The sequence below is a fragment of the Corvus hawaiiensis genome, chromosome 3 (assembly GCF_020740725.1).
Source record: "Corvus hawaiiensis isolate bCorHaw1 chromosome 3, bCorHaw1.pri.cur, whole genome shotgun sequence".
Classification (NCBI taxonomy): Eukaryota; Metazoa; Chordata; class Aves; order Passeriformes; family Corvidae; genus Corvus; species Corvus hawaiiensis.
In genome coordinates this window covers 86,034,896-86,156,716 of record NC_063215.1, presented here as the reverse complement: position 1 = coordinate 86,156,716, position 121,821 = coordinate 86,034,896, and the positions used below count along the sequence as shown (strand labels likewise).

At 49.5% G+C, this 121,821-nt stretch overlaps 3 long non-coding RNA genes across 7 annotated transcripts; 2 read left to right on the top strand and 1 right to left on the bottom strand.

Moving 5' to 3' along the window:
• The first annotated feature begins 5,299 nt into the window (after positions 1 to 5,299).
• LOC125323737 lies at positions 5,300 to 49,831 on the top strand. 4 transcript variants are annotated; one of them, XR_007202628.1, is made up of 6 exons: positions 5,300 to 5,520; positions 16,999 to 17,107; positions 19,403 to 19,670; positions 21,245 to 21,300; positions 41,891 to 41,932; positions 46,522 to 49,831. It is a non-coding gene; the product is annotated as an uncharacterized LOC125323737 (long non-coding RNA). The 4 variants fall into 4 exon arrangements; XR_007202626.1 differs by having other exon boundaries at positions 42,046 to 49,831; XR_007202627.1 differs by having other exon boundaries at positions 41,891 to 42,159.
• LOC125323738 lies at positions 19,002 to 23,612 on the bottom strand. Its single transcript, XR_007202629.1, has 2 exons — positions 23,526 to 23,612; positions 19,002 to 20,651 (listed from the first exon to the last, which is right to left on the bottom strand). It is a non-coding gene; the product is annotated as an uncharacterized LOC125323738 (long non-coding RNA).
• Positions 49,832 to 50,734: 903 nt separating the features above from the next.
• On the top strand, positions 50,735 to 98,153 carry LOC125323841. Of its 2 annotated transcripts, none has more exons than XR_007202671.1 (6): positions 50,735 to 60,387; positions 79,860 to 80,001; positions 80,574 to 80,692; positions 85,455 to 85,555; positions 94,700 to 94,788; positions 94,890 to 98,153. It is a non-coding gene; the product is annotated as an uncharacterized LOC125323841 (long non-coding RNA). The 2 variants fall into 2 exon arrangements; XR_007202672.1 differs by lacking the exon at positions 50,735 to 60,387 and adding an exon at positions 79,491 to 79,709.
• The last annotated feature ends 23,668 nt before the right edge of the window (positions 98,154 to 121,821 follow it).

The following is a 121,821-nucleotide window of genomic DNA, read 5'->3' as shown; positions in this document are numbered from 1 at the left end:
CTGCCCAGCCACCTGAGGTTTGTTCTTAATCATGTTTACTTCTCCCTTCAAAACAAGGCTCGAGATTCCCTGTGGGTGTCTGGAGAAGGGTAGGAAAGGCTCCAGTTCACTGGAGGCAGAAAACTCTTTGCTTGTAGAAGTAGATAAAGTGAGGAGAGGAGGTGGTAGGATGGTAGATGTTATCTTTGCCCTTGTTTCCTGAGCCTGATGCTTGGCTCTTGGACATTCTTCCAGAGGCTCTAGACAGCTCCAGGAAGCCTCCAATCTGTGTTTCATAATGTTAACATCTATAAATAGCTGGTTTAACTGGCTTCACAAGTCTGACACTTTGCCTTGGCTCTGCCTTGTGGAGGAGGAATAGGTTCCCGGGAGGCCTCACCTGCAGTGGGGTGGGCTGAGGACATGGGGACCTCCAGGGCATCAAATCCAGCCCTGCAGAGACAGTTCCCTCATGAAGGCTTGACAGCTCAGGAAGTGGAACCTGGGGGAGAAGGAAGCCAGGCTGTCCTCCTGCCTGCAAGGGAGGATCTCCAAACACCCATCAGGCTTTCTGGGGAGGGATCCACCCTTCCCCTAGTCCCTGTGCTCCCTTCACTGCTGGTGTCTCCACTTTGTCAGCCTGCATTGCTTGCAGGAAAACTCCAGGGCAAAAGACTGCCAATGCAGAGTGGTGGCTGGCAGGTGGTACCTTGTGTGTCTGCGGGAAGTTGAACAAACCTTAAGACTTTTAAGAACGGGGAAATGCAGACTTAATGGGCTGTCCCGTGCAAATTTTAGGTCACCTGAGGCTGAGCTAAACTCCCTTCTACAACCTCCAGCTACTCCTTTGTGGGTGGTTGAAGGATGGGGAAGAGCCCTGAGAAATCCTTGGCAGATGGCATCACAGGGCAGAGAGAGGAAGAGGGGCTCAAGTTCAGAGCAAAGGGGCTGCATAAGCTGGGAGGCATATGCTGAGGTTTTAGGGCAGGTATTCTAGGCTGCTCTGGTTCTGTGCAAAGACTGGGTGCTGCTGAGATATAAAGGGACTACCACCCCAAGAGACTCCTGAGGTGGTGCACAAGCTCTGTGTTTCCTGCTTCAGGAAACTTCAGCAGCCAGGCTTTTACTGACTGAGGGGACAACAGATCCCACATGAATTCTGCTTTTTCCCACATGGACTAGGTGGGGTGGATGGGGGCTGTTAACCATGTCTAGGGATTATAGTTACTTAGTTTATGGTAGGGATGCTACTGTGACCCGTTAAACGATGCTATGCAGAACTAGACCAACAATTTGTGTGGTCCTTGGGGAATGTCTGAAGTACAGGCATGCTAGGAGAGGTGCAGATCAAACCCAGGCTGCATTTATGGCTCCAAAATCTGCCACTTTGTTATGGGGTGGTGAGTGGATTTTAGCATGCAAGTGAGGCAGGTGTTTGCCTTTCTTTCTCCATCCCTCAGCCCACCCCTTACCCTAGCTGCTGTCTTGTGGCCATTCCATTCAGCAATGAATACACTCAACCAGGCCCAGGCACTGGTGGGACAAGCCCATATGATTAAGCACTCCTTCCTGTACATCCCTCTCACCTTTGATTTTGCCAGGCTGTGCCTCAAGCCCACCTCATTCTTTCCCCCTCCAAATCACCTGTATTTAAGGGACCATTCAGGCAATAAGCCAAGTCTGATGGTTCCTATGCCCTCCTCTTGAGATGCACCAGATTTCAAGACAGTCTGAAGAAGGGGTTCCATTGCAGAGCATATACTAAAGCATACACTTTAGCCAGGGGATCTCTGGTCCTAGGGAAGGCAGCAGGAGTGCTGTGCTGCAGTTGTGTTCCCACCAGTGTTGCAGACCCACAGCAAGGCTCCCAGGTCTTAGCTGACTCAGTTTCACACACCTGGCACTGAATGTGAGGGCTGGATGACTTAGCTAGGGCTGACAATCTCCTCAGCTTGGAGGCTGACTTTATTGACCCAGTATCTGTAAGGTCAAGTATTTACCTGGTGGAGTAATGCAGCAGCACCTCACTGGCAACACAGCCCCCCAGCCCTGCCCAAGTTCTGCCTCTGAGCACTATTCACTGGCCTACCTTTTTAATTAAGAGAATCCAGGTGTTTGAATGGGCTTTAGGTTGACTTTCTACCAAGTCTCAGCCTGGCTTGGGTGCTGGTCTCATAGATGCTGAGACCTGGTGGGGCTGTGGCTGCCTGTGGCTCAGCTGCATTGAGGCATCAAACCTGAGCCGAAAGCCCCTGGTGCCATGCAGAAGGGTTAACAGTCTGCTTGCTCCCTCTGTGCTTCAGAGAGCTTTGTTCATTGGAGTATTAAATTCCACAGCTGTAAATAATCTGCATCAGGAGAGATTATCAAGGCCTTGGGAAGAAGCAGCTTTTATTAATAAGATCAGCTCTCCCTGCAAAGCATCACGTAGTCGCTCTCCACCCTTTCCTCGCTGTCTTGCCAGGCATTGCCAAGGTCCAGTGGCATAACTTCCCCACCTCCATCCTGTGCCACCCATCCTCCTGCCATGCTCCCTCTGTCTTGCTATTGCTGATCGGCAAATATGGCTCTTCACAGCAACTGGCAGTGCAGGAGAGGTACTTGTGGTTTGACATGGCCAGGCTGCTGCTAGCCAAGGTGGGAAGGTGGTGGGACACATCCTTGCTGGGACAGGAGTGTGGTGCTTCTTGCCATCATGGCATCTGCCTCTGTGCCAGGCTGCTCCATGTCTGACTCCTCCAGGGGTATGTCTGTGGGCAGGTGCGGCATGCAGGGCCTGGATGTGGTTTTCCATGGCTCTCCCAGGAGCAGAAAACAGGCCTAGTGGGTGTTTGAATGGAAACACATTCCTGGTGATTTAGAATAATGTGGTTTGGTGTCTGGGAGCTTTTTCCAGAGCGTCCTCCGTGAAGGCAGGAAGATCACAACTGCCCAGGGTGGACTAGGCTCTAGCTAGAAAACCAGCCTAGGAGAGGTTTTTTAGGATGGACACCAGGGCTTGGCCCTCTTTCAAGCTGCCCAGTCCCAGGGGATTCCTCACTTCTACGTGAGGAAGAATCCCCTTGCCTAATTCTTCCTCAAACCCTACTCCCCCTCACAAGTAGTTTCCGGTCTCAGCACATTCCTGGCAGTTATGGATCCCCTCTGCCACCAGAGCTTAGAACACGGCAGGGACATCAGGCCTTGTGGTGATTCCCACTTACAGGAGGTGGCTGTGGCTCCCCACTACGCTGCACTAATCCACTTGGTGCAGGGCCCTGCTGAGCTTTCGGCTTTCTTTTCTGGCAGAGCTCGAGACTCAGCATGAGGCCCCTGTACCTCTAAACATCTGTAAGCAGTGCACAGACATCCTCCTTCTCTGCTGGGAAAGGGATTGGTATTTGGGAGCTGCAAAAGCTTTGAGTTTGGGGGAGGGAGTACTGCAGTTTGCACCAGGCTTTCAGGACACTGTTAAGCACTGCCAAGAGCACCAGCCCACGGTAAGGCCTTGGAGAAGCGAGTACCTCAGGGCACCTTGCCCTGCCACTTCCCACTTTCCTGGCAAAGCTGCTGAGTTCAGAGCTAACCCTGACGAGCACATCTTCCCCCCCCACATCACTCACCCAGCTCACTTCTCCCCCCCATATCCCCAAAGAAGTCTGTACCCCGCTGACCAAAGCATCACTTTTAATTAAAATGGTTCTCCTGCGATGCATCATCTGAATGTCTCCGGTTATTCCCGCTGGGCTCCAGCCAGAGGGATGTGTGGGGGCAGAGTATCAGGTCAAAATCTCTCCGAACTGCAGCCAGAGAAAGTCAGAGCAGAGAAAGCAGCTGATGGCCTCACTGCCCCACTGCCAATGGGCTCTCATCAAGGGGGAGCTCTGCCCCAAGAAGGCCTGGGAAAGAGACACAGCCTTTCTCCCTGCAGAGGCATGTGGAACCGTGGATGCCCAGGGGAGGCCGGGAATGAATGCTGTGAGCAGGGATCACCAGCTCCCTGGGCACGGCTGATGCTCCTGCAGGAGAATCAAGCTGGCAGCCATGTGCCACGCTTGGTGGGGTTTGGAGGACTCTCTTGAAGGCCCTGAGAGGAGTAAGGGTGGGACATCCACTGGGGTTTGTAAAAACAGAGAAGAGAGGCAGGTCAGTAAGAGTATACAAAGGATTCCCTCCTAAATGGAGATAAGCTTTTCTATCAAGGTTGCAGGGCTTCATTTGGGTTACCTAGGAGATCATCTGGACCAAGGGCTGCCTGCTCCAAGGTGGCTTCGCTCTTAAGAAAAACACCTTCGCCTCCCCCTGCCCCCAGTGTACTGGCAGCTTTTCCAGGGATGAGAAACGAGGGGGGTGCTAAGGATCAGTAACTCCCTTGGGGCACCACACAGAGCCATTCCTCCTACTTCCCTAAGAAGGGTGAGTGCTAGCTCCACCCACACTGCTGCTGAAGTTTCCCGGGCTGGGGTCCTGCAGTGGTGCCTCAGACATGCTGCAGGCTTGGCTCTCAGCAATGGGAATTGCCGAGGTGTTTCAACTCTTGCACAAGTGTGTCCCCCATCCCGACCCGGGTGGGACATATGCCACACGTGGTCACTGTGACCCTCACGCCTCACACGTGGATGCAGCAAGTGGGCACCCTGTGGGGTTGGGGGTGTGCAAATAACGATGTTTTACCCCAGCCCCTGCAGAGACTCCAGCCCTCGTGCTTTGGGAAGTAGAAATTCAGCCTTCTGGCAGGAGGTGAGTAAAGCCAGAGAGGAACAGGGAAAAGGCCTTGCTGTGCAGTGGGGAGGACTCTCTGAGGGGCTTGAAACCCACACGGATGTTCTTAGGAGCCTCCCATCTGTTGGGGCATTATTATAGCAGCCCCTGCTGTCATGTGCTGCCATAGAGCAAGACGTTTTGTGCACTCATATGAGCCTGTGGCATCAGCTCGCAGTAAATTGAAATTCTTTTCCTCCTGGACATGCTGGGCTGAATCCATGGGCACTTATGGAAACTGCTGGGACATGCGTGTGCTGCTTTATTAAAGTATGTAGCATTTCATCCCTGCATGGCGGGTGGCAGGAGTCAGGCATGTGCCCGGTCTGTGGTTTCTCCCTGCTCCTGTCAGCTTTGCTCTGCTAAGACACCCTGTGTGCCCCCTCCCACGCAGCCTCCCCATGGGCTGGATCCCGATCCCCGTCCCCGTCCGCATCCCCATCCCTATCCCACACCCCCGTCCCGCTCCACGCCGCTCCGCGTCCCTGCAAGGCAGGAGGCGGCCACAGGGTGTCAGGCGGGTGCCGGGCTGCCTTCCCACGGAACCGGGCTGCGGGGCTGCCGCCCGTGGGACCGGCGATCCCGGCGGGCCTGGGGAGCACGCCGGGGGAAGCTGCAAATGAGCGGCAGGGTTTGCTATCACCGACACCCCTGGGCGCGCCTCTCTCCAGGGAAAGGATGGCTTCTCTTCCTTTTCCCACGTAGGGAGGGAGACACGTTTTCCAGGTGCTGTGCGAGTTTTGCCCGGTCTTTCAGAGCAGGGAGGGGAAAGCTGGTGGTCTCCCGTCTGGAGCATCCCAGGTGAGATGAGTTGTGTTGGGCCTCAACCCCTGGCTGCGGAATGCAAAGCAGGGCTTCCCGACGAGGGGAACAAAGGGCCTTGGATAGCAGCTCTAGCGAGCAGGGAGTGTTGGCAGACACGGCTGCCATTGCTCAGGGCAGAAAGCAGCTGAGCAGGGGCGTGGGGAGACACTGAGCTCAAGGGGCTGTGGGTTCCCAGCAGGAAAAGGGGATCAGGAGGTTCGTGGTGCTGAATCTCCCTTGGCAGGCACCTGCTGGACCTTGAATCAAGTTCAGTTGTGCTTCTCCCAGCTCTCTGCTTTGTGGCTGCACTGAGTGTGGGGGGAACCCATTTTTCCCACTGCATTTCTGTGGTGGAGGCGGGGGAGCTGGTGCAGAGAGAGAGCAGGCTGGGGAGGATGCATCAGTGAGTGACGTGTGATGCTGGAGCGAGCAGTGGCCCAGCCTTGCTCAGGTGCAGTTCTCCGTGCTGTGCCTCACGTACAGACGCTGTCTATCCTCCAGCTATTTACCACCAGCTCATTTTGCAAACTCTGCACTCACAAGATTTTTTTTCCCCTCCCTCCCTCCTACTTCCCTCCCTCCCTCTCTCTCTTCCCTGTAGAGATGCTCAGTGTTCCCCATTCAGCTTCAAGCGCAAGGTCTTCCACCTGCACAGGCATTGCTCACGCTGACCCGCCTGCAGGTTCTGTCGGGCCTGTCCAAATTCACCCCCTTCACTTTCTCCCACTCCATTAGGGCTTTAGTCCTGGCGGGGGCAACTCTGGTGAACAAAGAGGGAGGCTGGTGTGAGTTGAAATGCTGCCAGGGGGGACACTTGGCCAGAGAGCCTGCTGCTCCTGCTCATGCACCCATGAGCCTGGAGGTCCAGCCCCTGCTGCCCTGCAGGGCTGCTCACTTCCCACTGGGGTGTGGGGTTGCCATCTTTGCTGACTGGGGATAACTATCCTTTGTTAGAGGAGAGGAGAGGAAGGAAGGAAAAGGAAGTAATGCAGGACTGGGGAGAGTCCCCTGATGTGGGAAGGCACAGGAATTTATTCCTATGGGTGCTGGCAAGGGATGTGGAGTAAGACCCAACCAGGGATTGCCCCATTGTGTGCTGAGGAGGGAGAATAGAACACTACAAGGAGAGGGCGGTGGGAGTCTCGGCCCTCCCCAGTGGGGAATTGGAAAGGAATTGCGGAGGAAAAGGGGCTGCCCCTCAGTGTCTCTTCCTGGAGGGGGTTGCTTGGCCCTGGGAAGGTTTCTTCCTGAGCAGGGACTATGGCTGATGGCTAACTCACCCTTCTCCTGGTAGGTATGTGCTACTTTCATCTCTTGTTTTGAAACCTAAGGCCCGTGACTTGTCTCAGGCTGTTATGTCCTCTATCTGCCCCGTGCCGAGAGAGGGCTTTGTGGTTTTAAGGAGGTGCTTGAAAACACGAGCTGGGGGTTTCCCTAAGGGTGGGAAAACAGACAGCATAGGTAGGAGACTGCTGTCTCTATCTTCTGATTTCCAGCAGGCTGGGTGGTGGTGGAGCTGACCGCTCAGCTCGTGGCTGTGCACACCCCGAGGCGCGAGGAGACCGCCCCAAATACAGCTGGGGCACACCTGAGGCTGGGGTGAGGGGCTGGACGGAGAGACCCCACCTCGGCTTTAAGGGAAAGGACAGGATTGCCGTTCTGCCCCGTGGGGGCTTTGGGGGCGCTGCTGGGACGAGGGCTGGCGCTGGGGCCGGGACCCGCGGGCAGGGGTCGGGGGTGCGGCTGGGTGCCGGGGCAGGGGGGCTGGGCTGGGGGCTGCCCGCGGGCCGAGCCGAGCGGCGGGCTGGCTGTCGCACGCTACGGTAGGTGGCAGTGCCGCCCGGATTTTATGAATGGAGGAGGAGGAGGGGAGGCAGATGGATGCGGGGAGGTGGTGATGGAGAAGCGGGGGGGCGGATGGGGGGGGGAATTTTCTGGCTGTGCTCCGGCCTCCACCTCCGTCCCCCTCACCCCTGCGCCAGGCACCCTCCCCCCGCCATTAGCATAGGCCTGCCCGGTTTACATGTCGGGCTGCACGTTGCCGCGGCCGGATCCAGCAGCCAGCAGCGCTGGCAGCCGCCCCGAGTCAGCTGCTTCCCCGCGAGGAGCGGCGGGAGCCGAGCGGGGCGGGCGGCGGGAGGCGCCCACGGGCACCGCCGTTAAGGTGTCCTCAAGGAGATGGGCCCGGCACCGCCATCAAGGTGTCCTCAAGGAGATGGGCCCGGCACCGCCACCAAGGTGTCCTCAAGGAGATGGGCCCGGCACCGCCACCAAGGTGTCCCCGAGAGGATGGGCCTGGCACCGCCGCCCCCCGCCCGGCTCCCCGCGCCCCGCCGCCCCCGAGCCGAGGCCACTGTGGGGCGAGCGGGACCCCACAGGTTTTACGCCGGGTTGCCACCGTGACTTCGCGCCCCAGGTGGCCCAGTGTTGCTCTCCACGAGCCCCTCGGTGGCCTGTTGGCAGTCCCAGGTTGGGGGTGCTGGGAGCAGGCCGGGCTTTGGGGTGCACAGCCGTAGCGCGCTGTCAACACACTCCCTTCTCCCTGCTGCCCGTTTCCATGGCCGGCCTCGCAGGGCAGTGCCGGGGCATCCTCTTCTTCTGCAGCTTCTTTGTGCCCTGGGGCATGTTCACAGCCCCACATCCTGCTCTCCAATGACCCACCACTTGCATCAGAGGTGCCCTTTGGTGGGGAAAGCCAGGGGAAGGAGCTGAGTAACTCCCTGATAGTTGCTGGCAGAGGCAGGAAGTGAGGTCTGCTTGGTGCTTTGATATAAGGAGAGGAAAAGAGCTTTTTTTGCTGTTTGTTTCTGGGGCCTCTGAGGATCACCTGGGATATGTGTTGGTCTTTTCCAGCTGGATCTGGGATTTCCCACTGTAGGGACCAGGACAATAGCTTTACTGGCACAGCTGTGGGAAGAGTGACTGAGTGGAAGAAGTGACTGTGCACAGCCCCACAGCTTCCCTCTCCCCCCGGAGCAGGTGTGGATCATGCCTGTAGTGCACCATGAAACAGCCCTTGCTGTTCCCAGGAGATAGTGAGCTGGGGCAATCGCTGCTTTCCTATCCACTCTGCCCATTCTGTCACATGGGGAATAAAATTTCCTTCAGAGGCAGCTTTGCCTGCCTGCATTGGTGAGGTCTCCTTCTGGGGAGCATTGGAAATGCAGAGCTACTCAGGGGGAGCTCTGGATGAGACCCTGACAGAGGTGCTTCTCCAGGAGAGAAGGTCTAACATGCCTTTTCCAAATAGCACATTGACCCAGCTCCTGCTGCGGGTACCTACCCCTGTGCCATCCCCATGCCACTGTGCAGGAGCAGAGCTGTCCTGCAGTGTGGGCCAGGGACCCCGCAGAAAGTGCCCGCATAGTGCTTGCGGTGGCTGGGCCCCATTTTTCAGCAGCACCCACATTACTTAGGGGATGGGCAAGGATGGTGCTGCAGCACTGACCCCTTCAGCATGGCCAGCTGTACCCCAGGAATGTTGTCGTGCAGACCTGGTGGTGCCTTTGGTACTATTTGGGCACCAGTTCAGGCCCACTGGTCCTGCTCTAGCCTGGATGATCCCACCTGCCTGCCCTAAATCTCACAGTGGTTTCAGCAGGACACAGCGTTTTTCATCACCCCTTGCCTGAACCAGTTAGGTAGGATTGCTGTGTGCTGGGAGGTGGTTACTCTAAAGGAGTCCTTGCTTCAGTGGCATCCTGGATCCTGCAGGACCCTTCATCCAGAGGGCAGGCAAGAGGAGAACTCTCCATCCAGTGGAGTGAGGTGCCCCTGGGACCAGGAGGGGATGCAGGAGGAGGACAGGAGAGCCTGCAGTGACATAGATGCTTCCACAGTGTGGTGGGCAGGAAGTCCCTGCCTAGTTTTGCACTTTGCAGCACCTCCAATCCGCTGGCATCACAGGCTTTGATGGGGCTCAAGTCCAGGGAGGACAAGGGTGCACCTTGCCACCCCATGTTAGCCTAGCTCAAGGAAAGAAGAGCATCTAAACTCCAGATGAAGCATGGAGCAGAGCCCAGCTGCTCGGCTGTTTCTCACCTCCACCCTGTGACCAGCATTAGTTCTCACTGCTTGGCTGCCAGGAACTCAAACGGTGCCTTGCTTGGACAAGCTGTCAATCCAGGGATTTGTGTTTTCATATTAAACCAGCTAAGTATTCAGAATCAGTTCCAGCTACCACCACGGGGAAAGCAACTCCAAGATACATAAATCCCTGCCAAGCCTGCCCGTGCTACCTCTGAGGCAGCAGTGCCACTGCTCTCTGGTGCTGCTGGGAGTGGGTGAGTGGCAGGGCTCCGGCTGAGCTCACGGGGAGAGGATCCCTCTGCAAACCTGCCAGCCAGTACACAGGGAGCTTGCCCTGATACCACTTTGCTGAGGGGCATCCAAAAGCGTGTCCAGATCTCTGTCTGCAGGAAGCGGTGGGAAAGGAGTGGGTAATGCCTGCCTGCAGCCTCAGGTGGAGGAGAGCAGGATGGGGGAGATGGTGTGCAACCCACTATCCTGTGCCCAGGTCCCTGTGTCTATGGCTTAGAGAGACCCACTCCACATCCATGCGTGGTGCAGAATGAGACCTCACCGTGTAGGACAGCCACACTCAGGCCATTTGCTGCGTGTCTGGCACTTTGTCTTGCTGGGTTTTCCCCATGTGGTTTGCGGGACCTGGAGCTTGTTGGCCTGCCGGGCACACCACACAGCGTGTCCCTTTTCCAGGGTGAGCTAGTCTGGCTCTCCCAGTCCTGTTTTGGGAAGCAGGGATCAGGGGAGTACGCCCTGCCGGGCACGTAGGCCATCCTTGGGTAATGACTCTGAGTGTTTGGCCGTCTGATGCAATGAACTAATTAGGAATTTGCAGTCACCACAGCTGGACTTACCTGGCTTGTACGCTACAGCCGGGTGATTCTCACTCCGTGTGACAGTCCTTCAGCCTCACTGGGCACCAGGAATAGCAGCGAGGGGATCACATGGCCATTCTGGCTGTCCTCCCCCAAGCTATGACAGCCTTCTGGCAACCATGTGTGCAAACGTCATGAGATGGCTTCAGTGGCTGTGGAGGAACGTGCTCCTCCTTCCCAGCCCCTGGGACAGGCAGGTGACATGTCTTCTGATGTGCCAGCAGCACATGAGGCTGGGGCATGGTCCTGGCAGCAGGGACCGGTGGTCATGGCACCCCTCCTCTCTGGGATTCAACGAAGATAGCCAAGGGCACTGAGGTGACTGAATGCCTTTGGAAATTTCTCCCTGGTGCTTTGCAAGGATCCTCATGCCAGGCAAAGAACTGAGCAGGGCAGACCTGTGCTCCTTGCAGCAGGGAAGCATCCTGCTGCCTGTCCTACCTGTACTCTGTCTGTACTACCCCTGTAGTGGGTGTCCAGCAGCTGTGAGGTGGGGTAGGCACAACATACAAGGACTCCACTTCCCAAGTAACACACAATACAGAGAATCCTTCAATGCTGATGAATAATTTTCATACCTGTCCAGGTGCACAGGTTGCATACTGGGCTTTCAGTGCTGATGCTAGCTCAGGGCATGCCAGCATCACTGGGTTTTCCCACAGAGAACCCCTGGAAAGAGCCCACTCCCAGCATGTGCCAAGGGCTGGTGTCAGTGAGGGGACATGCTGAGAACCACCACGGTGTCTGTGAAGGTGGGGGGTCCTGGGGGAGACATGCTGGGCATAAGCAGAAATCAGCCACAGCTGCTGGAAGAGCCTCGGAGAAGAAAAGTATTCAGCCCACGGAAAATGAATTAGTGTTGACATTCACTGAACATTTGTTTAGATTAAGCAATATGACTCCAAGTTTTTCAGCTGTGCGGAGCCAGTCACCACAGCACTCACTGGATGTCTTTTGGTGTTGCTCTTCATGGCACTGGCCAAGGGACTCAGTGGCAGTGGGGAGAGCTGGCCCCACCCTCGGGAGCCTCCTCCTTCGCACCATACCTTCTCTCCCTGGTTTTCCTTAGCCAGAGAAAGGAGGCAATGGTGGTCTTCCTTTCCAGAAGCGGATGCTCTGGGTGATGCTCTCTCCCAAAAGGTATTTGCAGCATTTGCAAGGAGGCCGTGGTGGGGCATCTGCTGCAAGGACCTACCGAACTTTCTTATGGATGCTGGAGATACGGATGTGACAAGCAGCCTTGTCCCAGCTCTGTCCCAGCTCTGCTGTGATGCTGCTGCCACTGGGGTCCCTGCAGTCATCAGGACATCAACTGTTCCACCAGCTTCCAAATGCAGAGTTTAGGAAAGGCTGTGGCTGGGGACTGTGGACTACTCTGCTGGCACCAAGACCTCCTAGCAGCTGTATGTGTGGCTCTGCCAGCTGGGCATGCAAAAATACCTTAGAGGCATGGAATAAAACGTATTTATGTCTTAGCAATCTGTATAAATTGGAACCATCTCCCAACAAGAAGTGCTGAGTTTGGTTTCCCAATGTAAAGTGGCAGCTACAATGACGAAAAAGACAAAAAAAGGCTGGACCACCCACTGTCTGGGGAGAGAGTGCCCTGGGCCCCCAGGGTGTTTGGAGGGGGAACCATCTGGGTCCTGGGGTCTCTGCAGGTGGGACGCTTGCTGCCTGCAAATGCGGGGAAGCCTTCCCGCAATCCTCCACAAACCCAAGAGAGCCACCTTAAGAGCTCTCCCTCCATAGGACCAAACGGGATCCGCCAGGCGTTTCATATAGCATATTCTATAGCCAAGGAAGCCTTAACAAAGAGCCGTACGCTCTCACGTTTCGCTTCAGGCTTCTCCCTGCTGCAGCTGGAGCTGAGTTTTTAAAAATCTTTGTGTCATTATTTCGTTCCTCTTTTGATTCAGCCATCGAGGGACAAGGAGATGCCAAACGAAAAGAATGGGCATTTAAACAGAACTAGATTGAAGAGGCAGTGTGTGTGCTGAACAACAAGTCTTTTTACATTTCATATGATCTTATACATGGGCTCCATTCAGTATATTTCCCCTCTGTTTCATTTGAATGTACAGAATTAGCCATTCACATCCTCTGGAATTACGGCTCTTTAACATTTCCATTCTGAGCTGCCTCCATATTTTGGGGGTTGGGAATGTTATTAGCTCAGCTGGGGAAGCACAAGCTGAGGTCAGATTTGGTCTTGCAGGCTGGAAATGAGCTTTTTCTTTTTTTGGAAAGTGCAAGATTTGATGCATGATGACTCTGGTCAGAAAAATATACGAGCATACACAATAATGAGTATGTGCTAGAACATGCATGGATCTGGTTTCAGCGGAGGGGGTCTTTTTCACATTAATCCCAGTGAAGTTATTTCTTTAGACAGAAAAGCGAGCCTTGGTTTTCGGATGCGGGGTGAGCTCCGTGATTGCCTGAGGTCGCACGCGTGGCCGCGTCCTTGTGTGTGGCTGCTGCCTCATTGTCTTTTTGAAAGACAAATATCAAAACCAAATATTTGCTGTGCTATTTACTAAAGCTCCCTGGATACTGATACAAATTTAGAAGAGTTGGCCCAGAAAACTCATTCAAACTGAGCTTAGGGTCACAAGAGGAAAACCATGAGAGATGTGTGTGTGCAGCTAATTTTGCTGATAAGCTCAGGACCTGGCACTGCTGCCCTGAGCAAGGAGGGGACTGTGCAGAGGCATTGGTGCATCCTGCAGACTATGCTGCCTTCCCTGAGAGTCCTGCAGCATTCCCGCGGTGTTACTTACACACATCATCAGAAGAAAGAAGGCTGGCATGGGAATGTTTCTCTTGTGAATCCACCTTTTTTCTAGCTTTACTTGTCTGCTGGCACACCTAAGCCAGTGTCCTCTTTGGGGGTGTTCCCCCTTTCCCCAGCATCTACATGCAGGAGGGTTTATTGCCAGCCAGCTGGGATGTGAAAGTGGGAACAATCTGCACAGAGGAGAGAGCAGAACCCGCTGTGTCTCTGCTGGCTGCTTTGCGATGCCTGTGTGCTTCAGAGAGGTGCTTCCCTTGGGGGGACCCGCAGGCTGTGGGCCGAATGGTCTGCAAGAACCAACATCCCAGAAGGAAGTCTCTGCCTCCTCTGCCACTCTTTCTTTACTATATATTTAACTTTTTCTATCTATGGCCTCTGCATCATCATTTCCTCAGGCCACTTCATCTGGTTGTTGTGGAAATGAGGACAAGGTGGCAAACAACAAACACGGGCCTCCAACAGGGCAAATAAACCCAGCAAGGTCGAGTGTGACTCAGAAGACAGCAAGGCTCCTATTTTTCCCCTCACCTGGCTTTCTGTAAGGCAAGGTTTAGCATCTTCTCAAGGGCAGGAGCACAGACCTGGGAGCTGGAACATCGTGCTCTGCAGGTGATTGTTGCCAGCTGACTTCACTTTAATACACAGCATCTGCTGCTAGAGAGGGCTTACCTGAGCCAGGCACAAATCCCAAGTCCCCAGTCGACCACCCCTGAACCAGTCAGACACAACCAGGTTGCAGGCTTTCCCGGAGATCCCTTCAATCACAGCCCCCTGCCTTAATTTAACCTGGTTATTTATACCTTTTCCTGTGTGTGTTTAATTATAGCAAAACCTGGCAATACCGCTGTGCTTAACGGTCTGTTGGCATTTCCATTATGAGCCCAGACTGGAAGGGATTATATAGCCTGAGTGTTTGAACTGAGCCTCAGACAGAGACTTGGCATAGACTTGCAACCCAAATACAGAGATTTTCAATTGGCTAATGGCAGTTTTGAAAAGGGAACATTTTTCACATGCTTAGGCCCTTCCATTTGCCTAAGCTGCCTTCCTCTGTTTTAAACTCAGCAAGCAAGGAGTCATAATTCAGCCTGTTACAGCGGTGACTCATGTTCGCAGCACAGTGATGCCATAACCAGCCAAGGCAAGGCCTTCTGCCTTAAGAGGAATTACACACTGAGAGATGACTGGGAAAAGTCAGCTCTTCCACTCACCGGAGTCACACCATCTGTGCATCCTAACTGCGGCTGCCATGGCCAGCATGACTTGTCTGACCACGTCTTAGGCTCTGCAGTGGAGACATCTAATGTCACCAAGATGTCCTGGACTTCATGAGCAGCCTGTAGCATTTATAGGGCATCAGTTTTTTCATGCTCAAGTAGATGAATCAAACAGGATAGCTTGATCCAGTCCTAAAAATGCTTTTCCTTCCCATCAGCTCTATGGGGAGCCAGGGGTAATAGGCTCAGGCAGCAGTGTCCACACTGGGGTTAGTCTGGTGGGACAAGTCACACTTGCTGGGAATCTAGAGTAGCTCCCATGATGGGATGTGGTCCATCCATCTATCTCCACAAGATTTTTCTCTAACAGCATGGAAGGCACAGCAAGATCAGGTGAAAAGCTATGTCTTCTTTGAACACACAGGAGTCTTTGATACAGAAGAACCAAGTGATTTACTCATGGTCTCCCAGTAGGTCAAAGCAAACCTAGATCTGGGAGCAAACCTAGATCTGTGCTGCACACTGATGCCTCTGCAGTGGGCCTTTCCCCATTCTGAATGCATTAAGTAAGCAAGCTGATATAACAAGCAAGAGAATATCGTGTTGGCCAGACACCAGCAAAGAAAACTAGCTAGCGAATGAAGAGAAGCTTATAGCAAAGACCATGTGTTCCAAACAGCCCTTTCTCCAGAAAGCTTGCTTTTGACCTTGGTGGAAGGTGCTCTGTGCACGTGTCCAGTGGAGAACTGGTGCATCCATTACTGTCTCCAATCTCTTGCCTTTTGGAGCCTGAGGGGAGGGAAGAGAATACCAAATCCTGTACTCAGCTGGAGGAGAAGCATCAAGCCCCAAAGCTGCTGCATTCGCAGCTCGTGCCTAGAGGGATGCTGTGCAAGGTGCCCTGGCTGCTGCTCCCCTGGAGCTGGGGCTGCACTTCATTCCCCATCAGGGGGTACCAGCACTGGGTGAGCTCACCCAGGCTGTGCTAGGCAGCTACACGCCCTGACCTGGGAAGGGCTGGTGGGGACTGGACAGAGGAGACAGCTCTGTTCTCACCAGGGCTGTCACCATGGGAACTTCAGGGACCGAGGCCATTTACGGCTGGTTGTAAACCCTGACTCTGACAGCAAAGTCTTTCTTCGCTTTTTCCTCTGGACTTGGCCCTGGCTGTCTCAGAGAAAGCAGGCTCGAATTCTACCTCCGGCTGGCTCTGCACACACATCCCCTGGCACTGAGCGCTGGCCCGCTGCGTGGGAGCTGCTCGAGCTCAGCGAAGTGTCCTGGCTGTCTCTCCCAGAGAAAGTGGAGCAGACGCCTGAGGTTGCTGAGCATCACAGGTCTGACAGCTCTGCAGACACCTGCGCATATGCAGGGGGAGGGACATGGTGGGTTAGCAGTGCAATTGCCCCTTGGAGGAGCTCTCGGATCAATTTGTGAGGCAAATGATCTCTGCTAAAGTCTAGCTCCCCTCGGCAGGTTCCCAGCTTTGAGGCTGGAAAGGCTCATCTTTCGGCTTGGCCAAAACTGAAAGTGCTGTGGTGAAAAGATGGAGAAACAGCTGGCAGGAGCCAGCCTGTGGAGGAGAAGTTGAGGGCAGAAGGACTTCAGCAGCCAAATCTCATCTGGTCCTTCTTCTGATGCCAAATGCTCCTGTGGAAGCCATTTGGGTTGTGCAGTTCCTGAGGACTATCCCAGTTTGAATTCCTGCCCGGCCTTCCTCTAGAGAGAGAGAGAGAGGTTAAAACACAGACCTGGTATCGATGCTGCTCTGTCTCCTGGGAGCTACAGTCCAGGTAGCTCATGACCATCTTGTCCTTTTGCAGGCTCAGCACCCTGGTTAGACCACTGATCCCACTGTGTGCCACGATGCCCTGCTAACAAAATGTGGTGGCATGACCATGGTACTGAATGGGAGCCTCCATGGCAGGGAAATGTCTGGCAGGGCAGGACATGGGGACCAGGAAGCAGCCCTGGTTCTTCACGGTGAAGGCCTGGGGGAGGGAGGGCATTTGCCAGACTGCCTGGCTTTCAGGAGTTCAGGTTTGTGTTAAAAAGTAAAAGCTCCCTGTAGAATACAGAACCTGCTGTTAGAGCAGAATAAAAAATTCAGTACTCAATACTTCATTATAATTTGGATTCGATGATCCTTGTGGGTCCCTTCTGACTCAGGATATCCTAATACAAAGGGAAAGCTCCAAGAGATACTCTCCAGCCACTCCTATAGAAAGCCTTTCAGGAGAGAGCTTCCCACAGATGCTCCCTTTCCCAATGGCCCTCGCATGCACAAATAACTAACTCTCCACCTCAGTTTTCCCCACAGCTTGAGGTCCAGCTCTGCCCATTGGGCCTGCCAGGACCTGTGACCCCATCAGCACAGGAAGACATCTCCTGGCAAAGTGACACACTTGGAATAGCATGGACCACTGCTTTCTCCATTCTTCTGCTTCATGCACCCTGATTTCCATGGCAGATGAGTCACTGGCTGGCACCTTGGCTGGAAGATGGACCAGCCACCCCCATGCTGCTTACACAGCCTGAATACAGACTTTCTGCTCTTACCTAGGTATGAGACCAGGAAGAGATGTGCTTCCTAAGAAAAAGTGACTGGATTTGTTCTGGGCTTCCTGTGGGATTCTGGGGGAAAAATGAAAAGGCTTTGCTGCTTTATGAGGGTAAGCGCTGCTTTTTTTCTTTTTTTGATGTATGTTGCTTTTGCGTTCTTTTATTTTTAAGAAAGTGGCAGGAAAATTTTCCTTCTTAAGGGAAAAACAAAGCAAAAGCAGAGACTGGTAGTGTTGACTGCTCATCCATGGAGAACAGTGGTCCCATGAAAGGCTAATGTCTGCTTGCACTGGTTCCTAGAGCTAATGAAGTGTGACTGTGAAGGGGGCTCCTAATGCTAGTGCAAAGCAAGGCTCGCCAGCTTCAAATGCTTTCCTGGATGTCTCCAAACTTTCTGCGCTCCTTTGGGCTACAGCTGAGATTGGAGTCCTCAGAGCTGCGAAGACTTCAGTGCAGCTGTTTCCAAGCAAAACCAGAGCCATCACAATGAAAATAAATAAACAAATGGTGCTATTCTGAGCCTCAGACACATTGGAGAGTTTCATTTGCACCACAGCATCCAGGATGTGTCCCTCCCTGTTTGGGAGCAGTGTCCTGATTTACAGGCTGTTACTTTCTGATGAATTCCCTCCTCTGTCTTCTGAGAGGGAAGCCTGCACACCCCTGGTAGATTCTCAGCTCACACTTAAAGGCCTCTGTTGGTTTCCACTAGCAGGACATCATGGTGCAGGACTGATTCGCCCCCTGCCAGGATGAGCACTCACAGTGTATTTCCATGACACGCTGCTACCCCTCCATACCTCGTGTTAAAGAAACCGTTTTTGCAGATGTGGTCTTGTCCTGACACCCCCAAAGTCAGCCCTTGTGCTCCCTGTGCACCTTCTGGCTGTCAGCTCTGCCTGCAGTGCCCTCCAAGACCTCTTGGTTTAACCGAGTGCTTGCCTCATTTATTGCTGTAATACTCAGCAGCTGGCTGCCCCCTCCTCCTGCCCCTCTCCTTGTTTCTTCTGGTTTTTGGGATACCCCAGCTTTCTCCAGGGCTGTAACCTTGCTGGATCCTCTGCATCATTGTGCTGTGCTCTCAGCTGGCTGCATTTCTTCATGCTGAGTCCTCATGGAGGTTCACATTCCTCTTCCCTCCTAGATTCAGTCCACTTTCCCTTCAGTCAAATTCCCATCCCAAATCCTCCCTCCTCCCAGCAGTTCCTTTGTTTGTCTCTTGGTCCAGTCAGCCCCTTTCCCCACCTGCCTGTGCATGCATTGCTCATTCTGCCTGAGCCAGGATGGGGCGTGTGAGGTGGCAGGAGCTGCCTAGTCTCAGGGATGGACTGGACTTGTGATTTGGATTGCAGCAATCCACAGCTTTGCTTATGTGGAAATCCTGCTCAGCCCCTGGCTGGAGCGCATCCTGAAAGGGAAAGGTTTCAGGGAATTCGGCTGGTAAGCTCTATAAGACTGCCTTAAGGAAGCACATGTGAAACGGAGTATTTCAAAGACTTGGCTAAATTTGGCGGCAGCAAAGGGTGCATCTGGACTAAACCAAAGGCCTTCCCTGCTTCTCCTTTTGCCAAACTTCAAGTCTGCATGCCAAAAACATGCAGCTTGAAGAGCTCTTCAAAGAAAAGGTCATCAGATTTCTCTGTAACAAAAGCAAGAGAAACCAAAGCATTTCCCCTTACAATGTTCTTGGAAGTAGATGAATCATTTTGGCTGAAATTATATATTTTATAACTGTATTTGCTTAGATAGTTCAGCATTAGGCAGCTACCCAGCAAGATGAAGTTCAACCCAAACATTTTAGCATGGTCTAGTTAAAACCAGCTGAATAACAGCGCTTGGCATGGGAGGAGTGACTGCAAGTCCACAGTGCTGGGCAGGAGCAGGCTTACCTGCAATGCCTGTCCCTTGTGTCATTGCTTTCATAGAGCTGCTGGAATGGAGATAATGTTTGGTCAGGCTGAGGGAAATTACACTTTGATCTTCTTTTGCCTTCACTTTCTTTTTCCTCCAAGCCAGAATGACAGTGCCCCATCTCTAACCTGTGAGTCGTATGCCTTGGTTTGGAGATGGCACCTGGAGTGGACATAGTATTATTTCTTAGGCATAGCAGAGTTGGTCAGCTTATACCAGTGCTTTCCAGCTACCTCAAACTTACACCTCATGGCGGCTCTGAATGGTGGTGTATCCTGCAACACATCCTGCATCAGCAGGAGGCTGTGTGATCCTTACAGCAGGGTGAGGAGGGGAAGGAAGAGGAGAGCCAGGCATCACAGATCAGTGTGTGCTGGGAAGTGCAGATGTGCAAGAGCAAATGGCTGAAGATGGGGGCTCCAGGGGCAGGCAGGGCTGGACGAGGCTGTACCACTGCTCAGGGCTGTATAATATCCTCTCCCATTTTTCTGCAGCTCGGTGAAATGGTGCTTTACCAACTTCTCTTCTGGTGGTCTGTGGTGTTTCTGTGTTCTGTCAAGCCAGGGAGTCAGCATCCCAACAGAAGCGATGCTGCCAAGGACTGGGAAGAAGTTGTCCTGCAAGGAGCCCAGCACCGGGATGTACAGCTGGGCCATAGCAACTGGCATAGGGCTGCACTGCAGCAGTGGAAGTGTCACAGAGGATGAGAGAAGCCTGAAGTCCTTGTTTAGCACCAGCTGCTGAAACACTGTGCACTGAGAGGTGGGTACAGATGCTGCCTCAGCTCAGGGCCCTTTTCCCTTCTCTCCGTCCTGCACCGCTGCTGTGCCCTGGCACAGGCCACTGCTGTCACAGAAGGCAAGGAAGGCAAGAAGCTGACCCTGCTGTGGTGGTGCTGTGGTGGGTGCAGGCATGGCTGGGGAGCAGTACTGCCCTTTGCAAACGTGCTCTGTGTCCTCAGAGGTGCTGGTTTTGCTCTGCTGACCATTTCCCGTGAGCATTCTTTTTCCTCTCTGGAGGACTGAATAGCTTCTGAGCAAGGAGAATCTGGCAGTCATCCCAGGCCCTGCTGTGCCACTGGGGTGTTTGGGGAGGGGAGAGAATAGCCCAACAGGTGGAGAGCAGGAACTCATGGTGCAGCCATAATTTTCACAATGACCTCCTTACTCTCCACCTCTGCCATGGGAAGGGCTCTCCATGTCTCCTGGGTGCTCAACGAGGAGCAAACTACACTTTCCTTTCTGCTCATCTGCTGAGTCTGTGGCATCTCTCTCCCATTTAAGTATTTCTTGCCACTGGTGATATGGATGCTTTTGACAAATGAAAAAGAAAGGAGGGACGTGTCAGGGCCTGGACAAGGAAATAAATATTTAGACTACGATCCACAGAAGATAATGTGGTGCTTTGCATCTGGCTGCCACCAAGATGTGATGAGCAGCCCCTGAGGTCAGGAGAGTTTGCCCATCCTTTGCTTGGGTGGCTTGTGGGTGCTGAGCACGGCTCCAGCATTGTGGTATCTCCTGCCAGCCTCGGTCATCTACTGGTGTTGCTGAAGAAGCTGATGGAGGCTGGGGATGTGAGTCACCAGCCTCTGCTGGCCTTCTTCCACGTGCTCCATTTGGTGCTGCTTTGTGTGTGTGAGAGCGTGCTCCCCTCTCCCAGCTGTGCGTGCCTGCCTGCCAGCACGCCGCTGATCCCATCTGCAGCTGTGCTGGTTTTCTCCTCTCTTCTAGCTCTGAGAGTCTTGTTCATGGATTAGGGGGAAAGAAGGAGGAGGAAGAAGGGGAGGGAGGGAAAATGAAAAATAAATTAATAAACCAACACAGGGAGAGATGCCCAGTAGAAGTGGGTGCTTTCCCCACAGGCAACATGGTGTGGCATCATCCCCACTGTGCCTTCAGCCACCAGCAAGCAGAAGATGTCGCTGCCCTACACCTTCCTGGAAGATGAACTGGGGTCCTTGTTGGAAGTCCCTGTGCTTTGCTGGGGGGCTGCTAGCTCCTATGGGCACCATGTTAATTCCCAAGGAAAACCAAGCCACTGTCTCATGGCCTTGCACCCAGTTATGCTGGGGCTGCTTCCGAGCTCTGCATGTGGTGAGGGGGTCACCCATCCTGCAGGCAGATGGACTGGACCTTCCTCAATAGGCACCAGCAGCTCTCGACCACAGTGTACATCCTGTAGAGCACAGAGGTGGTGAATACAGAGCTGGACAGCCCCTCCAGTGGGAGCTGGCTGGCAGCTGCAGAGCTAGGACACACACCCTCACGGCCTGACAGCCTTCTTCATTGCAGAAGGTGCCCAGGAAGTCTCCAGCTGTGACTGTTTGTTTGCAGGGGAACCATGAGACATCCCAATGGGGAGAGTCCCACATGTCAGGAGGTGTTTGGAGGTAAGTTCTGCTCTTTGCAAAAGGCTGGGGAGGGCCTCGGGGTGGACTGCCCAGGATCCTGATTCCTGTGGTATCCTACAGACAGCATAATTGCCGGAAGGTCTTGTGGGTGGGGAGGTGAACTGAGTGACGTTTTTGAGAACTCAAGTGGCATCCTCCTCTCTCCACTGGGGTGCTGGAGACTTGCGTGTATCAGTCTGAAGCTTTCCTCTGCATATCACAGAAGGCTTGAAGGCTTTGCCAAATGATCTGTACCCCAGTGTGCCCCACAAAAATCTGCAGTGGGTTTGGCACCCATCACGTGGGGTCTTCCGAGGATGAGCAGGACTGTGGGAAAAGTGGACCAGCCAAAATGGTATGGGTTGTGCTATACACTGTCTTTCTTGTCTGTGTTTTATGGTTGATAAATTTTAAAAAGACTCCACAGCCATCAAAATATTGTCTTCCCCTCCAGAACCTTTCCTGTAGCTGACAGTTTCTGAAATGGGCCATTTGGATTTCCCATTACTTGGCCCTGCTAATCCTGTCTTTTCCCAGGAAACAGCAATAGCCTAAGGGTTGATTGTGCTTTACCTGGCATGGATGCAGATCTGTGGATTACAAGGGTCCCCCACCTGTGCAAACGAGATTAGGCAAGGCCCCAGGGACACGGGTCAAACTGGGACAGAGTAGTGGCTTCCCAGAGAGGGGGCTGGGAGGGCTGTAACTTCCTTAGCAGCTGTGATCCTGCAGATATGACGGGGAAGGCACTCAAGGGGTCTGGGCTGGTGTTTAAGCAGCCTGGAGCGGAACCAGGCTGACTTTACAATTCACAGCTGAGGTGTTTGCTGCAGGCAGCAGAAGGTCTTTTCCCAGCCTTTCTGGCGGTCCCCATCCACAGCTGGAGAAGCGATTTGGATGGAAGTCTCCCGAAGTCAAGCCCGTGTGCTCTGTGGGCTGTGATGGACAGCGGCTTGGATATGAGAGCAGTGAGGCCACAGCAAAGACCTCTTTGCTTTTCCCTGAGGTGCCCAGGGCAGGGGGGAAGGGCTACTTGTGCCCTGGTCCCCACGCTGAGCCCCTGCCCTCAACCCAACCTTGCTCATCTTGTACACCATGGACTTTCCCTGGGTTGCACAGCCCAGGTGTGATTGTGGCAGACCTCTGATCAGGGACTTTGCCCCCTGATCCAAATGCATGAGGTAATGTGGTGCCACCCCTCAGCCCAAGGCTCTCCCTGCCCCAGCCAGGCTGGCACAAGGAGTGGGCCCCACCCTGATGCTGGGGGCAGGCAAGGAGGGGTGGCTTTTGCAGCATGTCTAGCTGTGCTATGGGACAGGGTGAAGGGCACAGACCCTGTGGCACTAGCCCAGAAACAGGTCTGTGGATGAAGAAGGGGTAGCTGCTGTGTTGGTGGAAGTGAGAAAGGAGTGCTTGGAGAGAGGGGAACCCCATCCTCTGCCGTGCTCAGCACCTCACAGGATAAGCCCTCAAAATTCCCGGGGGACTTCAGTTGCCCTCAGGTACTGCATCCTCTGCCATCATCCCGCAAGCAGCAATCTGGGTGTGCCTCAGATAGGGACCTTGGGCAGGAGCACCCTTCCCCCTCTCCTGCCCGAGCAGAAATGGATGCCAGCTGGGGTGAAAGGTGGGGGCAGCAGCCCCCAGAGGCAGCTGGGCTGGGCAGGAGGCCCAGGGAGGGGACAGGGCACAGCAACAGGCAGCTGCCGTGGCACTCTGGCAGCACCCTGGGTGGGTGCAGAGGCCAGAGGGGCAGTCACGAGAAGGGAGCGGGGGGGATATTGTAGCCTTCGTCCCACTCACCACACCGTTCAGAGGGACGCAGGGGGGTTGGGAAATGTGTCCTCCCCTCCCCTGGCCCCTGTTTTGAGCGGTGGGGAAATGCACCCGGTACCACACGGGGAGGGGTGGGTCAGAGCCGGCACCCCAGCTCAAGCAGCAAGACTGGATGCTGGATAAGGAGCCGGTCTCCCGCAGCCCCTGGCGCTGGGAGCGGGTGCGGGACCCCCAGGCGGCCTCCCCGAGCGGAGCAGCGCTGGAGCGGGGCGGCCGCACCCCGCGTCGGGCAGCGGGGTCCCCGGGAGCCCCTGCGGAGGTGCCCCTGCAGCACAGCCACCGCCGGCACGGCCCCGCCACCTGCAGCTCGCCCGCCACCCCCGTCCCGCGTGGGTGTGGGAGGCACCTTCCTCCCGGCTGCAGCTCCTCCGCCAGCCCCTCCTCCCCACCTGGGAAACAGGCTCCCTTCTCTTCCCGGCCGCTGTGCAGACACCCGGCTCCGCACGTAGCAAATGGAGGCGATTTCCTCCTTAGCGGCACCACATGGAAAGTATTGAGCCGTCTGTGGTTTAGGGTTTTTTTTTTTTTTTTTTTTTTTTTCCCTTCTTCTCTTCTCTTCTCTTTCTTTCTTTTTTTTTTTTCTTTTTTCTTTTTTTCCTTCCCTTGCCTTACACGCTCTCAGTGTGCTGTTGGTTGCGGTATTAGATCTCCCACTCTCTGATTGCTCATATACATCTGTTCCTGGTCACCTTGCACAGTGCTGAATGTCAGGGAATTACTGAATCCCACAGTGAGTGCAGCTGTGGGCTGACCTGGCAGGCATAGGGAGAAAGGGAACTGGGGCAGTGGTAGGGGTATTGGGAAGCAGGTGGGGTAGAAGGAGGTTTTTGGGAGCCATGGCATGGCTCAGATCTCTTGTGCTGCTACTCTCCCCAGCTGTGGGGGTCTCCTTGTGTCTTGCACTCTAGTCTGGTTGGTGTCTTTGGGGTTGGTTTGTTCACAGAGGGGACTTTGCTTTTCCTATGGGTTAGTATTTCCCAGTGAGAAGGAGGGTGAAAACACCAGAGAGACCCTGGAGAAGAGCCCTTTGCTCATCCTGCTGAGAACTTGCGGCTGGACATAGATACACTGTGTTTTGATTGTGTGAGATGCCCATCAGCCAGTGGGACTGGGATGGCCAAGGAAATCTTGTACTGACTGGGAGTGAGTCTCTTTAAATAACCAAAGCTTGTCACAGTCTGCCCTGGCAAGGAAAACAAAATGCTGAGGATCTAGAAAGTAGAGGTGTTGTGGGCCTCGAACTGAGGGTAGCAACCAGCATCAGTGGTCATACATACTGCATTATGAGGATTTCTGCTGTCACTGTTGTCTCAGGACAGAGTCATTGTTCCCACAAACTACAATCCTGTGATTCTGTGACCAGCTGCAGCACCAGGGAGGGAGAGGTGAGGCACCCACAGCACCAACTATGCTGCCAATCAGCACAACTCTGCTGTCCACCAGTCAAGGCAGGGTAAGGTAGCACAGGGCAGGAGCTGTGCAGGACAGCACTGGTGGCAGAGCCCAAGGGCTGTTTGTGTGTGGGATGACTTTTCTCCAGGAAAGGACATCAGCTGGGCAGGTATAGAACATATATAGACACCTCTGAGCTAGCGGTGCCAATAGTTAGTCACTACAAGGACGTGGTCCAGGCTCCATGCTGGGGGTAAATGACTCATGTTGAAGTCTGTGGGACCAGAGCTTTGTTGCTCTTGGCACTCAAGCCAGCTGGATTTAATGCTAGATTGGGTTCATCTTTCAGGACTGATAGAGAGTCCTTTGCACTATGCTATGCCATTTGCAAGGACAGCACATATGCTCTCTGGGACAAGCATCCTATGAGCCCAAGAGCCATCGTCCCCATCAGTACCCTGCTGTGTGCTTGGGGGAGATGCCAAAGGAGTCAAGAAATTTGCAGTAAATTCTTACAAGGAACTTTTGCACTGGGCAGCTCACCAGCTTGCTGCAGCCCTGGTGCTTGTCTCCAGCCTCGTACTGCACACCAGCAGGGCTGCCTGCTGTGGCTGTGCTGAGTATACAGACAGATGTCACTGGAGGGCAAGGGACGTGAGGGGGGCAGGGTGTTTCAGAACGTGTTCTCAAGTTGAGTACCTGGGCTGCTGCTCTGTTTTATCAGTCAGCGTGTCAAGGAGCTCCCCCATTTCTGTTTATCTGAGCTGGGCAGTTGGAGCAAATCCCTTCCTCTAGGAGATGCTCCTGATTCCTCTTGCAGAAGCCCCTGGTATTTGAGGATCAGAGCAGTGTTTCAGCAGAGGAGGTGGCGGCACTTTTCTTCACTTACCTGGCTGGTGTTTGTCCTCTGTACCATTTCCTTCCTCTAAGTAAGAGCCCACCTGACTCGTGTTTTAATCCCTTTCCTGCTGCTGCTCCAGGAGCTCACTGCACACAGGAATTGCTGTGCCTGTGCAGACCTTGCACCATGACATCCCTTGGAGCACACTCCCTGTCCTCCCACAAGCTTCCTTCTCTGAGCTGCTTACAAACTTTCTCTCTTCTTTGGATTATTTTACATCCAAGCTTGGTCTTTTGTCTCCCCAGATTTTAACATTGTCCAAGTTCTCCTTAAGATCCAAGCCCTCTTCTTCTGCAAGCTGCAGTTCCAGTGTGGCCAGTGCTTGCAGAAGTTTGTGGGGCATGCAGAGCATGAGGGCTTTCAGAGACCTGTGGGGCTCTTTAGACACTGGGGACATACTACGTTCTCCTTGTTTTGGTACTGACCTAGGCCCTTGGTGGGGTGCTAGGAGGGTGAACACAGGGTGCTGGCTGCTGAACAAGCTTACAAGCTTGTCTGCATCTTCCTTACAAGCTAAAGGGATTTTGCTCTTGAAGCATATGGGGAATCTTTGGGCAGTGGTACAGGGTTTTCTTTGTGCCAGCTCCTCAGTAACATCCCTGGCTGGATCAGCCTTAGACGGGCTGATCCAAGCAACACCAATAGACTCAGCTCTTGGTGGCCAATGGTGGAGGAGGAGACTGTGGGGTGACAGGAGATGCAGCCCATCAGGAGCCAAGGGAGGGCTCAGGAGATGGCGCTGCCTGGGGGAGGAACCCTGCAGTGCGGTAGGACTGAGTTCTCCCCTCACCACCTCCACTTTTGGAGGAGCATAGTCCTGTTAGTGCGAGCAGCCAGTTCTGCTGTGAGCTCAGGGATGCACTGAAGTGGGACTTTGGGAGGAGGAACCTTCCCTCAGTGTGGCTCTGGCAGTTGGAGCAGAGCAAACATGTCCCTGTTTCCACGCATCCCTGTGCCTCAGGATGCACCTGCAGGCCTTTCCCAATGCCTGACATGTGATGCCACACCTCGGTCTTTGGGGTCTCTCCTTGCTTTACTCTTCATCTGAGAAGGGCTGGTCCAGGTCCTCTCTCTCCCACATCAGCTGCCAAGACCCTACTGCCACGCAGGCCCTGCACAAATACCACCCCTCTTCTGGAAGCTGTGCAGCACTGCCCCAGCACCCCAGCATCCCCCAGTTCTGCTCGGCCCCGTCAGCCAGTGACTTGCATCCCAGATGGTCACCTGCGGGGAGCTGGCACCAGCTAGGAGCAAGTCCCACGGGAGCAGGTGAAAGGCACAAGTGGGCTGCTGCCACCCTCCTGCCTAGCTTGCCCCACAGCTCTGCCCTGCCTGCCAGGCTCAGGAGGGAGCAGCCAGGGTGTGGAGATGGGGGCACACTGCCTGGGATTCCTAGGCAAGCCTTAGCCAGAGCCCTGCTCCTGTACGTGCAGCCTGGCACTGCGACAGGAAGTGAGCCTCCCTGAGAGGCAGGGAGGGACAGTGGTGATAATTGAGCCTGGGTAATTAATTCACACTCCTGATACATGTTTGCTCTCCTAAATGTGTGTGTTGGCATGATCCCGGACAGGGCTTGACCTGGCATCCAGCAGACATCCCCCTTTACCTCAGTTACTACATGAAACCTGTTAATTGTATCTATCTCAAGCCCTGAACTCGGGATGGAGATTTCACATCAAACAGCAGCCCTCACAAAGTGGATCTGAGCAGCACACTGAGCTCAACTCCAATGCCGTGAGGAGAAATAAGAGACCTCCCAGACTGTGGTTTCATCCCGGGCTCCTTCCAAACATCCTCCTCACCCACCTGGAGAAGACAGGGTCTGCAGAAGGTTGTCAAACTCCGCCTTTAGCAGGCTATGCAGGGAAGATCTCTGCTAAAGGATGTCCCAGCCTTGCCTGCAGCAGTTGGGAAAAAGTGGCCACCTGAAGCTTGGAAACATGTCACATCTGCAGTGGTTTGAAATTGGGAGCAAGTAATCTCTGTAAAATCCTGATCTGGAAATCAGGCAGTGAGGCTCATCCCAAAATTTATGTGATGCCAAAACTCTGTGTGTAGCACGGACACGAGGGTGTTACATATGATGTTGCTCTTGCGGGAGCTGGCTGCCCTGCTCCAGGAGTGTCCCAAGGCTTCCTGCCTGTCCTGCACATGCCCTGCAGACAGTTTATTAATTTCCATTCCACAGCCCAATCTCTTCTTCCTCTGAAACAATTACTTAAAAGTTTCTTTGCAGCCCTCCAGGCGTCCCACCCTCTTGCTGGCTTCTATTTCCATAGCTCTCTCCAGCTTGTCTCCGCAGGACTTTGCCACTAGCCTCCCTTCAGAGGAGCTTCATAGCTGGGGCCCAGGATGGGGATATATGGAAAGACTGGGGGTGTTTTTTCTTACCTTATAGACCAGACCTGTACCTTCAGACAAAAATGAGAGAAGCCCCTAAAAGGAGCATGGGAGAAAATTTGGGCAGTGGCTTGTTGCCAGGGGAAAACAGGTCTGTTCTTAGAAAGGGCAACATCCTAGAGACCCTCTTGTGGCTGCTTTTGGATGAGGGGCTTCAAAGCAACAAGCCAGGTCAGCAAGCACATCCTTGCTTCTATTCTGGAGTGATTGTCTCATGGTGACATAGGTAATAAAAAAAGGCTTTTTTTTGCCTTTGGTGACCTGCACCACTGGGCCATATCTTGTGTCTGGAGTGCAGGAGCTGATTTTTGACCAAATACTCCTTGTGCAAGCAGAGGCCCTGGGGTGCTGCTGGGTCCTGCTGAGGCACAAGACTATAAAAGATGTCTCCTTCCAAGGATGTACTTCCAAGGATGTACTACATCCAAGGATGTACAGAGCAGGCAGCCAAGCAACAACCCTGGAACCAGCCACCAGGGATATGAGGAAGACCAGGAAATTCAGTGAGGCAGGTTCACAGCTGGGATAAAGCAAGTGGCTGATCTCTATCTACGCTTCCCAGTGTGACAGTGGAAAAAGAGGTCTGGATAAGATGTGTGGGAAGCCTCTCTCGGACACAAGCAGGTGAGAAGGGAAGGAGCATGCAGGTGCTTGTTGGGGAAGCAAGCCAGCAGGCAGAATTGATCGCTGGTAGTGCTGGTAGAGTGGAGGCAGAACCTGCTCCCTCCCAACACCTTAAGAAAGTGGGGAGGGACCATGCAGTTGTTGGAAGTGGAGGTGCTATGTGTGATGGGTGGGAAGGGAGACTGGTGTCCAGCAAAGCTGTAACAGCTCACTAGCATGAGATGTCCCACACGACATCTGTCTGTGTCCTATAAATTCATAAATCACCTCTCAGCTTGAATCACTGCAGCAGCACAGCAATATTCTGCACAGCTTTATCTCTTCCCTACCTAAACATGGGCCACTCCCTTCCCCCAGCTGCCCTTCCCACACTCACCGAAGGCAAACCTAGCTCTTTAATTCCAATCACAAATTCTGGAAATGATTAGTGGGCTGTCATCACTCAGCCCCACCGGATATTGGGCACGGGGCATTTCCGTCCCCTGTAATTGATTGTGTGCAGGGCTGCCTGGCTCTGCGGCGGGCAGGGGAGAAGTGAGTGAGAGCTGGGTGTAGTGTTTCCCTCCGCCTACCTCTCTCATGGCTCGGCTGGGAAAACTGCTGGACCAAGAACCGGGCAAAGAATAAATTCATTCATGGCTAAAGGTAAGGGGACAAGGCAAAAAGGTTCCCCAAAGAGTTGGGCCTATCCTGTCTAGGAAAAGAAATGAGAAACAGTGTGGTTGGGACAGGGGGGCAACACTGGGGCAGCCCCTTCACTGATGCGCAGAACTGCACTTTGTGAAACTGCTGTCGCATCCCTCAAGGGGCCTGGGAACTCAGTGGCCCATTCGCCCAGAGCGCCCAGAGGCAGCTGCCAGCTCCAGCCTGATGGAGAGGATGCTGATCAGCGTCTCACCCGCAGCCACTCGGCAGCCTTTGTTCCCTGCTCTGCCTGCCCCTTTCCCAGGGCGCTCTCTGGCTCCTGGGAGCTGCCCGTTTGCCAGCTGCCTAGCGAGAGCTGCTATCTGCTCCGTGTGAATGTCTTGCATCCATCCAGCAGACTCCCAGCCTTCCGCTGAAACGTCTCATTGTGCAGCTGGCTGGACTACGTGAGCCCGGCTACGTGGAGCTTTGAAGTTAACTCTTCCTTTTGAGTCAACAGAGCTGTGTGGTGTAATTGTAAAATTTCCCTTCATTGGCTAACCTCCTGATGTTAACAAAAGCTCCCTGCTATGTAAACCAGCCAGATGCTGCAGGATGCTGTCTGCAGGCTCACGTACACTCCTTGTGCCACAGGAGGTGCTGGACTTGCACCTGCAGGCTCCCTCAGCCAGGCAGAGGTTGGAGCCACGTGCCCCACAGATGGGGCAGAGTCACTGGTTCCCTCATCCTTTTGTCAGCGACCTCAGATGTGTCTCCCTTCCTTTCAGATTACTTGGCCCTGCAGAAATCCTGGCTGAAATGGTCTTAAATGTGGTTGTAATTATCTTAAGAAGAAGGGGTGAGGTTCCAGATGACTTTGGAATAAAGGCAGAAGGATAGTACCTGTTTTTAAAGGAGTAAAGGAAATGGAGTCACAGGACTTCAGAACTTTCAGGCCGCCTTGAGCACCAGCAAGGGCCCTGGAACAGACACCCTATTTATAAGGCTGACCAAGATAGCAAGGTGAGAAGTAACAGTCAACATGAGTTTAGCAACAGCCTAATTTCCTTCTACAACAGGGTTGGAGGAGATGAGCAAGATGTGTCCTGGCTCTAATGCTGAGAGCTACTTGCATGATCAACCTGGTTGTTGGTTTCAAACGTGTATTACATTCCACAGAATCATGGAATGTTAAGGCGTTGGAATGGACCTGTAAGATCATCTAGTCCCAACACCCCCTGCCATGGGCAGGGACACCTCACACTAGACCAGGTTGCTCAAGGCCTTACCCAATCTGCCTGTGAACACTGCCAGGGTTGGGGCACCCACAACCTCCCTGGGCAACCTGTTCCAGTGTCTCACCACCCTCACAGTAAAGGATTTCTTCCTAATATCTAACCTAAATTTCCTCTCTTTCAGTTTGTGCCCATCACTCCTTGTCCTATCACTACAGATCCTGACGAAGAGTCCATGTTCAGCTTTCCTGTAGGTACCCTTCAGATACTGGAAGGCTCCTATAAGGTCTCCATGCAGCCTTCTCTTCACCAGGGTGAACAGCCCCAAGTTCCTCCACCTGTCTTTGTTGGGAAGGTGCTCTGGTCCTCTTATCAACTTCATGGCCCGCATCTGGACTTGCTCCAGCAGTTCCAATTCCTTCCTTGTGCTGGGAACCCCGGAGCTGGATGCAGCACTCCAGGTGGGGTCTCATCAAAGCAGAGTAGTGGGGCAGAATCCCCTCCCTTGCCCTACTGGCCACTCTGCTTTTGATGCAGCCCAGGATTCCACTGGCCTTCTAGGCTGTGAGTGCACAGTGCTGGCTCACGTTGAGTTTTTTTGATTTGCCATATGGTGGTTGCAGGCACTTTGGAGCTCAGGATGGGAGTTCAGGCAGGGTGTGACACTGGTGAAACGGATATAAACAGGATGCAATTCATAAGCGCAAATGCAAGCCACACGCAGCAGGATAATTTTCTGTATGCATATACAAGGGGGCAACAAGGCCTTCAGAAAAGGACATGGATATCATTGAGGTGGTGGGTGTCATTACTGAGTGACTTGATGACACACAGATGTGAAGAAAAACAAAGCTTGCTGCTAGGCTATATAAACAAAAGTGCCACAAGCACCAGGCATGCTGCAATCATTCCACTTTATGAAGTATTAGGAAAGCCTCATACTTTCTGGATATATTCAGTTTAGGTAATACAGTTCAAGAAAAGCTTACACCTATTAGAGTCCATGAAAGATGTTCAGCAGCCTAGTAACCATGACCTATGAGTAAAGTTTCAAAGAACTTAATTTGTTTAGTCTGCTTATGAGAGAAGGAAAGCGAAAATGTGACAACCTTCACATTTGTAAAAAGGGTCTAAAAAAGAAACCAAACAAGTTGTTCTCTATCTTCAGGAGGTTAGACATAAGGTTAGACACCAGAAAAACTTTTCAGCTCCTTAAGGACTCCTGTTCTCTTAAGACAGAGTGCTTTGCAGAGTCCGCACAATCACAGAATCACGGAATGGGTCAGGTTGGAGGGGACCACAGTGGCTCACCTGGTCCAACCTCACTGCTCATGCAGAGCCATCCTAGAGCACATGGCACAGGATTGTGTCCAAACAGTTCTCGAGTATCTCCACTGAGGGAGACTCCACAGCCTCTCTGTTGTGGCAATCTGTTCCAGTGCTGGGTCACCTACACAGTAAAGAAGCTCTTCCTCGTGTTCAGGTGGAACTTCCTGTGCATCAGTTTCTGCCCATTGCCTCCTGTCCTATTGCTGGGCACCACCGAGCAGAGCCTGGAAACATCCTCTTGGCACCTCCCTTGAGATACTCATAGACATTGATGAGCTCCCCTCTCAGTGTCTCTTCCCGAGGCTGAACAGGCCCAGCTCCCTCAGCCTTTCCTTGTAAGAGAGATCCTCCAGTCCCTTAATCATCTTTGTTACTGTCCACTGGACCTGCTCCAGCAGCTCCCTGTCTCTCTTGTACTGAGGAGCCCAGAGCTGGACACAGCACTCCAGATGTGCCTCACCAGGGCTGAGTAGAGGGGCAGGATCACCTCCCTTGACCTGCTGCCAATGCTCTTCCTGCTGCACCCCAGGATTCCATTGGCCTTCTTGGCCACAAGGGCTCACTGCTGGACATGGACAGTTTGTTGTCCACCAGGACCCCCAGGTCCTTCTCCACAGAGCTGCTCCTCAGCAGGTCAGGTCCCAGCCTGTGCTGGTGCCTGGGGTTGTTTCTCTCCAGGTGCAGGACCCTGCATTTGCCCTTGCTGAGTTTCAGACAGTTCCTCCCTGTCCCTCTCTCCAGCCTGTCGAGGTCCTTCTGAAGGGCTGCACAGCCTCTGGGGCATTGGCCACTCCTCCCAGCTTTGTGTCATCAGTGAACTTGCTGAGGAGGCATCTGCCCCTTCATCCAAGGATAAATTAAACAATACTGGGCCCAGTATTGAACCGTGGGGGACACCACTGGTGACAGGTCTCCAACCAGACACTCCAACTCCAACAACACAACCTCCTTTTCGAGAAATTTCCAAACCCAAGATGCTACAAGTACTCGTCAGGCTTGCTTGGATAGTGGTACCTGTCCTTGGCAGAGATACAGCTAGATGATGTCTCAGGTGCCCTGTTTTAAATCATGCACCATTACATGGTAAAGCACAGCTGGTCTTTGCAGGGTGACAAGGGCATAACAGTGATTCTCCCAACAATGCCATGTTTTCTAGACACTACACCATGTTCCCTGCTTCAAAAAGTGAATAGCCTTTCAGGATATATGGCACAACACCAGGAAGCCTAAATGAAGTCTGTTCAGACAGACCTGCCCTTGAGCTGACAGAGGACAGCAGGCTGCTATAATTTTTTCATGGGAAGTGCAGTAGTTTAGTTGCACTGTGGAGGCTCCTAAATTTGCAGTCAACCAGAAAGGCTTATTACATCATTCCCGTGTACAAGAATCAGATGGGAGGACTTCTTGAATAGGTCCTTCATTTGGTGCTGGGTAGATAACAAGTGAAGATTGAGAGAGGAGGTGGAGGAAGCCTACCCTTTGTGGTGGCTGAAGTTCAACTACTGATGGAAGGTAAGCTGCAAATGTGGAGTAAACAACAGTCATTGAATGAGGTTTCATGAGAGCAGGAGAAGGGGGGCTCAGTCTCCACTAGACCTCACAGCAGGAGAGCACAATGAAACTGCAGAGTCCTCCAGGGATTCAGTGTGAAGGTGAACCCACAGAAGTCCATCACAGCCATTGCAGACTTCTGCAGAAGGCTGTCCAGAGCAGATCTGAGCTACCTTCCTTTTCACACAGACTTGTTGCCATTGCCTGCATGGGGAATCCATCTTCTGTCTGTGCTGGTTCAGCCTGGTGCTGAAGTGTGCAAACCACTCCTTCAAACTCGAATGCTCTGTGAAAGCTGGCTCAAGCAGTGGGTGCCTCTGCCAGAGGGTAAGCATGTTCACAGAGGCTGGGTGGAGTTTGCATGGAAAAGCTAGACCCTAAACCTTGCTGACACAGAAAAGCCAACCCACCATACGTTAGTGTAACGGAGGCACGTTTGCAGTGGACGAGCTGACCGTTGTCTGGATTACAGCACTGAGATGAGAGAGGCCACTGTAGTATAAACATCTGTCAAGAGCAGATGAGGTCTGCAGCAGAGACATTCCCCACAGGTTTATATGATTTTCAAGGACCTGAGGCCAATGATCTGTTTTCCGCTTCTCAGTGATTTCACAGAAGAGCAACGTCAGTGATCTCATGACCCATTAATAAATAATTCCTCCAAACTCCTTGGCTGAATCGCCCTTGTGTAATGTGCAGGATGAAACCAAGGGGAATAGCTTCCTCCAAGATTTCATAGTGCAGCTCAAGAGTATTTGATAAGGCCATCCTGCAGAGATTACAAAATCCCTGTGCTTGGAAGGGAGGAGAAGGGGGTCACAGTAGATAATACAAATTAGATCTTGGAAAGTACCTTCTCTGGATGTCCTGCTTAGCCAAGATGAAACTTCCCCAGCAGTTGGTTCAGTTCTGCTGGATGAGGAGATACACATCCATTCAACAACTGGCCCTCCAGACATTCCCGGCTTTCACTGGAAACCAAGTAGATTGTGTCTACACTATTGATTTCTACCAGCCAGCACAGCTTTGCTGCTTGAGGGCATGAAGCAGGGAAACAGCCGCACCAGCCAAACATCTCGTAACATCTCATTTTTGTATCTGGCAAATTTGTTCCAGGGGCTGAGCTTGGAGGAGTACCACAGCTTCCTCCACTCCCTGTCTGACTGTGGTGCTCAGGAGACTGAGTCATCCATTTTTCATGTGGAGCTCCCCATCGTTCCAAGGGAAAGGTCGTGCTTCCGGCATCCCTTGGCATGTGGGTTTCCATTCATTTGTGGATGTCCAGGCAACATGCCATCCCCACAACAAAATGGCTGCTGCTTAGTTCCTCTACTATGAGTTCATCCCTTAGGATTTTGCTAAATTTCTCCAAGTCTTTTGGATAGTCTGAGTAGAGAGCACGCAGCGTCTGGAGGTTTTGCACTGTATTCGAGTCAGAAAGGCTGCCTGTCCTTTTCCCTTGATTCCTGCAAGTCCTGCACAAGGCAGGACTGAGTCAGACCTTTTGCTGCTCCATATTTTCAGGCAGCAGAGGTGTATCTGTTCCTATGACTTGTCAATGGGCTCTGTTAGCAGGAGTAAAACATCAGAGAACACAATATCCCCTCTTGCCTCCCGGTCCGGAGAATATTAGATCAATAAATATCCCAAGGCAGACCAGCCAAATCAGGGCCTTCTTATTGGGAGAAGTCAACCAAATCAGACTGGGTGGTCATAAAGTGGTCCACTTGCCCTGGGGAGAACATAACACATCACTTCATGGTGGGATCTGCTGATGTTCTCCTTGGTGTGGACAAAACTCCCCTGTTTCGCAGAAGGTGGTAAACAAGCCCTGGACCTCATCCCTTGGCTCCAGGGCATACAGTTGCAAAGCTCCTCTGATCAGTGTGGGAGGAAGGCCTCCACCCTCCTTATGGCTGCCCAGTAATGATCCGCAGCTGCAAGCCTCTCCCTTCCAGGCCTGGAAACCCAGGCTGGCCTCAAGGGTGTGGCACAGGCTGTTTAACCCATTCCCTGGGCAGATGGATGGACGAATGGACGGATGGACGGATGCTGCTGATGCACTGGGAGCCTCTGTCTGCTGGACTGGCTGGTTGGGTTGCGAGAAAGGTGCTGAAAGGCTGGGGGTGCAGGGTTCATGTGCCAGGGGGAACAACAACAGTTTTGCTTGCTCCCTGCTTGAATACGCCCCAGGGAGCAACATCTTCCCTGGGCTGACGGCTCTGCAGGCACTGAAGCATGACTGGGAAGTGTGCTTCTTGGCAGCAGGATGGGTTCTCCCCAACACCTTCTTCACAGGGCTGTTCCCAGTGGCTCCTGCCAGCACCATGGGGCTGGGGATGTCCATCTAGCAGACAAGCAGGTCTGTGGGTTACTGCAGGGTGCCCTCTTCTTCCACAGCCTGGCATCCTGGCAGCACCTGGGACTTTGGCTCCATTTTTTAAGCAGCTTTTGTCCCTTGGAGAAGGTCGGCAGCAAGGAACCATCTCTGGCTGGCTCTTCTGTGCAGGCGCTGGCAAGTGGCCAGCTGCTGGTGTGATGCCTACGTAGCACCGGACCATGGAGATGGGGCACGGGATTCCTGAGGTGATGGGACTGAAGCACAAGAGTGGAGCGGCGCTGGATGGTGAGAGGCTTTCTCTGCTCACACAGCTAATAGACTAATTAGCAAGGAGCTCGAAACTTGGCTGTGTTTGTTGTCAAATGCAGGCCCCTTTCCAAGTGGTGTTAACAGCCTTCCCTTTTCAGTCTGCGTACATTGTACAGCCAGGGCTTTTCTGCTGCTTTACAGAGGATTCTTCATTTAGTAATGGATATAGGCTGAATAGCTGTTGCAGCTATAGGTGACACCAGGGTCAGGAACGAGGGATGGCAGGAAGGGGGCAGAGTCCTGGGGCTGGGAGAGCGGTGGGAGGCTGGGAGAGGGGATGGAGGGGACACTGACCCAGCCGTGCGTAACGCGCAGCTGGGCTGGGGGCAGCGTGGAGCTGTAGGGACACCGCAGGCTGCCAGGGTAGATCGAGGTACTTAGCCAGCTGAACTTCCCAGGGACCTGTGATGGAAGGGCGGGGTGTCTGTAGGTGAGAGAAGAGCACATGGGCAAAGGTGTGCTTCCAAGCGAAAGGTATTGCTCCTCGTATGGCTTCTCGTGCCATTTGCCCACTTCTAATTAGGATGCATTTAAATTGTTTAAACGATTCCTTTGATAAACACTCCGCTTTCACACAAGAGACAAAAAGTTCACAGAGGCGAAAGGCTGCCGGCACTGGCAGGACGCCGGCAGCATGCGGGCGAGGGGCGGGCGAGCTTCCCCGCCACCTGGCTGCCAATGCAAATCTCCCAGCGCAGCTGAGCCGAGACCAGGGGAAACCGGGAGGGTTTCCGCCAGGTTCCCACAAGCACGGGAGCCGAGGCTGTGCCTGCGATCACGTCTGCCCGCAGGCAGCGGCCTTTGTGGGCGCCCGGCAAATGGTTATTCACTGCCGGCCGGAGCAGGGACTCTTGCCACCCTTCCATCCGGACACCTGGCATTTCAGTTCACTCCAGCGTCCCAAATGATGTGCTTCTGACTCTCCAAATTCAGCTCCTCCTTAGGAGTATTGTTCCTTGGTTCTCCCTGGTGTGCCTGAGACCGAAGTGACTGGGGCTCCTGGGGCTGCCCTGTCCCCCCAGGCCAGTGCTTTTTGCAGGGAAGGCAAGGGAGGGAGATGAGGGCTTTGCAGGGGCTTGTCTGCAACCTCAGCTGGAGGCAGGGTAGATGCCTGCAGCCCTGGCTATCTGTCAATGCTCCACAGTGCCTGGAACAGGGTTTCACATCCTCACCACACACTCAAATACTGCCCCAGCCAAAGCTATCTGAGCACCTGCCAGCTGCATACAAATATTATCTGGGTGTCTCGGCAAATATTAGGCACAGGGCCTGGAGGGTGCCCAGCCTCCCCCTGAGCTCCATGAAGACTGCTTGCCCGCAGCAGGCCTGGCTTTCCCACAGACATTTACACTGACATGGCACCGCTGCTGCTGTTTTCTTTGGATTGAGGCCAACTGCTTATGGAAAAGCAGCTGAAGCAGCACGGACAGCAGGTAGCGCAGAGCTGGGCTGGGGGGAGTGCTCTGCCAATGCAATGGCTCACTTCCCTGGCATGGCATGGTGTAAGTTGCCCAAAACCTCAGGTGTAGGATGGTGGTTTGGCAGAGTCATGACTTCGTGACAAAAGCCATGACTGAGAGTTTGACATATCCACACTCATTCATGTGATGCTTGGAGCCAGAAAAGGCTTCTAAAAACATGTCTCCTCCTGCTGCCAGAGATCAGGAGAAATTAACTGCCTTTAATAGAAGCTAGGGGACCTAATATCAAACCAGGTATTTGAGCCCTCTTACACCCTTGCCACTTACTGCCAGGCTTTTGTCCCTGTAAAATCTCTTGGGAGATCATGCAATGAGCACTCCATGCCAACCCAAATTTAGCCAGCCCATGGCTGCCTGGGAGCTGGTGACAGTGTGTGGTGTGTGACTTGCCATCATGCTGGCTGTGCTCAGCTTCCGCAGCTGAGCCACTGACCCAGCTGCAACGTGGCCAGAGACACTTCTGAGATGGCTGTGCAGACTGCTGGGGTGCTGAGCACTGGCACTGAAAAGCTCAGGATCTCTATTTGGGCCTCAGGGCCAAAGTTTTCCATGAGCATCAGCTTCTAGCCTGGAAAATACGTTTGGCAACAGGGTCAGGTTTCCAGCTGAGAAGAATGAATGATCTCACCACCAACTAGACTATTTCCAGAGTGACATTTCCCTAATGGAGTGCTCCAGTGCTAGGCTCCTCTGAAGCAGCGCTGGTGGCACATGGCAGGGCCAGGCTGTTTCCCCATGTGCTATCTCAGCTTCATCATTTCCTTTGCTTATCCCCCGTGTGTTAGGGATTTCAGTGCAGAGACCTGGCTGTATTTGCATTTCCAGCTTCTTTCTGTGTTTGCCTCGCTGGGTCTGGATATCTCCACCAGGCTTCTGAATGCTGGTAATTCCCACCCTTTCATCTCCCTTCTAAGATCTGTTTTAAATTCACACATCTGTTGATTTGGGATCCTGGCCTAGGGGTTGGGCAACCATGGAGGCAGTCTTTGTTCCTGTTAGTTCTCAGTTTAAACAACCCCTGAAATTGCCTTTGAACAACCTCTTCCCCTCTGGTCCTTTCAGTTTATCCCTTGCCTTCTCCTTTCTGCCCCTTCCCTTTTCTGACCACACCGCTTCTTACGCTTTTCATACCTGCTTTCTACTCATCCCAGCTTCCCAGCTGCTACTTCTTGGCCCTCTTCTTCCTCTTTCCCAGTGACCTGCTTGTTTTCCTAGTGGCAGAGAGGCTGCCATGTCACCCCAGCACTGTGCTCAGTGGTCTGAAAGGAAGTCCAACACGCTTTTGTTGGACTTTGCTGTGCCTTGGCCAACAGGCCAAGATGCCTTTCCACTAGAAGTACAGAACTGAACAGCCCACACATTTGGAGAGCGCTCCAGAGCTGGTTTGGACCCAGGAGCTTAGCCTTTGTTTGCATGTCTACCCATCTTAGCTGCTCTGCTCAGGCTACCTGGATCAAAGGCTCGCTCTTCCTCACTGAACACTGCAAAGGCAGCTTGCAGGATGCAGTGAATGAAGGCTGTGCTTAGATCTGCCTCGTTTGCCGCCACTGAAGGGAATGTGGTGGCAGCCCATTGCCAATCTAGCTTTTTCCAGTTTTATAGACACATAATTACTCATCTGCTTCAAGAAACCTTGCTGTGACTAGAAGGATGAGTTATAAATCTGCTGTGTACATGATGTGTTAGGTGGCAGTCAGGCATGCTTCAGGGCAGGGGTGAGGGGCAGGGGCAGAGCCAGGGCCTCGGGGCTGGGCTAGCGAGCCACAGTGAGGACATGAAGTTGAAAAGTGCTGCCTTCACGCAGAAGTTGTTACTTGTCAGGCCTGCTTATACACTTAACGCTCTTAAATGCTTTCGCCCTCTGATAGCCAGAGGCTGGATAGTGGCCTTCTACAGTGAGTAACTGAGAAATTAATAAAATATTTACAAGCACGATTGAAGCTGGTGTTCCTGCCTCCCCATGACATTTGCCTCTCCCTGCCCACAGTCTTCTTTGTGTTTCCCCTGCAAAGAGCCGGGGCTCTGCGGCGATGCCCACTGGCCTGGTCTGCAAGTGACACCCAGCAAGGGAGGTAACTTGCTGCCCAGGAGCATCTCAGTTCTCTGGAAAGGCACCAGCCACCCCCAAACCCATGTGCTACGGCTTCCCCATTGGGCTTGTCTGCTGCAGGATGAATATCTTTCTCAGAGGATCTCAGTTGCTGAAACCCCTCCCCTCTGAGGAGCAGTTGTTTGGGTTGGATATCCCAAAAGTGTGCAAAAGCAGATGCGAATGGCAGAGAAACACTGCTGACAGGCACTGGTCGCAGAGTCGTGACCCGCAGGAGCTGCTGTGGGCTCTATCCCTGCATAGCTACACTGTTGCCACCTCCCTGGAGAGCAGAAGTGCTACGTGCTCTCTGGGATGTAGGGACACCTTGGTTGTGGTGTGGGTATATTCTTAGTTGTGCCAAGGGTGGGTTTGAGGTCACTACGTGCCTATTGTCCGGTGTGTGATATTCCAGGGACTTTCCTACCCCAGCGGTGTCACCCACGTGTGCGTAACTGTTACTGACAGCTGCTGACTCATGAGTGAGCACACCAACCGTCTCCAAAATATCTGGAAACCTCATTCATTCCCAGGAGATGAGGAGAAGGAGACTAAGACTTAACTCCCAGTTGGCCTGTGACATAATGCCCAGAGGTGCACATGAAGAAACCATGTCTTCTGAAATGCTCCACTGTGTCAGTCCCTTCCCTTCCCTTCCCTTCCCTTCCCTTCCCTTCCCTTCCCTTCCCTTCCCTTCCCTTCCCTTCCCTTCCCTTCCCTTCCCTTCCCTTCCCTTCCCTTCCCTTCCCTATGAATACAGGGGAAATTGTGTCTGAGTGTGGAATATGAATGTTGGGTGATTTGGGGAGGCATTTTTGAGTGGGGGGTACAAGTGAGACTTCCTTTTGCTCCTGAATTGGTGGGTGAGAACTGGGAGCAGGGCAGGATGCTCACAAACAGGGCTCCAGGAGGTGGCCAGGATACAGGGGGTTGAGTGGAGGGAGGGAGCTTTGGTGCTCTGTGGGAGCTGTGCCGGGCTGGGAACCGCTCTGAAACTGCTGACACAAGCAGAAGCGAGCAGCAGCAGCATCGTGATCCCCGGCACGGCATCGCACACGGGCCAGCGGGAGGAGGCGCGTGGCCTTGGGACAGTGGAGGTCACTATTTCTCCCTCTTAGGTCAAAACTGGCAAGACGGCTGGTGAGACAGAGCCGAACCCCCGCCTGCTTGGAAACTCCTGCGCACCTGGGTGGCAGCGGCCGGGGATGGGCGCGGGGGCAGGCGCAGCCCGGGGACAAGCAGCCTGTCCTGTCCCACCAGCTCCCTGCTGCCGGCCACTGGCGGGGGCCGGTGCAGGGAGCCCCGCGCCCCAGGCCAGGGCAGGGCGGCTGCCAGCCCGGGCGCTCGGCACCGCCGCGCGTGTGCCCGGCCCCGCTCGCAGCCGCTCGCACGTTGCTGACCGCACGTACATGCCCGCAGCCCAGAAGGCCCTGGCAGAGGCCGCGTGTCCCGGGCTGCCAGCCGCCCCTGCCGTGCTCCTTGTCTGCCTGCCAGCCAGTGCCCCATCGGCTTCTTCCCTCCCTCGCTCTGGCTTTCTTTTTTGCTGCTTTTTTTCCCACTCGGCCTGTTGCATAAGGACAGGCGGAGGGCACAGAAAGAGGGGATGCCAGCAGTGAACAGGAGGCATTAGGGGGTGGGAGAAGGGCCGGGGGCATCGTTGCTTGGTCTGTTTGGAAAGAGATGGGTGCTCATGCCACCACTACAATCGCTTCCAGAGAGGTCACTTCCTTCCCTCCTTCTGCTCTTTGTTTCACGCCACAAAGAAGGAGCGGACGGTCTCCGTGCCAGGCAGGGAGCATGTCCCCCATGGGGGGGCAGCGTGCTCCAAGCAGCTGCTGTGCCTAGGATTGTGTCTTTGTCCTGGCTTCCACTGCCCAAAGCAGAAAGGTTCTGCTGCCAGGTGGGGCTGGGACCCCTGGGCCTTTGCCAGCATGGACTAAGTCATTGCTTCCCCCCCTTCCCTGTGTCACGTCAGGGACTTGCTGTGACACATACAGCTGGGTGGCCTGGCCCAGATTTTGGGGTAGGTGGCTGACCCATCAGGACATTGTACAAAATACTGTGGTGGCTGGTGATGAGGAGCTCTGTGACAGAAGCACCGCCAGATGAAAGGGCCTATATGCAGGGCCTATATGTTGTCAACTCAAATGATGGATGGAGGATTAAAAGGGAGACACCAGGACCCTTCTGCACATTAGTAGTGTGCAAGGGTTGCTTTCATTCGTGTTTGTTAGTGTTCCCTGTGATGTCCAGAATGATGTCCCTCTCCCCACTGTTCCTTCAAATCCCTGTCTCTTTTTCACCTTGCACCAAGTTCTTTTTCCCCAGCCTTTCCAGTCTGAGTTCTTTGCACTGATATCAGGGAAATCTACCCCTGTACTGTTGTGACCCCAGAAAGGCAAAGGTATTATGGCAGACGCTTGGCCACAGTTCTGTGCAAAGCCCTCTGATGCATTTTTCTCTTTCTCTTTTTTGTAGGTGACCCAGGGCAGAAGGCAACCAGGTGGATTCTGACTCAAGGTTTGAGGGGGATCTATGAGTTTCGCTTTCATTAACCTGTGAATCCTGCTTACAGCAACAGCACATTTGATACTCTTTCTTTCATTTTTGCCTTCCATTTGTTTCCTTTCCAGAATCTCCGTCCAGTTGAATTCTCTGTCTGGGAACAGTGAACTCATCCCTCATCCAGGCAGGCTCAGGTTCTCATGGTCACTGCCCTAGACTTCCCAATCACCCTACTGTTCATAGTGAGTCTCCTGCTGTTACTAAGAGAAAAGGTCAGGGGTATGATTTTTGCTCTGCCCTCTCTCATGGTGAATGTGTCTTTCTGACTGTAGCACATGGCATTACCTTCACTCACCACGGGAATGTCTGCTCACATCCAACATGCCCACAGATGTCAGGGGGCAGCTTGCCTCAGTGAGACCTCATGCCAGCAATACACGTTGTGCCAGCAGCCTCCGTGCACCAACGGGACTCACTCCATGAGCGTGTGCTCCCCGTGAAGCTTGCCCTGGCCACGCTTACAGTGCTGGCCACCACAGCCAGCCACATGCTGCTGTCACCTCCCCTGGTGCGTGTCTGCAGGATCTGCTTAGTGACCTTGCCCATTTTATTCCTGACTTTCTTAGAAATCAGAATGCCTGTTTTCTCAGACACACTGCCTTGTGCTGGCATAGCGGTCTTACACACACTGCAGCACTTGTGGGTGCTGTTGGATATAGCTCTGTGTCCTCAGCATGGAGATGCCTCTCCCTTCCCTCATCCATGTTTCTCCTTTGGCATTTGTCCCTTGATTCTTTACCCCGAGGATTTTTGCCCTGAGCTCTTTGCTGGCAGCAATTCCAGTCCCCTCTGACTATCTTGCCCATGGAGATGGTGACCAGTGAGGCCACATGGCTGACTGGGTGGTGGATGTCACAAATCACAAACGGATCCACCTCATTTTCTCCTAAGCCTGAGCCAGTCTCTCATTTCAGAGAAGTCTGTCCATTAACTCTCAAGGCTGGAGAGTACAATTATGTGTGCTTGTGTAGCTTGGAGCTTTCTAAGCAGCCCAAGTAAGTGGTTTTCACCTTTTCATCCAGTCACTTCCTGTAAGAAAAGACACATCCGTTCTCTTTGAGTACAGATCTCACAAATGAGTACAAACCTCACACATGCCAGCGCTGGCTTTCTTCTGCCCTCATTCCTGGAGGAGAATCTCCTGGCCTGCACGTACCTTTGGCTCTCCAAAATCATATTTGAATGAAGAAAATCTTCCTTCAGCAGAAGGTTTGTGCTTTGCTAACAAAAGGAAATCCCTGAATTTGTTGATGTTCTTGGGAAACTTCTCCAAGTCCTTTTCTCTGGTACTGCAAGGGCAGTGTGGACAGTGCTGACTTCTTTATGTGAGCCCAGCGTGTCTCAAGCCATGCTTGAGGCTGCGGGTCGGTAATGAGGCCAGTCATTTGTTTGGGCTCCTGTGGATAATTCTGTCGAGGCCAAGCACTCTGCCAGTGAGCTTCTTTTAAGGACTGATTTTCTTTTACACAGTCAGGACTCAGACAGCCTATTATTAACCTCAGAGCCTGATGGCTTGCTTTGCATTCCCATTCCAGTCTGTGCTTTCACTGATTCCAACACACAGCTACTGCACTTCTACACACCCCTGTTCCCTCCCTGCACTTGCTTTGAGCCCTGCCTCACCAGATCACCTTTGCCAATGTTGCATCTCAGTGAAACTTGTCATGTCCTTCAGCCATCCACAGAGAAGAAGCTCTGTGAGGACACTGTTGTTTTCAGTCATCCTGTCCTAATTACTTGTCCCAGCAATCCCATGGAGTAGGGAAACATGGCCTTGCTCTTCTAGATGGGCAAAGAGACATGGCAGCAGCAAGTGGAAAGTCAATAGCAGGAACAAAACCTGAATGCAAAGCCCCAGGGTGCCAGGCTTAGGTCAGGACAAATGCCACCAATCCTGAAGGAGAACAGCAGGCACAAGTGTGTATTTTGCCCATACCCAAGCAGCTGTGTCACCACTGACAGCAGGAAAGGATGAGAGGGGCTTTGCTAATAAGGACTCATAATGAGGCTGTGCCTGAGCTCAGACCTCCTGCTTAAAAAGTCCCTCGACATGTGAGGAAGCAAGCAGCAGTGACCATAGCAGGGCAAACCTCAGAGACCATGGGAGGTCTGAGGGTGCCAGGCAAAAGAAGGGACAAGCCTGTGCCAGCACATCTCAGTGGAGAGGTGAAGCAGGCATCCAAAAATAGCCCACCCTGCTGCCAAGAGCAGTGAGCCTTTGATAAACAGTTTAAAAATAACCTCAGTGGGAAAGACATTGCAGCTCCCTCCGAACTGCAGATCAGAACTGAATTTGTGTCCCGTTTGCGTTTCCATGTCCCTGCCAGCTTGCTGTGGAGCATGTTGCTCATGTGATACCTGCTGCCTGCAGATACTGGCCCTGACTGGGATGTGGGCAGCCATGAGGGACTGGGAAGATGCTCAGCTGCATTTTGCTGCTGCAGCAAGAGTTTGTCCTGGCTGGGAGCAGGAGCAGGGACACAGTCTGATGGGAACATGTCTGGTCAGAGCTACAAGGTGCTTTTTGTGTTGCGGCTTCCCACCCTCCTGTTGACATGAGGGAATGGCTTTTGTGGGTGTCAGGCAGAGAGGGGAAAGTGCAGGGATGTCTGCCACAGAAAACTGGAGCCAGATGAGCCAAGGGCCAGTGTGTCCTGGAGAACCCTTCCTAGGGAAGGGGGGTTTCGGGGACCCTCTGCTTTGTGTGCTCTCACTCTGCACTGGGATGTGGAGTAGGGACAGAAAGGAGCCCTCCCTATCACCTCTCCACATCCCCAGGGTAACAGTGCTGGCCATGGCCGGGATGCAGCCCCATTCCCACCTGGCTGCCCCAGGACAGCACCACCTCTCTCTAGGGCAATTGGGATTTTGTGGGCTGAATTGGATTTTTGTGGTCTGCTGGTTCTTCAGTGGGGGACCTCAAAGCTCTGGTCACCTGCACAGGAAGGCCTGGCACAGAGCAGAGCAGCAGGGCTAACTGCACCAGCACATGCTCCTGGGCACTGTGGCTGCAGTGCTGTACGAAGGGACAATGCTTATGTCCCCCTTAGCCCAAGGCCACCACATACCCCCTCCTCTGGATGTGGGACACAGACCCTGCCCTGCTGCCCTGCCCCAGCTCCCTGGCAAGGCCCACTCCAGAACAGGGCCTGGAAAGAAAAAGTTATGTACTGACAGAAAAATCTCATACTTGGAAAGGTTATTGTATTGCTCTGGTGGGTGGGGGAGAGTGTGATGGAGGTGGGGCGAGGCAGGGGCCGACAATCCTTCTCCAAACGTTGTCACTCTTGTGCAGTGATCCTTGGAGAGCCCTTGCCGTTCTGCTGCCAGCAGGCAGGAGCCAATTAAGGGCAATTAGGGTGGAAGCGGAGAAGGCGCCCCTTTAGCTGCCGCCAGAGTGGCCACTGGGAGCGCTGGCAGGGCTCCACACTGTAAGGTTATTAAAGTTCTCCCCCATATTGTCCTTGGAAGAGATGCTTCGGAGCCGTCTGCTCGGAGCAGTGAGATGAAAGGGAGACACCCTTTGATGTGTTCGCCCGTTCACACAGTGCCTCCGTGGGGAATCAACCCGAGCACTTCTGCAGCACCTTCCACCACTGTTAATCACCCAGGCGGGTTACCCTGCTATCTGAGGTTTCCTAGGCAGAGCACGATCCCCCAGGGCACAGACGTGGCCTCTGCCTCACACGGTGAACGCTTTTCCATGGAATAAGATGCAGCAGGCAAGAGCAGAGAGCTGCAGTGAGGACAGAGGATCTGGGGCAGAGGGCTAGCCCATCTCCACGAGGAGAGGAAGAGAGGCACAGCCAACAAGTAAGTGGCCTGACTGCTGCCACACAGGCCATGGCATGGTCCCAGGGCTCTTCCTGGGTGCCTGCATGCTCCACAGCTGGATACTGGTAATCTCAAAGCCTCCCTCTTATCTACATGTACTGCCATAGGACATCAAACCATATGGAATGACAGTGGTTGAGCTTCTAACAGCCTTGTTGCTTATTCTGTCTCAACATTTGCAAAATCCCCTTCCTTGGCCATCCCTTCCTCCCCTACAGCTCAGGCAGCTGAGGAACAGCAGAGGCAGGAGATGGGGCAGCTCTGTGATGTGTCATGAAGGCATCTACTTGGCTTGTGGGAGAGATGGTCCTTCCAGTCCCTGCTTTATGGGCCTGAGTACTCGGTTCCTCTGGGCACCAGTGTCCTGCCAACACAGAGATCCCACCATGGCACAGAGTTTCCTAATATGTTGCTCACTGCCCCTTTATTCCTTTCTGCCTGTCCATTCCACTTCTTGGACAGTCCCTCTTCCTCCCCAGGGGTCACACCTCCCCATCCTTATTTTTTCACACTTTGCTGCTCCCAGTGTTACTGTGCCCATCCTGCATTGCTCCCTGCATTAGTCTTACTGTCAGAGGACGGCAGCGGGGGTGAGGCTGGAAGAGGAAATAGGTGCAGCTTTTACCACTGGGCATGGGTTGTGGTGGGATGGGAGGAAGGTCCATGGCAACTCACCATTTTCACAGAACCTGTATTTTTCCTGCATCCAGGAGCTGCTGCTAGATGGACTTCGGCTTTGTCGTGACATGGAGGAGAGCAGGAATGCTCTCAATGCCAGGCATCAGTTTTTCTGTTCCAGACTCCAGGCATTATTGGTTTGGGCCCAGTTCCCCAAAGGCCTTTGCCGACTCAGTGGCTCTACGGAGGTGACCCTTTGGGCAGGTGCATTGCTCTGCCACCCTCCCTCTCCGGCTGGGTGGCTCCTTGCATCTCCCAGCCAGCCACGCCTGCTGCGCAAAGCTGCCCTCTCCAGCACTACGCACAGGGCGCAGTGGGAACAACAGGCTCTGAGCATGCTGCCTCACAGCCTCCAGAGCAAAGGTGGCCCCAGGGCACTGCCCGTGGATTTTCCACCCACAGGTGCCACCACCCTTCCGGAAGGAAGCAGTCAGCCTTGTTTTGAGCAGCTGCCTTGCAAATGCATCCTCTCTAGCACGCAGCTGCCTGACCCAGGACAAAGTAACTTGTGGCCTCAAGGAGTGAAATGCAGCATTGAAAACTGACAGTGCTGCACACAGACAGGGCGAGTGATGCTCTCCACCAGCTCCTGTGACAACCACCTTTTTGCTTTTCAGTCTTTGTCAGGAATAGGAATGATCTCTATAGTTTCTTTTCCTGCCTGGTGCTGCCTTTGCATTTGCTGCAGAGCAGAAATTCGAGGAGATGGATGCAGACCTTGGTCTGCTTTGTGGAAATACTTCTAGTGTTTTCAGGTAAGGTAAAAGTCTTTCATTAACAAATCCTACCTGCTGATCCCAAAGCACCTGAGATCCTCTCAGATTTTTTGCCAGCATTCCTCGTACTTTTGTGTAGCTCCAAACAGGAAACAATGCTCTTGGAAAAGCTTCAAGCAGCTCCAGAACGGGTCCCTGGAAACTTGGTGAGGTAGTTACAATGCAGAGCTCAGAAGTACTCTTTCCACATGTGCTACCTCTTGGAAGCCAAGGAGGGATTCTTAGGGCCAGGAAGAGAGAGTGTATGCCACCATGTGGCAGCAGATTCCCAAGCGTGGAGCTCAGGAGAGCTTCAGGCAGGCCCAGCTCATTGCTCAGGCTGGAGGATGGCCTGGCCCCCACAGGCAGAACTTCAGCAAGGAGTTATGACCTTCTGTGCACTGACAGGGAGGTGCTGTACAGGCGCCCTGTGCCATCTCCAAAGGCCCCAGCCACCCCCTCCATGAAGGTAAGATTTATTCTGCAATTGAGCAGCCCTGGAATTTACTATGGAAGACAATATTCATCTGAGAATTGTGTTCCAGCACCAAAGACCCATTATTCACAGTGACAGCCTGAAGAGCTGAAAATAAACAAAGAACAAAGTCAAATCAAGTAGCTTTGGCCAGAAACCACCCTGCCTCAAGGCAGAAGACAACTTCTAAGCAAGAGAGACAACTTCTGAGGAAGAAGCTCTTTTGGAAGCACATTATCCCACTGATGCAAAGCTTCTTGCTTTTCTCTCAGAAGCAACCAAAAACCAGCCTGCCAGAGAACTTTGGGTGAGATGGAGGCTTAATTTGATCCAGGCTGTTCTTATCTTCTACATTTCTACATGTAAAACAAAACAAACAAAAAACCCAACAACAACAAAAAAAAGTTTCTCATCTTTCTGTCAATGAAGAGAGCTCTAAATATTTGGAGTTAATATAAAAAACCACTGCATTGTTCGTAGTCTGAATTATGCTGCAATGAGGACTCTGAGCTGTCACTCATATCAACAGTCTCTTAACTCTAAACTCAGCAATGGCCACTCGAGCCTTAGGTTCCCTCACTATTGCGTGTTGCCTGAGTGTGTGTTTGTCCTCTAGGCTCTGTGCTGTCCCCCCAGACAGCAAAATGCCTATTTCTGCCTCCTCAACAGTGTTGTGCTGGAACTGCTACACTGTGTTCTATAAATACGGCACTGTCAGCCTAAAACGCATTTGAGTAGAGAGAGGAGTAGCATGGGGACAGCTGCCTAGCTGGGTTACTTGGATATTTCATTCTCTTAAGTGCTACACTGTAGTTTGAAGGTGCAAATGAAGCTATTGACAAGTCTGAGGTCTTTTGCCCTAGAGATCCAGGTAGTCCAAAGAGCACTGTTCCCAAAAAAACTTGGAGTAAACTTGTCTTGAGCATCTGGATCCATGCAAGCTACTGCTATATGAAGTTTTAGCTGAATTTGGTTGCTGCACCCTGATCACCCCAGGTGTTTTCCAAATTCTCCAATTCTTTGCTTTTCAGAGGAAATGAGTCTAAGAGGCTAGACTGTGCTGGCAGACCTCCAAGGCCATGTGCTGGTTTGCCCTGGTGGAGATTCCAACCTGTTGTTGCTGTCTGGGAAAACCACATCCGTGTGTCCTTGAGAAGAGCACATAAGGACCAGAGTGTGGACTGGGGAAAAGTGGACCAGATCTACCCCTTCTGCTTCCCTCTGTGCTTGTGCAGGGTAGAGCAAAGCATCAGCTCAGGAGGCAGGGTAAGCCTGTGGAAACCAGATGCAGCATGGAGGAGGAGGAGGAAAGACACGGAGTAGTCAGGATCAGGATGGGAATATGGGACTCCAACGTGCAAAGGTCATCCAGTTGGGCTCATGCTCCAACTCACACTGGCTGGAGAAACAGGTCTTCATATACAGCAGCAAACACTCAAAATAAATCAAAAAGCATTTAAAAATATTGTCCTGCCTGGCTGCTCCAGACGAGTTTTGTAGTGAATCTGGAGGTGCCTTTTTCCTGGAGTGCTGTGCTCCCATTATGCTGCCCACGAGCTGCATGGGATCAGGGCTTGGCAACATGGGTCACCAGGGACAGTCACCTTAATCAGCTTAAACCACAGCTTGACTAAAGCCTCCAGCTGTGCTGCCCATCCCAAGGGAAGGTCTCTGAAACAGAGAGTGACTGCCCTGAAAATTCCTCCTGTGGTCACTTTTGTAAAGTCCTGCTCAGTGCAGAGAGGGACGGAGAAAGTAGTTAGTGGCATTCTGTCTCTAAAAAGCAGAGTGTTTCAGCTGTGATTCATTTTGTCTGGGGATTTGGCCTGTTCTGCTAGTTTGTGGGAGGCCAATTCAGCAGAATTGGTAACCAGTTGTTTGCTGATGCCGCCTTTGGGATGAAAGGTTGTCACCTTCCACCTGGGCGATGTGGGGGATACTATTGCCCCAGACGTGGGGGATACTATTGCCAACAGACCGGGTCACAACATCATTTCCTTCATAATGTCCTTGGAGATGTGCAGAGACGGGCCTCTTGTGTCTGTGGGGCTAGTCTGGCATATTTTTTCTTTCTTTCTTTGAAAGAGCAATAAACACCTTTGGACCACCCCACGGAGGACTGAGTTGTAGCACGTTGTCCTCAATTTGCCTTCTGTTGTGTGCCTTCAAGTGCCTTCAACACTGCCTGTTGTCTTTGCTCCTTTGTGGCATGTGTGAGGATGGATATGTCTGTCCCAAAAAATTGTCTGCAGTCATTCTGCAGTCCCTTTGACATCTGGCAGACCACTTGTGGCCCACAGACCACAGGCCAAGAAACACTGTATGGGGTGATGTCTACTGAGTGGCCTGCCAGAACTCAGGTTCTTTGAAACACATAGCAAGAAGCAGTTTCTGTCCTGGAAAAGACATTGCCTTGGGCAGACAAGCATGGGGGAAGGCAAGAACAGGGACACCCCAACCACCCAGCTAGATTGTCCTCCAGCCCCGGGACCTGACTCTTCAGAGTTACTGTCTGAGCAGCCCAGGTGAAGATTTAGGGGATCCCACTTGCAGCTGTGCTGTGACATGAGATGGGGATGCTGGCAAAGGGCAGGCAGGTAAGGATGCACAGTGTGGGCCTGTGGTGGGAGGGAGCTGAGGGGGAGGAGGGAGCTCTCACCAGCCCCACCACACTCCAGCAATCAAAGCCCAGCCTCTGTAATTAATACTATTTAGCCCAGGTTAGTAGCAGAGGAAAATGTCTCTTGTCAGCCTGGCTTTGCCCCCTGGCCCTGATTTAGCAACATGAAAGCATTTTTTCTGATTAACTGTTCACTGAAGGAGATAAAAGAGATGACCATGAAATGTTTTCTTTAATGTGATGAATGTAAAGGGACTGGTAGAGCTGGAAAGGGTGAGAGGAGAGAAGAGAGAACGCTCCGACAGCAGATGGGGCTGGGGTGGGAAAGGGGTGTAGGGCAGAGCTGGGGGGCTGGGATGGAGGGGACTGTGAGGTAGGGGCAGAACTGGGGGGGGTCCACGACTAGGCTGGCAGGGACCCCAGGATGGGAATGAGTGGATAACCAGGATGGAGCTTGGAACTGAAACATTTCTGAAGAGAACTGTGCTAGCAACTGTAATTTTTACAGATGTATATATAGATAGATATGTATATATGCATGAGGTTTTTTAAGGCTTTTCTGAAGTTGCAGTCTGAATGCCAAATTTCACTGCTCATCTCTACTACTAAGCTAAAAAAATGTTGGTAGCTAGGAAACAAAGTGAAGTAGTAAAGCTCCATTTCTAACATGATGTGGTTAGGATATTTTGGGGAACAGTGATGCTGCTCCTACTTTGTAAAACCATACTAGGGGGTTGAAAAGCTAGATATAAAAGCTAAACACAGTTTCCTTCCATGCCTTAGAAGACATCTCACTGTCATGTAGTCTTAACTGGCCTTCCATGGCTTTCAATGTGCTTTAAACTATGCATTGTTGACAGCTTACATTTTAAACTTTTCTCAGGATGGACAATGAAGTTGGTCTGACACACTTAAGATTAGTTTCTGGTTTCTGTGTATTGGGTGGGAATAGGGTGGGTACTTGCCAGAATGAAAAAATACTAATTTGGAAGAGAGGGGGAGAAAATCCGGAGAGCATCCCCAGTCAAGCTAGTTTTTGCAGTTGTTTGCAGAAAAAGATTTTGCCCCGATGTTTTTATGTATTTCAGGATAGAAAGGGAGAGTGAAATAAGGTGGTTTCAGTTGAGAGGTTTCTGTTGAAAGGTAACTGTGCACAAGGTAGAGGACAAAACTCCTTGTAGATAAGTACCCAGTCACAAAAACTGATGTGCCTTGTACAAGCTGATCGTGCTAAAGGGGATGTACCTTTACAGGCAAGCCAGCAATTGTTATCTTCCCAGGATGTGCAGTGAGCAGCTCAGACGTGCACAAAGGCCTCAGCCGTGTACGACATTAGGTCTGCAGGTCTGTAAGCAGATCGGATGTCCTCACACCAAGCTCCCCTTTTGAGTCAGCTCAGCTCCTCTCCCAGAGGTCAGAGGAGACACAGGAAAGGTCCCTGAGCAGGCAATGGAAACACTGAAAGGGAGGTGAGGCTTGAATGCAGATAAGAGGAGTGAAAACTAATTTATCTGAAAAAGCACTGTCATTGTGGGGTATAAAATAATGACTGGGAAGACCCTTTTATTTACTGAGAGGCAATAATAGCAGAGGGCAGATGATAACACTGAGAGGGTGACATTTTAGGGCTCTTTCATCTAGGAGAGAGAGGCATAACAAGCAACGGGGGTTGCAGTTTCAAGCCTGGCAAATGTAAATAAGAAATGAGGCACGTTGCACACGGGGAGCTGGCATACATTGAAACAGGGTTTGTGTGGAGATTGTGTGGGGCTCACCATCTCTTAATGGCTTTTTGTCCATAAAATGGCTTTTTGGGAGATAAAAACAAATTACTGATCTCAACTGCAGCGATGGCTGAAATTCAGTGGTGGAGCATTGGTCAGGCTAAGAATTCCTGCCTTTTCTTCATTCGGGTGGAGACTTGACTGAAAAATACCCCCCCTTACCCAAGCAGCTCAGCCATAGGGAGTGTCTCAGGGTGGTGGTGAGTGCAGTCACCTTCTTAAGGGGCTGTGACATTTGCACGGCCAAGAAAAGGGTGCATCCCTTTATTGCCTGGGGGAAAGCGGGATTAGTCTGTGTGGAAGCAGCTGCAGGCAATGGCCTTTGAGTGGAGGCCTGAGGCCAGGAGGAGTCCTTGTGGTGTCTGCAGGAACATGTCCACTGCCACACTTGTTGACCTAGGACAGCCACTCTGAGAGCTGTACTGGGCGGTCCCTCCTGTCCTTGACAACCTGCCTTCCTGGGAAAAAAAAATGCTTGAGCCTCGGCACCCTGTAAGTGCTTCCAGCAGCTTGTGCCAGGCCTGCTCAGAGTCACCATCCCCACTCCTTGGGAAGCCTTTCTGTGAAGGCTCTGTAGACATTTCAGGACAAGCCTCTGCATCCTTTCTTTCCCCTGCTCACAAATGTTTCCAAGGCTCATCCATAGCATCAGTGCATGTTTCCCTTGGACCTTTCAGGATCCCCTCCTGTTGTGTGCCCCTAGGGCAGAGACCTCCGTGTGCTCCCCTGTTTAACCTTGCCTCCTGTTCCCAAAATCTCCATTCCTGTGAAATATCCTAAGCCTCCCATAGGCTCAGCTAATGTGCTGTGACACATCCTGCTAATCTGCAAGCAGCTGCCCAGGCTGCCAGCACATCCCAAGGTTTTGGGGTAAGGGCAGTCCATGATGAAAGCCCTACCTTGCCTCTGGCATGCAGAGTGGGTCAAGTACTGCACAGGAGGTAGAAAAACACCTGCCAGTGATGACTAAGTATTAATGTTTTCCCAGAAAGTGGCAAATCTCTCAGCCTGGAGTCCATCATCATAAATAATTTTTGTTTTAAAAGCAAACAAACAAACCAGTGGAAGTCTCCCAGCAGCAGGTGCTGCCTCCATGTGAAACCCAGCCTCACAACCCATGGTTCGCAATTGCCTGTTTATTCTGTCTGCTATTTATAGTTGGTCAAACCTTTCCATCCTGCCTCGTGTTTCCTGCTTCCTCTATCTTACTAATGAATGTATTTACTGTTAGTATTTTAATAAAACAAACAAAAAATTGTATGAAAAATACTGCCTTTGGCCAGGGTGCTGCTGGCTTGAGTTGTTCGGGAGGACACAGGCCAGCTGGGGAAGCTTGTGCTGTAATGGATGCTGGAGAAACAGTGAGATGGGAAAAGAGGTGGTGCACATCTAAAGCACGGGGCAGAGATCAAGAATGACAGGACTGCGTCTGTCTTCATGGGGTGAACCGCATTATTTTCACTGGCTTTGTCTGAACCACCCCTCATCTTGTGCCAGCTGGTTGTTGCTGGTCCCAGCTAGGGCAGCCCCAGCTCCAGCTGTGGCAAGTGGGCCCCTGGCTAGAAGGCATGACAGACATGGGAAAACCAACGTTGTGTCAGTCCAAGGGGAAGCTGTTTAACGCAGAGACTGGCTGACCGTGCTTGTGGAGAAGTTTGGCTGGGACACGGATGCTGCAGGTGATTGCAGGCTGGTGGCTGTAGCTGCTTGGTGAAGGTAGACAGTGACTCTGCAGCTGAAACCACTCTGAAAAACTGTGACAGAGAAGTGTCCTGAAATCTCTGGGATAGGTGACACTGGCCAACATGGAATAAATGAATTGAACAACCTGTGTACAAAAAACCACCGACGTGCCACTGAGCCTCACTTCATCATCCACTCTTCTGCAGACGTCCTTTGTACTGCTGCTACATGAGCCATGACTGCAGCCACCTCACTGTGTCAGCTTCACATTTTTCTCCATTAGGCTTGTATTTCCTTACTTACATGCAAGTTTAAGCATTGCTTTATAGCCTCAAGCAGACACCAATCATGTGCCTCTCCCTTATTTAAATTCATTTTACAGGCCAACGCAGCACAAGATTCTGTAAAGTATGGCTGTAACTGAGGTCCTGCTTTGAGAGTCGGTGTTTTGGTCTGTGTCATGAACTATATAGACCTCATTGGCCTTAAAATCCAAATAATTATCACCCATGCTGATACCACCTTTGTGAAAAGGGCGATTTCTTTCAGTTCATATTGGGTCATTTAAGAAGGAGGCTCTAAACCTGACACTCACTTCTCTTTCCTGAGTAGTGCATGATTAACACTTGCTCTGGATTTTTGAACAAGTGGGATTTGCACCCCTTTGTGGAAGGGAGTGTAGCCCACCTGGTTGTTGCATGAGTGGCTATTTTCTCATTTTAGAGAAGATGGTATTGCAATTCACTGCTCAGCAGGAGACAGGTCCACAGCCTAAGAGACCTCTGATTCCCTAAGATATCTCTGTTCTCCCCAGGAATCTCTGTGGCTGGAGAGTGGGGAGAGCCTTGCTGTGAAATGATGGAAGTGGTGCGTGCCTCTTCTCCCAGAAAAAAACCTAGGTAGCTAAGTGGATCAGGTATAAAGTGTAGATAGAGAAAGCACAATGAGTTTACTTTTTTTAAGTAGTTGTCTACCCAGGGTGCAAATTCTAAACCCTCTAAAAAGGCCAGTTGTGATAACAAATGTTTATAAAAATAACGTAGCTGATCTTAGAGGGGAAGTTCAGGGTGTGTTTTGTTAATCTTAGGAGGTCTGCACAAAATTAATTTATTACTTATTTTTACACTGGATAATTTTCAGGCTGGTTTTTTTTTAACACGGCTGCTAATGTAACAATAGGATGGGACTGAACTGTTAGCAGCCTCAGGCACTGTCCAATGATTCACCAAAGCATTTCACTTGTACTACAGCTGATATTTGTGTGACATTCAGCATGCCAGACTGGAACATTCAATATTTGGGACTCGGATTCCTCCCAGACAGAAAGGCGCTTAGGAGAGGCTTCAGCCTATCTCTGGGCTCCTTCCTTTAACAAAAATCTGATTAAATTAATTATGTTTTGTGAGAAAAAAAAAAGGAATAGAAAAAACAACATATGAGATGTCAGTGAAAAGAAATAGAAAAAGCTTTCTGAGCAAAAGGCTTGAAACAATGGATTCCTGCCATCTTAGCTGTCTCACCTTTCCTACTGGCTCAGCTGTGATTTACATTTCTATTCATAAAAGAGTGATCCTGATGTGAAACAGCTCTGCAAATAACCAGAGCAAGATTCATGCATCCTTTCACAATATTCCAGCTCAATATTTTAGTGGAATAAAAACTGAAGAAAAGGATATTTTTTTAATTGATGTTTTCTTTGGAAACTGGGCGATGGGGCTATTTCTTCAGAACTGCCTTGGAAGATGTAGTAGTGCACGGACTGGATGCTCCAGAAGGGTAGGCTCTTTCTGCAAAACACCACCCACATTCCAGCTTTCTTACCTGAGCAATTTTTTTTAATGCCAAATACTTTTTCTGACAAGATTTACAGGGGTCTTAAAGAATCTCACCAAAAATCAGATTGGTAAAATGTCTAATGGCCCTTCCTCCATCTGGTACAGAAGGGAGTTAACAGCATAACGATGCTAGAATGTTTAGCAGTTCATGTGATTGCACAAACGTTTCTTTTATTCCTAGAAATGGGAATCAAAAAGGGTTTTATGAGCTTGACAGATTGCCCCATTCTACACTGTCCATTGCTCATTTCACCTCCAACGATACACAGCTGCAACATGTTTGATGTGCCTGTGAACCTGAATCAAAGCAATGAACATCTTCTTAAATATTTCTGTAACAAAACCTGCTCAATAGACTAAATTATCTACAGGAGGAGTCCTACAGGAAGCACCTGCACTTTGGTATTTAGTTCAGCATTGTGTTTCCTAATGCTGCTGACCTGTTCTGTGATCTTGAAAAAAAAAGGTTTTTTATTTGTTTCCTCTCAGATCCCATCACTCTTTTGTCTCCTTACAGGCTGAGCACTTCATAGCAGAATCTGTCTCATCCCCTTTGTTTGTAGGAGGCTCTGTGTGGCTCAGTCAAAGCCCATAGAGAGTGATGTCATATGAATAGTGCTTGTCACCTGGGCAGAACAATGGAGAGGTCTGTCTGATTTTCCCCCCTGTCTGTTGTGCCACAGGACCATTTTATGGTGTTGTGAAAGCTGATGATGTGAGCGAAGAGATCAAACCTCACCTTGGGATGCTGCTGCAGTTCCTGGTTGCTGGCACAGTAATGCAGAAATGCAGATGAATTTCCTGCTGATGCCTGGACTAGATGCAATATAAAGCAGCTTGAAGGAAGATTTGTTCAATTCCATCTTCAAAGAAGCAGGAGGTATTTTTGTTGAAAGAGGAGCACCAGCATGGTCCCCTGTAAAGGTGCAGGTGCTGCTCTGAGGCATGAGCTCCAGTAAGTGAAGTTAAATCTATGGGGAGCAGCAGAGTTAAGGAAGCCTAGCTTCTAATGCCTTCATTGCAGCGCTAGAATTCCCTATGCCTTCCATACTTACTCTTACAATACCCTCCAGTCCACTTCAAATCCTCTACTGGGCTGTGTAGCAGACAGCAAAGGCTGGACATGGTGCCTGGACACCAGACTCACTAGGGGCTCTTTGATGCCTGCTGGGGAGCCCATCAGGGGTGCCACCCCAGTCTGTGTGCCTGCAGAACATCAGCAAGAGCACTTTCCAACCACAAGGACTGCTCTGAAGAGACAATGTTTTGGGCTGACACAACGGGCACTGAAGTCAAGCAGCTCACCAGAAGAGAGAGGAGAGAATTTCATACTGAGATGTTCTGAACTGTAAATGAAAGAAGAGTGTATGAAAAAGGAAGACAGTTTTCTGTAGCTTGGATCAGTCTCAGCTGTTAAGAGTCTAGTTTGTACAACACCTCAGTCCTGGAGTATTTAGGCTTTCTATGTAACCAAGCTACCTGGCTTTGGGCTGTTCTGTTGCATGGGGCTTCTTACAGATCAAAAACTTGGTGGCATGTAGTATTTCTTTGAAAGTTTAATGGGGATGAAAACCATATGAAGGTAATGAGATAAAAATCTCATGACATCTGTTTGCACTTTTAAAAATTGCATGAAAACTGAAAGCATGCAAATAAGCTCAGCATTTGAAGAGTGATGAGCAGTGTTCCTGCTGCTTGTGTGTCAGCCTGGAGCTGCTAATGACTAGACAGGCTATAACTGCAGCTGAGAGAAAGCCATGAGGAAACAGCACTTGATTAATAAAGCAAAATGCCAGCTTTCAGTACTGCTGGAGTGCCCGGACAGGTGGGGTATGACAGTCTTGAGCAGTCCTGAGAACTGCTGACTCCACCAAGCTGGCTCAACACAAAGCTCATAGTGACTCTGGAGCAGACAATCTTTTGCTTCTCTTTCAAACCATTCTGACACTATCTAACCCTTTTCCTACACCTGAATGTCCAGGGGTTATTCCAGACTGTCACCATGACAGCCAGGTCATCCCCAGGCTTGTAGCTGGTGGAATCAGGCAATCAAATGCGGGATGCTCCAGGTTTCTGCACAGGTGCTGCAGACATTAAAGCATGGGAGGTCGTGGCAGGTGTACTAGCCAAAGCCTGAAACTGTGCTTGGAGCACCAGAGAAGAAAAGTAAGGAGACCAATGGAAATATGCATGTGGAATGAATCCCTCTTTCCATCCTATGTCCAACAGTAGCCAGCACCAGGTTTCCTAGAAAAGATGTCAGGGCTTGGAGGGGTCAAGTGTGGAGTAAGCACATCTCTGCCCCTCATCCTCTGTCATGGGTATACCTGCCAGCTAAGCAGCTCAGTCAATGAGCAGCCAAAGACAGGTCCTGGAGCAGGATAACTCATGCTCCTTCTGACACAAGTGGTCATTGTTTGCAGCGTTTCTGAGCCTTGCTGACTGCCTTCAAAATTATAGAAGTTGGCCTGATGGCACAGAGATAACTGAAGTCAGACATACTCCCCCCGCTCCCTGAGAGGGAAGCTCCCTAGGCCAACTCTGAGAAGCCAGCAACAAGAATTAGAAGAAAAAATTGCATAACTTACTGTTATTTGCAATGGCCCGGTGCCTTCCAGCTACCCAGGCCCTTTCTGAGTACTGCTGAGTTTATGGCTGGTGTTAAAATATGTGTATTCCACTGGAATTCCCCATTCTTTAACTCTTTTTCCTCCATCACTTTTGTGCTTATGAGAGAAAATGGCAGGTGTTCCCAGCTGTCCCCTTAAAGACCACTGGCACACTCATACTGATGACTCTATTTCTCTTTCTCCTTGAGGCAGTGTTCATCCTGGAACATTCAGGGTCGTGCCACTATCACTGTGTTATATCCCAAAGGGGTGGGTGAGCAGACCTGTAGCTCATAGCAGCTGACACAAAGGTGTTGGGACCTCAGCAGTGGTCCCACCATGACTACAGTGCCAGCCTCCTCCCCAGGCATTGCTACACATCACTTAGAGCCCCATAAAGCCCACGAGTCAGAGAAGGGTTCCAGGATGCTTTTATTTGTTTTCATCCCCCTGACTTTCTCTTGCAACAGGGATCCCTCTTCACTGAACCACTGAGGAGTGTCTCCCCAAGCTTTGTCAAGTCCTTTCTCATGCAGGAGGCATTTGCATCACTTTTATCTCCTTATACATCTTCCTTACCTCATTACACATCCTTCTTGCCTTCTTGTATTATTTTACATCTTCCTTTCTAGATCATTAAAGCAATCACCACATTGCAATGAAGCGGGGCTGCTGACCAGTGAAGGAGCCTTGCCAGGAGGAAAGTGGAATGAAGGATAAGTATTATTAGGTGCCAGCATGTCAGGCTCTGGGATCAGGGAAATTCAGGAGTATTGTATAATGCAAGGGATCTCAAGATGCTAAAAATACAGACTTGTCAACAAATGCAACAGTGCAGATTTGTAGAAGAGCTGGGAGGGTGAGTGAACAGAAATCCCAACAACCCCAGACAGTTCCATGTGATACATCTATCAGCCTCTGACTTCAGGGCTTTACTAAGGGAATTTGGAAAACACACTATATCCCATTAATTCTGGCTGGAAAGCTCTTCTTGAGTTAGCTGACTGTTCTCTTCAGGTCAGTCTAGCAAAGAAAAACTCCTCCTGACTTGAGGGCCTAAGATAGCAGCTCTTGGGTTCTGCATCAGGACAGTACCTGTGGGAAGGGAGAGCCTAAGAGAGGCTCTGTTAGAGCCCAGAACCGAGAAAATGGATGATAAAATGAGGGGACAGCCATCACATGGATAGAGAGCTGATAGAGCTTCACTCCAAGATCTTTTAAAGTCAGTTGCATGTAAGCACTTTCTTTGAAGTAAGTGCAAGCAGTTCTCTGAGTAAGAACTCAGAAGCAGAATTGGGCAAGGCTTGATGGTACAAATGTGACTGCAGTCAGGAAATACTCTCTCTTTTCCTTGAGATACAAACTCACTAACCTCTGTGGGATGGGGGGGACAACACTGGAAATGAGAGCAAGAATTGCACAACACCCTGTGACAGAAACCAGGCTTGACTCCCAGCCAGTGTAAATTTGAACTAAATGCTATACTGGATCAAAAGTCCACCGAGTTCATTCTCCTAGCTTTGACAGCAACTAAAGTATAAAAACTGGGCCTTGACAGAGGGATCTTTTCCCTTCTGCACCCTTTTAGCACCTGACAGCTTGCACTGCAGATATGTCCAGAGATGGAGCTTTGGCTAGACCACTATATTTGACCATGAGAGGCTTCTCATCATCTGTTGTGCTGTTTGAGGCACTGAGATGGTTGTTTTCCACAATATCCCACAGCAATGAGTTCCATGGGGTGGTTATATCCCATGTTAAAGGGGGTAACTGGGTAGGTAGAGAGGCCAAACGAATGTTTACTGCCTGAACCACTACCCAACCCCCCTTCCCCCCTTCTCAACATACACAGAATTAAAAACTATGAACCTTTCAGTCAGTGCTTATGAAGAAATCCCACAGCTGTACCACACAGAAAAAATGGGAAAGTCCAAGTTTGAGACGGGTTGTTGGTCATTCCACAAGAGTAACATCTTCATGGGAATTTTGCCAACTAAATTCAATTGTGATGCTGCAAAAATGTTGTGTAAATAATGTTTCTGTGATACATGTGTTGCAAGTTATTACCAAGCCATAAAGGATCTGGGAAAGAAGAAACCGAAACACAAAATGCTCTGTGATGCCAGAACACCTTCTGGTGAGTATCAGTTTGCAAACCGCAATGTAAGTTTATGCCCACAATTTAATTGACCTCCTGAAAGCAAAGGTAAACAGGAATAGAAGGGCAGGCGTCTGCGGTTCTCTCTTTCCTCCAGAGAAATTCATTCTCCATCAAGTTCTGCCCTATTTCACTGGCATTTTCTCAGCCCCTGAGCAATAGAAAACAATACCTAAAAAACAACTCTTAACTTAGGTGTGCAGGGAAGGGGGCTTGTGAGACATGCTCAGCAGTTTTGAGGATGGACACACAGCTCCCAAATCTGACAAGGAAACCTGAGACCCACCACAAAAACCACACAGCCCAAAACAAAAAGATGGCTTAAGAAAGCAGTGTGCTCTGAAAGATTGCACTGCTGTGGTGGGAAGTGTCTCAACCAAGCTCTAAGTGGTCATGGCTGAGAAAAAAACCCCATTTGATCTCTCTTCCCAAAACTTGCAATCAAACATCAAACTCCTTGGTTTGGCAGAACTAACTCATTTCTTTTCTATAACTATGGTCTCACAGTAGAAGAGCATCAAAACAAACCGAGGAAGCAGGAAGAGTATCCACTGCCCGAGTAAGGCAGATAGCTGTGCTTGAGGGCTGCTGCAGTCTATTGCCTACACCTCATGGTAGGACCCCTGGGACAAAGGATGCATAGTTTCCCCCTCATTACGGAGGCTGGTGGTGTGAAATGCTGCTCTTCTAGGGAGAAATCTCCTCCGGGACCCATTTACCACTGCCTTTTTGGCACACACCAATTATCTGCTGTGTAAGCTGCGACATATATTGGTATCACAATTATACACCCCCTGCTTCTTCATCTTGTTTAGTCTGTTAGCACCTAGGTGTGTAGAGTCTGAGCACTGGCGTTTAATGTGGGAAGAAAGGCAAGGATTAAGCTGCCCTCCAGCAGTAGATACTAAATAAAGAAAAGCAATCTCCAAGAAGGCTGTCTCAGCCCCAGTGCCTGTTCCAGCTCAGCCTCTCCCGTACGCAGACCCTATTCTGCCACAGTGCACCTTTGTGTCCGAGGAACCAGGCTAGAGAAAGGGGAGTAGAGCTGCTCAGATGTACTAAGGACCATCTGGAGAGCTGCAGACATTCTTGCTGCCTCCTTCCTGGGGCATGGACTCCATGAAGGCCACTGGACATCACCCTGTAACTCTGAGGCTCTTGCAGGCAGGGATGCTGTCATTCTGCTGCTGCTAGGCTCTCAGACCTCAGAAGCTTCTCTGTGATGCTCTCTAGGCTGCAACACGAGAGAAAAAGGGCAGGTGGAGGAGGGGAGCATGGGGATGCACGATTCCCGTGGTAGCAGAGGTACTCTGTGACCCTGAATAGGCTATGCCACAGGGAGTGAAGGGGATGTGTTTCTAGCTCAGCCAAACCAACAGGCAGACACAAGTGTGTTGAGAGCCACCATCAGCTTCCTAAATTAAAGCTCTCAGCAGGCTGGGGCCACCCAGTATTAGCAAGGGAGCTGTGCTCAACACGAGTACCTCCCTGCCATTTTGAACTCACTGTGTGCTGCAACATCAAGGCCACCACATGGCTGGGCTTTGGTACAGGATGATATAGCCCAGCTCTCTGGGAGCTGCAGTCCCAAACCTCACATCTGCTTTGTGAGAGGAAGCGAGCCTGGCCACACTCCCTCACAGGGAAATTAGTCAGGGAGAAGAAATACAGCAAGCCTGAAGAGAGAGAGAATTGGGGCTGATGTGAGCCCGGGCTTCACCAGAGCCCATTTTCCCTCCTGGAATAAGGGGGAAGGTGGGGAAGGGATGTGCTCTGTCCCAGGAGTTTCCCATTTTGCATTCCCAGCTGGCATTAAGGATGGCAAAATGGGCTGTGCTCTGACAAGTTGTGCCTGGTAATCAGTGGAATCACATCAGTTCCTGGCACAGTGGAGCCAGTAGCAAGGGCGAGGGAAGCCAGATGGTTGTAGAGGTGGCTGTCTGGCTATGCCCTGTGTGTACACATATCACATTCACATTTACATACATCTCTACCTACACAGAACTGAACTGGAACCAAGATAATTTGGAATAACAAAGTGGGATTTCTCTGTGACAAATCCAATCTTGAGATTCACCCTGTAGATTATCCTCGTATAAACCTCCCACCCTTTCAATTACCCTTTCCCACTGTACCCCACCCCACTGCAGCCTTGTAACTCCTCTGCTTGCCAGCACCAAGGTGGCTCCATAGAGCATCCTATTCTCCCACATGGGAACACTGGACCAATTTGGTACTCCCAGGAGGCTTCACCTGCAGCAGGTGCTACTCAGAGGCTGGTGAATAAGAGACCAGGGAGAGCCTGGGAGGAACTGCCAGCTGCAGCCTTGCTCTGTTAGCATGAGATGTACCAAAAGTTTCAGAGCTGATCAGCACCAGAAGGCAACTTCCTGATGCAATTAAGATAGAGGTAAATTCAGACACATCTTGCCATTCTTCCGGGACGTGTGTTGCTAATTAAAAGTCAGCCTGTATGTTTAGGATCAAGGACAGTGACACGTCCTGTGGCGGTAGAGAACATTTCTGCATGTTCTTATGACACTGGTGGTTGGACCTACAGAACATGGTTGTGGCTACCTGTGAGTGAGAGGTTTCCCTTGGACTCCTTTAGCTTATGCTACACACCTGCTCCCATTTAAAACCTTATTAAATTCAGAGAGGCAGGGCTGTCCACAGGTCAGGAGCTGTAACGGAGCTCGGGAGTTTTCAGTTTTGCACTTGAATCAGCTGGATTCAAAGCGTGGTGTTGGGAAAACCACCTGACTTGTGGCTCCATTCACATCATACAGGCCAGGGAGTGCTGGGCCTCCAGTGGGACCCTCCCTGAGCAATAAATCTTTGAGTTAAAGACTGACTCCAGTTGCAAGCACAGAGCACAGCAAGTCTCTAGTCTCTCTTCCCCTTAAGACAGCTGTGATACAAATGGTCAGTCTTTAGAGGATTTTTTCTCTAAAAAAATTCTCTGTGAATTAAATTTTAACTGGGCATCATTTTCTCTGCAGCTGATGAGTGTTTCTGTAGGAAGTTTTGTGATCCCAGCAAGTGAATATAGTTCATGCTCTGACAGTAATTAAATGATAGATCCACTTTTGAGTTGAGGAGACAACATGTCCTCTAGGGTGGTCCATCAAATGCAGAAACAGCACCATGCAAACGAAAAGACAGCTCAAACAAAGGATTTCACAATGAGACTCTTAGAGCTAAGACATTTGGGATCATTGGATCTGGATCTAGTTCCCAGCCACAGATTTGCAGCATGAGCTGAGGCTCTCAGCTTACTCTTCTCTATAAAGGGAACAGTACTCTAACCTTTTTATATGGAAAGGCTGCACAAAAATGTGAAGCTATCTAACAGGCTGGAGGAGCCTCCACCAGAAGTAGCCACGGTCGACTGTCCTGATGGTTGCCTGCGTGATCTCATGAGACTAAAATCCCTTCTCCATGTCATGTGAAATCTCAAGAAAGCAGAAAACCCGAAGGCAAATAATCTGTTTGAAAACATACCACGAGTTAATGGAGAGTTCTTCTCTGTAGAGTGAATATTTGGTGTATATTTATTTGTATTTCCCTCCTACCTTCCTCTTTTATAATTAAAAGAAATCCAGGAAAAAAGCTAAAGGTATATTTCAACACCAGCTCCCTCAGGTTTGTGATCAAGTAACTTTTCCCCTCCTTCAGCTATGAAAGGAAGCTGATTGCTGAGAATCGCTAAAAGAGCGGATTAACGCCTGCTGAACGTTGCCAGTTCCTAGGGCTGATCAAAAGCCAGGCGGTGCCCCTGACAGCTCCCCCCAGCCCTCTCTGGTGGCCACCCAGATGTTCTCCCATTCCGGCCCTCAGATTTACAATCTGTCATGGTTGACAGCTGTGAGCTGGACTCAAACAGGGCTGGCGCTCTGTGATCGGAAAGACCAGACCTTGCTTCTCTGGGCTGCACCTTGCTTTCCAAAATTGTGAGTGTTCAGAAGAGTGAACAAACCCCCACAGTGAAGATTTCAAGTGAATGGGTCCCAAAGCAGTGGATCTACCCTAAGCATGCAAACAGCTGCATGTAAGGGCACCAAGAGTCTCTTAGATATTTCAGAGAATTCTCACTATCGTTTGGAAGGTCAGCATGGCCAGTTGTTTTGCAGCTGTTCTAAACACATGAGTTTCTTCTCTACCACCAATGAAGATTTGCTACATCACCATTTGGCCATTGGGAGGAACAATCCTTCATCAGCTCAGTCCTCAGCCCTGGGACCATTCTCCAGAGTTCTCTTTTAATGCTCATTCTTCAACACTTAAAGGTCAGACTACTGCCTGCTAAAGGCTGCCAGTCTACAGGAATGATCTGAGACCTGCAGTAGTGCTCCACTGACTTGATGGCAGGTTGATGGCTCTTAAAATGCCAGAAAATGGGTGCCAACATTGTTCCATATATATTTTTTTATGCTTCCCAGCTGGTTATATTCAAGCATGGCTTCCCTGAGGAATGCCCAGAAAAACAGGAGACCCCTACGAGCCTACAAGCTCCAGAAACACCATGCTCATGTGGCTTTTCAAAGCACAGCCAATGTATTCTTGCCCTTCTTGCCCAAGTCTCTCCCCATTTAGCTCCTGAAGGCTGGGAGATGTGCTGCCAGGCACTCAGCCAGAGACAGCAGCACAGGGATGCAAAACAGCCCTGCTTTAGGGTCATGCCAAGCTCTAGAGTCACTGTCTGGGGAAAGGACGATCTTCTGTAGTCATTCTCTTTCCCTCCACCCAAACGCTGGGAGATGCTTTAGCTCTTTCTGAGCTTTTATCCCTCACACCAAGAGAATGAACCACTAATGAGAAGCATTTGGCTTGCAAGTTCTCACTGCTCTTTCATATCCAGGTCCCTAAAACTACTCCACTAGCTCAGAGACACAGAAAGTGCTGGTTGTATAGCTTCTGCTCCTGAGATCCAAAAGCTTTGGGCTTCGTAGCCAGCCCAGACTTCTGCTTTCCCTCTGGTCCAGCTACAGAGGCTATTGACCACTTCTGTGTGGAGATGCTGCTGGGACTCTCCTGAACAGGTTCTCACACCAGCAGTCTTTGCCAGCTCCTAAGTTTCTCTTCCACTACCTGGAGCTCCAGAGCGCATCCCTCATTTCTGATCTTTCTCTCCTGAGCAGAGATTCCGAAAATTCCTTAAATTAAGATGTCAGTTAAGAATCTATCTTAGATTGCAACAATCTACCTTCTCCACATTTGTGGTGTTGGTGGTTCCTAATGTGGATGAATGCTGGGGCCACTTGTTCTGAGCTGAACAATTTTCTGATGTGATGGGATGATTTGGACACTACAGTGCCAAAACAGGAACTGTGCATGAAGTCAGATGTTTGCTGTAAGACCATGAGAACTGCGTGTGTTGCACAAACCATGGATAGCTCCAGGTCCAAGGAGCTGGGAGCTGGGGAATCTTGGAGGAGCTTGGAGCCCTGCCTAATGTGGATGAGGGAGGCTTTGATGAGCAGCATCAAACACTGTTCTCAAAAAAGGGGCTGCATAAACACACTTCTTGGCACTTGGTCAGTGAACAGAGAAATTTCTTTTTCTTCCCAAGAATGTGTTCAGGGTGGGATCTTGGAGTCTGATTTTGAATAACACTGGTGGGGGAAAGCCATGCTGCATTCCTTCTCTGCTCTGCAGGGCCAAAGGCTGGGCAGGGTCCCATCTGTGCAGGGCTGCAGTGCCTGAGGATGCTCTTCCAGTTGCTTCTTGGGGGACCCAACACAAAGATGTGGCAACATTCGGGATAAAGACTCTTTACTCCTGTCATTCCCAGGAGTTATTGGGAAGAGCATCTGGCCTGACAGATGCTGTCAGGGGCCTGAGACCCCTCTTCAGGATCATACCAAAGGTCTTCAGAGAAGGGTGCAGGATCAAATTACTCCTCCAATGCCTGGAAACACTGCACATACTGCAGGGAGGCCTCTCTGGGCAGCAGGTAGACCACTTTTACTCTGGATGCAGGCAAAATGAGAACTTCTGAGATCTTGTGCTGCCCTAGCAAAGCCCTGCTTTCCAAGCGTTCAGAGCATCCTCTTTTCCTGTAGCCTCCCTGCAGCCAAAACATTTGGCATCATTGACAACCAGGGTTTTTACTTAATGGGTAACAACTGTCTTACCTCCCACGGCACTGTGAGGATTACTGAGTTAACTGCTTTGGAAATGTACAACAAGTGACTAATAATAATGGGAGTGGCACAAATATTTCATAATGAGCAGCCTGTCGGATTCGGCCTTCTCATTCTTTTCCTCGAACAGCACTCACTATGAAGTTGCGTTCTTCTTGCATTCTTGCATTTGTTTGTTGATTAAATCGATGAAAGCATCTGGTCATCTCTTTTCCTGTTACTTGACAGCAAATATTTGAAATTCAGTGTGTGTTAGTGGGGGTGGTTCCTCACATGTAGAGGGTGTTGCTGATCCCTGGACAGATGAGCAAGTATGTTCTCTGAGAGGCAAATTACTTCAAAAAAAATTCTATTTTGCCTATTTTGTGCAGGGGACTGAAATGTGATGGCTAGAAGTATCTTGAGCAGTAAAATACAGTTTCTCATGGGAGTGAAATAGTATCATACTCCCAAAAGTCATCCAAAGGATTTGAACCCACATACTCTGAACACCAGACAACAAACCTTGACTTCTGCCCAGTCACCTGTGTTCTCCAAGGGACTGGGCAGGGCTGCAAGCACATTCCTTCCCAAGATCTTTGTTTTCACCTGTTGCTCAACTGGAATTGTTCCTAGTGCATGGTGCTATATATGGGCTGACTGTTATTAGATAATCCTGAGCATTTTGGTAGTAACAATAGCTGCATCTCCAGGGACGCTGGGCATCATGGGCATCAGCACTCCATAGCTGTGTCCAGCTGGGGCAGTACCTTGCCTGACTTCCCTGCTGTGAAGCCATATGTTGCTGTGGTGATGCTGGGATGTCATTATTGTTTGAACAGCAAATGGAGAGGATTAGGATGACTTTGTGGCCAGATCAGGCAGAGCAACTGCTGTCTTCAATTTCAGCAGCAGAGAACAGAGCACATTCGTGGGTACACGGTCATTGCTTTCTCTGGAAAAGCCCTTCCCATCCTTGCTCGTCTCTCCATGCCAATGCTACCTTGTGCCCTGGCAAGAGGCCCTGTCCCAGAGCAAAGCCCAGCAGGTGACACCCCTTCTCTTGTTGACCTGGCAGGAGAGCAGCAGACTCTGCCAGCAGCGAGGAGGAGGCAGGGAGTAGGTACTGGTACCAATTAGCAGCCTGAACGGGGTTATTACAGGACAAGCTCTGTTTAACTTAACTGCTAACAGACTGGCTCTGTCATTTGGAAGAAATCACAGGCAAACAGACTTAATGGGGGCCTGGAGGAGTGGGGGCAGGGAGCACCGTGGCTTTCCCTCCTCTTATGAGCAGTGTATTTTGTAAGATACAGATGTAATTGTCGTTTGAAACACATGTACAGTAGGATGGGGAGGAGGGCAGGAGGCTCACTGATCAGCTCAAATCTATGGAGCAATCTGCATCCTGAAGAGCATGGCTTTGCACATCTGTTTCACAGTCTCTTTTTGTCACCAGAGGATAATAGGAAGGCTTTCCTGAACTGCTGCCTGGCTCAGGGTGCTCAAACATCACCACCAGCCAGACCTCCAGCCAGGGGGTACAGCCTCTGTACCTTCCTCTCTCTCAGCCAAACCTGACTCCTGCTCTGATTTGAGGCATGGCATGGTCTGATTGGGACTTGCAGTTGTCATGCAGAAGCTGCATGAGCAGAAAATGGATTGAAAACCCTACATTCAGCTGGAGCTACTGTCTGAAAATTTCGTCAGCCAAGATGAATTCTCTCCCAAATGAAAGAGGGAAAGAGCAGACAGAGCACTATATTTTCCTTAAACACAGGACTCTGGCTCATTGAAATCCCAGTCCAGTGGCTGCAGAGGCCCATGGAGATTTCTGCAGAGGTCAGGTGGCTCTGGTGGGATCATTGAATCCACACATCTTTTCTGGATTGGAAATACTGGCCGTGTTTGGTTTCATGAGGAAAGGAATACCACTGGTATGTTAAATGGATGGTTGGGTGAGGTTCTGGAAAACTGATGTCTGTTAATTCAGTAGGATTGCTCACCGCATCAGGATTGTACTGGCTTAGATCAAGAAAAATTTAAGGATGAAGAAGAGCCTTTGCTTTCCTGAGTTCTGTGTTTTGACCTCTGGGAAGCTGGGCATGAAGGAAGAAAGCAAGTTACACATCTCGTATGTGCAGACACTGCCTATGAGTCCTAGATCACAGCAAAATTTTGCCAGTTCCTCCTATCCAAACTGGAGCAGCTTTCAATCCGTGGCATCTCATGACAGCATCAGGTGTGGAGAAGAAAAGTGAGAGGTGGGAGAGCAAGAAAGCCCTTTCCTGATGGGAGGCAGCAGAGGCAACCCACCAGCAGGCTGTCAAATACAGTAAGCAGCAAACTTTGCCTGCTACACTCTGAACTTGTATCCATGAGAGATCAGAACTCCCAGCTTCTCCTCATTTCAGCATTTAACAGGAGCAAGGCACCCGTTGCTTCCCACAGAGGGCAAGATAAATGGCATGGCCACGGTAACTTCGTATGGGAGCTACAGTGCAGAATGCGGCCCTTCAAAGATCACTAACTCCCACTTTCTGCTTTTGGGTTTCTATTTCTAAGCAGATGCTTGACATGAGTATTTTTTTGTTTAGTGTCAGACAGGTATTTCTTGTGGAAGATGCCACAAGAGACAGGGTCAATGTGATGCGTTAATTTAGTAAAGGTTAAGAATTTGCAATTGAATAACATTATAGCAATGGAGAGAAAAGGGATTTGGCAGAGTTGGAGGAAGGGCATAGCAGGGACTGTGGGGCAGGAGCAAGTAGGGTAGAACTGTGGGCCCAGGACTAGGCTAGTGGGGAGGCTGCAAGGCAGGTCTGAAGGCAGCAGTAAAGCTGCGCGATTCTTGATGGCACCGTTATTGCAAAACCATGGCTCCCAGTGATACACCAAACACATCTCCAGAAGCAAAGCACTTGCTGTGTTAACAGAGCACACGTGGCCTTCTCCTGAGCAGCATCCCTTTGCATGGTGTGGCCCTTTAAAATGTGCCAAACAGATTGAGTACAACTAGCACACACATAATAAATGTGACACAACAATAAAGAGAAACAATACTGCACTCCCAAAAAATGCTGGAAATGCCGCAGAATTCATTGAAGATGCCCCAACTCCCCCTTAACCTCTATGCCAGGAACTATTGTTTCTAATGTTAATAATGCCTGGCAATCAACAGTGGCGTAACTCCAGGCCCCTGTAGGTCTGGGATGATGGGATCAGACTGAAGCAATGTAATCAGTAGCAGAGCTCAGCTTGGATTGCCAGGCTCTCTCTTTTTGACAGCACATACCACTGATGGAAAAAAATGAAGCCACCAAAGGTAGGCACATAGCAGGTAGGTGCTTCCTCCTGCAGCTATTCCTCAAGCTGCTGAAGTTCAGAGCACCCTGGACGAAAAGAGATGGCAAAAGACCCTGAGGAGTTTCACATGATTTGGCCCTGCACCAGGAGTAGCACTACCTCATAGAGGTTGGGTCAGTGAAGTTTACTTGGCTAAGCAAATGCTGGCAGTCCATGCTGAGGTGGAGGGGGAGAGCTTGTCCCTGCCAATCGGTGTGTATAAGGGCCATGAAGTAAAACAGATGCAGCCACTGGACAGGAAGGCACTTCTTTTTTCCATCCCTCTGTGATGTGCCGACACCCCACGTCCCTCTCAGATACGTCTCCCGTCTGGATGTGGGAGCTGGGAAGAGCTGACTGAAATGGGATGGAACCAAATACCTCACTCAGCACAGATACCACCTTTTAAACAAGCAACTGATGTAACACTGTGATATTGATACGATACAGAGTGGCCCTCCGTGCAAACAGCTTGGTCTCCTCGCCACGGCAAAACCAGCCCTTGCACCAGGGCTTCCTCGCTTTGCGTGTGCCCCTATGCACCCCTCTGGGAGAGGGCTGGGAGGGGGAGGAAGGAGTTAAAAAAGCCATTGCGGCCCTAACGACCCATCTGCCACCTCATCTCGTGTGACACGAATCATGCGATTGGGGGGGGGGGGGGCGGTGGGAGGGCAGGGAGCAGCTCCCTTTCTCTCCTGTTAGCTGAACCTCTGATTATCATTTCTGTGCAGCCGAGGAGGTGGCATGCCATTGTGTGTCAGCTGGGAGAGCTGCTGAAAGGGGGGCTTCTCCCTGTCTTAAAGGAGAAAGCCTTTCCTAAACCCTTCCTTTGCAGAGAAGGAATCGCCCTCCTCCCAAGGAGCCTATGCAACAGGAAAGGGCCCTCAAAGAGCTCCAGCCTACCCAACCATCTGAGCTCCAGCCCTAGGGACATTGGGCTGACGTCTTTGACAGGGATGCCCCCCAGCAGGGAGCAGGGAGCCAGGGTCCCCAGCCTTCCCGGAGAGGCTGGTGACCAACAGGGCCAATTAGCACCAACCGCAGCATCAGGTTTTGTGTGATAGAGGCACTTGGCCATGAGGAACTGGTCGAAGCTCCTCACCTCATTTCACACAGGCAACAGCAATCAGATGGTAATAACCATGGGTCACTAGAAGGTGACCTCGAGGTGAAAGGCTCCATATCCCATTACTGGCTTACTTAGCTATCAGCCTAGCATGTCTTTCTAGCGCTTTGAATCAGAGAATGGTATTCAAGCCCTTTGAGAGAGTTCCTGCTGGATGGTGTTTAGCATTGTGCATTTCCCAGCAGACATGCAGGAATGGTAATTAAAATCCTCCATGACTACCATGTACTGGGACCTTGCCATTAGCATTGTGTGACTAGGCAGGAATGTATTGATTTTTTGCCTGAGTTGTGCATGCTTACGGCAGACATCAGCTCTGATTTATGTCCCGCTTTATTATATATGTGTGTGTGTGCTCATCTCATGTTAGCCATTAAACTTACCATTAGTATCTGCTGGTATTCTACAGCATGCAGAGAGGCCCTGAATGGTAAGTAGCATCCCTGCTCTGATCTCTGTCAGACCTAAACAGATTGCATCCCACAGCACCAACAATTTAGTCAGCTCATTTATCCCACTCAGGGATCATTTAATTCTTTCTGGCCGTTTGTGTCATCTTCTTTTTCCATCATAATCTGTTTAACTGGGGGAGGGCTGGATGAAAATGGCTAAGGGCCCTTGTTTCTGATGCAATTCCCATCACAGGATATGTTTCCCCAAGTCGTGTGATACGCTGGCAGTTCCTTTGCCCTAGTTGCCTGTTCCCTCCTCACTGTGTGTCTGCATCTCTGCCTGAGTTACAGTTTTGGGCCTGATCATGAAATTAAGGTTTTCTTCACTCATCTGCCTGCCTTGGCAGCTGAGTCATGTGTCTCCTCTGGCAAGCACAGACTCTCCATGGCACTAGCAATAACTGGTGCAACCACCATCCTCTATCAGCTGTGAAGCAGATAGGCTTGTAGGGAGAACCAATTTCTTTCAATCCAGTTACATGTTTTGAAAAAAACTGGGAAAACTTAAAGGCACAAAAGCCTCCTTTTCAATTTTGAACCACAAACAGCAAACTCCTAGAAAGGACTGGCTGAGAACAAATGTTTTGAGTTTAGTTTGGGTTTGGTAATCAACTGGGCAGTTTGAGAAAAAAGGTGGTTAGCACCTGTAAAAATGTGAGGGATGAGAAGTAGTGAGAAATAAGAAATATTGTGTCATAAAATAGTGCATTTACGGAGTTGATGAGCTTTGCTATCCAGAAGTACTGTGGATTCTAGCTCCCAGCTTCTTCTTTGAAGGTATTTTATAAATCTCTCTGAGGATCAGGTTGAGAAGTCAGTGGTTAAAAGGAAATTTCTGTGGAGAAAGCCAGCTAGGTGCTTCTGTCCCTCTACCAGTTGCCATTGATAATTTATCTGGGGCTGTACTGCTTGCTCAGCAGCACCCACAGTTTCCATGAGGACGTTTGTTGCAGTGGGGATACATACTACATGCTGCTGGCTGGGAAATGGGGTGCGCACGAAAATGCACATGTGTCTTCATCTGCAGCCATGTCCAAACCCCAAATGGTAGCTGCTTCCCATACCCAAGGAACCTTTCAAGCATCTAGCATTCCCAGCTTTTCCTGGCTCTTCTACAGCTGCTCCTGGAGACAGGTACTCTGGAGACACTGAGGAGAGGACAGCAGTATTTTTTTACTGCAGCATGGCAACCTAAGCAAAATGTGGTGCTAAGGGATTCCAAAACATAGGCACATTGGGATGTAGGACGTCATAACTTCTGGGGTGACCTGGCTCCTTTTTGAAGAGTAGGAGCAGTATGAAAGGGGAGTAGATTTAGGCAATAATAAAGAGCAACCCTGGAGGGATTTTCTACATGGCCACTTATGGAGCTCTTAGTCTTTCTCCTCTCCTTTTTGACTATCTGGCAGCATCCCTCCAAAATAATCCTGATAATGAGGTGGCTGTGGGACCTGGTGTCCCATGTGTTATACATTTCTTTCCTGTGAAGAGGAGCCTCTAGATATGTCTAAAACACTACAGTGTCACAGGAGTTCACCAGGAAAGGATGGAAGCAACTGGTCTCCTCATTTGAAGAGATGTGTGAATGGGCAGCATGACCCACACTGTTCTTCCCTGTGCAGGATGTGCTGTCAATCCAGACTCCGTCATTCCCTGCTCTGGATTGCTCAGATAGTTTGAGGGTGTGCAATGAGGACTGTCCAAGCAGTCTCTTAAGTTTCTGCTTTACTGGGAGTCACCCGGGCTTCTTTAATGAGGGTCTCCTAGTGATTCAAGACTGAGACATCATGAACTGGCAGAGAAGATTTTGAATTTGCTGCAGGGTACTGCATAGGGTACTGTGACAAAGGGAAGCACAGCTTGCTCCTGCAATTACAGATTCATGACTCATATAATAATTTAGGTTACAAGGCACTTCTAGTGGTCATCTGGTCCAAGCCTTTGCTCAAAGCATGGCAAATCTTTATGTTAGATCCACCTTCAGAGCTAGATCTAGCTGCTCAGGGCTTTGTCCAGTTGAAGATCTCCAGGGCTGGACATTACACAATCTCTGGACAGCATGTTCCAGTGTTCGACCACCCTCATTGTGCACAAATGTTTCCTAATATCTAATTATATATTCTCTTGCTACAACTTGTTCTGTTGCTTCTTGTTCTTCTGCTGTATACCTCCAGAAAAGTCTCAATTTTCTATATAATTTCTAATTAGGTATTTGAAGAGATAATGCCTGGGAACAGAAAGGCACTTTTAGCCTTTTTCAATGTGAAGAGGAGCACAGAAGAAGCAGTATTAGAGTATTCAACCTTGAAATCTTTTCATGCTGCTCAGAGATGCACCTGCCACTAAGATCAGAACAAGTCAAGTGATTATTTTACAAACCAATAAAATTATTCTCAGGAAACAGGTATGATCTGATCTATCCTGAAGGATTGAGTTACAGAATTAACTCTTGGGGACAGTCCACTGCCTTCTCCTCATCTGTGGATAAGAGAAAACAAGGTAGAGAGGAAAGGCAGTTGGGGAAGTCAGCGATACAGGATGGGAGGAGGTGATAGAGAAAAGGGTCAGAAACCAGTGTCTTTTAAACACTACTCTTCTGAACAGTTATGCCTGTGCTGGATGTGCAGCCTATCCATGCTTTTGGGGGTGCCACCATACACAAGCTAAATGGTTTCACTCCTGCAGGGCACAACGGACTTTTTGCCCAGTGATGACTGAATATTTTATGTTGCTGTTTACCCAGGAGTTCTGCAGATCCCCAGGGTAGCTCTGAAAAAGGTGAGAGAGGGGGCCAAAGTGTCTTGCCATATCTTGGGAGTTTGTTTGAGCAACATAGTGGGGGACAAGTTTGTCAAAGCTAGAAAGAATGTTGTCGTAGTATGTACCTTTTCATAGTGGTGACTTTCCTCCAGCCATAACAGTTTCACAAGGAATCAGAAGTGAAGAAGGCAGCCCAAGGGAGACTGTGGGCCTTCCAAGCAGCCCAGGTGATCTGTGTTATGTAGTTAAGGGCCAGCATTGCATCGAGGGGGCTCACTCCTTGACTGGTGTAAATCAGCACAGCCTCTCTGGAGGCTCTGGAACTGTGCTGGTTCATCCTAACTGAGGAAGATCTGGCCCATGATATCCAGGCTCAGACTACATGATGTAGGTTTGTCCTCTGTACGTGCAAGAGGTATCTTAGGAGTCTGGGACAATGTGGATTACGCTAAGGAATTTCTAGCTGGTGAGTGGAGCAGCAGAACCCACCTAAATTAAATATGAGACCTGTATGTCCTGCCTAAAAATCAGTAGCTGTAGCTGGACACTGCCAGGCTCACTGCCCTGGGAGAGAATTAGCTATCTGAACTCTAGCTAGGCTAGGGAGCCAAGCAACAGCATTTGATGGGTAGAAAAGGTATCCTGTTTCTTGGAAGGCTTTTCTCACAGGATTGAGGCCTATCTGTTTTGAGGAAGAAAAACTACTATGGGAAAATAATAATGTGTCAAAACCCCCTTGAATTTAGCTCACTTTACACAAAATGAGGGGCTCATAAATCCTTGGCTTTGCTTTATAGTCAATGAAGAGAGATGAACATCCAGAGAAATACTTGAGTCAACTAAATTCTATCTTGCTGTTTGTAGAGGCGTGTGTTTGTCCCTGTGACTAAAGGGAGGGCAGAAGGTGCTTACTAGAACTCTGTACCCCAGGTATAGTATTCCAACAAAATCCCATGGGAGGAGCACTCCCTAGTAGAGGTCAGCTGGCATGGCAATGCCTGAGTTTTGCAGGAAGGCCAGAGTTCCAGCCCCCATGCCAGAGTGAAGGAGACCAGACAGTAATGAAAAGATCATGACTGTAAAATTAGCATAGAGTGGATGCTCCTGGCATAGTGTGTTGGAATGTTGGCAAAATCTCAGGGAAAAATTAGAATGGAAAGAAAAGTTAGAGAAAAGGACCATGAGAATAAGCAGAAGACTAGAGCAGAGCACTGGTAAACGTTTGGACTAGAACAATGGCTGGAACATGGGTGGACTATAGAAGGATTTAGGCCAAGCTCTGACTTGCAAACAAAATTCATGTTTGGATTTGACCCTGCTGATTGTCATGGGTGTTGCTGCATTTACAGTTTTCCTCACTGAGGAAGGAACATGTAGGGACGAGAGCAGTGGGGTCAGGGGTGCCTTTGCACTTCTGGCTTGGCAGATTTTCCTCTCTGTGGACTTTTCTCAGCCTGTGGGAAAGTCCATTGTTGCTACAGCCTCATTTACTGTAGTTTTCCTCCTAATTCTCATTCATGCTCAGAAGGGTGCAAAATTTGCAGTCAATCAGAGGGACTTGGACAGTGGAGTTTGTCAAAGATAATTAAAGCCTGGAATCGCCTACATGTTTATTTTTATTTTATCGGAATATGCTGGGATGAGTCCAGATTGTATACCAGGAATGGTTTATTTTGCTTTTCTTCACTTTAATGGCACCAGTTCTTTTTTCCTCTCAGATTCTTCCATTTGCTGCAAAATATATTAGGAGAAAGAATTCCTTTCTTTTCCACACCATTTTTTCTCTCAGGGTTGCCAAAGCATAAACATCGCTGATACCAATCCTTCTTCTCCTTAGTCCAGCTACCTTTTAAAAATGTTATTTTATTATAACTCCTTTGCATTAAATAGGAACATTCAAAGCCAGTTCTCAGGTGCTGTAAACACACTCCTGCTTTGGGGCAATCAGCAGTTTCAGCAGCACATTTGCAAGCAGTTCCTAATGTTCACACTGAGCTCTCCTGCACAGCTGTGGTGCAAAAGCCCAGCACAGATGCACCACAGTAGCATGTGGCAAGTCACAGCACTTGACACCAGCAGAGTCACCTGAGGCTTTACACCATGAATGCAAGGCCACCTCTAGAATAACGTGGTGGGGTGAAACAGATGCTGGTCAGGGCAAAGAAGTTCAGTGGTAATGGTAGGAAGTTTAACTCAGGGGAGGGGGGAGACTGTGGAAGAGGTGAAGACTTAAGGAGTACTTAAAGGGAGGCAAGAGAATATGTGACAGCCCGGTATGGAAACTATACAACAAAAATGATAAACTGGGAGGGACCAGACTGACAAACAGATCAGGAGATATGGGAGATCCTTCACTGGTTTCAAGGAGAAAGAAAGTCTTGGTCAAAGTGAAAGAGAAGAAAAGACACAAAAAGGAGGATGAAAGAAAGATTTTGTTCAGAGTTGCAATGGCCTGGGGCAGATCCCCTGGAAGAGGGAATTGTATATAAGTAAGACAGGAAGGAAAAGAAAAGTGAACAAGAGACTGATGAATATAAGCTGTTGTCCACAGTGCAGTCATAGCTATGGCTGCAGTGAACCATGGGTGCATCCAGGGTAGTATTAAATTGCTAGTACTGCCATGTAAGTAGTACCACACCATTATTCGTGGTGTGGCTGTGGCAGCAAGGGGTGCCAGCAGTCCTGGAGACAGGCCGATTAGCTTTATAAGCTGAAGAAATCATTTTGGGAAGAGAACCAGAGCTGCTCAGGGAGGCAGCAGCAGAATACAACCACAGCAGAGATTTTTTTCTGCTCAGAATGGATGAAATACAGGTTTTACCTCCCCTCTTTTGTCTTCCACGGGCCCTGTCCCATCTAACTGGCAGATACTCTTTCCCAGTGCAGGGCCAGTATCTGCACTACCAGTATCCACCTGGGGCACCATTGCCTTCGAGGGCTTTCAGGTGGTCCATGAATGACAGCTTTCCCTACAGTGACCAGAGGCTTCAGCACTTGTGGAGCAAAGGGTTTGAAATAACTTCTCCCTCCTCAATGAAAATGAAATGCAAGAGCCCTCCGTCTCCTCCCTACAAGCAAAGTCGTAGCCTATTTACTGGGATGAAGGGATGGTGGGCTGTAAAGCAGAGGAGAAACATATCTTTGTGTGTGCTTGCAACTTTGTAAGAGGCAATGTTACCATGGCAATGGGTGGTCTTTACTGGGAAGGGGAGTGAGCTATAGTCTTAGCGTGAGGAGAAGGGGGGAGCGATGGTAGAGGGAGGAAGCCCAAAAGTCTCGTGGGAAGGGAGAGAAGGGACTGTAGTGCAGGGGAGAGAGGTGGTGTTCAGAGAACCACCTTTGGCAAAGTGGCTGTGACAGCAAGCCTGACATCTGGCATGGCTGCCCCACAATGTGGACTCTCTATTGAGCTGCTACAAGATGGGGACCTCTAGACTGAGCCACATATTTCCACTGAGGTCATCACCCCTGTCAAAAGAGAAGGCACTGCGATTAGCACCCGAGGCCTCCGGCTGGAATGAAAGCATCCACCTGGATGTGCTCATTCTGCTCTCCCCGATCCCCACCCCTAAGACTTTTGGTGCTTCAGCAGAAGCCCTGTTGCCCAGCGCAAGATGACCACATTGCGTGGCCATCAGCGACTGGTCAGCTGGCAACGCAGGCCCGCTGCCTGGTTCGGAGCCAGGGAGGTACTCCAGCCCCACAGAGAACTGCCACTGACAGCCCATTACGGCATGGGAAAGGTCTCCTCCCAATTTCTCATACGATGCGGATGGGAGAGGAGTTTCCCTGGTCTCCTGTTTTTTGCAAGGGGAGGGGCTGAGTAGCCAGAGCTGTGCGTGCCTGAAACAGTCAGACGATTGTGCGGGAGGTGGGGAGGAGAGGAAACAAAGAGCCGTGGCTGACAGCGCGGCACCACCAGCCATCGCAGAGCAACACAGCCCTCTCCCCACCGCTGCCCCTGCAGCTCGGGGCGGGCCATGTCCCTTCTATTCCAGGCCACCGCTTGCCCCAGCGCCTCTGCTCTCGGCAGCTGTGCGGCTCCGCAGGCCGGACAGACAGGGGCAGGGTCACACCGAGCGCTGGGGCCCCCGGCTCTGACCCAGGCCGCGGAGGGCGGGGAGGTGCCTGGTGGCCACGCCGGGGTGCCCTTCCCGAGGGCAGCTCCGAGCCCAGCCCCGGCTGCGGCCCGGCTCCAGGCCGGGGTGGGGGCCGTGCCCGCGGCCCGCACGGAGGCCCCGCAGCCGGCAGGTGGCAGGGCAGCCCCGCGCCTCGCCCCAGCCCGGCCCGGCCCGGCCCGGCCCGGCCGCCCAGCCCGCTGCGGAGCTTCCCGGGCGGGGAAAGGGCCTTTGTGTTCCCCACCCCGGCAAAGCGCAGCGCCTGCCCCCCGGCAGCCAGAGCGGCGGCGGAGAGGGGGCTGCGGGCTCCCGGGGGACACCGGTTTCCCACGAGGGAGCGGGGCTGCGGCTGCTGCTCGGCCCTGTCCGCAGCTGCCTTAGGGTGTGATGGGCGTTTTTATTATTATTATTAACGGCAGCTCGTTCGCGCCGAGCTTATATTACAGCCCCATTGTGCGAGGCTCCGCACAGGGCAGTCAGAGACAGTCTGTACCCGGGAACAGGCAGTCAGAACAGAGAAAGGCAGCAGAGAGGGCGGGCAGGAAGAAACGCCACTCAGGGAGGGGAAGCATTTTTTTACCCCGGTTCATCCAACAGGCCAGGGGCAGAAAATGGGGTTTGTAGGCTGCCACGGGCCCTGTCATCCTTTGGACCTCGCAGTCCCCTTGTGCAAGTGGAATAAATAACCTGTGGCTGGCTGGTTTTTGGTGGTTCAGCATTTGTAAGTGCTGACCGTTTACCCCTTGGTTAAAGCTAAACCTGCCTTCTCTTTCCCTAGCTGTTTAACAGAGGTACGGGCAGCTGAGAGCCCGTGCCAGCGTGCTGGGTGCTGTGAAGGTAATGATTAATCCCGGGGGCTCCTGGCCGGCCCTGCTCCCTGGCCTGCTGGCATCAAGGGATCGCTGCCCACCTGCCCGCTGGGGCTCGCCCTCCTGAGCCCAGGCCGGGGTGGGCAGCCCCACAGGCAGCAGCGGCTCACGAGGTTGCCTGCCAGGGGGAGAGGAAGACCACTCCAAGCAGCTGAACTTTTCACTCCAGTCTACAGACAGATTTCCAGGGATGCTTGAGAGAGGGGAGGGGATAGGAAGCAAGATTTGTAGGGGGACCAGCCTGGCCTTTTTCAATTCAGCTGCAGAGTTAGTTAACAAAGTTGCAGGTTCTCAGTCTCTTTTTCTCTTTCTTGCCAACTCTTTTTTTTTTTTTTTTTTCCCCCTCCGTCCTCAATATAAATACCCTGGGGCGGTTTCTTTTCTTTTTGGTATGAATGTGATGATCTTTCAGGGCTGTGATTGGCTCCGCGGCTTGTCATCGGGGACACACCTCCTGGCGTGGGGCCACCGCCTCCCCCTCTTGTGAAAGCTTCTCCTTGTAACAAGTGAGCGTAATTACATCAGTTACTCACTAGAGCACAGACCTGCTTTAAATTTTGGCGTCTCCCGCGAGAAGCTGAAGGACTAGAAAATGCAGTTTCAAAGGCCTGTAACACTATGGACCATACAAATCACGCTGTGCTCTTCTGTCCCAGGAATTAAGGCTCCCAGCCACACCTGAGGAGGAATGAATACCTGTACTAGCCATGGAAATGGCTGCCTGTTAGAAGAACAGAGCTGCCGCACCTGAGAAGGATTTCTGCTTTGCCAAAACTTGGCCTACTAAAAAAGCTACACGTGAGGTCCCTTTTGAATTGAGCTTTGGTGTAAATTAATCAGAAAATGTCACATTTTCAGGGGCACTGAAAAGGAAGAAAGCTCAGGGTGAGAGCCGCAGGTGCTGTGGGTGATCCCTTAAAAAGAGCAGAGCCAACCAGACAAAGGCATCTGTGTGCCAAAAGAAAATGCATTTCACCCAGCAGCAAGATTCTACAGGACAGGGCCAGACCTGGTGGGGGAAGAAAGTGACCCTAAAGAGCAGCATTCCTGTCCAGGTGGATATTGCAGCAGCAGGTTGATGCATTTCTGACAGATCAGGACAGAATTGTGCAGTGCTCATGTGAGCTTGTTCCAGAAAGGGCTGAGTGCTGTGGTAGGAGCATCCTTGCTGTGCTCCAGGGGCCGAGATCCTCTGCTGGGGTAAATAGGTGTAGCATGAAAGAAGCCAGTGCTCTCGCAGACAAGAACCTATTCCATGCTGGCGTGGCAGAGGTTGGCTGATAAAGAGAAAAGTTTCTGCACAAGAAAGAAAGCAAGCAGTGCTGTGAGTGAAGGAGAGGACTCCCATCTTATCCCCTTCTGTCCTGCAGGGATGTGGTCCTGATGCATGGCACAGATGCTGCTGCAGCTTGGTGAGTTGGAAGGAGGCAGAGGAGATGTAGAATGCAAACCATCCATCTGGCTGGGACGGCTGAATCCTCAGGTGCAGGTATTTGCAGGGTGTCAGAAATTCTGACATGGGACGGGCCCAGGCCTTTTTAATTGTGTCTTGCAAAAATTATGCACAGAGAGACATTTACACCCCTGTCCCCTCCAGCTATTCTCTAGCATGCAGATGTTTGCTCAGAGCACATCCAGCCCTGCTTCTGGACCAGGCAGAGCGAAACTTGAACTGACACTCACACTGTTTGTCCAGTGGACTGAATATGGTTATAGCCTCTTATCCCTGTCTTTCTCTTTGAACTCCCCATCCTCCACAAAAATAAAAATAACCTTCCGCTTTCTATCCTGCATTAGAAAAACTTCTTCCTGAAAATGTCATGAAAACTGATGTGCCCCTATGAAAAATGTGGATTTTGATGATTCAGCATTTTCCCATGGAAGATAAAAGTCCTTTGTTCCTCTGACCAGCTCCCAGCAAATGGCTCAAAGGCATGTGGTTCATGTTTCCTCCCAGGAACCTGTTCCTGAAGCTGCTGAGAAGCTTCCTAGGTCATGGCCCACTCAGTAGGTGTCATTGGATCAGACAGTCTGAAAACTAGTAAAGAGCTCTCATTTGTTTTTACAGACCTGAAACCATGAAAAATAGTACTCGTGTTTTCCGTGGCATCAGGTGTTCTCTGATCATATGAGGTTCAGTGGGACCTGGGTGCTGCCTGATTTTGGGAAGAGCTCTCAATACAAGTGTCTTTGCCCTGTCACTGAGCTGAAGTTGTGGAAAGGAAGGAGCAATGTACTACAGGAGTGAAAGAGGAGGCAGGAAAAGGGACAGCAGGCTTCCACTTCTGAAGGATAAATACTTGAGATTTGGGTACCTGAAACTGAGAACACCCTTACCAAGATGTGAGAGCTGCAGGGTACCTAACATCTTTGCAAGAGATGCCTGTCTACACCAAGGACCAGGGAACTGGGACACAGAGGACAGTGTTTAAGGTATGAAGCTGGATTTCTGGCACAGGAGGAGAGGGCAGAACAGAAGGAGACTGGTACTGGGATGGGTGCTTCAGCAGGCCACATGCACTTCCATGTTCCTAGATGTCATATCTGACTTTGTGCTGACCTCCTGCCCAGAGTGAGAGTGTCAGGATCCCAAAGGACATTTGATCATTTCCCTTGCCTGTACTGCAACTGCCAAGCCACGTTTCTTATATACCCTTTTCAGGTGGATCAAGCTTTTATCCTTACTGCTATTATGATGCCTAACATTCCCTGCAAGAAACCATTGTGGTGAAATTCCTTATGTAGAGACTGAAATGCAGAGATGGCAGGAACAAAATAATAATGCTAGCCATAATAATAAATAACAGCCCCATTTGCTTTAATCCGCAGCTCACAAAACAACAGCTCAGTCGAAATTCTCATCTGCTGTGGAGATAAAGAGTGTGATTTACTCTGTCAGCTATGGAGAACAGACACACCACAAGACAGTTATCTCTGGCCATAAACAAACTGGAGTGGCTTTGCCTTTTAACAGGCTCCCTTCTCCTTCTCTGTGGAGTGCTACTTTCTGCCTTATGTAACCCCCTGGGCAACTCCACTGACCTATTTTGTTTTAATAAACTTGAGCAGTTTGAGCTATGGACCCTTCACTTTTCTGATGCTGTTGCCACTTCACAGGGCTCCCTTTCTTGCCCTGCTCTGCAAGGTTCCATAGGTAGTATCTTGGGAGAAGCTAAATAAACAGCTTCCAAGTTCTTACACAACCCATATGTGTCAAACTTCCTTTTGAATGTTAGCCTTGGAGGTGAGAAGGAAAAGCTGAGTTGACTAGGAAAACGCATAACCTTTCAGAAACAGTTTTTTATTACCTTCCTTATCACCCCTTTAAGGTCATAAAGATTATGCCAAAGAAGCTATTAAGTTTTCCAGGATTGCAAAATATTTTATCAATGATAGAGATGAAGCATGCCGTTCCACTTTTCAATTTTTTTGCTTTATATTTCCTTTTATGTTTGGGGATTTGATCTTAACCATCTCTCCGTACCTTTCCGTGTCCGTCCTGATTGGAGGCATGGTTAATTGTTTCTTGTAGCCAGAAGCCTGCACTGAATTGCAAACAGAAGACCTCTCAGGCATTAAAAAAAAAAAAAAAAAAAAAAAAAGAGTGAACCTGGAAACTAAAAATGTAAGCATGACTCCTTAACAGACTGAGCTTCTGGTTTTCGCTCTGTCATGGCTCCTGAGATGTATATAAAAGTTCTGAACAGCAGTGACTGACAGCAGTGTTCCAGAAGTGACAGCAAACTCCCTTCTCTACTCAATTTAGGAGCTAGATGTATTCTTCCACCTAAAAACATCTGTAAAAACTTGACACCAGAACATCTTTAGCAGTTAAATACTGGAGTCTGGGCTGAAAGGGCTGCACACTGGTCTCCACCAGGTTACCCTAGGGACGAAAGAGGGATCAAATGCCGTATGATGCCGTCTGAGATTCTGTTCCTCACACGCCACAGTGAGGAGCAGATTAGTGTCCTGCTCATAATGCATCCCCTCCAAATCCCTCACTGGAGAAGGATATCCAGAGCTTTGGAGAAATGCTGAAAAGAGGCTCATGAGAGGCCCAATTCTTCACACTGAACTGGAAAATGTTACGAGTGGATTGCAAAGCTCTACTGAATATCAAGTTAATCCAAGATTTACGTGCCATAAGCCTCCAGAAATTGGGCTGTGGTGGGCTTTAGCTAAAGCAGTGTTAGCTAACCTTTTAAGAAACCCTGTTTTTCCTCCCTGTGCAGCCTTTCTGATAGGCCTTGTTTTCCTGAAGAAACAGATCCTCAGCTGGCATAACACAGATTCATCTCACTGAAGCCACTGAAGCTGGAGGTTAGGAGCATCTGACCCCAAAACAATTTCTCTTAATGGTGACATGTTTGTTGCCACCAGGCAAGATGACACACTGAGTGCTGGTGATGGAAGAGTAGCAGACAGGCTACTGGCACAAATATTCTCCTTTTGCCTCTCCCATGGCATTTAGTACAAAGAGAGGCAGAAGCAGGAAGATGAGACACTTCAGTGAAGTTGGCATGAAGAAGAAGAGACAAGTCTTGCTCAAGCTGAGTTAGAGTGGGAAAAACTTTTATCAGGGAAGTGCCAAATGTAAATCACAAACAGATACTGCTTGGTTGAGACAATTCTGAAATAAGACAGTAGACAATTAATTAATGCCAACTGGCAATAAAACAGAAGAGTATTACAACCTTTTAGGACAGCATGTGTCAGCCTTTTTCACAGTGTCCTGCAGGGAGGGGCTGCCCCTTTCCCGCATGATTAGACTTCTTTCCTAGGGTGGACAGAGAGGCCAAGGTGCAGGATCTTCGAGGTGGTGTCTCAGGTGCCTTTCCAATCCAAGCAGGCATACCAGCATCGATTTTATGCTCTGTTTATGTTTTCTAGGATCATTCTCCAGTCTTGCAACCAGCATAAAAGACTTCCTTTGTGATTGTAATAGGAAAAACAGGGTGGGTGGAAGAGGATGAAAAATCCAAATGGACATGACTGCTCTGACAGCCTGTCCATCCTGGGGCTTACTTGTAATTCCCAGGTGGAAACTTTGTCTCTGGGGTAGTGATTTGTGGTGCTGAAGCCACCCACAGTCTCCGAGTGGCAGCTTAAGGTAGACTGGCCACTGTGTAGGAAATGCAAGTTCCATCCTAATCTTAACATCCATTGCAGATGACTTATGATGACAACGGCAGACTTCTAGTAATTTTAAGAATTACAAATTCAATATATTTTCTCACTTTTGGAATAGAGCTATTTAAATGTGGAACAATGGCCATCTGTATTTGGATGCTTAGTATATTTGATGAAAAGCATCTCTTTGTCTTGATTACTTTTTTAAATATCGAGTTACACATGCTTCCTGCCAAAACATTTCAGAAAGTTGAACTAAAACACTGCCTAAGCACCTGGAACCAAAGCTTGGTAAGTGATAAATCCACTTTTGAGAGCAATTGCTCTTCCATGAGTAGAAGATGACTATTTATTCAATTTCAGTTTATTCAACAACTTAAATTCAGTGGCTTGCTTATTCAAACTTAAGAAACTTAATGAAATTTGAAAAAAAAGGCAAGCTTGTTTTTTTCCTCTGACCTATGAGGAAAATGAGGATGAGCAAACAAGATCCAGCAGATATACAGTGTTGGGGTATATGGTATCCTGGAACAACCTGTTTAACCCACTAGCCACTGATACAACTTCTTTTGTTTAATATTAATTTTTCTTTTGCAATTAAGGTGGTTTATATCAATAATAAACAAAGAGTTTAATAGAAGTGTTTTTAGAGATTTTTTTAACGGATTCAAATTTCATTCCAATTGCAGCCTGATATGAATCAATTCTAAAGATGAACAGTCATCCTATAGCAAATTAAAAATACATAATTCACTATTTCCCAGCATAGAAAATTGTAATAATAAAGATCTAATAAAAGCATGGAAAGCTGTAAATGAATATGTGTAGATAAAACTGTCTGCTGGTAACAGTAATTTAGTAGGTAGACTGTATGTGGTTTTAAGTCATCAGAGTCTTTCTGGTTACAGCCTGATGACTCTCAACCTTTCTTTATGGAAAATAATTAAAAGGATAAATAGAAAAGAAGGTTTTATTTAATATTTAAAATAAGCTCTCCTGCTTACTAATTTAAATGGGTGATTTAATCTGTTCACTGAGGATCAAATTTATCAGTTTTAGTCCAGTTTCCTTGTAGTTACTGCATGGGTGGGGTTTTATGCACCCGATTTCAATTTCAGGCTGTTCTCTGGGAAGTTGAAGCCAAGCGTCCCTGAACTCCATCAGATTTTCCCCATCAATTTTCCAGGAGTTTGGGATCATCTTTCAGTGGTCCAGATCTGTGAGTACTCAGTTGCTAAAAACCAGCCCCTCGTGCAATTCCTCATGGGTAGCTTCTGTCACTGCCTGACGTGCTCCACTAACATCAGAGGAGTGAAGAAAAAAGATGCTCTGATGATAACACATGCTAACAGTTTGTGTTGTCCCTGCCCATGCAGTACCTCTATTTCAACCTCCTGCCTGCTTACCAGATGTTTTCCATCTCAAAAGTGACTTTAGACCATCATCAAAGCCTTTGCCTGTACCTGTGATGAGGCAAAAAGCAACAGCCATGGAGCAGGCAAACCCAAACAGAAGTCATGATTTGAAAAGTAAAGGCAGAGTGAGCGCATCTAGTCTGAGGCTGGAGGATAATGTTATGAAACTGTAAAAACAGTGGAATAATTTCATTGGAGAATAAGAAAAAAGAAATAAGATAATTTATTGTAATACAGCTAGAAGTGTCAGTCACTTTCTAGGAGCTTTTCTTCTGCTTCTGCATACTTAATTTCTGTCCCATCCCATCCCAACCCATCCCATCCTTTTCTTCTGGGTACCACAGGACCTTGAAACTCCTCTTCCAGCCTCCAGAGCCCAGCACAGAGCTGTGCAGTGCAGGGATTGCTGAACTATCTCTCTGCACAGCTGCAGAGTCTCCTTGTGTGAACTCTCTCAGCCCCCAGTGTGCATAACAGAGCACTGTGCCACCCGGGCATCTGCTAGGAGTCAGGCACAAGGGTAGTGTCAGTCTCATGAGGCAAAAGCAGGCTGTGAGCAGTGCAACTTGGTGCTGTATCATACCTGTTCTCAGCTGTTTCCGTGTGCAGACAGTTCCCCTGGTGCAAGGTACACACTGCATATTTGCACCTCCTACCTATCTCGTGATCAGCCCATCCGTGTCATGAATCAGCTCCTCCATGAGGGAGAGGCTTCTGGAGAGACTTGTTCTAGCTATTTAATGCATTTATTGCAGTGTGTTTAGTCTGTTTGTTAAACTAGTAATGGCAGAGTTCATGTTCACTCCATCAGGGAAAACACCTTCCTATGTCCCTGGCAAACATGCACAACCAATTGTCCAGTTGGGATCCAAAGTGACCCATACCTGTCATCCCTGAAACCAACTTCTGTTTTCCAGCTCTCCCCACCAGTTTACAGTTCCTGTTCTTGAGCTCCTTCCTCGGACTGCAGATGCCTATCAGCATAACTGGAATTCATGGCATGACCTTTGATTCCTTCTGTCCTCATGCCAGACTCCAGCAGGTCTCTGTTATCAGATACTAAACTCTATTACCACATGAAGTGCATACACAAATTTACCCAGGCAGGTACGCTGGCATCTTTGCCTGATAGTTCCACCTTCGCAGGGGAGCACGGGCATCTCTCAACGTCCTTAGGGCCGCCAGAGCCTCTCTTTACACAAGGAAAATATGTTGGCACAAAAGGCAAATGATTACACATGCTTCTGCTATTTTCTCTTTTTGAGGGTAAATGCTTGTTCACATGCCATGATGTCATCTTTGACACCACACACTGGTGGTGTGTCAGGCAAAGATGGTATTCTCATTTGCTCTCACCCTGAACCTGCAGGGAGCGTCCAGCCCTGGAGCCCAAATATTTGTCCTCATTATCCTCCCTCTAACTCAAGGCAGCAACATTTCCCCAGGTGGAGGCACAGATCAGGGGTATGACTTGCCCAGCATCACCCTGTGAAGGCCACGGCAAAGCTGGGGACAGAAGCCAGGCCTCGGGAGTCCCAGTGTTACTGTTCTGCTATGCCACAGCTGGTTTCATGACACATACAAGTTCTTCCAAGCAATCCTCTCTCCTGTGCAGACACCACAGTCATCAGCAGGGCTGCTGCCTGAGCCCTTTTACACCTCAGGGTATGACCCTTCTTGGCTTGACCTGCAGTAGAACTCCAAAATGGGCAATATGGGGCGGTGAGAGGCTGGTTGGCCTCCTTCTGTCCTGGGTAGGTTGTCAGAGTTTGGGTCCCATTCCAGGCTCAGTCTCTGCAGAGAGTTCCTGCACAGTCTGTAACCAGAGCAAATCTGACAAAGGCAGCAGGACTCCCACAGCGCACCATGGTCCTGTGTTTATAGCAAGATGTCTCTTCACCAATAGGTGATGGGACACAGAGACTGCTCTCAGTGTAAGTGCTTCCTGAGATGCTTCCTAGGACCACTTGAGCCACAAAATTAATTCTCATTTCCTCTGAGACCCTTGCTCAGTGTTCCTGGCTAGTTCCTCATGCTGCATTCCTCTTGCATGAGGGTTGAGCTCACCCTCAGCCACCTTGACCATCATTTCATTCATTGCTCTGAGTGAAAACTGTCCCATCTCTTTGTTCTGGATACACCATGCAAAATCTCCCTGCCTCAGCCTGGCCTTGCACATGCTGGCTGTGGCACGTATTTTGGATTTGGGCACTCTAGCTGCAGGCAAACTCTGTTCTTCTTCGGCAGCATGCTGGGTTTGTTCAGAGGGATTAGGAAATGTTCCATGGTGGGTGGAAGCACGTAGCGCATCTGAGGTGGTTGCTGTGGCTGTAGGAGTCAGCTCTGTCCTGGCTCATGCAGCCTCTCCTGCCTGGGGGATCCTCTGTGCTGCTTGCAGCAGCGCTGCTGCAACTCACCCACTCACCCACCCTGGCCCCGCAACTACTGCGCCAGTTGCCAAACTGGAATGTCTCAGCTGATCCAAGGGAATTTTAATTGAACCACCTTTGCCCACTGCAAGCAGGTGCCAGTTTGTCAAGCTTTGGTGATGTTAGCTGGCACCAGGGAATGCAGTGTATTCACATGCAGGCTTTCCATGGGTCTGCAGGAATGCTTCCTGCTAAATGACTACACATATGCCTTTGCAATCCTTAAATGTAAGAAGCGCCTTTTTTTGTGCATAACACACCACTGAAGTCATCCTGGGAGCCGCTTCTCCCTTGCCCCAATGTCTCTCAGCTCATCACACAGCAGAAGTTTTGCATGTGAGAGGAACGGGACGCAGCCAACAGCAGGCTTAGCAAATTGATCTTTGGAGAGACAAGGTTTGATGCCAGGTCCACAGACCTAGGGAGCTTGCTGTTGAATCTCCTGCCAGAGTCCATACAGTGAGGCATGGGGCAAGAGAGAGATTTGGTATCAGTCAGATTTTAGGCGTCTTTGAGCAGTGCAGATTAAAACCAAACACCTAAAAGGGAAAAGTCTTCAGTTCTTCCATGATGTGCGTTGGCCCTGGAACAGGCAGGCAGTTGCATTTGGAGCTCACTTCAACTTGAGGTCTCCAGACACAGTCCTGCAAAAAGTACATCAAACAATGCTCTGCAGCAGCACAATGTGCTTGCTGTTGTTCTCACTCTGGTAGTGTGTGCTGTTCTCACACGCAGCTTCACACTCCCTGGTTATACATTAGCAACAACACATTCTTTAGCTGAAGTTTGAGTTGGACGTAGATTGAAGTCTGATACTACAAAGTACGGCTGGGGAGAAAGAAAACATCACTCAGGGTCAAATATTTTCTGGTCTGGGGTTAGTAGGCAGATCATGTGACAAAGCACTAAGTGCTGTTATTGATGAGTATTTATTGGGTACCAGGAAAAGAGCTACAGGCATAGGTAGAACAGGAAGGGGCTGCTTTGGTGTGGGCTCAACAGAGGTGATAAATTGGGGGCTGGATAAGTGAGGTCCTTCACTTTCAATTTCTAGCCACGCCCTTCGAATCTGTGCTGTACCCAGAAAGCCCTGGTCATTCAGAAAGCCTGCACTTCTCTCCCATGGTCACCAGGGCCAATCCGCTGGGGCGTGTAGCACTCTTGACTGGAGACGGGGAAGCTGGGACCTTGCCTACAATAACCAGCTGTTCATAGCAGCCATTCCTGCTCCAAAAGAAGAGTGCCACAATTGCATGTTTGAAGGCTGGCCTTTTGTCCAGCCACTCCCTTTCTCTGCGTAATCCACCTGAGTGGTACACATTGCAGAGTATTATGCTGCTTGGAGAAAGGGCTTCAGCGTGTACCAGTATTGGACAACCTTCCACAACTCCTGTGCCATCTTTTACTCGGGACCTAGCCATTAAATGTATCCTGATAAAAATCACGTTTAATTCAGCTGGACCTGGGTTGAATGTCATGCCTGAAAAAATGATTCCCCATCCATGTGCAAAACCATCTTATCTCTGAGAAAGAGAAGAAACTAAGAGTAATATCAATGCAAACATATCCCAAGATTAATGCAAACCCATCACCAAGGAAATTTGGTTTTTAATAATTCAAAATTACATATGGGAAGTGGAAGTAGGGAAGAGAGGGGGAGCAAGCAAAGCCAGAACAGATCCAGGCAGAGAGCTACGTCTCTCTCACCAGCTGTGTTTGGTCACTGACAGCTCAATCTAAATCTTAACATAGCAAGGGTGCAGGGCGGATGGTGGCAGATCATGCAGTCTTCCTTATTACCTTGCAAGATCACAGTGCCAGTTTTACTAAAGCATGAGAGGACAGGTTGTTGAAGAATATTAGCTGTTACCCTCCCTTCCCCTTTTTTCTCTCTCTTTCATGCTTTGTGGAGCAGCCATGCTGTGATCTAAGGCCTGATATTTGTACTCTGCTTGCAGCCCTCTTTTAGGAAGATGTTTGGTCTGGGGAGGAAGGTGGAGGCAGAACCAGCCACTAAAAGGGTTTTGTTGACAGATCCCTTTGGGCATTCACCAGAGGTCTCTTTTTCTTTCATTTACTTGTTGTTTCATAGAGCCTTTTTACTCTCCTGAATCAGTTGCATGTGGAAGGATGGATAGAAAGAGAGGCAGAGCTATAGAAGAGGCTGTACCAGCCTCCTGAACCTTGCAGACTAGAAATGAGGTATGGACCCCTTCTTGGTCTCTGCCTTTTTGATTTCTTGTGAATCACAAGGGCCATGGCACTTTCAGCACACTGATTTGGTTTGCTGCCATCTCAGGGAGGGCTGCTCAAGAGACAGCAGTTGGTGGACTTTGTCCAGGAAGAATCATGAAGCTTCATCATGAGCCCCAGTCTGTTTAAGATGGTGAAGCTGAATTTGTCTCATATGTAGGAGAAATTAGGAGATTTGCTAAAGGTCACAGAAAAAGTGCAACAGAAACAGGACCAAATGTAGGACCTTCACTGCAGGGAGAGACAATAGTTGGGCAGTTATTTCTAGGGAGAAGATGCCAAACATTGATGCATAAATGTCCCTTGTAAGGATGTCCTTACAGAGAATGTAAGGACATCCCCTTACGGAGTCTCTTGGCTAGCTCTGAGAAGTTAGGGCAGGACAAGAACACAGCTATTGTCTTATTTATCAAACCAGGCAGAGACAAACAGCAGTTTTTCCCAGTGCTTCCATACATTTGTTTTGTCAGTGGGAGGTATGATTTTAGGAACATTAACATGATTAAACAATGCCCTGTGTCATCTGCATTTATTGGGCCTGTTTCCCTCCAAATTTTTGACATGACCTTTGATAAGAGAATGGCTTGCTGGAATGATCATAGATTGCTAAGAGCTCTTGTGAGACAAACCCTTATCAAAGGCTGAGCACAGCCATGACCAGCATGGAGTGCCAGTCCAAATTTACCCAAGCTGCTATGTTGGCATGAGTCCCTAAATTCTCAGCTTCATGGACTTTTATCTTCCCCTGTGAAATGAAGGCAACATGGACTCTCCTCTTAGCTGCCACTAGCCTGCTTGACACCACAGAAATATGCCCGAGTGTGAACACACTCACCTTCCGAACCCGTGCATCAAGCTCCCCTCCCCAAAAACCTCAGGGAAGATATGTTTAAAATATGTTTCCCAAGTGCAGCTCTGTTTACTTGTCAGTGATTGTTCAAGGAGGTGTTTTTGGCCTCTCCTCTCCCATTCTTCAGTTCTCAACCTAACAAGGACTGTATTCTTGTCACGGTGTTTGTCGGGCAAGGAAGGAGAAGCAGCAATGGCTTCCCAGTGCCAGCTGGCACTGTGCCATCTGATTGTTGTAAAATGGGAATGTAATAATCGTAATAATATGATTCTCGCTCAGTTTGAACCTCTCCTGAGACAGTCTTTTTATTTGAGGGGTGGAGAGAGAAGGATCTCTGTCTGACTGTGCTTCTCAGTCTGCCATTCCAGCTGTGTCTCTTTATCCTTCCAACCTTGCCTGTGGCAAACCAGGTGCCTTTGCAAAGGTTGCAGCCAGCTTCACCCTGATGCGCCCTGCAGCTGCAGAGAAAAGGCCCCCAAAATGTTCTCTGAGCACCAGAGTGGCTTCTGAATGCCTGATCTGCTTTTCACAACTCTCAGTGCTGTCTGGTGTCTGCACTGTGGATGGCTTTGTGTCTGCAAGAAGGCGCTGGAGCACCAGGACAGTGCGTATGAGAGGAGAGTAGTGGCTCAGCCCCAAGTGTTCCCCTCTAGCTTTCCTGCCTGTCTGGTTGTTAGGAAGTAGAAGGGAACTCAGTCATTAATAACCTTTGCAGTTTTTTGGCCTCCGTGCTGAGCCTGTCCATGAGAGACCAATTATAATTGTGCTGCGGCCAGAAACTTCAGCTAAATGGCCAACATTCTGGGATTCTAAGAAATTCTGTGGAAGAATTCCTTTGTGGAGAGAGAGAGGATGAGAAAAAAGAGGATTTTCTTGGGCACATGGTAGTCTGTGAGCAGGGCCAGGATTTCATACAAAGCAGCTCGCTGCGGCTGGCGCCCTGTGCAGAGAGCCAGCATGTCACTTCAGACCTAATGGGACCAGCTTTCCCCACTGGGGATGATTTTCACCCTCCAGCCATCTCCATAGGACTCCACTGCTGCCCTGCTCTTTCCACCACGCACAGCTAGGGAGTGGATCCCTTGGGAGAAGAAGGAAAGAGCCTGGACTGGTGCCAAGACCCTAGACAGGGCAGCTCCTTGCCTTCTTTATGTTGCCTGAGTCATTGGGTCCCCAGGAGAGGGGAATCCTGTCCCAGGCAAATCTGCACGGCATGTTTGTACCCATTAAACCCATAACAGAAATTACTGTATGTCATGAATGCATAGGTGTTCTCAGTACTCCAAGATCTAAAATCTGCATTTCCAAAGAAAATATGCTGACTAAAATGATTATAAAATATATTAAAATAATGTAAAGAAGAAAAAAAAAGTAAATCTCTTCATCAAGGGGTTTATCCCTGAGCACATGACAGGTTTGGAGCACAATCCAGGGAGGGAGTGTGTGAAAAAGGCTTTATGACAGCTGAAGGTTTTAAGTGTGTAACTGTTTTCCAGGAGTTAATCCCAGGTCGAGGAGCACTTTGCAGATGCACATTAGGAGTTTGACTTCATTCAGGTCTCTATGCAGAAGGGGAGAAGTCTCCTGCCACAGTGCATGTCACACTTCTTTTCGCTGTGGAGTGATAGGTCAGGAGAAAATGTCCTGCATATGTAGTGAATTGGGGAAGGGGTAGCGGTGTGTTCTGTTCTCTGCCAACATTTCCTTACCCAGCAGTTGCATATTTAATGTGGGGGGTTTGGCAGGTGTTAAAACTTCTTTTTTCTTATCTGTGGTGGGACACTGAACAGGCTCCCTAGGGAAGTGGTCACAGCACCAGCCTGACAGAGTTCAAGAAGAGTTTGGACAATGCTCTCAGGCACTTGGTGTGACTCTTGGGATGTCCTGTGTAGGGCCAGGAGTTGGACTTCAATGATCCTTGTGAGTATGTTCCAGTGCAGCATATCCTGTCATTCTGTGATTCTGTGTGATTCAGTGATGTATATGCATACCATCAAAAGCTGGGAATGGCCAGAAGGCACACATCTGGGCTGGTGCTGGCCATGTGAGTTTAGGATTGCAGTAATGACAGGAAAGGCCTGAACCTCGTGCCATAAACCCTCCTGGGAAAGTGTGTGTGGAGACGTGTCAGCTTTGGCCATTCTCTGAGGGAGCCACAACTACCCCTTGTCAGTTTTGACAAGGTACTTTTGACTCCTTGTCAGGAGATTAAGAATAGGAACCTACTAAGTGGTCCCAAAACGTCAGTGTTATTCCAGGCACAGGAGTAGTTGGAAAAGAAATATTGTTTTCCCTGTTGTTAGAAATGTCTCCTGTGCTAGCCATGCACCAGTCACAGGACTAAAAGGTGAGGAGTGACCATTTTAAGGCTGGTGGGACCAGGAAAAAATTAAAAGGCAAAGTGTAAAATAAAAGGCATATGGCTTCAAACATGCTCAGGACTCACTGAGAGACCTGCACCCTACCCTGAGACAAGAGTTTTTGAGAATCTGGCCATTTTGTCCACAGGTCATTACTAATAACATTTCCTGGGTCAGCCGGTGTGTTACTGAACTATATGAGTAGATCCTAGTCAGGGAATCTCACCTCTGTAGTAGTTCTATTCAAATAGTAGTACTGTTAAAAAAATGCTGTGTTGTTGGCTCTGGAGCAAGACACTTCTTTGTAAAAGCAGTTTGGAAAGCTGATGTTTGTCACAGTCCGCTCCCCCTCCTGCTTGCCTCGGCTTTTGTCCTTCACTGTCTATATCTGAGAGACACCTTTTAGTGCCTATTGTTATGTGGGCTCCTATTCACTGAGAATGTGGAGGAAGACACCAAACCCTATGAACTCCTGTCAGATGGAGAAAATAACCATTCAAAACTCTTCATACCCTATTACAATATGTGGCACTAATGAGAAAAGACTGGATTTCTGGAGCAACATCTGCTGATACTGGAAATGGGTGTTGAGAGACACTCTAGAAGGTTTATCAAAGCTGATTCTTCTCGCTCTCCCTGATTGCTGCTTTGCTTAGTGTGAGTAGGCATTGGTATCCTTCCCCACCTCTCCTTCATTCTCTGCCTCAGGCATTTGTACCTAGATAAATCTAATCTCTACAAGCTTCAGGCTCTTGGCCACAGTCCATGCTGGTGTCCTCTCCTCTGTGATGATGGCCTGGATTATTTGTGGTTGGCCACAGTGGAGCTGTGCTATCCAAGCCCCAGAGCACAGTACCAAAATCACATAGTCATGGCAACCCTGAGAACACAACTCAAACCCTAATCCCATTATAACGGCTCAATGTACTTTGCTCAAACTTTTAATAAGGTAACATGTACCTGAATAACTAGATTTCCTCCTCATGATCATGATCCTGCTCTTGGAGATGACTGGAGAACTATGATAACATAATCTGATTTGAATGACCTCTGCAGGCACCACCTGGCAGCTATTGATATCAAGTTAGGAGAATGAAGATGAATGGTCCAGAGGAATATTCAATTACATGGTTTCCTTCCCAAAGGTAATAGCCTGATGAGTAACAAAGTTACTTTCCCCTTTTTCTGCTGTCACCATCTCTGTTTCCAGGGATTTTTATTCAGTTACTTTCATTTTTCTATTCAGCACCTGTCTAGAGATGGATGGGCACTCCCTCTGTTTCTGGAAGCCACTGCTGCTGAATCAGAATCAGCTGGTTGCGTTGGAATACAGAGGTAATACCCAGAGGGAAACCTGTGCTCTGCAGAGCCTGACTTCTCAAGACCCTGTGAGCAAGAGTGTCAAGAGACAAGCTCTCAACAGTCTGCCTTGTTCTGGATGTGCAACTGCTCCCCACCCCTAGCAAAGAGCTTCAGCACAGAGATAAGGGAAGAACTTTCTCCTGATAAGCAACATTTCTCATTCCACCCTCTGTAACTAAGCACATGCTCAGCTTGACTAGGACTTCCCTTGTGATCCTGAAGCTTCACCTCTGCACTCCTGAATTGTCTTTATCCATCAGCATCCCAAGGGCGTTGCTGTGGTACTTACAATCCGCCTCTGCTTTAGGCGCAGGAGCATTTTCTTTCTCCATGTCATGATGCAGGAGTGCACAGCTTTGGGAAGTGACAAGTAGTAGGTTTCTTCATGGTCTTTGAAGCATTTGGTAGATATTTTGATGGCTTTCTACTACTTAGCATGGAATATTTGCATCCTCTATGATACATGAGAGAATTCACTAAGAAATGATGACTCACTACCCAAAATCTTTCACTGAATCTCAGTCTTTTCTCCAGAAGTTTATTCTATTCTATTCCCAGCATGTGAGATGTGGTGTTTCTTGCTCCTGTAAATGTTCTAGTGAACCATTATTTTCATTAGCATTAGACAAACAGGGTTTTGAACACCACTATTACTCTCCTTTACCAGTCTCACCCCACTTCTATTTTTCCTTTTCATTGGCTTCTAAGCAAGCACTTTAAAATGTGTCTTTCCTAGACAAATGCGTTACGGAAGGAGTCTGGTCTCCATACCTGCCAGCAGTAGTAATCCAGCTCTCAGCGCTAAAGATAAGACAAGTAAACTGAAAATTTGAGTGAACCTACTCCAAGAGCTCAGGGAAAAGAATGAAAAAACTTCCAATTATTTCCATAGCGGGGTAGCAAGCTTCTACTTGGATACAGAACAAAATAAAAAATCACTCTGTAGCAGGAGGGACTCAAATACATATATTGAAATAATACAAGCAGAGAAGAACAGTATACTGGGAGAGAAAAGTGGTCAAAGAGGGGAGAAAGAAGTTGTCTTTAGTGGACAATATTCTGAGAGTTGGGGTCATTTAAAACCATATGAGCCCACAGACCACAAGCCAGACTGGGGGAACTATCTATCTTTTGACTTACTGGAATGTGATGATAGAATGAAATATAAACAATTTAGCCATCATCAAGACAGTCTTCTTGGTTCCATCAAAATCTCACCTAGGGCCACACACTTTGCTTCCTAAATTGTGACCATACTCAGCAGACACTGGAGTTATTATTAGACATTTTTTAAGAAACCAAGTCGAGAAGATCAAAAGTGCTTTTCTTTGCTGGGCACAAGCATATATGAAGAGAGACAGCCCCTGGATTTGGGAATCTGTAAAGATACAGGTGGGAGACAGGAAGTGCAATTCTTCTATTGCTGCAGAAGTCCAGGCATGGAGGAGAACATGCATGCAATCAAAGACCATTAATGGCAAAGCTCAGAGCTGGAGTCAAGTATGGTACTCTCCATTACTGTTGCTTATACCATAAGTTCTTCTTGCCTCTTTGAAGTTTCCTGATAGAACCTAACTCTTCTGTAGGCACACCCCAAAGGTGGTGATAGTTATTGTTTATAGACTTAATTTTCTACATCTAATTCTGGCCCTAGTGAAAAGCAGTATAAATTCTGAGACATCACCTCGACAGATATAGAAGTTTGGTGCTCACATCTCACCCTGTGCATAGATTTCTAGAGAACACAGCACACAGATGATAAAATCAGTGCCAGCAGATGTAAGGAAAACTCCATTGATACTCCGGTTCTTGCTCCGGGATTGCCCACATGCCAAACTTTAAGTAGCTTGGGCATTGTGGAGAAATTGCCCCAAGGCCATTTCTCATTATCTGTCTCCTCAGAAGGAGAGTGGTCATTAGGCAATGCTAACGAAGGTTTTAGCCTTGATCAGGCACTGAGGAAGGAGACTTTCTCTGGTCACAGCCACAGTGGGTCAGCCCACCTCACTGGCTGCTTATGAAAGCCACTGTCAGAATTACAGATGGAAAATGCATGACAAGATCTGACTGTTACAGCCACAAGGACCACAGTGGCTGATCTCGTCACATCACTTGCAAAACCCAACACACAGAGCTATGCCTGGCCAGCTGTCAGTCCAGATGTTTTGTTCTTCCCCAGTACTTATCAAACCCAGCACATTCTGGTAAACTAGACCACGTACTTTAGCAATTATCCCACACTGGATGTAAAGAGTCCAAGTGATGACAAATTCACCGTTTTTCTCAGGAAATGATTTCAGTTATTTCTTTCCTGAAATCTTAAAAAACCCCCCACCCCTGCATCTTACTTTCAGCTTGAATTTTATGAGTTCCATTTTCTGGGTTGGACTTTATTAGGGTTTTGTCTGTGGGGTAATAGACCTTCCTGCTCTTGGGTGCATTTTTCTTTAGTAGAACATTAAAATACCATAGTGTCCCTTAGTTTCTTCTGATAAATTATATGGGATCCTGAAGAATTTATTATCTTAGATAGTATCTTAGAGATTGTATGTAATTTCTGCAGCTCATTTCTAAACCTTTCCAAGTCATTCTGCTTCCCTTTTGTAATGTGGGTAAATGTTTTGTCAATGTCATGCCAGTGGGAAATGTTCTTTCTGCTACTCCATATCTCCTTAATTATCTTCCAGGAGGAATAAGTTAGGCTTTTTTGCTCTGCCAAGAGCCAGCTTCCAGTGAATTATCTGCGTTACCCTCCAGAGCTCCTCAAAGTCACTGCTTTCCAGTATGCAACCTCATAAACACATAAAGCTTGTCTATATGGACTACTCCCTGCAATATTCATCTAGGACAGAACTTATGACACACATCACCTGATTGCTGACTGATTATGAACAGCAGGAATCACTTTGTATCACTGATCTGCTCTTACTGCCGCTTTGCTTTTCCAGTTTTCTACTCAGAAACTCCCCAGCATGGGGAGCATTGAAATGCTGTCCTAGCATTCTGCTGTCTTCCAGAATAGGGAATAACTCATATTCCAGTCCACTTCCTTTCCCTGCCTCACTCACATTCACCTGACACTGTTATTTTTTTGCTATGTTTGTGCCAACCAGGTTTTAATAAATTTTCTTCCTTTATTTTTTCCCCAGTCTCTAGTATTCTGGTCAGTGTGACAGCTTTGGGAAATCTGCATCATTATTTCATAATCTGCACTATTATTTCTTTATTTATACGAGGCAGTGACTACAGACTCCAGAGCAGCTTGTGCCTAAGCATGTAGCAAGACTGTTCGTAACACTGCACCATCGTAATATGAGAATCTAGGAAGAAGATATACAGACTCTAGGAGAAAGGATTTCACAACAGATTTTTTTTGCAGATGGGGCACAGTGACATGGAGAAGTTCAGAATAAGGATGTATGTGATTCTGGCTTGGCTGTTAAAACCCAAACTTTCCCAGCAACTGAGTAGCAGGGAACACCCTCACCCAACCTTTTGACCTCACTATTGCCTGACTGATTCAGGTCTGATTCGCTAGCATCTTGCCTTTCTGTTCCTTTTTCCCTACCCTTTGCCATCCCTGCTCTAATTCTTAGACAACTGGTCTCATCTCAAGTACACACTTACCTGTGTTGCCTTAGTCACGATAACTTATTCCACAATAGCACATGTCCTCCTGGATGATGTAAGTTTGGCCAAGAGATCCATTCCTCACTTTCAGAATATTTCCTGCCACTGAGACATGATACTGCTCTTTTCTGGCTCTCTATTCCTCTTTCAGAGATGTGAAACCTCCTTTCTTATGAGCCATCGACCAGAGGCCTTCAAATTATGCAAAAATGTGAATTCTCCACACTGTAAGAATTTTGCATCAGTTGTCCTGCATAGTGTCTTTTTATTGTAGTGAGCACAGAAATCTGCTGTCATGAGAAGACAGATGTAGAATCCCAAACTCTGCCTATGCACCTGCTCCTTTAAGCAGTCCTAGGGCCAGCCAGCTCTTCCACAGCTGGCTAGCAGATGGGGAAAGGTGAGAACAGATAAGCCGCTGTTCAGGGTTTCTGTGGCAGAGTAGTAGGATTGCATTAAGCTCCTCTTAACACATTATGCAGAATCCTAAGTCTTTAGCTGAGCCAGGACTACAATCCTCTTATGCGACTTTGCTGAAATTCCGTGAGTTACATGCACGCACGCACACACACCAGCACAGAGGAGCCTTCAGGAGCAGCTTACCCCTCGCAGGTGACAAACGACACCAGGCAAGTCTGTGCTGGAAAGCCTGCGAGCCATCAGTCACCCACAGACAAGAGATGACTTTTGGCTCCCCCAAGCTTAACACATGTTGTGATTGCCTTCTTTTTATTTACGGGTAACGGCCTTGCTTGTTAAGGTTGGCTTGTCCTTTCTTGCTGGAGATTTTTGTGTGTTTGTTTTCTGTTTCCAGCATATTCATGTGAAGTCTTTACCTCCCTTGACCTCCAGCAACAAGGCAATAACTCGTGTTTGGGTTTGACAGTCTGTGAGAGGTGTTTGCCGTGAGTGGAGCTCACCTCTGTGCAGGACACCAGGACAAAGCTGGGGAGTTGCTGCAAGGGTGGACATGACTGCCAGCACTGCGTGCCCGTGTGCAAGTGGGGGAGATCCTGCCCTACTTGGAAATGGCGTTTCCCAGATCTCATTCCCAATGGGGTTGCAATGAACAGAAGTTTATAGTAGCCATCAGGGTTCTCCCCCTTCATTTCAGTATTTTGATATCATAAGTATTAATTGGTTATTTATTTGGGTCAGGTTTTCAAAATTTACTTGGGATTTTCAGTGTCCACTCACCTAGGGAGTGGGCTTTCAATACTGGTTGGAAAAAAACAACAATTAAGACTTGTTTAAAGTTTCTTACATTGGCATTTCAAGCCAGATGGCCAAAAAAATCTCCAGAAAGACACATGGGTCAGCTCCTCGGGAGCTGGCATCCTCTGCCACCTTGAGACCCCATGCGTCAGCAATACAAGAGCTGAGCATGATGAACTGGAGAATACGAACCTTGGGCTCTTACTACTTACCAGCATGGGTTTATTTTCAATTTGTTTTGTCTTTCCTGCTCTCTGGTAGGGTCTTCCTACCTGTCGTCCCCTCCATACAAGCTCTGGCCAGTGTCTGCACGCAAGATAATGTGAGCAGCCTTGTGTAGCAACTGAAACTGCAGAAGAAGCTGCCTGTGAGGCAGCTGGCAGGGGAGGGGGCAGATAGGTGGCATCTTGAGAGCCAAATGCAGTCCTGAGGATTTCTGAGGTTGGCCTCCAGGAATTCTCAGCGGTGGCTCGTGATGCCAGTCCTGCAACCATGTGTCCTGGTGCTCAGCAGAGTCCTCTGTTTAAGTCCTGCCAGCCAAGGGGACTCTGGGGCCCATGGGGACAGTGGCATTGCCAGTGTCTGTGGCCATGAGTGAGTAGTGGTTGTCTACATGCTGAGGCTGTCCCCTGCAGGGCTACCATCCATCCCACTTGCTGGAACTGTGCCAAGGCAGTCAAGGGCAGGTTGTCCTGTGAGACGCTTTAACCCAGGGAATTGCAGCTCTGTTGCTGTTGAGGCATCCATGGTACATCAAAGCTTTTATTTAAGTTTGCCAGCCATGGGATATTTTGAATCTCTCTGGATAACTTTGGGATTGTGTCAGTGTCTCTGGATTTTTATCAACAGTAGGAGTGATTTTAAAAAAATGAAAAAACAGCCAGCTATGGCAGAAGTGGTGTGGTGCACTCATGGCGGTATTCACAGTAACCATCTCCAGGCAGGGTTACAGGGAATATTTTTAACATTTGTATCTTCTCCTTCAAACAATCAATTTCATTTCTCCCCTCTGCTGAAGTGGAAGACTGGTCACCCTTCAGGCAGAGGGTACCTTTTTCCATCAAGAGGACTAAACACCAGCCCTGTTCCCCTGTGCTATAGCCTGGGTTTCCAGCAGCCAGCCCTATGCAAAGCAGGGTCTCACGGAGGGATGCAGAGCTGTTGCTCTCACCAGAGCTGCTGCTGAACTGCAAATAGCTCCAAGCCCTGCAGAAATACTCTACTGCACCCTTGCATTACCCTCAGCAGGGCCAGTTTTGTATGTGCTGAGGACTGCTGTGAAGTGGTGGTTCTATTGCATGAAGCCCGGGTGTGTGAAGCCTCACTTTAGTATCTCATTCTCTGAACAACTTAAGGTTGCTCCTACTCATGCAGCTGTGGTGGGTTTCATAATCTTGTCTGTGCAGCCTTGTCTTTCAGTTTGTGGCCTCACCAGCTGCTGACAGCAGTGAGAGGCCGATTGCAGCGCTGCCTGACGGCAGGCCACTGCGTGCAGCCTTTGTGGCCACCACCCCTCCTGACAACATGCCTTCCTCTGTCAGTCCATGTGGCCTCTGCTGCTGCCATACTGTCCAGATCTAGAACATCTCCACCATTCTTCCAATCCCTTGCCTCTCACAGCTCTGTCGTCTGTCCTCCTGCCTGAGATGCAGTCGACTGTTCAGCTGGTCCAGAGCTTTTCCAACCCTGGTTCCACCAGCACATGTTTCAGCTGTCCTCAGTATCCCCTGGCTCTTGATTTATACTGCTGGTCGGAGGTGTTGCTAGCCACTGTCTTTCAGAATCTCAGTGGAAATAGTTAAAACCTCCATGTTTGTGTTGGTGTTGACTCATGTTTTAGGAACAGATATCTGCCGAATTGTGAAGGCTCATTTCTGACTTATTTCAAGCATAACATCTATCAGCCCTAGGCCTCTGCTGATACATTTTGTACTTTCTGACCTGTCTGGACCAGATGGCACTGTGCAGGGAAATCTTTGTTCTGTCAGAGGACTGCTAGATGCCTATGGTGCCCTTCTTCAAAGCAGCGCTCATAAGCATTTGAGGACAGTGCTTTTAGGATGGAAGTGCTCCACTGAAAGAAATACCACATGAAGTTGGATGTAAATGTAATTATATAAGACTCAATACTGGTTTCAAGAAAGGGAAATACACTCTAGTGGTTCCCGTGGTACTGCATTATGACGCTCCCTTTTCCTTCAGGAAACTGAAACCTGAAGAATGGTGATTTTCTGAAGATCACCTGCTGGATTGGTTTCAGAATCCAGCTATCAGCTCAAGATCCAAAGCCATATTCTCTCTCTCAGAGATATCAAGCTCCACATGGGGACTGCAATCCTGGCATTGTACTTGCTCTAATTTTCACTTAAAGAACAAATCAATTGGAGCTAAGCTACCCATCCCTGTTTGAAGCCAGGCCAAGTCACAGTTGAGCACCATTTATGAAACAGTAACCGGAGCTCTGGAAACTGAATTACTATATTTATTCAGCCTGAGGTGAAGTCTGTCACCAGATAATTGCAAACGGGAATGAACTTATTCCAGTAAGGTCAGTTTTACCGTTTCATCCCTTGCAAGCTCAGTTCATAGTTCTTGTTTGCTAACTGCAACTGAGCTGCACAGAGGCTTTGTGCTGGAGGATTTCTCTGAGAGATAGGATGAAACGGGGCCTAGCCCAAAGAATTTACAGGAGAGGATGTTTTTCTCATGCAGGTTAGTAGCAGGGCTTTTTGTTTAAGCAAAAATTTTCCTGTATTTCCTGTGCTTCTAATAGGAAACACTCAGATCAGGGTGTTTTCTAGGGGACATGTGAGTCTGAAACAGAGGAGAAAGAGAAATCTTTTTGTGGAGGAAGGAGCAGAGAAACAAAGAAAGTTTGGATAGAGAGGAGATGTGGCATGGTTTGGCAATGAAAGGCTGGTGAGGCAGAGGGGAGTGGAAGGGGCTGACATGCAAGAACAATGCAATATAATGAATAAAAAGTCAAGATCAAGCATGCTGTAGAAGTGTCTCTGGCAAAGATGTCTGCTCGTGCTGTTGGCTGCACACAGACGTGATCTGCACGCTGTCTGTCCCAAATCTAGCAGCAGTTTCTCCTGAACTGGAACTATCTCCAGAGAGGCTGCCAAAACCGCTTTCCTGGACACTCAGCAGAGATGCTGGTTGAGCTCCCATTAGAGAATTGGCCTGGCTTCTGGGAACAGAGCTGCTCCAGTCACACCCCTTTCATGCTCACTGCTCTTGGAGTGACCAAACTGTTGTTTGCAGAGCCTGAATTGCAGAGCTGCATGTGTGGAACTGAATCAAAATTCCCGCACCCCAAGAGATGAGTAGCAAATCCTCATATCCTCAACTTGCTAGGGGTGAGCGGTTGTCACCAAGCATGTGTGTGTATATGGTCCTGTTTACAGAGGCTTCAGATGACCCACTGTCTGACACATGAACTGCAGCAGTGCCAGGCTACTGTTAATAGTCTTAGAGCATCGTTTTAAATTGGTTTGCCATGCACCACCAGGTCTGTCACCTGCAGGATATGAACCCCTCCAACGCTAATACTGGTCATGCCCATTTCTGCACTTAGCAGTCCACTTTTTCAAAGGTGTTATATTCCCATACATCACATCTAGATCAGAAACATAAATATTTATGGATCAGGTGGACAGATGTTGTCCATTCTGGTCATAGCAGACATCTGAATCAGCCTAATGGCTCCATAGCTCCATTGTCCATTCTGGGTCAAAATGTGATTGTTATCAGTTCCTCCAGAGATATACTTCAAGATACTCTGCAGTGGTTGTTTCTGGACTAAGCAAGCTTGAGGGCAAATTCCTTCTCAGCCCCGTGGCCTTGAAATCAGTTTATCAGAAGCAACAAGGGACATTTTTCTTTTGGAAGTCTAACATGCTTTAAATAGTTACTATTCCAACACAACATTTGGAGACCATTATAAATACTACCTACTTCTTAGAAAAATACCTTGCTTAGCTCGTGTGCCCCATAGCACTATGAGACAGTGAGTTCCTGCTAATCTGATAAGATGACAGCAAGGTCACGTGCAGTGTTCTTGGGGGTGTTGTCTTGCTGTTGGGCCTTAGAACTGGGAGTTCTTTTGTGTGACACGGTGCTGACAAGCTCTGGCCCCACAATAATTCTGTAGGGATTCAGTTTGCCCTCATCCCACTCTCTGCCATTGCCCTAAGCTGCAGGACTCCTGGAGCTGCAAGGCAGGACTGACGGCAGCACATGGGCTCCTGAACACAAAGATCAATGCTGGCTCTCAGGAAACCTTGTGTGTGCTGAAACAGGAGTGGAAATGGTGCCTTTTCATTAGCACACAGGAGTATTGGCATGTGCCTGCTTCTGTGCCAGCAGGTATTAATGCCCATCAGAGCATGCCAACCAGCAGGCACTGTCTAATCCTGGTGTTGTATAATGAATAAAATTATTGAGAGGGGGAACTGAAGGTCAGAGAACAAGAATGAAGCTGTCTGGTGCAGAGCTGCTGTGCTCTGCAGAGATGAAAGGGCACAGTCCCCTCTGGTGCCATCCTCTCTTGCTCCTGGAGACCTCACCAGTGATCTTCTCTAGCTCGAGATGCCAATGCTCAAGGGAAAGGCTATGAAGTTCCCATTTGGAATAGAAAGAACAAGACCAATTTCAGCTCCAGATTCTTCTTCACACTTGGGCTATATCTGATCATAGCTGGATATCAGAGTCCTTCCCACCAGTTTCAGGCCATATTGAAAACTAGGGCTGGAGCCTGACAAAATAAAAGAAGGCTTCCTTCCCTTCAGCCTGTTACAAATCTGACAGTGTGACTGGACTATGGAGTGCAAAAGAGTGGGCAGCACCCAAGAAAGAAAGAATATTTCTGATATTACAGTGCTATAGCGTTACAGGCAAGGAAAATGGGCCAAGAGGCAGAAGTGGCAGATGGATGTTCAGACTACCCGCAGCTGAAGGATAGAGGAAGTGAAGGGGAAGTGGAAATGTGGGAGGAAAGTCTGAAGGAGGCAATAAGCCCAAGTGATTTTCTTGTCATCATAAGCAGAAACTTCCATCCCTAGGTCTTGTCTCTCTTTACCATCATGTGAGGAACTGAGGATTCTGAAGATAAAAATCAATTCACAGAAGGAAGAAGAGGGTTGCTGAATTTCTCTGTAGGACTTCAGGAAAGAGTTGGATGCTTAAGACTTTGGATGGACTCTAAAGGTTGCCTTTGAACAACCTCCATGTAAAAGGACTGGTCTGTGGTCTGAGGCATTTAGGAAGGGGGAATCAGGATTCTCAGGATTGTATGAGGTTCACAGGGAGCTAAATATCTAATTAATTTCTCCAAATGCACAATTCCCTATCATCTGCCTTTTTTGTGAAATTATCCAGAAGTAGTGGGAGGGGACCAAAAACTGAGGCTAATGCACAGCAGCCCCGTTAATCATTTATTAGTGTTTGGTTGGTGCCTGTAATGTGTGTGTGGAGATGGCTCTGATGAGCTCTGAACTTCTGGTTCCCATCTGGAACATTTTGCTGTGCCCAGACTTTGTTCAGACTATGTTTATCTTCAACTGGCCATCTGGCCTGTCACCAGGAAATACATCAGAACAGGTATTGATCTGTGCAATTGATTTTGTGTCATTTTCTCCTCTGGGACTGTGTTCACATGAGACTAACTCAGAAAATACCAAGCTCACAATGCCACTGTGGCCCCCCACAAGAGTTCTCTGCCATGAGAACATATCCTCCTACCAGTGGAGCTCTGTAAAGACATAGTTCAAATACCAGTGTCTCTTGGTACATTGACCGGTCAGGACTGAGAGGGTTAAAGCCTGGGACACACAAGCTCATTTATTCCTGCTTAGGCCAAATGTGTTTCTGTTGAGCAGTTGTGCCTGGAGAACATCATGAAGATGCACCTTGCAAGAGCCAGCCCACTGGGGTCTTCAGGCAACATTTTCTTGAATGTCAAAGGGACTTGAAAGAAGTAGTCTGGTCCCTCTCCCCATGTCTCCTGAGTTCTCATGGGAAGGCTGGCATTTAAATTCCTCCCCTATAGCAGGTCATCTCCAGATGTCTGAGATTTCCCCGCCACCACCACTTCCTTGGGATCTCTGCCATCCCCCTAGCCCTGAGGAGGTATTGGTTAAAGAGAGGGAGCTGGAAGGAGGGAGGTAAGGATGGGACTATTTAGCAATCTGGAGTCAAAGTTCCTGAGCTGATTTTAGTTGATAAAGCTAGCTCCCGAAGACACAGGGAGTGAGAAGCTCCCTCTGATGGGAAGAGCTGTGAGTGGAACTCCTCTGAGTACAGCCCTGCACACTCATAATCTACCTCTTCTCAGAACCACTGCTTCCATCATCCAGGTGGGTCCACTCAGCAGTGCCTGGGGTCTGTTCAGGTCATAAGGCAAAGCCCAGTGGTCTATGAAGCTCAGCATTCCCAAATATCCCCTTCAGCCTCAAAGGAGGTGCATATAAACTAAGAGTTGTACAAAACTAACACAGGAAGAAAAAGTTGCTCAGTTTTAAACAGTCACTGAGAAAAAAAATACATCCCCTAGAACCTATTGTGCACCATTCCTGAAAGTAAGACATATCTGAAGGACAAAAGGAAACACAGTCCCACAGCCATTCCTGTTTCCATTCAGTCAGTGGCACAGCCCATAACCTCATGCCACAGACCACTGTTGTCTAGGCCCTAACAGAGGTGTGGCCAAGAGCATGACCTTTCTTCTGTTCAGACTAGATTTCTTTATGAAAAGTATGTACTAGAGGGATTACAAAGACTGCCAAGGGATGAGGTAAAAATAATAGGAGGACCATTTTCAGGAAGAATAAAAACAAACAGTGGCATCAGAGAGGTATTTACTCATGGGCTTACAAAAAAAAAAAGTGGGTGGAAATCTGCTAACAGACCAATTTTCTGTCTCTATTGTCTTCTACTGTAGATGTCCTAAATTTTGCTAGTCCCTTTTCTCCACTGGGTATGAGCTGAAGAACTTGCTAACAAGTGAAACCAAACTTTTCAATCCTACTCACCTCAAATTTGGCTCCAAACACCAGAGTTAGGCAGCTGGAATGCATTTTCAATAGCTCTGAGGACATCTGACATCATTCATGCAGATTCACTGAGCTTCTGAAAAGGGCTGCTCCACACATATTTCAGAACCTACTTTCAGGCACCAGCATTTGAAAGGCTGGGCTGCACTAAGCAACTCTCCTGCTGCACCACTGTAAGAGAGGGAATAGGACAGAATCCAGTTCTCACATATTCTAAAGCAGCAGCTTTAGCCCTAATATTCACAGTCAGCACCTGCATTTGGCAGCAGGGCATTCTTCAGACATTTTTTGGACTATAGCCTTAATTTATAGGTGCTTGGACTCGCAGTTCTGCCTAGAGCTGTGTCGATGTGCAAAGGAGACTGGAGAGAGCTGATCCCATAGTTATATTGAGCATCAGTTAGCTCTTTGTTTGCAGCCTCCTTTTTTGACTTCTCAGCTTTTCAGACAGCTGGCATGAACAGTCCAATGGAAAGCAGGCTGTTGGGGAGCACCTCAGCCCCTGCCAACCCTGTGAAAGCACACAGACCTCTCCACACATGTTAACAAAAGCTCCTTTTCCTGCTGCTCACCTGAAGGTCATCCTATTAGAAAGACTCTGGGGATAACTGGACATTCCACTGCACATTCATTACTCACATGTGCCATTCCAAGCTAGCTACTCTTCTTATGTCCCCCTTCCCAAAGTCAGCACTTTTCTCTGCTACATCCAGCCCAGCGGTGGTAGGCAGGGGCTGCAGCCATAGAAGTTCAAGCCAAGCTATTTAGTTTGATCAAAACCACTGAAACCCAGGTGCAGAGAGGGAGAAAATTTCCCATTTACTGCTGGGAGTCTCAGTCACGGGACTCATATGTGAATAATAAGACTAGACAAATTAGATCCTAATTGATATCAGGCATATTCAATGGGTCTTGCAGCTGATGGATGTTTTTCCACTGAATTCATTGCCTTGTGGATTAGGACCCATGGACAGAGGGTGCAAACAGAAACCAGAGCTGTAAAGAATGACAGAGGGCTCCCTTAGGGAAAGAGCTGTTTGGCAGTACCATGTGCAAGGAAAAGACACTCCTTCAAGGGAAAGGGGGTAAGGGAGATGCTGGAGCTGATTCTTTGTCCTACGCTGTGGGGTGGGAGGACAAAACATGAGTTTTGGGACAATTCCCACCGAGCAGGAGATGGCTCTGCAATGAGCTCCATTTCTTCCAGGGTCGGAACAAATTCATAAAAAGAAGATTGCAGCCTTGAGGGGCTGAGCGGCAATGGCCCTGTAACCTGCAGAGAGCAGGGAGTTTGTAGGACCTGTTTCCAGTCATCCGTTTCAAGTGGAAAAGAATTTGGTCTCAGATCCTGGTGGCTCTCTAAGGGTACTACTTAGGACTAAAAAATTCTGTTTTTTCCCCTCCCTCCCCATATTCCTTGCTTTCTTCACAGACTCCAGGCCTCTCCTGCTGCTCCCCCTGGCAGGCAATGAGCCCAGCTGGGGCCCGTGAGTGCCGTGCCAGGGGTCAGAGAGGCTGGTATGAGCTGGCTGTCACATGGATGAAAGAGCACGTATGCACTGCCATGCTGAGCCTTGTGCCTCCGGTTGCACAGCAACCCAGGGACACAGGCCTGGGTCCCAGCCAGCTGCTGGGGCCAGCCCTGCCAACACCTGGTCCTCAGCACCCCTCCAAAGGCTGGATGGGAGTGAGCATCCCTGATTCAAGGAAAGACTCAGCTGATGGTGCCCAGTGTGAGGCTCAGGGAGTGCACAGCAAATGCTCCAAGTTCTTGGCAGGCCAAAACAGGGTCTGCTGGGTTTATTTATTTATTTTTGGTGGGGAGGAGGGGCATAGGAGGGAGAAGGTTATGATTTAAATATCTATCCTGTTGCCAACCAAAAAAGTCAGTGGGGTATTAAATTACTATTGACTTTGCAGGCCAGCATTTGGCCCCCCCTCACCCCTGAAGCTCAGCTCTCCTTGCTGTGTCTCTCACTCAGCCGTCAGGGCTGCTAAAAAGGGAAGGCAAGCCTCACTGGCTGACACTGAAGACATTTTATTTGCCTCTGCCCCAGCTGATATGGCTGGGCTCCAAGAGCTGGGCAGGATGGGGTGCTGTGCTCCCCCCAGCCCTCCCTCCCTCCCACCAAACCTGCCAGCTGCCTGAAAGTCTTTTTGATTCTGCCCTTTGGGAAAGCGCCTTGCTTTCCAGTGGGCTCTGCAGTGGGTGCTCCAGGTGGTGGAGGGTGCCAAGAGAGAGCACAGGGGAGCACAGATGAGCTCTGGCCTTCTTTTGAATTCAGCCTGGCTTTGGATAATTTTCCCTGCCGTGTCCCCTTAGCTTTTGGCCAATGCCTGATGCCTTCACTATCAGACTATTTCATGACTTTAAAGGAGTTCAAGGCTTTTAATCTCTTCCACGCTCCTTTCACAGACGTTTAGGTTGAGGTATCTGCTCAGCTGGACTCTTCACAGGGTGAAACAAGATGAAAAGTCCTCTGCCACTGCCTGGTGTTGCATTTCATGGAACTCTCCAGCAGGGCTCTTTCCAACAGTTGCAGAGCACACAGGGACCGTGTAAAGAAGAATGTGGGCTCAGATGTCACCCTTGACTGATCTTGAGCCATCAGTGGGGTACAGAGATGAAGTACCCAGCTGAGATCATGTTGCTAAAGGCTCAGTTGCAGGGAGGGGAAGGTAGTGTTGAAGGGGTCTCCTGGCACTAGTATGTGTAGGGAAGTGCAAGAGAGCCATAAGAACCTACACAGAGGCAGCTCACTTCCCCGCACCCAGAGGAAGTCAGCTGAAATCAAGAGCCCCAGGTCTTGTGCTGCAGTCAAGCTAGCTCTGGAAACCATACTGGGAAGCAATTAATCCTGTGAATAAGCCCATTTGTCCCATGGGATTTCAAAGAAAAACTCTGTGTACTGTGTATTTGAAGTCAGGGGAGGCAAACAAGGAAAAGGATGGGCACTCTGCAAAATCAGGGGCCACACGTTAGCAAGGTTTGTGCCAAAGGAAAAACAAGTTAATGAAAAGCACTGTGACCCTTCAGCAACTTGGCTTGCTAAGCCTGCAGGCTCTGTTTGATTATGTTTCTCTTTAATAATATCAACCACTTTGCTAATGTCCCTGATTTGATCTGCATGGGTCAGCCAGAGGAGAACCATGCATGCTGGATCAGCAGGCAGCACGGACTGAAGCAAGGAGGGTGTTCTGGAATCTGGACGCTGCCTGGGTGCTGAAGCGGCAGTGAAGAAGCACCCCAGGACCTGAAAATTAGAGTGTGTGGAGTTACTGAGGAGGCACAATTTGTTCTGTGCTTCCTCCAATCAGTGTATCAGTGAGTTCCAGTTGTTCCAGCCCAAAATCACCACTTTGTTGAGTCAAGACACCAGCAACAGCAGATTATCGTCAAACTTTCATCACCCAGGGCTGAGCAGGAGTGTGAGAAATTTCAGCCCAGGGGAAAAAAACATCAACTTGAAATGGTTTCAGAAGGCTGCAGAAGCCAATGAAAAGAAGTGATTGAAATGAAAGGGCCACCTCAACTATTAAAGCAGGCAACAGGTAAGTGCATCCTGGCAAGGAGGAGAGAAATTGCATGGTCTGATGTGGTCAGAACAGGATTCCAAAAAGGCGTCTTACTGAGTAGACCATCAAATAGAGACTCATCCTTGTTCCAGCAGGATATTGAATCAGGCCACTGTGAATCAAAAAGCCATTGGGTTGTCTATTGATTTAAAGGACTCCCTTTTGTCAGCGGCTTTTCTCCTTACAGTTTGCAGCCACAAGAGTGATGCAGGGTGGACTGTGGGCTGTGAGGAGGTAGTGGTGACTTTGTGCCCCTCTTGTAGTATCATTGGTGCTTTCCTGCCCACCCCTTCCTAAACAGAGAAGAGAGAGTTGTCTGAACAACACTGATGTGAGACAAATGGTTCCCAAGTATGCAGGACCACAGAGGCCTGTACAGGCAGCCCAGCATAGATCTTGTCATGCCTGTATTTCCCCAGCTCCTGCTTATCCTTTCATGCTACACATCCAGAACCTTGCACATTGGTGCATATTGCAAAACACCAACCCGTGGCAGCCCCTTCTGCTGCATTTCTAGGACTATTCATTCCCAGGTTCCAACAGCCTTATTGCACAAGTAAGATATGGTGGCCAGGGCAGGAGCTGTGCTGGTTTTAAGCCTCAAGCTGGTAAGTCTTCTCAATACTCCCTGGTAGTTGTGACAAATTTCTGCTGCCTCTTTATGCTTTGTTCTCATGAGTAGAAAACCATTTCTCTTCCCTTCCTTAAACCACCCCCTTTCAATTCCTCTAAATGTCTCATACCTTTTGCCTCTCCTTTCATCACCATCCTCCTCCGTGATATGGTTGGCTCCCTCTTTCATGCCTGATCCTGCCTCACTGCTTGATATCTGCATAATCTGCATGGAAAACTCACTGGGGAAAGGGGCTGGTCTTGCTTGCTCTTGGTCTAGCACCAAGTACACCTCTTGTGCATTATAAATAATTTACAGGTGTCTGTCAAATGCAGATGTCTGTCAAATGCACGCCCACTCTTGAAATCTCTATATGCTGCTGCTTCCATGACAGCACACTCGGCTTCCCATGGAGGATTCATCCCGGGATGTGTGAGGAAATGTGGTAGAGGGATAGCTGGCTGTGGTACAACCATCACTTTGGGGAAACTACCATGTAGGGGATGGACTGTAAAGCTGAGTCATGGCTGCAGGGAAGAAGTTGAACTCCTCTTGCTGCCTCTCTGTGTAACTGGTCCAAGGTCTTTAGTGGTTGCTCTTTTATTACTTTGCTGCATCAGACTAAGGGAAAATGCTAGCTTTGATGAGTTGCCAAGTCCTTGCTGAATTATAATAACTCTAGAAACACTGGAAAGAGTGATTTTTGAAAGGACAGGAACAGATATATCTTTGCCTATTGGGTCTCCAGCAATTTTAGCTGACACTGACAGGGGCCTTCAGCCACAAAGGGCCACATGGCGGTGGAAAGAGACTGGTTCTGCTTGCAGAGAACCACAGGGATATGCTCTGGGGAGGCAACCAGATTTAAGCAAGATCTGGGAGCAGGCTGTGGGTCCCTGCTGTCATGGAGCTGTCATGATGATCCTGTGGAGGGATGCTTGCTGGCTGTGATGTGGTGATGTGGGGGAGCAGCAATGGGACTCCCCCAGTGCTCCCTGTCTTCAGGGAGAGGCGTGTGCCTCCCTTTCAGGCCCTGCTCAGACACCAAACCACAATGCTGCATTCTAAGGGCCAAGAGTGGCCCTTTTCAGCTTCTAATGTCTGTCTCAAAGACAAGCCAAGGCAAGACTTTGTTCAGCTTTGGGATGCTGCATGTGGCAAGGCTATTACTGGAAGGCTGGGTGTTCACCTCTGTGCAGAGTATAAAAAAACCCAAACAAAAAGCAACCCAAACCCCCAGCCCCAGACATCTTTCCCTGCCAGAACCATATTTTTCTTACACAATGCTGTGCAGGAGGGTGACTGCCCTGAGAGATAACCCAGGAACAGCTGCAGGACCTAATAAGAAGCCGTTTCCTACCACAGCAGGAAATATGTGTGCAGCCTGAGCCTGTGTTTAATGACAGCTGGATGGCAGGTTGGCACAGAAACATGATGGTCGCAGTGGTGTCAGAGGCTGAGCATCCTCACAGGATCAATCTCTTCCTGCAGAGCGAGGTACTTGAGAAGTGCCAGGGATATAAAGGACTGATGTTTTGGTAATGGGTTGTCTCAGCAGAGACGCCATTATGTTGATGAAGTTGCAAGAAACCTCTCATTTTGCATCATGCTATGAAAGTCAGGAGGGCTTTGTATGAACCACAAGCCAGACACACATCTCATAAAATAATCAGATGTAAGAACACCCCTCAGTGTTTGTGCAGGACTGTGGCAAAGCTTCACAGGGCACTTGGATCAGAATGATCAGAATGGATCTTGTCTTAACTTTGTTGTTACTGCAGCACTACAAGAGTAATCAGTGTTTCAAATATATGCAAAGAAAGCTTTCCTGAGCTTCACACTGCTCTCAGTATTGTCAACCCAACGTGTTCCTTTCACTAGTGCATGTCTGCTCAGCAGCCAAAAGAAAAGCAAAATACATTTGAAGGGAGGGAGTGGGGAGAAATGTTATGAAATAAAAGATCAGAGGATCAAGAGCACTTTTGAGGCTCAAATATGCCACACACAAGCTCTGGGCCTGTGGTCAGCCGGAAAACATCAGTTTAAAATTCCACAATAGCCCTGGTATTTAATCCTTCTAATGCAAATTCCCCCCACCCCAGTCCTAGATCGGCACTACTACTGTGGTGGCACAACCCGAGCCTTTAAGCCCTTTTGAAGTATGCAAGAGTCCCTGTTTCTCAGCAGGAGGGCTGGGAAGCTATGTCAACAATGTCAAAAATGTTCCTGTGATTACTGTACCTTTCTGAGCAGAAACCAGGAGAGAAAGCAATTAATGCCTCCTAATCTGGCTCATAAACAAAACTTGTTCTCCGTGGAAGCGTCATCTCTGTAGCCCCTAATTAGGATGGCTCTTTGTCACCTCCCAGCCTGCGATAGTGGGAGGAAGGAGGCCCATTATCTCCCTCTGCCCAACACCAGGGTTAGATGCACACTTCTGCAAGAGAAGCCACGTGTCTGAATGCAGTTGCAAGCACTCTTCTGTGCCTCTGCGATATCCTCCATGGTTCGATTCCCAAAGCAGTCAGATATCACAGGACCTGGGCGTTGGGGTCTTAGCCAACCCCTGTGCTGAGCAACTCTAGTCCAAGATGTACCAAGGGTGAGGCAAGGGGAAGGAGCCAGAAGGCACAGCTGTTGACATATGATGGAGATGAGAACTGTAGACCACTCCAAGTCAGACAGAGGGAGAGGCACAGTGTGTATTGGCAGATAGTCCAGCCTTATCAGCAGCTGAAGTGCATGCCAAGTATTTCCACCAGCCTCTCCTGTGTAAGCAGGGTGACTTCCTATCAGCATCAGGAGTGAGACCTTGGAAAGCCACGAGCAGTACTTACAGACTTGTTCTCAGAGGGCGTTCAAGTGTGTCTGCATTGCACGGTCATTCCAGGTCTTTGGCGCAAGGGTGCTTTGTCCTTGGGTATCCTGGGGGTCTTCCCAGCGGGCAAGAGGAGCCATCTGCTGCAAAGCAGAGGGGAAACCTCCTTCCATGGGTGAGGCATCTCCACTAGAGACCAGACTGAGCTGGAGCAGTGCCCAGACCATCTCACAGCCCTGCATGAGAAGTGTACATGTAAAGACCACTCATGTGCATGGGGAGGGAAATGCATGCAGGTGAATGGGCTGAGAGGAGAGAACACATGCACCATAAGGGAGAGGCAAGGGAAGCACAGAAATGGTTAATTCTTCTGAAAGTGTGGGGAGGCTGGGCACAGCTGGTGGAGTCATAGCAGGTGATAGATAAATACCTCAAGAGAGGACAAATAGGGAGATAGTGGAATGAACCTGAGACAGCAGGAAGGATGCTGGCAGCGGCAGATGTGCAAGGGAGAGACAGCTGAGTGTAGCCCAGCAAAGGCCCATGCATGTGGGAGGTCTTCCTCACTGCCTCCTGCCCGAGGTCCAAATATCTGTGGGATGGAGCTCACACTTCCAAGTTACACGCTGTGGGAGACAACCTTATCAGCTCCTTTTGGTTTGACAGTAACACCAAAATTAGCCACTGAGGTGTAACCCAGGTCTCAGCTCCATGTCTGAGACCTGACCCCACCTATTGCTCCCCAGCTCTAGCACCTGCCCACATACATGGAAGAGAGCTGAGGTGGGAGATGAGCACTTGAAGCTTTGCTTTCTCACCATCAAAAAGCCAAGCCATTCCCACGGACACACACCATCCGTGCTGAACATACTGCACCTTGCAGGGAGAAGTGTGTCTTTGCCAGGAACTTCTGCCCACAGGCACACAGTCCTCCCTTGCCTTTTTGGCAGAGCCATGCAGGAGAGCTGTTGGTCCCACCTGCAGCCAAGCACACCTGCTGTCAGGGCAGAGCACTTCTGCAGCACTTTAGATGAGCCTGCAGGAAGCATTGTACCTGTTTAACTTCAGTAATGTGAAAATTCTACCCCTAGAGTGATGGAGGGAAAAGCCATTTTGGATCCTGTGGAGTGGGGGATGATATAGGAATTTGTGATTCAGGAATTTGTGATATAGCATTTTTCCCTGCTGTTGACTGCACAAGCCTGCAATGAAGCCAGGCTTAGCACTACCATCCCCATCAGCAATTCTGCTAAGAGGAATTTGAGTTTTTATGGTCACTGATAAGATTAAAGTCTTTGTTGCAGCTGGCCGAGGCAGACTCAGCTGCAGGCTGTGTAAAAGCACTGCTGGGAGGGCAGAGTGAAGGTAGTTTTGTTGCTTTCTTTGGGAATTCCCACACTTGCAAATGTTTGGATTTCATCTGAACTGCAGTCTTAACTCCATGCTTGCTGGTGTGTGAAAGACCTAAGCCTGTGGATAAAAAGGACAGGAGTCCCTTGGGGTGGGTTTCTCACAACTTTCTTGCTGAGCTCTGCTGACAGCCAAAGTACCCCTGCACATGTCCTGAAGGACAGGTGCTGAGGGACAACATCAGGCGCAGTTCCTTTTCCTCCTCTGGGGATGGTTCTCCTCAAAGAGGCCTCAGCAAGGGCAAGAGTGGGAAGTCGATTGGTACCTTGTGCTCTGCAGTCCCTGCGCAGCCTGGGGAAGCTCTCAAGGGCCTCTGCTCAGGAAGTCTGGGGCTAAATGGCAGAACCCCGATCTTCCCTCCATTACATGGCTGCTGCAGTCATCAAGGCCCCACTTCCAGAGCTGTAGAAAACACTCCCCAGCAAATCCACACCAGACCTTCAGCTCCTACCCTAAAACCTCATTCCCATGTTGAGTCAGCAGCCAGCACAAACTGGTTGGTGGTCCTTTCTTTTTTTCTTGCCAGACTCTGAGGCACTCTATGGAGGGAGAATGGCTACCTTCCTGCCCTGACTGAGTCCTGCTGACTCCTCTTCCCGCCTGGAGGACCATGCTCCCATACTGGGATCTGACACCAAGGATCCCCAGGGCTTCACCAAGTGCAGTGCTGGTGACAAAGCATTGCTGGCAGCTCTTCTTTGCTGTTTGTTTCCTCTGCTGATAGGTAGAGGTATTGCTGGGTTCAAATTATGGAGCTGTTCCCCATGATCCACCCTAATATATAAATTCAAAAAACCTCAAACAACCAAGTTCTATTTATCAAATTAACTATGGCTCTGGGCACCTGGTGTGCCCCAAAACCTGTATTTTCTTCTGTGCTAAAAACCTAGTTTCTCTTCTCCCTCTGATTTTCTGTGAAGTGCTATTCAGTGATTGGCCTCTGGCAGATGCACCCTGAAGGACAGAGCACTAATTCACTTCAACTTTGATGGGAAACATTGATCTTCCAGCCCAGCCATGGAGCAGGTATTTTTTTGCCTGAAAATTCAGGAGAAGGTAGCCTTGTGACTTTGAGTTGTGAGATACCCAGCTCTGAGACATTCCTCGGGCACAGATCATGGACTGCTTGAAAGGGCATAGAGGGAAATGAGAAGGGCTGTGTGAAGCTGCTGCAGCTTTCTGAGATCTCAGTGGGTTCGTTGTACAAGGGCACCGTGTGCACAGGAACCAAACTGGGCAAGCTGAGGTTCCCAGTGCCCTTTCCACTTGTGCCAGGGGAATAAGGTATTCAGGGACATGTGGGCAGCACTGCTTCCATTTTAAGAGAATTATGCATAACAAGCTCAGCCTGCTGCTGCTTTCTCTCTCTGAGATGCCATCCTGGTCCTGCGAGTTGTCCGTAGGGCACATCCGCTTCCACTGTGGTACCTTGTGAAATAAGGTGGTGCTGTTAATTGGGTTTACAGACACCGAGAGGAAGTCGTGCTTGTCTTTGCAGATCCAGGTCCAAGTGACTTGCCCCAGGTATCACAGGGAGGCAGTAGCATCACAAGGAGCAAACCAAGGCTTGTCTGTGCCTGGAGCACTGGCTCTAATTCCCAGTTGTGCCTCCCTGCAGCTGTGGTGATACCTTCAAGAGGCTGAGGAGCAAACAGAGAGCTGGGGTGCTGCATCCTGCTGGGAGAGCCATGGGGCTGTCCTTGCAGAGAGTGCTTTGGAGAGTCATCTGCAGTGGGTGCCAAAAATGAAAGGAATAAATGAAATGAGATATTGGCAGAACAAGGTGTAAGAGCGGGTGCTCTCCTGTGTCAAATAAACGGAGTTGGTGCTGGAAGACCTTGCTCCCAGTCTCCTGGGATCTAGTCCCACTTATGTATGTGACAACAGGGACACAATCCCACAACATTTCAATATCATGTAATTTTAAATGGGTATTTTTGGAAACAATATGCAAAGGAGTGCCATGGCTGAGACCTGCACTTTGCCACGCAGGTCCATTAGTCCAGGCTACAAAGCTGTTGCCATCCTGTTATGGGAGTTCTCTGAGCCCAAGCTGGGTATTTAGCCTCTGTACAGAGCACTTCCCATCAGTCCAAGAACTGGCCCTGATGGTGGGAGCAGCAGCTCCTGGAGATGGGGTCACACTACAACCCATGGGGCTTCAGCAGTGTTGTATTTCAGCAGAGCTGCCACCAGCAGAGGTCCCGAAATACCAGTTTTAATTAAAAGCTCTATTTTCTATTGTGCTGCACAGCTCATACATGCTGACTACTGCTCTTTCACCTCACTGGGGCTAAGTCCCCACTCTTTAAAATATGTCATGTGTCAGTCAGACAGAGCCCTTGGGGGCTACAGCACTCAGAAGCCAGAGCTGGGTTCAATGAGAGTAATATGTAGGAAACAAATGGAAGAGGACAGACGGATGGTGGGGGTAGTGAGGGAAGACCCTGAATGGAAACAAAGAGAACGATGAGATATTGGAGGCAAGAGGGTAAAAAGAAAGCAAACAAAATGAGGTAGGCAAATGTCTGTGGTAGAGATACACCAGATGCCTTTCTTGGGATCAGTATAATTTTAGGCACAGGGTATGACCAGAGCTCTCCTCCTGTCTCTTGTGAGCATTGGTTCATGTAGAATTGCAAGGGGGAGGAAGAAGGAGCTATTATGGTTAACACTGGATGAAAATAGCAAATGTATAAAAGTTTATAGATTTACATGAAATCTCTCAAGGACTACTGAATGAAAGTGGTCTTCCAGTCTAGACCTTCTCCTGACTGCTACAGCAATTCACACCAGCCTTTCTGAATAGGAGAAGTTCCCATAGTTTTCTAAACGTTTTGCAATCACTGCTCTCCTTCTGGAGCCCTCTCTTTTCAATGCAAGACTGGCCCTCCTTAGTAGCCTGTGCATGACCACTGTGTTTTCTCCAGCAGCCAGCTGGGCTCTGCCTCCTCTTGTGTGTTGGCACAGTGGTCATGCCAGTTGCCACAGGCAAGCACCGTGCAGCAGCCAGCAAATCTCTCTGGAACATGGCCCAAGTCTAGCTAGATCTCAAGGATGGTGATTGAGAGGTGAAGGTCCCTTTCTTTGTTCTGTGATTCCAGGCTCTTGGCCTCACGCAGGTCTGGCCTCGCGCTGCCTCACTAGAGGTATGTGAAGGGCTGCTTCAGAGTTGTGTCCAAGAGGCTCTCACACCCGTGGTGGCTTACACGTGGCACATTCCCTGTGGCCCTCCAGACAGGGTTCACCACCCCAGGGACTGCCAGCCTTCCCAGCAAGCTCAGATGGTGGTTCCCTGTCTTGAAGTCAGCAGCTGCGAGCTGGAAGAGGTTGTGGCCACTCACAGAAGGCACGGATGCCCTGTGAGAGGGATGGCGGTGACCCTGGAGATTGGCTGTAATGAAGGACAAGCTGGGGTTAGCATCTTGCCCTCCCGCTGGCAAGGGAAGGTAGGGCTGTACCGCCTTATCTCCCATCACCTGTAGATGGCTCTTGCATACTCCGGTAGGGCTGGAGCAAAGGTGCCTCAGCCCAGCACTCCTAAACAGCTGCCAGCGATACGGCTACAGTGTCCTCCAAGAAGGAGGAAAGGGGAGGAAAATGACCCCACGCTACCCTTCAAAACTATGTTTGGCTCACATGGAAGCAGAAAGGAAAGCTTAAGTCCTGCGCCTGCCCGTTCCTCTGACTTCCCACGCCTAAAACGAGTAGATGCTTGGCTTTCCTGTGATGATGTCACAGAAGCAGAGCTGTTGGAAATGACCTCACGCTTTTGCCCTCCTGCTTGACAGGGACACGGGTCTGCTGGGGCACATGACTGTGGGGCTTCGGTAACACAAGATGGGAGCCATTTGCCCCGGTTATATTAAGAACATTTCACAGGCTCCAGCCTCTTGGTTTAGTTCACTCACTGGGATCTGGTGTCAGCAGTTTTGAAAACACTCCTCTTTCCAATAGCAGTGGAAATTTGTAGGGTCCCTGTGAGACCATCTCAGAATCCACAGGAGTGCCCAGAGTGCCAGAACAGGCTAAACATAGCACTACTAATTTTGGAGAGGTTAGGTGATCACATAAGGAGAGATGGGGGTAGGAGGAGATGAGGAGAGTCAGTGAAACTAGCAGTGTTAGGCAGGGATAAAAGGGAATGGGTAGTTAAAAGGTCTCACTAGTGGTTTCCTAAAAGGAGCAGGGCTATTCAATGCCAGTAGCTGGCTGCAGAAACTTACTTCTCCTGCAGTGCACCCAACAAAGCTTTGTAAGGCAGCTCCCATTGAATGCAGAGGATGTCTGCCTCTCATATAGAATAACCAGGAAGGATCCTGTGGTTTAGGTAAATGACCCAGGCAATGCAGTGCGCAAAATGATCTCTGCCACTGAGCACAAAGTTGCACACTCCCTTTGGAAGTGACCAGGAAAAGTTTTGTGATGTTTGCACTCAATACCTACTTGCAATGATGCTTCTGCTGGAGTTTGTACGACATCCCGCAGCTCTGCTAGGGTGGTGTTCCTCGGTTGAAGAAGGACAGAGTCACCTTGTTTAGCTTAACCTACTGCTAAAACTGGTTTGCACTAAAACCTTTGCACTAAAACAGATGAGGGAGAGCTCCCATCAGCCAACAGGGAGTGACTGGCAGTTGGGCTGGGTGATATCTTCGCTGGCTCTCTTTAGGACCACAAAAGGATGTTTTTCTCTACCCTGGACAAATCAGTCACTCAAACAGCCTAAATTACTTCTGAAGGCCCAGACATATGGTCTGTCATTGGAGATTGCCTTGTGTCAGCTGGACAGAGGAACGGATTCTGTGTGTGAGCACTTCACAAGTATGAGGTGGGGGGTGCAGGTTTCCCCGCTGCCACAAAATGCATTTAAGTCCTCCTTTGCTGTGGGTGAGGAGCCTGGGCATGGCTAGGTACTGTGACTCAGTTGATATCTTGGAGCTCATGAAGCTTTTACAATCAGTTGATCTTCTGAGCGCCACAATTAAAGCAAAAGAGCAAATCATCTTTATCAGGTGGACTCTGCTCCCTTTTTAATCCCAAACTCACTGATTCAGTGGCTAGGGTGGCAATATTTCTGCTGGTAGAAATAGATATGAGGTCATCTAAAGTGTGAGGGCTCTTCTCACCCAGGTCAGCTGCAAATTCACAGCTGTGCATTTAGTTCTCTGAGTCTGCTCCTGGGACAAGAGCAATTTCCCAGCAGTATCTGCAGGGAGATGAGAGGTTCGTAAGTTGCTTGGCCTCTAGCTGGCTCAAATGTTAACTGAGTTCATGCTCTGGGCAGGTCAGGGACCAGCTTTCCTCAAACAAAAGGGTGAGGGCAGGGGAGAGGGAAATCCTCCTGAGGAGCTTCCACTCTGCAAAATGTTCCTGAATGGCCCCCCACTCTCGCATGATTTGGGCATTTGGCGTGAGGACAAGTAAGGCCTGACAAAGCTCATGCTACAGTATCAGGCGCATGCTTTAGAGACAAAAATAAGTATTGGCTTCATTTCCATGTTCCCTTATCACCAAACCCCTGGCTTCAGCCTGGCACTGGCCACTGAATGGCTCCCTTTGCCAAGACTCTGGACATAAGTAAGAAATAATGTGTAAGAGCTGGACAATGAGATTACTAAGATGCCACAGGTGGGATAAAAAATTGTGAGCCCCTCTGAAATGCTCTCTAAGGGCTACTTTACTCACACCTGCTTATTCTCCACCTCTCCTCACAGCCATCTCCCCAGCTCAGCTGGCTCCTATGTGAAGTGCGGTGCCATGTGCTGGCGACTAGGACATGGTGGCTGCTGGCGGAAAGGATGTAATTTCTGCAGTGTTAACTGCACTTCTGGAGTAACCAGCAGCCTGTAGCCATGTATCTGGGGGTCACATCACTTTGCAGTTAATTGATGAATGGATGTTAAAGAAGTAACAAGAGCAATGTGACCTTCTATTCAATTCCCATGCTAACCACATCATCACAGTATCATTAGATGCTATGCCTAAGCCATACTCCTCTGTTCCATCTTGAGAACCCTACTTTCTTGTGAAATTGAGCAGAAAATGCCAACACATGAAACCATGTGTTCAGATCCCCTGAAAATTATGACTTTTGCATCTAAGCCCCCTTTTTGTGCTTTTTCTAAACCTGCTCTTTAAAAACTGGAGCTATCTTTTGTGTGTCCATGAAGGCAAAGCTCCAGTGATTTGGTCCTGCAATCAGCTGACATTTTCCATGTGGTGATTGTCTTACTACTCATTAAAGCTTCTGTCTGAGCATCCAGAACAGAATGTTACTCTGAATCCTGTTCCTCAAACTGTGACTCACTTATGGGTTCTTATCACACCAACTCACTCATCAGGGCTGTAGAAGTAAAGGTTAGAAGCCAGAGACATTTAAAAGCTCAGACCTCAATTTAGAGTGAGATGGCACAGAACTGGATGTTTCCCAGATGACACCTTTACATAAGGCTCCATAGGTCTCATCTCTAGCCAGATTCTTCAGGTGTGTCCTGCCAAT